The following is a 144,179-nucleotide window of genomic DNA, read 5'->3' as shown; positions in this document are numbered from 1 at the left end:
ATTTGTTGTTTTTATAGTGATTAATATGATAACACAATGTTGACTGTTGTACCCCTATTTTTGACATTTTTAACTATTGTGTCTGTTTGCTTTGTTCAAGCATCGGTGACAATATAATGGAATGTGATACGACTGTCATACAAGTGTGAGGTTTAGCTAGCTATAAAACCAGGTTCAATCCACCATTTTCTACATTTGAAAATGCCTGTACCAAGTCAGGAATATGACAGTTCTTGTCCATTCGTTTTAGATGCGTTTTGTTATTTGATTTTGCCATGTAATTATGGACTTTCCGAATTGATTTTCCTCTGAGTTCAGTATTTTTGTGATTTTACTTTTTGTTAAATATTAATATTTATTATTTATCATTATTACAAGTATTATTTAGTACATATAAAAGAATTAAGCAATAAAACTATAGAAGATTTAAGTTTAATAAATCTAGCGTACATTGCTGTTTTTTATGTAACAATAACGCAATGTAACCGTAGTCAAAAATTATTGTTACATTCATAATTAATCGGTTCCCTACCCAACTTTGCATTCCGGCAATTAGTCTCCAATGTAACAATAATATTTTTATTATTGTTACATTTCCATGTAACCGTAGACAGTGTCTTTTATTTTTAGCCATGGCGTTGTCAGTTTATTTTCGATTTATGAGTTTGACTGTCCCTCTGGTATCTTTCGTCCGTCTTTTATCTGTTTATAACCATTGAAATGTATATGTCTCTTTCATGTCTTTGATAACTATACATTTTTTGGTAGCGAGTAGCGAGTGAAACGAAGAAGTTAACACTGGCTTCGTAATATTCCTGTTGTCTTCCCAAGTTCTGAGATAAACTATCAAAGCACGTAAACAATAAGATGTTTATTTAAAAGACACTAGAACACACCCGTGGTATCGCGGGTCCGTGACTGAATTAAAGTATATAACTATGCGCAAGCCTTATTTTAGTATTAGTATTGTCATCTGATAAAGTCATGCCGATTCTAAGATACACGGGTTTCTCTGCTTTCTCTGCTTTCTGTTTGAACCCGTCGAACTGGAACTTATCAATTATTGGTAATATTAATTATTTGGAAAACAAAAGGTCCTGGAATGGAGTATTTTTTAATCAACAGCATTGTCCTATATTAGTTATAAATAAAGTAGAATTCGTTGATTCGCTGTTTTACATCATGCCCGCTAACAAATTGAAAACTGTACCTATACGCCTTATTTTTAGTCCAGATTTCTAGTATTCGTATTGTTATCTTGGAAAGTTTTACTGTTTAAAATAATACGATAGGTAACAATTTGACAATTTAGTAGTGTCAACCCTGTGATTATGACCCGTGTATATAGCATATTAATCCTGAATACACCGTTTGTTGGTGCGTCTGTCAGATGCGGAACGTACAGATAAGGTAGTAGATAACAGGTGAATATACTATTGGTATCGGTATCGGACTCGACCCGGAACTTCTTAATTATTGGCAATATTAATTACGTGGAAAACAAAAGGGCCTGTAGTGGTGTAATTTTTAATCTACACCTTTGTACTATATTAGTTATATATAAAGTTGAATTCTTTGATTCGTCGTTTTTACGTGATGACGGCTGACAAATTGGACCTCGTAATTTTAGTATTATAGATGCATGTATATATTTATGGTTGAATATAAGTTATATACGATACCATAAATATACAGTGGGGCTGCTGCTAGTCTATTTGTTAATGTTATTGTAACAGTCCCTAAAGTGGGAGCCATAGGATGAGCATCCTCTCAATTCAAATCCTATTAGTAAAATTTCCTGAACCCATTCTGGTGTAATGTATTGTTAGCATACCTGCCAACTGTCATATTGCATAAGCCCCAAAATCAATCCCAACCTTCCTTTAGTGGTATTGAACCTTCTGGTAAAAATTAAAAGAGATCCATTCACTTAAACTAAAGTTATTGTCCGGCAACTAAATGAAGACGCAGATGAGGACACAATAGCCTTATACCACACAAAATATTTTTTACTGTCGTATAAAAAGAGATTAATGAAGCAGTTAAACCACTCACAGGTGGTTCAGACGAGCTTTTACTGTCAATGGCGATCGCTATCCTATATAAAAAAAAACAATATACATTTAAGTTAGCGATCGCTATTGACAGTAAAAGCTCGTTTGACCTACTAAACAAGCCCCTGTGAACCACTAAAAAACAATAAATGAAGCAGCTTTGACTCCATAATTAATGAGATGCTGAAGCGCAGCCAATCATATCTGCTTAATTGTTTTGTAAAGATATTTAACAATGTATTAACAACAGGAAAATTTCCAGAAATATGGGCTAAAGGATTTATTGTCCCATTACATAAAATCGGATCTAAATATTACCCCTCAAATTTTAAGCGGTATCACAATAGGTAGTTGTGTACATGTGTAGGAAAACTCTTTTTAAAAATACTCAATAATAGATAAGAAAAGTTTAAATAAACTTAAAGAAATATAGTTGGTCCAGAGTGGACAATGCTCGTTGTTGAACACTGTATGGTGGCTATGGTTTTTAATTTATGTGTCATTGGCATTCATATCACATCTCCTATTTTTATAGGACTACTGCAAGTTATGGTGGATGGTCTTAGAAAAATATCATAACATACATGTATATGTTAGAAAAAATTCTCCAATAAGTAACTGTGTGGATGATGAATAAATGACAGAGATTTTAACCTCACTGCAATAATATATAATATTGTAGCACTTGATACAATCAGTTTTTATCAGTATACTATGGGTATTTTTAATATATATATAATATTAATACAACTGTTCAAAATATATAGCATATTCCCTCAAACAATATAGTGAGTTCAGTATAATATACACTTCTTAGTTTTATTATTTGATTGACATGAATTGTTTATACTGATATCTGAAAAAAAATTCTTTTTCTTGCCAGAAATTTTGGTGAATTGTTTATATCTTTTGACATGAGATCCCTTACAATTTTTATAATTTTAGATGTTGGGATTTTGAGTTACCGGATTTTATTCATAAAAAAGGGGAATTTTTCCAGTTTTCGGACAATAACTCGAAAATACTTTCAGCAGGTGTTCTCGTGAAACTTTTGTGAATTGTATATATCTTTTGGTGGAAGCTCCCTTTAGAATTTTAAAATTTTACATTTTACATTTTAGAGATATCGCATGGGGTTTTATTCATTAAATAAAGGGGATTTTCCAGTTTTGGACAATAACTCAAAAACGCTGGCAGCAATTCTCATTGGATGGTTTTACTCTAGTAGTAATTTTTTGGGCCCTTTATAGCTTGCTGTGCATTGTGAGCCAAAGCTCTATGTTGAAGACTGTACTTTGACCTTTAACGGTTTACTTTTACATGTTTTATAAATTGTGACTTGGATGAAGAGTTGTCTCATTGGCACTCATATCACATCTTCTTATATCTATCATCTTCATTTTGGCTTTCACATGAACACAGAATGTGTCTGTAATTGTAAACTAATATGAAAATAGTTTCTGTAAAATTTTTATGAAATGGATTTCTTTTTATCCTATAGAGTAGTTATCAAATTTGACCTCCCCTATGTCAGGAAGGTTCATGTACATGGATGTTTAAAAAATTCCACAAATGGTGAAGAAAATGGCATGGGAAGACGCCTGGTAAATGTTTCAAGTACAATTCAGCAATGGTAAGTATATTTTTTGTATGGTGCAAGATTGTTTTGCTGTGTTGAAAACAATTTGTGGCCTTCTGTTGTTTTTTGCTCTTTGTCAGACTTACTGTATTGAATATTATATGTACTTTGTAAGACAACTTGCTTTCAATACATTATTTATGCTGAAACTTTATTACTATATATTAAGGTAACTTTGCTGTTACAGTCTTTGCCAAACTGAAATTTGAACTTTTCTACTATACATTCAACTAAAACAACTTGAAAGTTCTTTTTGTCTGAATTGCTTTTTGTCTGAGACTTGTTGGTGAGACAGAGTTTGGGATTCACTGCTGTTACAAAAAGTAAGGAGAATTTATTAAAAAAGATATAATGCAATAGAGAAACAACTGATAATTTATAAGGGGTATACATGGTATATATCAATAAATCAACATTAGTAAATTCACAGCGAAAAAAAAAAGAAACACATACAATTGCAAGATGGCCCCTATATGGTATTTTGAACCTCATGGAAAATTGACCATCAGGTCAAAATACAGCTATGGCAATTTAACCCCCTTGTATGGAAAATTGAACATTGGGGTAAACATGGTAAAATATAGATTTTGGCTTATAAAAAAAGTAAATATCTCTGAAAACAAAGCATTTAGAGCAAATATGACATGGGGTAAAATTATTTAACCAAATATTATGAAACTTACACGCCAAGATAATAACCACTAAATGCAGATCAAGTACAAATTTGGGTAGGTCACTTTTAGTTTTACTGTTCTAGAGTTATGTCCCTTAATTATAACATTATACATATGCAAGAGGGGGCATCAACTGTGTCCCATGGAGATAAAAAACAAAATTATGGAAATGGACAAATCTGACATTTTGATAAACCAAATATTTATAGTGAATCTAGTGTTTTATTTAGAGATGTCTAAAAGGATGGAACATGATGATCCGGCATGTATTACAGCTGATTTCCTTACGCTTGCAAAGTAAAACTTTGGTTGGCTTGTTTGCTTTGTTTGTAGAATTGTTTATACAAGCTTTGTGAATAAGATTGACACCTTTAAACAATATATTTATAGGCATAGTTAAACCTGTATATATTATATTTGAATTCAATTGGGTGTTATCCTAATATGATTGTACAATATACAAACAAAGCAAGCAAGCTAACCAAAGTTTTGCTCTACATGCATGAGGAAATAAGCTGTAACCCTGTATTGAAAAACACTGTCATTGAGAGTGAATTGAAACTATTTGTACCTATACCATGTTCATAGTTAGTACAAAATGACATCTAATAAAGAATTAATTCAAAACTTAATTTTATTTCATTGATGTTACAGGAGTTTTTTGAACTCCAAGCAAAACCTAAGGATATTTTCATAGAAAGGACTTCTGTAGGCAAAAAAAGTAGGTATGTGTATAAATAAATATATATATTATGACCTTTATTGTAAAAAAAATAAATGTTTTAATCCTTGCTTTTCCAAACACATTGCAGTCAGTGGCGGATCCAGAACTTTTCCTAAGGGGGTTTGGCGCTGACTGACCTACCGGGGGAGGGGGGGTGGGGGGTCTCCAGTCACGCTTCAACAATTCCCTATATAATCAACCAAATTTTTCCCACAGAAGGGCTCCCCCCACTGGATCTGCCTATGGGTTACCTATAAATAAATGAATGAAAAGTTTCAATTAACTTCTTATGGTTATAACACTTTAAAAACTGCTCCATTTTGTAAGTAAAAAGATCAGTTGTGGTTACATTTTGTATTGCAAGATTGTTTTTAGTACAAATATTAATTGCTTCCAATTTTTAGCTACATATGTTAAAGTTTAACATAAAAATAAGAAGATGTGGTATGATTGCCAATGAGTCATTACTCTGCACCAGAGACCATTGAAGAAGAATTTAAAAATTAGCAAAACTCACGCCAAATGTAAAACCAAAAATCATGTGTCTTAAGACTTAAATATCAATCAGTAAACATCTAATTGATTTAGAGAATAGACCGCAATTAATCATAGGATAAGAACATGATCTTGTAAAATGCCAAAATATATATATCAACAGTTTGTTAAACTGGTTAACATACATATGTTTATAACAATAATGTTTAGTTTGGTTTTAACTTACTGATATCAAAATCAATATTTATATTCATAAAATACTTTCCAGTTTTATTCAAATATGTTGTTATATCAAAAGGAGACAAATATAAAAAAGTAGATGCTGTATTATTGCCAATGAGACAACTCTCCACAAGAGACCAAAATGAGACAGAAAAGCATGTTTAAAAGTCACTGAGGATATGTCATTATGTTTAAAATAACAACTTACAGTATATGGGAATAAATCAAATTAAGTTTAAATGTATGATTATGAATGTAATTTTTTTTCAGATGAAGACAACTTCAAGAAGAGTGACATTTAGAAGATAAAACATTCTATTGATATTGTTATTATGTCAACAACTAACAAACATAAAAAGTTGTGTAACGTTTTGAGATTGCTGTTTAAAATAAAAGTAGAGTGAAATCAAATTTTTGGAAGTTTTTTTAAAATCTATATTCTGCAACAAATAGACAACAGAGAAAAGAAATATGAATGAGATTCTTTAAAGTGGATTTATTGATTTTTTCATTTAACATGTTTAAAAAAATAATACAATCTCAGATTTCTCAAGACATTGGTGATTATCAAACTGGCAAGGGTCACAACTTCGAAATTGTATTTAAATTGATGCTAAAGGAAACATCTTATACACTTTTGGAGTTTTCCTTTTCATTTTACATGCATAAGTCAACAAATGTGTTTGTCAAAGTTTAACCAAAAGTAAAATTTAACAAATATTGTCAAATACATGTACCACATTCCACAAAATCCATTTAAGAAAATTTTGACCTCTTTATAAAAGAGTTGTGGTATTACTGCCAATAAAACTAGAGACAAAAGATTGTCGGTTTTTATTCCATCAAATATTTCATATCATGGTCTTTTCAAACATCTTATAATTAGTGTCAAATGTACCTGATCAAAGTTTTAGAAACATGAAAATCATGTTACAGATATTTCTTTTGTTTATTGGTGTATTCAAACAGGAAAATTTTAAAGACTGATGAAAAGTGAAGTCTGGTCTTCAATATATGATTCTGATGTTGCTTGTCAAAAGGAGATTTGTGGTCAAAATAACATGAAGAGATGTTGTATGATTGCCAATTGGACAACTATCCAACAGAGTCCAAATTAAACTGATTAAAGCAATTATATGTCCAGGGAACAGCCTTCAAAAGTAAACCTAAGTTGTCTTGGTTGTGTGGAACATATGGAATGTGAACTAGTTAACTTGACCAAGGTTTTATGGATGATTTGGAACAATATCTTATAATTTGTTTGAAATATGCATTATACGCATGTTTGTTACACACATGCTATACGCATCATTTAAAACGCATATTATACACATGTTTCTTACAACACATATTTAACGCATGGTTTTGAAACATGCATTTTACAACTCATGTATTTTTCTATGTGTAAAACGCACTAATAACGCATGTTTTAAACATGCGTTTTACATAACATGTATTTTTCATGCGTAAAACGCATCTTATAATTAGTGTCAAATGTACCTGATCAAGGTTTTAGAAACATGAAAATCATGTTACAGATATTTCTTTTGTTTATTGGTGTATTCAAACAGGAAAATTTTAAAGACTGATGAAAAGTGAAGTCTGGTCTGCAATATATGATTCTGATGTTGCTTGTCAAAATGAGATTTGTGGTCAAAATAGCATAAAAAGATGTTGTACGATTACCAATTGGACAACTATCCAACAGAGTCCAAATTAAACTGATTAAAGCAAATATGTCCAGGGAACAGCCTTCAAAAGTAAACCTAAGTTGTCTTGGTTGTGTGGAACATATGGAATGTGAACTAGTTAATTTGACAAAGGTTTTATGGATGATTTGGAATAATATCTTATAATTTGTTTGAAATATGCATTATACGCATGTTTGTTACACACATGCTATACGCATCATTTAAAACGCATATTATACACATGTTTCTTACAACACATATTTAACGCATGGTTTTGAAACATGCATTTTACAACTCATGTATTTTTCTATGTGTAAAACGCACTAATAACGCATATTTTAAACATGCGTTTTACATAACATGTATTTTTCATGCGTAAAACGCATGAATAAGGCATGTTTAAAAATGCGTTTTACATAACATGTATTTTTTCATGCGTAAAACGCATGAATAATGCATGTTTAAAACATGCGTTTTACATGCGTGTTAGGAAAAAGACGTTTCCCATGCGTTACCAACACATGTTTTACATATGTAAAACATGCGTTGCACTTTTCCCTGTGTATCAATTCTTTATATTCAAGCACCTTCTTATTCTCTAATTTTATTTTTTTGTTCCATTGTCTCTATTATTAATATTTATAGCCGATCATTCTCTATTCTGTAAAACCCATCGACATCCTTTTCTTTCCGATGGTATGTTATTTATAGTTTTAACACTCTCACTTACGGCCTAAGAGCAGTTTCAGATGCTTAGTTCAAATGGAGACACGATTCCCTGATGCGGCCTAAAGAGGATAACAAAATTAACGATATAAATGATCTTACATATAAAATATTTGTATTTTGCGCTGATCTTTCCTGATGAAGTAAAATCCAGAAACATTGGACGTATGATGTTGTTGTCACTCTCTTGTTAGTGTTACGTTTGAAATTTGCAATTCCTTTTTTCAAAGCATAAGTAGTTAAATACATAAATTAACACCAGAAAAAAAATCAGAAACAGTTATTGGCGAACAATTTATTTCCCCAACAAAACAAACAAACAAAACTGTATGTATATATTATTAATTATCTATAGCTTACCCCTTAAAAAAAGACCAACAGAAATAAAAAGTCAACGAATGATTTTATAAATGTTTGATAATTAAAAATAATATAATTACGTTTTTTTTTTATTCTAGCATTTATAATACAATGTATCATCCACATGAAGGGGCGTAACTCCTAATATCATTCTGACACACTAAACGGATCTTAACCCCATCTGAACGTTTTATGATTGGTCTAAAGGAGTAGGTCCGGTAAGGACCGATTTTGGCCTCAAATTTCAGGTTCATCTGACGAAAGATTTTGACCACTTTTTAAACACTTAAGTGTCTATTTCATTTGAATTAATTAGTTTATGTGAAAGATTTTAACAGATTTAGTCATTAAAAACGATCCGATTCAAGCTCAGATATGAAAAATCTACCTAATATGCTGAAAAATGTCACTTTTCAGATGTTTTTTGGTAAAAATGAAAGTGGCCGCATCCGTGTTCATCCTCAACCTTTATATATGTTACTAGTATGCATTTTCATAAAATACAACTTACATTTCAATATTAAGGATGAACACGAATGCGGCCACTTCCGTTTTACACGAAAACCGTCTAAAATTTAACTAAAATGCTAGAATTATGAGGATTTCAGTAATTTAGCATGACTTAATGGTGCTAGTACCGGATATATGTGCATTGTATTGTCAAAAACGTCCCATATTTATGTAGCAGAAGCATTCGACTGTCCAATAAATAACTAAAGGTTTACATTTTAACAATTTTGTAAAACTGCTATATTTTGGGGCCAAAAAAAGGTCTTAATGAACCTACTCCTTTGTCCAAAACAGTCTTAACAGACTTGATTTAACGCTAGTGCCTTTCATCTTGATTAACTTGACATGACTGAACGGACTAAACACAACATATCTGAACATTGTCTTAAAATCTGAAAAGTCTTAACGTTTTTCTCTAGCGGTAAATTAAGTCGATCAAGACTTAATCAGACCAGAATGACCGTTTCAGAAAACGACTCTAGAAAGCTGAAAATCGAATGTTGAAAACGAATGTTGAATGTTGAAAACGAATGTTGAAAGTAGAAAATCGAATGTTGAATGTTAAAAATAAAAGATAAATGTTGAAAACGAATGTTTAAAGTTGAAAATCGAATGTTGAAAACGAATGTTGAAAACGAATGTTGAAAATATTGAAAATCGAAACTTGAAAACGAATGTTGAACATTGAAAATCGAATGTTAAAAATTCAATACTGAATGTTGAAATCGAATGTTGAATGCTGAAAACGAATGTTGAATAATGAAAATGAAAATGAAATCTACACAAAAAAAGGAATGTTCAATGTTGAAAGTTTATTAAACCAACTTGACATCCGTTGTACAAAGTTCTATTAAGAGATGTTTGTAATAATTTTTGTTTCTGAAAATGTCTTTTCACCTTTGACTTGTATATCACAAACGTTGTTTGAGGAAAATTTAACATTTACTTAACTGATCACAAAAAAATGTCTAGTAGAACATTGTTGGCCTCTGACTACAGAATGTCTATAAAACGACTAAGAAAGTTAACTTATTTTTTTGGTCCCATTAGATTACATCAGATCAAGCTGACCGTTGCTATTCAATATTACTTTTAATTTTGTTACAGTGGCATTACTTTTTGTCAAGTTTATTGATATGCTCTTAAATAATAACTAATCAACTTTACCCTTTTCATTCAGTGTTCTTGTTTGATTTCCTCTTATATATGTACGAAAATAAAATCCTAATTTTTGGTGTGCCTGAATATTGATTGTTGTCATCTTTCTTTTGATGATCTGATATTTTTCATTTCCTTTATGCTTATTTATTGTTTCACTCTCTGAATTTGGATATGCGGAGATGAATTCACATCTGATACGTGCCTCACAACTACTGAAATTTATGTGCAAGTAGGATCCTGGTGTGGTATACACACTTATATCCCTATCATAACGGTTACATTGTTCATCTGTAATAATACAACAGCAATAACCAGTTACACAAAAGACACCAAAATAAATATCACATCGATTCTATACTTATTTAAACATAATATTACTTTGCTTGTAAAATATAGAGAGCTGTATATATGTCTTTTATGTGAATGAACCATTGAAAGTGTTAATTATTTTAGAAATATGTGGAATATTGAATATTTCTATAATGTAAATAAACGAAATCATAGTATGTGTACTACAAAGAAATATCACTTTTGCTGATTTGTCAGACTCCTTTGGTACCAAAAGACCAAGAAGCCAGTGCGTCAGACAATACTGTTTTGTAATTTTTTTATTTTATCAAATATTTAACTGTTCTTTTACAAGACGGATATTTGTGCATTATTTTGACATTTCTTTTGTTCTGATTAGCACATTTCGTTTTTAAGTTTTAGCTTTTTTGTATATGTTTGAAATACATGTCGTGCGCACAAACATCTGTGTCATTTAATTATCATAATGCTTCCTAATGTTACTTTTTTTTTAAAAGATGTGTTTTGATTACTAATGATTACAACTATAAATCAGAGACCAAATGACGTATCAACTGTTTGTCGCCGTATGTCTTTTAATAATGAACAACATCTAGCATATATAGTTAGCGTTAAAGGCCTCGACTTGTTAAATGTAACACGATTCCAACAGGAAAACCAACAGCCTGATTTATGTACAAACAATAAACGAAAAACAAATATGATAGGTAGCAATAATCGACAACCACTTAATATAGGGCTCATGACAAGTCCATCCAGAATATTAACCAAAAGGTTTGCTGATTTACAACCAATTACTACAAGGTTAGCATGACAGTGAGTTTTTTCTTCTTTTTTTTTCATTATCTCACTGATATAACAGATAAACAATGTTCATATCGAAATTTATTCACTATATACTGACATGTAATGAACTTTTGAATAAGTGGGGAATTACTGAGGACATCTTATGTAAGCATTGTAAGACTTTAAACACTTGTTCGTCAATTGCTCGTTAATACTAACTTCTAAATATAGTAATGAAATCAATGCAATCCCTTGGTATTGACAAAGACATTATAACCCTTGAAAATTTAGAAGCAGGGTGCAAGGTTGATAACACAGCATACTTTGATATAAATAACATATTAACAAGAATATCTTTTTCAGTATACAAAACACATTATGTCTCAGAAAGGAAGACAAAAAAGATAAATATTTTATCTTTAAAACCTTTTCAGAAAAAAATTACAGAAATTAATTATTGAGATAAAGAAAATAAATTCTAAGATAATTCTAACAATATCACATGATCATACTTATACATATAACAGAGGTAAATCTCTGTTAGATGTTTTGATATAATACTTCATTAGTAAATACAGAACATGGTATGCAAAATTGATAATTGTTCACAAGCCAAATATAGCAATCTTTGTTAACAGGTTCATCCATGCATGTGTTCAACACATGTTTGTAAGCATGTGCAACCATGCATGAGTAACGACATGTAACATGCTGTATTCTTAGATTTAAATATGTGTATTCACAAACATAAAATAAAAATTGTTATATCAGGAAGTTTATTAATTAGTGCAGGGAAATATTGTGTAATCTTAGATGAATAGTATAACTTGTGCAATTAAGAAATAATTGATGCCAGCTATACTTTTGTAGTTTTAACATGGGTAGGCATTATATTCGTGATTATTTTTGCCAGAGCGATAGCAAGGGCTAAAATAACACGAATATAATGCCTACCCATGTTAAAACTACAATAAAGTATAGCTGGCATCAATTATTTCGATTCTGATTAGGACAATTACGGAAATTTCTATGTTCGCTGTGTATAAGTGGACAGTATTTGTGTAGGCTCTTCCATCAACCTCCCTGTCGATTTTTATCTAACTAGTTCATACCAGATTAATTTCGCAAAGTTGTATTTCAAAAATTCAAAATTGAAACAGAAATTAGCAAATTATTTGTGTCACAATATAACATAAAAAGTTTTAATTCAACCATCTTTTCCTTTGAGGTCTATTTCTGGCACATTTTCAAGTCAGTTGTCAATGGCAGTGGACGCACAAGGAGAATCGGGTAGGTCTTTCATGTTTATTTCTTAAATTAATCGTAAATGTTCCGCCGGTTATTGTAGCATTGGCAATTATGTTCATATCTGATAGAGGATTCCTTGATAAAGTTGTGCTGACATTCGAGACTTGGCAGGAGGGGCCCTTTGAATGAGATTCATTTATACTTGCGGTTGGCCAAATAATAACGACGTCTGGCAAGGCTATTTTAATGTTTTAATGCGTCCCAGAAAAAAATCAAAATAGCCTTGCCAGACGTCATAATTTTTTGGACCATACTTCCGGTAGCTACACCCTGTAAAGTTGATGAAAGGGCACCCCTTGGTGCATCTGACGATTTCAAATGCTGTATTACATGATGATTAAAATTAAAACTGATTGACAATCTTGTTGCATTTGTAAAATGGATTGGAAACCTTGGTGGTATATTGGTAATTACGCGCTTTTTTTTATAGGAGAATGGGGTTCGATTCCCTGCTAGTATCAATCCATTTTATAATAAATATGAAGCAATTTTGTCATTTCAGTACAACAGTTATGATAACCTATACTTTATTTTATATCGTATCGTTAGATCATATGTTTCAATAAAAATATTATATACATTCTAATTTGATAAAATTCATTTTTCTGCCGTAGTCAATATACGCATGTCAAACTAATTTTATTGGATAATAGAGCATGGGTTAGTTTTCAAAGCTAAAGAAGCACGTCATATTAGAATATACTATAGAACATATGTACGTCCACATAGAAAAAAATCAGTTTATAGGTAAAAAAAAAACTAAATATATACTCACCAAATCTTATCAAATATGTTAAATCCTCTTTAGAATAATAATATTTAAATGACACATATCATAAATCTAACAGATAGCGCACATGTTTGCTGAAGCAGCACTGTACCCAAAGATGAAAGTGTCTACTTCAGTGGATTAAATTAGTTCATGTAAAAGACTGGAAATGGTTTGGTCAATAAAGACGATTAATTCAAGGTACGATATAAAAAATATCTCAAATAAACTATAAAAGGTCATTTCCTAAATGGTTTTTGTCTAAAATGTATGTGGCAGCATTCGTGTTCAGTCTCAACCTTTATATATGTTATGCATTAATAATCAAACACAACATATATTTAAAAATTAAGACTAAGCACAAATACGGCTACTTCCATTTAAGACAAAAACCGTCTTAAAATTAGAACAAATGCTAAATTTGTAAAGATTTCAAAAATAGCTATAAAACCAGGTTCAGTCCACCATTTTCTACATAAGAAAATGCCGGTACCATGTCAGGAATATGACAGTTGTTATCATTTCGTTTGAAGTGTTTGAGCTTCTGATTTTGCCATTTGATTAGGGACTTTCTGTTTTGAATTTTCCTCGGAGTTCAGTATGTTTGTGATTTTACTTTTTTATGCATGGATTTGTGATGCTAGTACCTGATGCATGTGCATTTTATTGTCATAAACAGCCCATATTTCTGGAACAAAAGTATTGTACTTTCCAATTAATAGATTAACATTTAAATTTAAACGAATTTGTACAAATGCCATGTTTTGGGGCCTAAAGGGGATCTCATCGAGCATACTCCTTTAAATGGAACACTGATCATATCGATAACGGAGTTGATTCAGGAAACATAAGTCATATGAAAAAAGAAATTAAAAAAAACATTTGTATTCACAATGATTTATTAAATACATTTGTGAAATTAGTTATAAAATAGAAAATAAACTCATCATAGATACCAGGATTAAATTTTGTATATACGCCAGACGCGCGTTTCGTCTACAAAAGACTCATCAGGGACGCTCGAATCCAAAAAATATAAAAAGGCCAAATAGAGTACGAAGTTGTAGAATTTAATATATAACTAATTTCACAAATGTACCATTATCATATATTTCTTACGAAAACATCGGTTTTTTTTATATGTGATAACCGCAAAATTCTCCTAGATATAAGAAGATGTGGTACGAGAGCCAATGAGACAACTCTCCATCTAATCAACAATTTGTAAAAGTAAACCGTTATAGGTGAAAGTACGGTTTTCAACACGGAGTCTTTGCTAACACCGAATAGTAAGCTATAAAGGGCCCAAAAATTACTAGTGTAAAACCATTCAAACAGGAAAACCAACGGTCTAATCTATATAAAAAACCAGAAACGAACAACATCAACATCAACGACAACTACTGAACATCAGGTTCCTCACTTAGGACAGGTGCAAACAAATACAGCGGGTTTTAACGTTTTATCTATGACACAATATAAATACAAAACAACCATAACTTTGAACAAAATGCCGCCAAATAGAATAATGTAGTCAGGTTAATAAAAATAATTTTGTTGTATAAGGTATACAGTATAAATGAAGAACAAAAATATTTTTTTCACAAAATCATAGTACGAGAACAGAAGTGAAAACTTAGTCATACCAAACACTTATCAAAGCTGGTATATAAAAAGAAAATTAAAAATAAAGAGACAATATAAAACACTAAATAGGTAAACATTCAATAACAAAAAACACTACCAATTGTATCAACAGGTCAAGTTAACAAAAAAGTACGATTGAGAGTGCTATTTCTATTCGAGGCAAAAGAGTGGTTTTTGGTTATTGTGACCCGATCCAAAGGATGTGACGTCATTCCGTCCTTCACGAAAATGACGAACAATGATGGTGTTTGTATTGAAAATTATGAGAATTATGCTACAACATTTACAATGGCCACTAGTAACAATGTTCAACCAACCATTATCGATTTAGCCCCAGTAATGCCGAATCATCGCTTTTGTGTATAACCATTTAAAAAAAGAGGGGAAATGTTTCAATAATTAGTAGAATATAAAATTAATCTTTTTAGATTTTACCTGTAGTTGTTAATTAAATAGTTATAATCAAACGTGTTTTTTTTTAGCAGAACTTGAAAATGTAATAACATGTCTTTTCCTTATTGGCCCTGGAATCATTCTCCGACCCATATCGGCCCTCGGCTAAAGCATCGAAATGATACCAGGACCAATATGGAAAACGGCATGTTATATTCTCTAACTATTATGAATAAGCTATAGCTTACCAAATAGTGCTTCCCTTAACTATTTGGTAACTAACATAGCTGAGAGATACCAAGTTAAAAGCTATTAACTTAGTAATATGTTACAGCAAATATGCAATAAAGATACTGTTACCTTAGTAAAAACAGATTTGTGTTTAGTTTTGACATGTTTGATTGTTCTGTTTAGTACATTTGGTCTTTAGTTAGTTAATTTTTTTTTTATATTTTAGAAACAGATGTCATGCGCACAGACATCGGTGTCATTTGATTATCAGAATTCTTCCCAAAGTTACCTTTATTAAACAAGATGTGGTTTAGTTACTAATGATACAACTATAAATCAGAGACCAAATGACGTATCATATATTGGTCGCCGTTTGGCTTTTAAAAATGAGCAACATGCATCATATATAGTAATAGTAAGCGTTAAAGGCCCCGACTTGTGGAATGTCAAACGATTGAAACTGATAAAACCAACGAACAGATTTATGTACACAAATATGATAGGCAGAAATAAACAACCACTAAATAAAGGGCTCATGACTTTAGACAAGTCCATACAGAATATTGAAGGTATACATATGCTTGCGATCGCTCAACCTTCTATCTAACCTTGGATGGTAGTGTAGCAACATAACCTAAGAATGATGTCCATTCTGTAAGTACGGATTTTTCTGTTTTACATATTAATCAACAGGTTTGCCGATTTACAACCGATTACTACAAGGTTAGCATGACAACGAATGATTTTTTTTTAAGTCCAAGATTGAATAAGGTTGATTCAATGCCACATTAAATTAGTAATCAATTTTCTTTAAACAGTCGATAGATTATGAATTGAATAGGATGAATATATGTTACTTTCCTCTATAAACACTTCCCTGAATTTCAAACATCATTAATCTATATGAAATAATCTATACATGTATAAGATAATCAATTTTTTTTCGAGTCGATTAATGCTTTTATTCTATCGGCAAATGTATAAATAAATACAAGAATTGTGTATTTTTTTCAACGCTGACTAACATATAGCTTGGTAAGCCAGTACACTTAACCTTAATAACATACTGATAAAGTTCTTCTTATATCTATAGTACAATAATAGAATGTATAAAAACTGAGCAACGCATATACAAAGACAGTGTAATTGTTAACAGCGAAAACCTTGCCTACACCTAGAAATAGCATCGGATGACAACTTACTTAAACAAGGAAATGCAAAACGGCATATAATTTGGAAAGCAGGGTGAACGTGTGCTCAATACTACAGTATGCTAGCTGTTGGAGCTACGACTGTTTTTTAGATAGCGTCGCTCAAGAACATTAACACCAACAGTTTGTAATGAAAGATCAACCCTTGGTTCAACATTTTGCCGTCCGTTTGCATACTTATGTTTTATACCTGATGTTCTACCCATTATCGCTTTACAATTGCAATTTAAATAAAACAAGTACACACCCGTGATATAGCGGGTCCGTGACTGAATTAAAGTATATGACTATGCCTAAGCCTTATTTAAGTAATTGGTATTGTCATCTGATAAGTCATGTCGATTATAAGATACACAGTTTTCTCTGCTTTCAAATCTTTCTGTTTGAACCCGTCGACCTGGAACTTATCAATTATTGGAAATATTAATTATTTGGAAAACAAAAGGTCCTGGCTATCCAGGAATGGAGTATTTTTTAATCAACAGCATTGTCTTATATTATTTATTTTAGAAAGTCTTGCTGATTGCTGAAGAAAACTACAATAGGGAACAATTTGACAATGATTGAATCTAGTAGTGTTAGTCCTTTGATTATGACCGGTGTATATAGCAAAATCCTAAATACACCGTTGATGGTGCGCCTGTCAAATGCGGAACGTACAGATAAGGTAATACATGTAGCTGAATATACTATTTGTATCGGTATTGGATTCGACCCGGAACTTGTTAATTATTGGCAATATTTATTATGCTGAAAACAAAAGGGTCTGGAGTGATGCAATTTTTAATCTACACCATTGTCCTATATTAGTTATATATAGAGTTGAATTCTTTGATTTGTCGTTTTTACCCGATGACGGCTGACAAATTGGACCTCGTAATTTTAGTATTATAGATATAACTCTTATGAAGATAACGAAATCAAAGGTCTATATCTAAATTAGATTGTTTAAAATGGATAATCACGTAATCATATGTCTACTCGCAAATATTTATCAAACCCATGACATTTTACCTCTTTCCACGGAATATAAATTTAATGAATCTTTCGGCATTTAAAGCTAGGTCAACATCTATTACATTCAAAATACATCACTGTTAAAACTTATAATGGTTTTTCGTTTACACATTGTGACTTGGGTGGAAAGTTGTCTCAAAGGCACTCATACCACATCTTCTTATATCTAATTATCGTAAACTGAACTTACCATTTACAAATAAGAGTAATATTAGAAATATCTCTTTTGTACCCTGAAAAAACAAAGTCTTCTCATTTTAGAAAGAATTGTAACATAAGTCAATTTTAAAGGAATATAAATTAACTCTTTTTTATTATTCTTACAAAACCGTTCTCAGATAAATATTCTAGGTATGCACTTTTGGTTGTTTTGGTTTTTCATAATTTTTATCATTTTATAATATGCAATCTATATGTTTGTAACATTTTGATTATTTGACACATTTGCTACTGATTTTAGAAAAAAAATCAGATAATCATTGAATTAATGAAAATTAAAAAATAAACATCTATTCAATGTTTTAATACAGATTTGTGAACCAATTTTGTTTTTGTATGTTCATTAGAGAAAGAAAAATATATGCATCTTAAACTGTTTGTGTGAAATACATGCAAGTAGAAAATATATTCAATTAAAACTAGAATTCAAAGTGGTGTTTTTTTTCTCAAAAGCTAGGTGAAATATTCCATGTGTACCTAGATTTAAATTCTTCTTATATAAAAATTAATAAGTCAGTAAATAAAAAATATTATATGAAATACGATAGAATGAAATAACGAATAAAATAATAAATTCAAAACTCACCATTGTCACTATGAAATCAATAAGGACGAATGTTTTTCATATCCGGGATTAATTGAGCACTGAAAACAGTTATTCAAAATTATGATAAATGTAAAACAATTCGACCGAGAAAAACTTACGGCCTGATTTATGTCCAAAATAATGAACAAAACAAAATATGGTAATAGCAACAAAAGAGGGACGAAAGATACAAAAGGGACAGTCAAACTCATAAATCGGCAATAAACTGACAACGCCAAGGCTAAAAATGAAAAAGACAAACAGACAAAACATATAAAATTGAGAATGGAAATGGGGAATGTGTTAAAGAGACAACAACCCGACCATAGAAAAAACAACAGCAGAAGGTCATCAACAGGTCTTCAATGTAGCGAGAAATTCCCGCACACGGAGGCGTCCTTTAGTTGACCCCTAAACAAATATAATTGTACTAGTTCAGTGATAATGAACGCCATACTAAATTCCAAATTGTACACATGACACAACATAGAAAACTAAAGAATAAGCAACACAAACCCCACCAAAAACTAGGGGTGGTCTCAGGTGCTCCGGAAGGGTAAGTAGATCCTGCTCCACATGTGGCACCCGTCGTGTTGCTTATATGATAACAACTACAAACACTACAATACTGGCTTCTGATTTTCTTTTCTCTTGGTGGTACCGGTGTCGAGAGTTATTTTTTAGGTCTGCTGTAAAAGTTACCATTATGTTGATGATAATTCTGTATATGTATTGTACTTTGTATTATATATCCATACATTTTTAAAAAAGAAAGGATTCTGAAACAGAATAAAAAAAGTGGAAGTATCAAACATTTGTTCCCATTCAAAAGCATTCATCGTCAAATAAAGGGTGCCAACCGCCGGACATTTTTTTTTTTATATATTTAAACTACTGTAAATAAAGGCAACAGTAGTATACCGCTGTTCAAACTCATAAATCCATGGACAAAAAACAAAATCGGGGTAACAAACTAAAACTGACGGAAACGCATAAATATAAGAGGAGAACAACGACACAACATTACAATGTAACTAACACACACAGAAACGGACCAAGCATCAGACAAAATCCCATGAAAATAACAAATATAACATCAAAACCAAATACATATCATATTTAGCTTATTTAATGTCATGTTCAAACCGTTTTCATTCTAACGATCAAATTTAGATAGCCAGTTTTTGTATATAAAAGCAGAATAATTTATTAAGTAATTTCATACTCTTTATATAAATTATGGAAATATAATGTTTACTTGTCAGGTCTTTCATTTCAAATATACTATTGATTATGTTAGAGACTCATTTTCAAAATATGACACTTCTCCGTAAGATTCCACAAAGAAAATCGCCCGGGAGAGATATACATATTGTTAACTATCTAATTAATGATGAAAAACTGACACGCGGTTAAACATATCAAAATATATCCTGTTGTATAATTTACTTTTTTTCGTTGACTGATTGTAAATAAAGGCAACAGTAGTATACCGCTGTTCAAAACTCATAAATCCATGGACAAAAAACAAAATCGGGGTAACAAACTAAAACCGAGGGAAACGCATTAAATATAAGAGGAGTAACAAATATAACATATATATATAACATCAAAACCAAATACATGAATTTGGGATAGACAAGTACCGTGACACGTCTTATCGCAATGTCAATTTACACTCAAAGAAAACAAACGACGCAACGTAAACTGTAACATAGGGGCGACATATACCAGAGAGACATTCAAACTTATAAATCGAACAGGAAACTGACAACGCCATGTCTAAAAAAAGACAAAGACAAACAGACAAACAATAGTACACAAAACAGAACATACAACAAAGAACAAATAAAGACTGAGCAACACGAACCCCACCAAAAACTGGGGGGTGATCTCAGGTGTTATTTAGTGAGAGAACATCATCTATATATTGGAAAGTAAAGATAACGATACTGCAAACTCCTTTTCATTCTTCTCAATAAATTCCTGAAGTCAGCCTTATAACAAAAATAGAAACTAGTCGGCAAGAAGAGTTGCACATTTGGTTCCAATGGGAAGCCGATTGTTTGTTGAAAAACACGTCCTAAGCTTGAACTAATATTTGGAACCATAATTTACTATTTAGATAGCTCACACTAGTCATTTATTATGTTTACCACCCAAAATCAAGTTCGTCTTGTTAATTAGTTATGGTGTGACGAAGTTTAGACTGTATCCATTTGCGACATGTTTTTTCGGCCTCTTTATTTCAACATTTCACCACTAATATTGTCTTGTTGGTTTTGAACTATAAAAAGGATAAACACAACATAATTTGCACTGGCTGATACCATTTATCATTAGATTCAGCATACCGAGATTAAAAGCTTAATATTTCCATAACAATAGAACGTGGTTAAAACGTTCAGGTATTTTTAACAGAGTTGACTCCCTGTAGTGTTATGTACGACTATAAAATTTGTTAAGTAATCCAACTAAAATATTCCCTAGTTTACTCCCCAATGACATACTTGTTCATACGTATAAATAGTAAAGTAAGTGATATTTTTAAAGAAGGTACATTCATCTAAAACAAAGAAAGGCTAGCTTAATAGCGGTCAGTATGTGGAATCAAAATACACAATTAAATATTCAGTACAAATACTAAGAACAAATTCAAACAGTGTATAAACCAAAGCGCCTGTGTTCCAACTCCGTATAAATAATAAAAAAAAGTTACAATCAGATTTTACCTTTTAGATCGCATTGCTAACAAAACTTACCTGAACAACTTAATATATTTTTAATATAGTGGTTTGTATTCTAACACTTTATGTGTGTATCCGTCCTCACGACAATTGTTCATTATATTCAACAGAGAAGGAAATATAAATAAAACTTATAATGTTATGAAGCTCTTGATAATGAATTGATTTTATTGGTAAACGAAATTGCTGAAATGAAATTTAGTGAAACACATCTGATATGCGACATGTTAACTTTTGTTTACTGGTAATATTTTTTTTTTTTAAAGTTTTGACTATATGTATGATTATGTGTATAGAGGTTGTCATGAAGCGCGGAAAAAACGAATATGTGCGCACAATTGACGCTTTAATAACCCTAATCAATTATAAAAAGAGGCACAAACATCTTCTAATTGCATTGTTATGCTACAACTGTGACACTAAGAGTTATATCAAACTTTTTGTGATAGCTTTTGTCTATGCACCTTTTAACAATGTCACGGATAGCATGGGTACTTGTAGAATGATGATGTATTTTATACGGAATTTTAGAGTGCCTTGAGAATGTTGCCAACCAATCAAAATTATGATTTCTAATGAAACAAACATGTAATTTAATAAAAAAAAAAATACTTAAAACGAACAACACAAATCATAAAATATTCCGGACAGCACAACAGACTGCATTGATCGTCAGCCCTCGGCCTCTTCTACAGCATTGACATCACAACAAAGACAAACAACAACGAACGTCTAGTACCTGTTCTAAAAATCCTGACATGTTATAGCACAAATTGTGGTAGGGTTAAACCAGTTTTATGATATAAATACCGTATGTCGTAAAAACTAAACATTCAACCAATATAAAAATCTGCACAGTGCAGCTACTGACAGCCAAACACGGCATGATATCTTACGTAAAAGGGTGAAAATGTGTTCAATACCACATCATATCTGACTATTTTCGAATACATGAGATGACCCTCTTTTTATCGATTGACTTGTTTACGACAATAGTAAAATAAGCTGCAGATTATGCATATTTATTCCGTTTAGATCATTTTCAGTATGTTCTATCTTGGACGTCAACAATATTTATATCTGCTAATTGTAGACACGATCGTCAATGTATGTGATAGAACCCTTTGCTTAAAATGATTTTATTGATCAAAAAAGTTGTTCACCTGTTGAAATTATACTGTTCCAGTGAAATACGGATGTACTTCACGCTCGGGGGGGGGGGGGTTCACTTGCTATATAATTAGTGGTCAGGGATGAGCCGCTGGAATAGGTCACTTTTTCATGCTCTATGATATATGAAAAGGGTGAGAAATTCAGATTAAATATATCAATAGGTTGATATTATCACTTGCTTGATTATATCATAAGTATCTGAAACTAATCAGATGTCCGTATTTATTCTTGATGCGGTTAAACCACAGTCGTAAATGCATCAGTCATTTGTCAAACCAATTAAACTCTATTTATTCTGATGTGGTATTTCCACTGATGCCAGTGAAAGATGCAATAAATCCAACTATTTTGACACTTGCACCTAATTAACATTCAAGGGTTTGTTAACATAAAACATGATAACAATTATTTAAAGAAATTCAATTGTGACAGCGTCCTTTAAGAGGGAACGGCAATGAAACTTTTTATCAGTTTTTAATTAAATATTTAAACATGTTAAAATCAGTGAAGGTGTTACACTCTGGGGTGATATTACATAAATCTGACCATAGATGTAATAACATCTATGATCTGACCAAACTTCTTTTATATGTATTGTATTTTGAAATTGAAATATCTTCATAATGAAAGATGTAAAATGGGCAATAAGAAAAAAGTGTTTAAGATGTGACGAATTTATTGGAAAAATTTATTGGATAAATATTGAAATATACCAAAAAAGTTTGAAGTGCCCCAGGCCCTCCCCTCCCCCTCCCCCCGAGACTTCACGAGTTCTCCATTTTTAATGGTAGAAATGTATGTTGATAAGTGCCGGATATTATTGTTTAAATTTATATAATGATGGAAAATTGCATGTTGGAAAAGGAAAATAAAATAAAGTAAACTTTCATAAATAAACTAATAAATAAAATAAAATGGAATTATATTGCATTGCTTAAGCTCTAAGACAAAGTAGGTGACGTAAGATTAAGTTATAAATAGTTTCGTCTTTTTGTAAATAATATAGTTAATCTCATTTCTAGAGTTCTTTTGATCATAGCTATTAATCTGACGTTGAGAAATAAATTAAATAAACTGTCATCTTTTAAAAGAATAAAAATGTTTGTAATTTGCCGTAGGAAAATAACCCTAAAAGTGTTTCTATTGTCCACTTAATAATTCTGTAAAGTAAGTAAGATTTTGATAATCCTTTAATTGCTTTTACGTAACTAAATAAAATATATGTCAATCATAAACATCTATAACATAAAAAGAGAATAGTTAACCAATAAAAAGTAACTTTAGAAAATTCAAAATTGACGCTTAAATTTCATAGGTGAATAAAATAATTCCAATCAGCACGTGATGTTGGGGTTAAAAAGGGAAGACCGCAACCTCCCAACATCACATATCACACTTACATGTAGATAGCTGTTTGGAATAAATAATTGAAACATCATTGTATTTTATTCACCAGGTATGTAAACTGTTAAAGTATAAGCTATTTTCAATTGAATGTTAAAAGTAAGAATTTATCTTCTGATTTAATAACTTAGTTTCGTATTTAAAACTTAACATAAATTTATAAAAGATTTTCATTAAACAAATAAGTTAAAACAAAGTTTACTATTTAGATCAATTGAACACATATCACACTTACATGTAGATAGCTGTTTGGAATAAATAATTGAAACATCATTGTATTTTATTCACCAGCGCCAGGCCTCGAAAGGAGAAAGTGTCCGAGATGAGGGACACGCCAGCAGAAGGCATCACATAGTCCTGAACATAAGCGAGTCAGAGTAGTCCCCAGTAAAAGATGCCAGTCTCTCGATTTTAATATTATTAACGTTGTGGAGGGAAAAGGGAGACAACCTGACAGAACAGCGATTCTTCCCCCTTTTCCTGCATTACAGATGGTGGAGCAAGAGGAAAGATTCTTGGTACCTCAAAACTCAAAAAACGGCGTATTGTGAAAAAAGAATTGCAAAGAACTAGTCTTAACGAAAATTTACAAAGAACATTTATTTGGAGTTTTGGACCTGAAAATGTGTTATAAACCGAAAAATTGGAAATTTCCTAAACTTTGAACCTTGAACATTATACCTGTTTTATTTGGATTAGCTTTTCGGAACCTATCGTTATTCAAAGTTGTGGAGAAGACATGAAGAAAAATCGGAACAATACAGAAACTGGACTAAAAACAAAATTATCGGACCATTGTGATTATGTTTTCAAAATATTGTGTGAATGTATATATATATATATATGTAAATAATGTGTGAGTATTGGTATGTGTGATTTGTTAAAAAAAAAAGATTTGCTAAATTTAGAAATAATTCTAAATCTTCAAAAAGAGTGAAGTAAGTAAGTAAAACTAATGGAAAATGAATATGTAATATGTGAGTTAACGTAATATAGCTGGAAATAATTTTAGAAATAGGCTTTACATCGACATAAAAAAAAATCTGAATATGAGTGTAAAGAAAAGTTTTAAAATTTTGTTTTAAATAATGAATATTTTTATGAAATAGGACAGAAATGCTTTTAAACAACTTATGAGATAAGTTAGAGCAATAATAATTAACAAAGTGAATTAAATGAGTAAAATTTAAGGTGAAGTCTAAATTCCTTTTACTTAATGGGCAAACGTTGATTTGCAAAATCCTTTTGTATAAGTGAATACTGAGCAGAGGTTTGAAAAACGCTATTAAAAAAAATAAGCAATGAATGAAAATGTTAATAAATAAAAAAAATAAATTAAATGAATAAATGTGTTGAGAAAACCAATCAATTTGAAAGAAAACAAGGAAGGGCAAATAATGTTACAGTAATGGTCGTTGATAAATAATGAAAGTAAAAAGATGCGTACATGAAAATATGAAATAGAACATTAAAGAATTTAAAATGTAGTATTATTTGGAAGTTTAAGTTCAGGCGGTTAATATTCATTAAACTGTAAAGGATTAAAAGAAATGCCTCTGTTTAGATGAGAACCATAAAATAATGCCTAAAATTTTAACTTACAAAAGATAAACGTACATAAATTAAACATCTGATAGAAAATGTGAATAAATGTGAAAGTTTGGCATTGTGTGCTGCAGCGATTATTTTAATTTTGAGTTGAAATTGATATGTAAATTTCCCTTTAAGAGAAATAAAGGTTGTTGGAGTCGTAAGAATTTTTGGGTATTCATGACACCCTTAAATTAGTGCTATGTATGGATTCGCCATCTATATAAAAACGTGACTTAAGCTAACATTAATAGTCTCTTAAAGATTAATTTTGATATAAATTGAAAAAACTTAATAGGTAATCAAAATGTTGTAGACTAATTATGCACTTTGTTTAAAACTTGTCTAAAATAAGAACTAAAGCAGTTAAGAAGTAGTTGATAAAAAAGTATTTAAGTCATGTACTTTGAGGGTATGACTCACGATAGAATTTGGAGTCGGAGCAAACTACCAAAGAAAACGGGCATACGCCGAAAAATGGGTATGACACCGAGGTAGATTTGGAGTTCGAGCAAACTATCAAGAATGTGGGCTTATCACCTAGTAATTTGATTAAATACATAGAGGATAAAAACTGCTTAAACATGAAAAATAAAAATAAACGTAGAACGACATTATGCCTGTTAAATAAACCAACACAGCTGAAAAAAAAAAAATAGAATCCATCTTCAAAATAAAAAGCTTTGAAAAATCTTGTCCTTTGAAAAGCGTTTTAAAATATAAGTAGTTAGATCGTCATTTACTTAAAACAATAAAGTTTAACTTAATGAAAAATTGATAATGCTAAATAAACTGATAAATAAAATTGCGGGAGCAATTTTTTCGAACAACAGGGATATATAATGATGGAAAATTGCATGTTGGAAAAGGAAAATAAAATAAAGTAAACTTTCATAAATAAACTAATAAATAAAATAAAATGGAATTATATTGCATTGCTTAAGCTCTAAGACAAAGTAGGTGACGTAAGATTAAGTTATAAATAGTTTCGTCTTTTTGTAAATAATATAGTTAATCTCATTTCTAGAGTTCTTTTGATCATAGCTATTAATCTGACGTTGAGAAATAAATTAAATAAACTGTCATCTTTTAAAAGAATAAAAATGTTTGTAATTTGCCGTAGGAAAATAACCCTAAAAGTGTTTCTATTGTCCACTTAATAATTCTGTAAAGTAAGTAAGATTTTGATAATCCTTTAATTGCTTTTACGTAACTAAATAAAATATATGTCAATCATAAACATCTATAACATAAAAAGAGAATAGTTAACCAATAAAAAGTAACTTTAGAAAATTCAAAATTGACGCTTAAATTTCATAGGTGAATAAAATAATTCCAATCAGCACGTGATGTTGGGGTTAAAAAGGGAAGACCGCAACCTCCCAACATCACATATCACACTTACATGTAGATAGCTGTTTGGAATAAATAATTGAAACATCATTGTATTTTATTCACCAGGTATGTAAACTGTTAAAGTATAAGCTATTTTCAATTGAATGTTAAAAGTAAGAATTTATCTTCTGATTTAATAACTTAGTTTCGTATTTAAAACTTAACATAAATTTATAAAAGATTTTCATTAAACAAATAAGTTAAAACAAAGTTTACTATTTAGATCAATTGAACACATATCACACTTACATGTAGATAGCTGTTTGGAATAAATAATTGAAACATCATTGTATTTTATTCACCAGCGCCAGGCCTCGAAAGGAGAAAGTGTCCGAGATGAGGGACACGCCAGCAGAAGGCATCACATAGTCCTGAACATAAGCGAGTCAGAGTAGTCCCCAGTAAAAGATGCCAGTCTCTCGATTTTAATATTATTAACGTTGTGGAGGGAAAAGGGAGACAACCTGACAGAACAGCGATTCTTCCCCCTTTTCCTGCATTACATTTACCCCACTTCAAATTTGTATTCTGATTTAAAACTCAAACAAAAAATATGAAATATGAATCAATTACGACAAATGGGATGTCAAAAAGATATTAAGTGTACAGTCCATTTTCATTAAAATAGCATACATTATTTTAGGGGCAATTTGAAGCCCACCTCCGGTGGGGGATTTTCTCGCTGTGTTGAAGGCTTAATATTAGTGACCTTCGGCTGTTTTCTGTTCTTTGTTCGGATTGTTGTCTCTTTCAATGTTTATATGAGCGGAATAAGGACACGTACGTGGTAGAAATCATTGATTAAAGTGATGAACGTTTTATTGACCTTTCAAGTTCATATTTCCTATTGAAATAAGGATGTAATTGTTCTTAAAGAGTTTTTTCCGTTTTTTTCAATGATAAAACTGAATGTTGATAAGTGCCGGACATTATTGTTTAAATTACCTCCACTTAAAAATTGTACTTTTCATTTGATATTCAAACGACAAATTAAACTGAATTAAATATCATTATGATTTCATATATATTAGATGGTTTATTTGTCTATAAAAAAAAGACAACAATAGACAATATATATGGTCTCTTAAACACTTAAAATGTAGACGTGTGAATCGATTTAATTGTAAAATTCAAAATGGACACAAAATTGATACGCTCAAATATTAGGACCGCCACAAGGGAGCGAATCTTACTTTAAAATTAATGTCAGAAAAACACAGATGCAAAGTTCTTGTAATATGTAAAGTGAAACAAATATAAAAACACCTTGTTTAGGAATATTTACAATTAATTGAGATGCGTTCAATTACTAGATATATAGAGCCATTTTTGTCTATTTGTAATTTTTGTCGTAATATTTCCGAGTAGATTTCATACCACAACTTCATTTGCAGGTTAGGAAGATAAAATTGAGAATGGAAGTGAGGAATGTGTCAAAGAGCTGACAACCCGACCAAAGAGCAGAAAACAGTCGAAGGCCACCAATGGACTTTCAACGCAGCGAGAAAACCACGCACCCGGAGGCGGGACCCTAAACACAAATGTGTACTAGTTCAATGAAAAGGGACGTCACACTAAACTTCAAAACATATTAATGAACTAAAACTAAAAAACATACAAGACTAACAAGGGCCAGAGGCTCCTGACGGAACAGGCGGAAACATGCAGCGGATTTGAACATGTTTTGTGAGATCTCAACCTTCCCCTATAACTCTAGCCAATGAAGAATAAATAAACACACAGCAATACGCACAATAAAACTCAGTTTAAAAGAAGTCCAAGTCCGATGTCAGAATAGTTAACAAAAGAAACTTAGCGAATGACAATGATACATAAATTAACAAAGGACTACTAGCAGTTACTTACATGCCAGCTCCAGGCCTAAATTAAACTGATTGAAACATTATGTCTTTATCATATGAAAATCAAGCACAATCCCATGCACCCGTGAAGTGTTAAGTATCATACCATGATCTATATACCACAATCTTAACGTGTACCGATGTATAGAGTTTCATTTTAATCAAACACGCGTGTTCGCAGTCTCTGATCATGAACATACTTGACAACAATCAGCCCTCTCTCAGTGTTGTTCTTGAAGGTGTGGAATGCTGTACTTCTAGTATTATTTACACAATTCCTGTTATCCTTTTTGTATTTTAAAATCAAGTACGTATAACCATATAAGGTAAGGGGCATCCGTCAAAAAGACAGCAAATAACCAAACAACATACAGAGAGATCAACATTCAGTCTACAACAGTAATCGCCCGAGTCTAAAAAAGGGGGGACAAAATTATCACAGATCTGCAAACAACTCCAAACTATCGGAATTCCAACAATCCAAGGGTTGAATCGGCTTTCGAAATTAGACATCCCTTTACATCTCCCGTCCAAAGGAAATATGCACTTTTGTTAGAGTGGGGCGTCTGTTTCGCTGTGTAGGATGTATAAATAAAATCCACATCTGACAGGAATGCTAATCCGATGCTTCGTGAAGGACGAGTGCCAGACTCACTATACGTTACATAACCATTACGGCTAAAATTCTTTGGCGGGCCCGTCGCTAAGCAAAATGTTTGTCCCTTTCTAATATACTAGTACCCACATTTCTTGAGGCAGTCGAAATTTCCCGTCCTTCATCCCGGTCGACCCGATCTTGTAGAATCTACTTAATTTATATGTGTCTGTTTTTAACTTGTTCTCGGCCTACATATACATAGAATATGTGGCACTGGACGTTAAGCAAACATCAAACAAACAATCCAAATAATATAAACACCTGCAATGTGTACTGGACATTATTTTCTTCTCTTCTTTTTCTCTCTATGCAAGTTTAACATTATTTGCATTTCTTTTATTCAAAACAAAAAGGGGGTGGTGACGATATTGAAACAATGTTATTTTAGGACTTTCAAACAGTTGGAAGCCAAACGAAACTTTTTTTTTCAAACATTTGTACAGATCATGATAAATGAAATAGGTTTAATGTCAATTTCACAAATGGTCGTCTCTGTTAAAACACAAAAAAATAAAGTGACATTTCGTATTACTACTTGCATAGTAACCATGGGTGTGGCAGACTAGTTTCCATAAAAAGAGGTAGTGGTGTTCCGTCATGTACATGTAAAAAAGACATAATCTCAAATAAAGTTTCAAATACGATGCCCGGAACCTCATCAGTGGTTGTTTTTCTTTACGTCTAGATGGGGTTAAAAGAATATAGAAAAATGAAAAAAAACATAGAGAATATTGTGCAGAAAAAATAACGAATGAATTTTTTTTTTTAGTTAAAATCAAAGAATTCAGAAATTAACTTCATCCAAACCCTGTTATATCCTTCGCTTTTCCTTAAAATAGGTTTACTGATACACTGTTATAGCAGATATTTTAAACAATCTACTGAATTAATTCACATTTGCTTTACATTTTACCCCACACATTGTATAGATACCTGGTTGTTATTGTTAAGTTTAGTTTGAACATATGTTTTCACCTTTTTATTGTCGATGATTTCTCAACGAAGATTTGGACATTTTACATATTTCGGAGATCAGATATCAATGAAATCAATTGTTTAACTTCATGTTTTTTTACATTTGTAGCTGTAATATTTGTCCGTCACCAAAAGGAATTTAATATGAAAGCTTATAAATACCTATGTGATACATTCTATAGTTTATGACCAATTCAATGAAAAATGATACATCACTTCAGAGATAAATTCTTTACCCGGATTTTGTTTACAAAATATGATAGTATGATATCGAAACAAGAATTGACATTGATTCTTTTTTTGTTGGTATATGTTGTTATTGCAATTATTTGGATATAATTGATGGATTCAGATATGAATGCTAACCTCATTTTGAAGGCGCCACGGAGGAATTCCTTGCTTCAAAGTATGCTTCCTCACATATTTTCTATCGTTTGGATTTTTTATACTTTGAGAAAATATGACAACTTTTACATATCGAGAATGAACGAAAAATGATGAATATACAGTTTACAATATACAAAAATAAGGAGATATGGTATGGATGCCAATGAGATAACTCGCAAGCAGAGTCAACATGACGTGGAGTTAAAAAAGTACACCACCAAGTTCGGTAGGATATCAACCTAGTGTAATGAGAATGTTGTGCCTACAATACGTTAAAAAAAATCGCAAAGTTTCTTTTCATGTCTTACATGTAAGTTTCCTGTTATCAGGCAACATTTATGCATATCTATAATCATAAATATTTTATCCAGTGAGAGTCGAAATTATCATCCTTTTACCAGTCCACCTACTTATCGTTAAAAAGAACCGATTATTAGATGTAATATGTCGCCTGACAGCGTCTAACGAAAATAAAGGGATAACTCTCTTTATGTTTATCCATAACTCTACGGAAACGGACGGTAACAATGTTACCAGTTATGTACAAAATCTACTACAAACAAAAATTTGTGTACCTTTATTTTTATCTCAGTGATCCTTTGGGTCTCTAATACCACTAAACGGGCTTTTCTTCTTATATTTTATAGAAACTATCGTTCTGAACATACATGCCATGTAAGCCACTGGACTTATTAAAGTGTCCGCTTTGTGTTAGAATACCGTTTAGTGCCATGGGATAGGCCCTATATTTGAAATTTGAACAAAAAAAATCATAAAAGAAGCGTAACAATGCACAAAGTCATGCAATTGTTTTCGTATAGAAGCAGTTCTGTTTCGACATTCGGCGTATGTCGGTTAGATTTCTTTAGACAACGGATACGAAAATGGGCAATCAAACGGATTTTTATACATGTTTGCAGGCAATCTGATCCATTAGAGCAGCACATATATATTCCAAAACTATGCAAGTTTGTTTTAGACTTTCGGAAACAAAGCAATCTGAACATTCTATAAAATGAAGTACACATGTAAATGTATTAGGATGCACGTTAATATCACAAACACTAAAATAAGATAATTTGACTTTAAATTGACTTTTCTCAAAAACGTTCAACTTTGAAAATAATATTACATTGTCACAAAAATTTCCGTTTTATTGATATTTAATTTACAGAGCTAACGAATTTATTTTGCTGTACAAATCCTTTAAATGTATACGTTTTTTTTTTGTCATAGCGCTGTCCGTTTCTCTTTGACTTATATGTTTTGGGATCCTTTTGATATCTTCTGCATCTTTTTTGAAGTCAAAGTTGCTGAACTTACATGTATTCTATTCTTTTGTGTACCTCAGATTTCCGAATATTTAATTTGCTATACATATCGGAGAGTAAAAAGATACATTATATAATTTTTCGATACTATTGTTATCTCTGCAAGTTGATTCAGGCCTTGTGCATCTTATCAACATGTTACCTTACTGAATAAAATATTTGCCACTGGACAATCGTTACAAATACAGTAGTTATTCCATAGTTTCACAAACGTGTGTACTTTGTTTAGACTTTTAATTATGCACGTTCGTCATATGATTTTGCTTCTGTTTGTCGTTGTGCTTCTTTGTAAGGACATTTGTTTTATTTAGCTCATGATAGTTTTTATATAACCTCATATGCATTCGGGCGCATTACGTTTGCGCGCATTTGGGTAATGAAAAAAAATACGTTTGCGCGCAGCTTTTGATAATATTTGCGCGCATTTATTTCAGAGGAAAACGGAGGTAAAATTAAAGGTAATATAATAAAAAATATAAAAACATAAATGACTATATTTGTTAATTTTTATGATAAATATGTCTATCAATTTTTAATTAAAAAAAATATGTGTTCATTTAAATAATATATATATTGAATTATATAACAAAATATAAAGTTAGTGATGATGATAAATTCCGTATATCTTAAGGCATACATGTAACTTCATTGCGAATATTTCATAGTGAATAGTGTTTCAACAAAAAGTGATCGCTTTTAAATTAGTAAATAATTTAAGTTAGTTTGTAAAGCTGTGTCAAGGCACAAATATGGAGTTTCGTTTGTCTGAAACAAATCGGGGGAATATCATAAGTATATGATGTATTTACTTCCCGTATTGATAGAACACTGAAGTTAGGGGATATTTCTTGGCGTTGCACTGTTAAGCTGGGGTCACACATTCACAAGTTTTGCTGCCGTCCTTGACAGCACCATTCCCGATTAAAATTTGTCAAAAGTCTAATCAAGATCCTGTGAATCGTGGATGGAAATTCGATTTGTATCTTTCGCCAGGTAAAATTCGACCGAGTCTGTCACGACTGCGTCCCGATTCTACCGAATGTAATCCGACAGAGATCAGATAGTGACAAGACAGTGAACCGACGCTGACGGAAGTTATTCGTTCGAAAACTGTCGGCATAATCGGGATGATCAGGTACTGTCGGAACGTAATCATATCACGGTCCGCTCTATCGCATTGCAAACGGCTTTGTCTGGTCTCAGTCGTATTGTATTCTGTTATTGTCGGGACTTCCCCAGATCATTCCCGTTCCCCAGGACACCGTCCCGAATACACAGAACATTGTTAGGAATTCGATCCGATACAGCAGAAAGGCACGATTGTAATCCGACTAGACAAAATCAGTTGAGTTTCCCCGAATGTTACGGGACGCACCTAACTGTCGGGGTGCTTTGCCGAACTATTCGGACCCTTCCCGACCAGTAGGAATCTGTTACGAACTAAAACGACTGCGTTCAGACAATAATAGGACATTCCAGATAATTGAGGATACTAATCCGACTTTTTCACTTTTCGTGTCGTATCGCTGTCTGATCTCAAACGGGAGCAATACTCGGCAATGTGTGAACCCCGCATTAAGGATTGAAAAGGCAGAATAAAAACTGACGATTATTCAAAAGCCATTGTAAATGATAACTGTGAACCGATAGAAGACATAACTGCCAGATCTATGAAATAGGTCCGGTGTGAATCAATAAATATAGAAGAAAAAACGTTTATTCAGAAACCCCTGAAGAGTTTGACCATTATTCTGCTCGAATTTCCACTTTCAACTCCTCATTGATGAGCAGGGTACTTACACTAACGAAAGGGTACTTGTACTTGAATAATAAATACGTATTCTTACCTGTGTTTACCTGAGTTTACCTGTCAAAAAAAATGCGCGCAAATGTAATCAAAAGCTGAGCGCAAACGTATTACTAATGATTTTTGCGCGCAAATGTAATTGCAATGCACGCAAACGTAATGCAGTAAAGTTGCAGCGAAAAAAGAAATACCGAAGAAATTTATCGAATTCAAGTTAAGTCATTGAACACACCTTTTCAATAGTTGATACTGGTAAATTTTCAAAAGTAACTTATGTTTATTTTAGTATGAATCAAACAATACCGTTTGATTTGCACTGTTCATGATGTTTCTCTATTAAATATTTTCGGAAATACAGCTGCCTAGTTATAGCGTTGGATAACATGATTCAGCAGGTTATGAGTTTTGAGCTTTCAGTAGTTTTTTTCAAGTTTTCTAGTGTCTTTTAACTTGTCCCTGTTTTGATGTTTATTTTACCAACAGTACAGAACTAAGGGCCTTTTCCGAAATATCTTTCACAATAGTATTGATTTAAGTGACTGTTACGAAGTTCTGTTTGTACGCTCTTCACTTCTTATATTTTAAGTCCCACTGATCAAGGTTCAAAGTTCTACCCTGCCCTGTGTGCATTAGCTTATCCAAAATTGAATAAATTTGACTTTTTTTTACTTTACGGAATTGTGTTTATAGTCAGACCGTTAATAGTCTACATTGCAGGTATAACTGCTATAGACATGAGGTGTTTTCTAACATTAAACAAATTGTATTTTGCTCAAGACGCTATGGTATGTTGATCTCTAGATAGTCTAAACACAAATAATGAAATATGGTATGATTGCCAAATACCCTACTATGACTAAATGACGTAGATGTAAGCAACTATAGGTCACCGTGCGCCCTCAATAAAGAACAACACCCATTCTGTGTAGTAAGCTTTAAAAGTCAAACGAGAAATCAAGCTGCCTAATATGTGATAAAACAGTTAACAAAATAAAAACAAATATGACAGACAGCAACCAACACCAACTACTGAATTATAGGCTCCTGACTTGGGACATGCACATAAAGATTCTGATGTCATTAAACATGTTTGTGAGCGCTCAATCCAAACTTAACTGGGGACAGCGATGTAACATTGTACGAACAGTGAATCGGGACCAATAGAAAAGTAACTGTCCTACTGATAAAGGCAATACAATCAACATTTTTTTTCTTTGGTAATCAAACTTAATACAAGAGGCTGTCACAACGACAGCAAACCGGATTTATTAACATTTATTTGTGTCCTGGCAATATCACAAGAACCATTACTGATGAATGGTGAAAGTGAAAATCGTCAATATCAAATTTGACCTCCATTTTGTCATCAGTATCAACATATTAAAATTTGAAAAGCTTAGATTGAATGGTTCATGAGTAAATGCAACAACCTGAATGGAAACGCCATTTTACGATCTTTCAAGAACCATAACTCCTGAACGGTAAAAGTCAAAATCGTCATTATTGAACTTGACCTCCATTTTGTCATCAGTAACAACATATTAAAATTTCAGAAGCTTTGGTAGAACAGTTCATGCATAAATGCACGGACACGACTGGAAACTCCATTTTTCAATCTTTCAAGAACCATAACTCCTGAACGGTAAAAGTCAAATTCGTCATTATTGAACTTGACCTCCATTCTTTCATTAGTAACAACATATTAAAATTTGGGAAGCTTTGGTAGAACAGTTCATGCGTAAATGCACGGACAACTCCATTTTTCAATCTTTCAAGAACCATAACTCCTGAACGGTAAAAGTCAAAATCGCCATTATTGAACTTGACCTTCATTTAGTTGTCAGTAACAACATATTAAAATTTTAAAAGCTTTGGTTGAAAGGTTCATGAGTTAATGCACGGACAACATTTGATTGCCGCCCGCCCGCCCGCCCGCCCGACTGCCCGACCGCCCGCCCGCCCGCCCGCCGTACATCCCCAAATCAATAACCGACATTTTTGTCACAAAAATCCGGTTAAAAAGTAGTTTTGAAACCACTTTGTATTCGTACTTTTTAAACATATTTTTTTTACACTATCGTGTTATATTGGTGAGATGAAGAACATCAATAAAAGCATCGCTGCTTTGCTATCAATGTTGTTTTCATGGGCGTGTAGTGATTTGAATCTAAATGATACAACATATCCTTTCTTTTTATATTTATCTATTGATAAATCTGTTTTCACCAAATGGAATGTAGTCCATTGTTTGTTATTTATCTTTGACCCTTAATGGGACTGGGCGTACTTGGAGAAGATTATCTAGAAAAGCATCATCATTGCAGTATTTTGTTTATTTGCACCAATTTGAGATCAGGTACTTTCAAAAACAATCTCAATTCTTTCTAAACAAAAAGAAAAAATAACTAATTTGAAGATATTTTTATTCAGAAGAAAACAATTGTGAGAAATACATGTCTGAAAAAAAGATAAATTGTTGATACGTAAATTTCTGATGAAAATAAGTATAGGGCCACCGAATTTGTTTTTAAGGTATATACAATATTCAAAGTGGTGTTCTGGGTAAACTAATACTACAAAACGTTGAAATAAGCGTAACGTCATTGCATAGAAACCAACAACAAAAGAAGAATAAAAAACGAGTAAGCAGTTTCTTCTTCGTTATTTGAACTTGTCGTGTACTTAAAGGATATGAAGAATCAAAAGTCAAGTATATCACGTATATGTTAAGCATATACAGTTATAATTCATACACCAGATTTAATCTCATAATAATAATAATAATAAAAGAGAATAAAGAGACAAACAAACAAGCATAAGATAGCTAGGAAATAAAAATAATAATATGAAATAGAAAAATACGAAATCAAAACATACAAACTGTCCAAAAATCACAAGTGAAATAAAAAAAAAAAATATTAAGTTAACTTGACCAAAAACTGTGAATGATTATAATTACAATGTAAATAATACTTTTAATTACCGAAGGGTAATAAGGTTTTGACTCACTAGTAGCAAATGAGTGTGTGTTCAGTCAGAGTCGAAGATTGACATAATCTGTTGAATTATTTGTTTGTTCGTCAATGTCAGATGTTTCCCTAGCACTATCAGCTTCCCCACATGGATTAGTTAGAAGACTATATTGATGAGTCTCTTGGTTGTCGCGTATAACTATTTGGTACGGATTTTCGTATTCGTCACCGACATTTAAACCCAATGATGGCGTGACATCTGCTTCCATTCTAGATTCATCACTACTTGATGAACATTTTGTAGTTGCGTTTCTATTCGTCAAATGCTTTTCTTGGTTTTTTCTTCTTTGAAATGCATGTACAGATTCGTCTGATGAAGCAGCAGGTTCGTTACGGGTGCGTTTGTCATCGTGAACGATATCCTCGATAGATATCGCAGGCGACACATCAAGTGTAGCTTCTAAAACATTATTTTGTTGCACTGCATTAACTTGAGATTCGTGATCTGATACTCTCGAGTACGCACCTGTTTCAGTTGTACAAATCATTGCAAGTGGGTTGTTAATATTGGTTGTGGAAAATGCATCTTGAAGATTAAGGTTTGTTGGGGTTTGCTGAATTGGTTCTCGTTGATCAATAGCTAACCGCCGAAAGCCAGCAGCTTCATAAGAAATTGATCCTATTTCATCGTAAGTGTTATAATGCAACGGCTCTTCTATATTTACTCGCCTTGTTCTAGATCTCTTTCTGATACTAAAACAGATGTGAATTAGGATTATGTAGACCAATAAACAGGCGATAATGCTACTACTTGTTATCAGTAGGTATCCATGCTTCTCTTTGATTTTACTGGATTCTAAATTAAACAAAAATAAGCTAAATATTAAAAGAAAATGTTTTCCCAAAAATATATTGGGATATTCTTCTGCAGAATATTTTTTTGTTAATGTTAATTTGATATATTTAATTGCAATAAAGTGTTAACGTGTGTGTTTTAAAACAAATACTTTTCTTTTAGTCCCATTTTCAAGGTGTATAAAAGGATTGAAGAAATACTGTGAATCTCATCTTCTGTTAGAACATTCATTGGAACTTCAAAACTTTTTTGACAAAAACTTGCAAACGATTCTTACAAGTTGTCTAATTACATTCCCTTTTACAATAATGAACTTAGATAAGTAATGTCTTTTTTAAAGCTTTTAAGACATTTGGTGATTTAAGGGCATACTTAAGGTTATGCAAGTATTTGGATGGTGATGTTCCTTTGGCACCATCTTACGGTGTTTATATATTACAAATCGTTCGCTATGCCGTGTCTGCTGTGACGTTTTGGATTTTAATGACCTGTAGTTGATAATTTTTGTATCATTTGGTCTCTTGTGAAGAGTTGTCTCATTGGCAATCATACCACATCTTCTTTTTTGATATTCAAGTGAAAATTAATCAGAAATCAACAGATTATAAACATGATAAATCGCTAAGAATATTTAAAACAAAAAAAACACTTTGACCTTTGGTCGGGTTGATGTCTCTTTGACGCACTCCCCGTTTCTGGGTCCATTCTCAATTTTACCATTGATAAATTTTGTCTAATTTTGAAGGCAATGAAATGCATAGATACTGCAGTATTTTAGAGTTCCTGTGGAAAGTGTGGAAATCTTAACTGGTCACATTCATGTCAAAACCTTACAAACGATTTACAGAACGATGATTTTAATTTTACTGCCTACACAAATGTTTTAATATACAAAACATCAAGGATATTATAAGAAGCTCAAATGATAGAAAACGTGATATGGTAAGTCGCGAAATTGTCTGTTTACTTCTAAAATTGTCCGTTTAAAAATTTTGAAATTGAAATAAAAACTAAGGCTTCAACCCCTATAGGCAAAGTTCGCCTTAGATGGATTTGACTTTGTTTTTTAGTTCTTTTTTTTTTGTCATATAGCTCTTCAATATTTCGGTTCTTACAAATCCTTGGCTTTCAAATATTTGGCTTTGGGCGTTCTTGATGAAGGTAAATACCGAAATGCGCTTCAAACGCATGAAATTTATATAACTGTTATTTTCATTTTTTACAACTTATTATTCAAATACATACACAACAATATCGATATTACGATATGTATGTGTGAATATGAACATGAAAACGACCAAACAATAGACGATATCCGGAGGTACAAAATATGACCTTCAAAAGACGGTAAATTTCTGCACATTTAAGCATTGCTTAGGTATTTAAATTGCACTTAAAATAAGTATAATGTGTGCATATAGAACAATAATATCAAATATCTACAGAATTCTTCAATTGAAAAAAAATGATGCAATGAAACATATTTATTAACAAAATGTCTCATTTAAATTATCACTCACGAAGTTTAGAACTTAGGCTATTTTGGCGGCTTTTGGACTACGTTGTGAAAGACTTAAAATTTACTGATCAAATCGGTTCTGTAATTATATTTTTAACGGACAAATAGTCGCTGACAAAAGGACAAAACTAATCACTTAATGCTTGTCCATTCAGCGGACATAACATTTCTTATGACGTGATTTGATGGAAAATATGTTTTCTGTGGACGTCTATCTGTGGTGTTCAGATGCACAATGGGTGAAGGTACAATACGGCTCAATAACTAGAGGCTCTAAAGAGCCTGTGTCGCTCACCTTGGTATATGTGAATATTAAACAAAAGAAACAGACAGATTCATGACAAAATTGTGTTTCGGTGATGTTGATGTGTTTGTACATCTTACTTTACTCAACATTCTTGCTGCTTACAATTATCTCTATCTATAATGAACATGGCCCAGTAGTTTCAGTGGTAAATGATAGTAAAAATTTACAAATTTTATGAAAATTGTTCAAAATTGACTATAAAGGACAATAACCCCTTAGGGGGTCATTTGACCATTTCAGTCATGTTGACTTATTTGTAAATCTTACTTTTCTGAACGTTATTGCTGTTTACAGGTTATCTCTATCTATAATAGTATTCAAGATAATAACCAAAAACAGCAAAATTTTCTTAAAATTACCAATTCAGGGGCAGCAACCCAACAACGTGTTGTCCGATTCATCTAAAAATTTAAGGGCAGATAGATCTTGACCTGATAATCAATTTATCCCCTGTCAGATTTGCTCTAAATGCTTTGGTTTTTGAGTTATAAGCCAAAAACTGCATTTTACCCCTATGTTCTATTTTTAGCCGTGGCGGCCATCTTGGTTGGAAAGTCGGGTCACCAGACACATTTTTTAAACTGAATACCCCAAAAATGATTGTGGCCAAGTTTGAATCAATTTGGCCCAGTAGTTTCAGAGGAGAAGATTTTTTGTAAAATATTACTAAGATTTACGAAAAATGGTTAAAAATTGACTATAAAGGACAATAACTCCTAAAGGGGTCAACTGACCATTTCGGTCATGTTAACTTATTTGTCAATCTTACTTTGTTGAACATTATTGCTGTTTACAGTTTATCTCTATTTATAATAATATTCAAGATAATAACCCAAAACAGTAAAATTTCCATAAAATTACCAATTCAGGGGCAGCAACCAAACAACGGGTTGTCCGATATATCTGAAAATTTAAGGGCAGATAGATCTTGACCTGATGAACAACTTTACACCTGTTAGATTTGCTCTAAATGCTTTGGTTTTTGAGTTATAAGCCAAAAACTGCATTTTACCGCTATGTTTTATTTTTAGCCATGGCGGCCATCTTGGTTGGTTGGCCTGGTCATCGGACATATTTTTTGAACTAGATACCCCAATGATGATTGTGGCCAAGTTTGGATTAATTTGGCCCAGTAGTTACAGAGGAGAAGATTTTTGTAAAAGATTACTAAGATTTACGAAAAATGGTTAAAAATTGACTATACAGGGCAATAACTCCTAAAGGGGTCAACTGACCATTTCGGTCATGTTGACTTATTTGTAAATCTTACTTTGCTGAACATTATTGCTGTTTACAGTTTATCTCTATCTATAATAATATTCACGATAATAAACCAACACAGTAAAATTTCCATACAATTACCAATTCAGGGGCAGCAACCCAACAACGGGTTGTCCAATTCATCTGAAAATTCCAGGGCAGATAGATGTAGATTTGATGAACAATTTAACCCGATGTCAGATTTGCTCTAAATGCTTTGGTTTTTGAGTTATAAGCCAAAAACCGCATTTTACCGCTATGTTCTATTTATAGCCATGGTGGCCATCTTGGTTGGTTGACCGGGTCACCGGACACATTTTTTAAACCAGATACCCCAATGATGATTGTGGTCAAGTTTGGTATAATTTGGCCGGGTAGTTTCAGAGGAGAAGATTTTTGTAAAAGTTAACGAAAACGGACGCAGGACGACGCAGGACGCCAAGTGATGGGAAAAGCTCACTTGGCCCTTTGGGCCAGGTGAGCTAAAAATATGAGAGAACGAAATACACTCTACAGAAAGTCGAATAAAACCCTCAATAGATTAATACAGATGTTACCAAATGATCTTATAATTGTACTGAAATAATGTAGTGAGTAATGAGTTGAAATTTAACTTTAAGTGTGTAACTGCAAGAGCCAATAAATTGAAATCATTTATCACATAATAAGCATAATCAGTCAAAATTATATTACCAAATGCTATGACTTCGAACTTATAGGAAGTGACTCCAAGTTGATTCGTTGCCCATATCTTGTACACATGGAAGTCAATACTGCTTACAATGTTTGTTTGAATAGTAATGTTATAGCACATGATATGCCCTTTGTTTCCAAAAGCCGTATACGGCACAGTTAAATTGGCCAACATGAATTCAAGTTTTATTTTGTTTTGGTTATGATCGGTATCAACGCCTTCTATCCATATTTCCTTTATTGTAGGGTCACTGTATATGAGAAATGTTAGTGATAACGGTTTATCTAGTTCGCCATGCTTGACATTTCTGTTTTCAGGTACAAATATTGGTGCACCTGCAATACATAGCAAACATTAATGTTGTAATTCAAGAATGAAAAGATAAACTGATAACAATACAATTGTAACGATATTTATAACAATGAAATAAAGAAGCGAACAATTCAAAACGTTAATAATAATAATCACTGAATACTTTGAATATCTAAATTTTCTGATTAGAAATAAGGTTTATATAATGATTCGTCAGAGTGATAAATGAAAAGAAATTAATATCACGTATGTCATGTATGTGCATAGAATAAGTAATAGTTACACAGAAACAGTTCAACAAATAAGGAAATTGACGATTAGCGGTTGAATTAAATGCAGAATACACATTAAAAGCTTACAAGTTGTTATGGTTGGCATTTTTTTTTTGTAAAGACCAATGTAAGTTATTTAGGTTTAAAAATTCGTTACACATTATGTGCGAGTGACCCTAGCTTCGCTCTCAGTCAATATGGAATTTACTGAACCCTCATATATCGTATCGGGTCACTACATACTCTGTAACTAATATATATTTATATATATATTAAATGACTGAATAAATAGTCAACGATAAATCTATACAAGTTTCTATACAAGTCTTAATTGAAAACAACGTTCCAACCAATGATTGCGTCCAGATAAAAACCGCAATTTTTATATGTGTGCATTTAAAATTAGTTGTAGAGGGGTCTAAATACAGTACAAACAACATTTTTCAAAAGACCAAAAGAGTGGGAAAATATATTTTAACAAAAAATATTTGATTAACAGGTCGACCAACTGGTGTTCTTAAACCCTACTGACTGCCATTGACGATTGCCAAATAAATTGATCACAAGGTGTAACAAAATGGATCTCTATATTAATTTAATACCAAGTAAAAAACAATAAACTTGCGGCAAAGATGGTAAACCACAACATGAGGTGCTAAATTTTCTTTTTTCTTTTTCTTTTTTTTTTTACACCATATCCGGATTTCGACAATGAATGTCTCTTCAGTGATGTTAGAGATCGAAAGAATTTGAATAGCTATTTAATTTACCTCCATTTAGGATAGACTCTTGAATTTTAAAGCGTTAAAATAGGATGAACGGATTATATAAACCGGAGGGAAAATATAATACAAGCCCAAACGAAATAAATATAAACAAGTCTAAATATATATATATAACTCGTCTAAACATCAACCCAACAATGTTAGATCTGTTAATTTGCTTTCGCAAATTTTGTGTTCTTCCCTCGCCTGGATTCGAACCCATACTACTGAGATATCGAGACACCAAATTGCCTGCACTGTAGCCATCCCGCTTTTTTTTTTTTTTTTTTTTTATCTTTGTTAACTGTAGCCGTCCCGCTAGACCACACGACCACCTGGGCTTCAAAAAAATAAAGCTTTCAGTGGCCGTGTGTTACCTTTCCTCGTCAGTTTTAATCTAGCAGCGTACTACAGTACATGATATATAAGGCATGGAGATGTTATTGTTACAGATCAGCTCAACTATCTATAGTAAAGGATCCTACAAATTAATGCAAGATACAGTCACAGAAAATAATTATGTTTATAGGTACGTCTGAGTCAGTGACAACTCTACAACAGATTTATCCATCGGATCACCAGCAATGATGGTGATACATGGCTGTGTACATTATGTATATACAACTCGTCTAAACATCAACCCAACAATGTTATATCTGTAAATTTTCTTTCGCAAATTTTTAGTTCTTCCCTCGTCGGGATTCGAACCCATACTACTGAGATATCGTGACACCAAATCGCCTGCACTGTAGCCGTCCCGCTAGACCACACGACCACCTGGTCTAGTTGGTTCTACTTCTGTAATTACTAGCCAGTTAACATTTAGAGTGTGAGTTTGAACCCGGCCGTGCGGGTGCACAAGACTCCAACTTAATTGACTAGGAATGTCAGTTTTCCTATCGAAGGTCGGTAATTTCCTGGCACTCCGGCTTTCTCCACCAATAAAAACTTGCCGCACCGAAAAAGCCCAAAATGGCGCCAAAAAGTGACGTTGAATCACCAACAATCAATCAATATAACGTACTAAATTATAATTGTAACGTCCAAGTATTGGCCCTTATATGGTCGTACAGTATTTAAATTCTAACATATTTTTACCTGTAGCCTTGATGTTGAAACTGAAGGAATCTTCTCCTAGTGCATTACTCGCCCATATTCTATACATTTCATATTCATTGCTTAACATTTTGAATTCAAATACTATTAGTTCACCTTTGATATTTGCATTGCTTTCAAAATCTGTGTACTTCAGATTTGTTTCAGTCATGTTAAAATGATTTATTGTTTCGTTTTTTGTATACCCTGGAGCGACACCTTCTATCCATATGTGTTCTACCATTGGATTAGAGAATAGAAAAAATGTCACTGTTATAGTTTTATACAGTTCAGCAAATTTTAGTTTTCTGTTTTCCTTGGCAAACATAGGTGGACCTGTAAACAAAGTTTGAAGTGTTTTTCAATATTAAGAAAGAATTAATATATCAAAACATTTCTAGTTCAAATAAATGGGTAAATCAATATTACAACATTAAATACTCGTCATTACCATGACTCATAAAAGCAAATTATGATATGAAACACCTGAAATGTATACAGAAAATATATTTCTTACAACTTTTATTTGATAAAGTTGATTATTGTGTTAAAATATATGATATATGCCGACATCTTGTAGTATAACAAAACATAAACCACTCGTCAAATATTAGAAAGGAATGCATGTCATTTGTAACACTTTCTTCTAGTTTTTGAACATTATGCGATTTATCTTATTTCGATCAATTCAACCAAATACAGACTGTTTTTTGTTTTATTTATCATTAAATAATCTGTTTTGACTTTGCAAAGTAAAGCGAATAAATTGATATATTTTTATATAGATATAGCTAATAACAGAATAAACGGTAAGATAAGGAGAAATTGCTGGAATGTATCTAATGATTGCTGACATGAAACATTATGATGATATAAAACACAAGAAATAATGACGCTTCAATTGATTACCTCACTATTTTTTTATTTATTTTTTGTTGCATTGCCGTTACCTTGACGACATAGTTGCTCTGGATGATAACAAATTATCTAATTATACTGCACTGAATTAGACTTGATTGATCATGGTTAATTCATAAGTTGTACAAGCTTTGAATTGTGTAAACTTCCTAATTAAACGTGTTTTGTTATATGACACATCCGGAGTGGTACTAAGGTGGTGTGGCCAAGGAATGTTGAAGCATTTTTGTTTTAGAAAATTGCAGTTTCAATAATAATTTTAGCGTTGTTAAATATCGCAAACGATATTTGGTGATTTAAATGGAAAATTGAATGGGATTCAGTGTATCGAGAAAGGTGCAATGGTGTATGCGGTTTGTTATATAATCGTGTGTGGTGCATGGCGAAATGTTTTACTGTGTAAGTTGGGAGATTGCATCCTTCAAGAACTTTGAACAAACTTTCAACAATTGCGAGAATTTGGTTAGTACATCTTTCTTTTGTGCTATGTAATTCATTACGATATAAAAATTGAGAACCTTTCAATCTTATTTTTTTACAGTTTTACCACTGCTAATATTTTAATGGGAGGGTCGTGCGCTCACAAACCTATTTAACATTTTTTCATCTTTATTTTGCTGGTCAATACCAGGTACCTTTAATTCAATCGTTCGTCGGTGACACTACTCTATGGAACCTGAATTGCTCATTGGTGATGGTAACATGCAAATGATTTGTTGAAGTATTAAATTCTTTAGACTATGTCATAGATTGGTTAATATATATAATTTTCTTATTATCCATAATAACAAAACTCTTTATTTTTATTTTGTAGTCGTCTTACCGTGATAAATGAAATATTCAGAACTTTTTTGCAACATGCTACCATTTGCATCACGTATTGTATTGGTTACAGCGCAGACATAGCGTCCACTCATCTGGTATTGATATGGAATGGTTTGCAGATTCAATGTTCCATTTTGCAATCCGTCTACAAAACGAACATGGTCACCATCCTCTGATTGATGTTCCCATTTGTCAAATATGTACGTATCAGGGAAACCATCAGCAGCTAAACAGTCTATGCTATTTCCTCTCACGATAACAGTAACATTCGGTGCATCTTAAGAAAAATTCAAAGCAGAACTAAATAAATGTTAGTCTTAAATGAATGTTGCATCTTAGCATCATCTTGAAAGTATCAGCCTAAACACTCTTAGTTTTTACCATAGTTTGTAAGACGGGCAAAGAATACCAGAGGAACATTCAAACGCATAAGTCGAAAATAAACTGACAACGCTCTGGCTAAAAGAGAAAGAGACAATGCAAGCAGACACATAACAGTATACAAGACACACCATAGAAAACTAAAGACTAAGCAACACGAACCCCGTCAAAAACTTGGGGAGATTGCAGGTGCTCCGGACGGGTAACCAGATCCTGCTCCACATGTGGCATCCGTCGTGTTGCTCATTAAAACAAACCCGGTTACTAGTCTAATTAGCTAGGTCACATCCGTGAAAAGGGAACGAGTATGTAGTTACAACATACGGAACATATCCGATATTATCTGTGAAACGGATATGCCATAACGGTCAACCAACCCGTGATGATGTCCGTAAAATTTACAAAGTGATGATTTCAACTTCACCATTTGGAACTCTTTGTTCATAGGTTCCTTGTGAGCAGCAATCCTCTATCAAAGAAATGATGATAGAATATACAAGCCCGGGAATATCGTATCAATTGTGAGATATATACTCCGTGTGCAGCGAAATTTGTTTTACATGCACACATATAAAAAAATTGCGGTTTTTATCCAACGCAATCATAGGTTTGTACGTGTGTACGTAGTTTTCAATTTAGACTTGTATATATACATTCAATCGTGATTTAAATTTTAAAATATTTTTTTTTTCCTTTACTGCCCGTGTAATGTCACATCCCATATTCATTTTATAAAATCCCCCGCCACGTTCGTCTAAATGATTGCTTAGGGGAATTTTTCTGTATTGCGGCTGTCGTATCTTAAACCCTGTTGACGGCCATTGGCAATTGACAAATAAATTGATCACAAGATGTAACAAAATGGATCTAAATATGAATTTAATACTAAACAGAAAACAATATACTTGCGGCAAAGATGTTATACCACAAATATTTCGGATTTCGACAATAAATGTCTCTTCAGTGATGTTATGAATCGAAACGATATTTGGAAGGCCATATAATTTACCTCAATTTAGGACAGATTCTTGAACTTAAAGGGACAGAGTATGATAAACGGATTATGTAAACTCGGGGGGGGGGGGGGGGCTTGGGAGATATGTCCTAACGAAAAATATAAACAAGTCTTTATTGAAAACTACGTTCAAACCTATAATTGCGTTGGATAAAAAGCGCAATCTTTATACGTGCACAAACAACATTTTCCAAAAGACCAAAAAAGTGAAAAAGTATATTTTAACAAAACGCATTTGACTAACTGGTCGAACAACTAATGTTCTTTAACCCTGCTGACTGCCATTGGCGATTGCCAAATAATATATATATGATATTAGTTGGTTTTCTACAGTAATGAATTTCACTTCTAAAACCTTTATATAAAAAGAAACTGTATAATTTACATGTAAACAAAGTCTTAACAATATACCTCGAGCGTAACTGATTAAAATACGACCGTGCACATTGACATCTAAAATAAAACCTGGATAAGTACCATTAAAGAATAATGTTCCCAAAAACAAAATTTTAGTATCCTGTCTTTTTTTTTTTATCTTTAACTATTAACTAAATAAATCAGTTGTGACATCGTTGCATCTACAATACATCAATTTTAACATTTTAATGCGCATGTCTAACCTAATCACATGATATTTATCGAGAATTCATCGACTTGGGCTTACAATAATTTGTTGATAAGCACAGACTTAGAAAAAAACAATCTCATGATAAAGTGTTTACATCGTCCCGAAGAGCACTGAATTAAAATATGTATTGATGAGACAACTTTATCAGCAAAGACACAATAAGAAGTAAAGTCACAAAAATACTGAACTTAGGGGAAAATCAATTCGGAAAGTCCATAATCACATGGCAAAATCAAAAAACAAAACGCATCAAAAACGAAAGGACAAGAACTGTCATATTCCTGACTTGGTAAAGACATTTTCAAATGTAGAAAATGGTGGATTAAACCTGGTTTTATAGCGCTAACCCTCTCACTTTGATGACAGTTTCATCAAATTCCGTCATATTTAAATTCATGCGTTAATTAAAAAGACACAATAAATAAAAAAGTCAAAATATGGGTACATCAGTCATCATTATATTACAATTTAAAAGGAACAATTTAACAGAACACAAAACATCTATCTACATACGCATTCATTGATTTGTGTGTCTGACGTCAGAAAATTTTATACGACAGAAATAGACCGAGATTTAAAATAGTCTTAAAATAGTCCAAACGTTATATATAGAATTTATAAGAATCCAAAAATAGTTAAACAAACAGACACAAAAGGTAAAAATGTCAAAAATAGGGGTACAGCAGTCAACATTGTGGTATCATCTTAATCATTATAAAAACAACAAATGTAACGAAGAAGCACAAAAAGGCATACATCAAATCTAACATCCTCATTTTGCTTAAATATGATACGATTTTATGTATCTATGTAAAATCCACCCATAAAGAACGGAAGGTTTCAAGTACTGGTATAAAATTGCGCGTTTAAAATTCGCACAGGTAGACATAAAATAATTTTGTCATTCAAAGTATGACAGGATACATAAATACAGTCACGTAAAATAGATATAACAAAAAACAGACTTAACAGTAAAAGTAATAATAATGAATAAAATAATAGTGTGGTTTAAAGTATGACGGGATACATAAGTACAGAGTTACGTCAAATGTATATCACAAAAATCAGACTTAACAGTAAAACTAATATTAATAAATAAAATAATTTTGTCATCCAAAGTATGACAAGATACATAAGTACAGATTCACATAATAAAATATTTTTGTCGTTCAAAGTATGATGGGTTACATGAGCACAGAGTCACTTCAAATGGATATCTCAAAAAACAGACTTAACAGTAAAAGTAATATTAATAAAGACAAATAAAAGAATAATACAAGTTGCTTTCTTTAAAAAAAAGAAATGCAATCGTAAACCCAAATGCTTGTTTGGTATTATACATTAGTCTAGATAATTGTTTAATTAAGATGTATTGTTTTATATAACTTTTGTTGTACATAAGAATTAGAAACTGACATTGAGTGTTTAGTTAATGTAATACCGGCTTCACACATCAACGTATAGCCCCGACGTACGTCGGCCGTGTTAAAAATATATGCACGCTACCTATACGCTAGTAATTGTGGATGCATTCAACCTGTCAATCATATCTGTAACGTGTGCACAACGAGCTTAAAACGTGTATCGGGCGTTCAGGTGAATGTTGGCGTATGTCTGTAACGTAGATGGAATTTATGCTACGAAGGAAAAAAGTCTATTGAACGTATTTGAGACTTTTCCCGGTTGTATCTGGAACGATAACCTATGCTTTCGAAGTGTCTAAGACGTTATTGTGTGTGTTTTAGTAAAAGTCAAACGATTTTGAAGCGTATACAACGTTACCTTATCTGTAGCGTTTTCAACGCCCTTGTAGCGTGTATATAATGTGCGTGTAGCGTACAGATATACGCTTGGCACACGTTTGAGCTGAATGAAATGTTTATGCTCCATTAAAATTTCCTGGAGTAAAAGCGTTCACCAATCGTATACCTTTGCATTTCGACGTACTTCAAACTCATGCAACGCGCGTTTAACGCTTGCTTAGCGCCCCTCTGGCGAGCAACTAAGTTACGCATACCGTTAAGGATTTTGTTAATTTTCTGTTTTGACTGATTGTTTTACATTGTCATTGTCGGGGCCTTTTATAGCCGACTATGCGGTATGTGCTTTGCTCTTTGTTGAAAGCCGTACGGTGACCCATAGTTTGTTATTTCTGTGTTAGGGAGCTACCATTTGATTTTTATGGGGGGGGGGGACTAGGATGAAAAATAATGTCCTGCATTTTTTTTAGCTGTAAACTGTCCTGCCTTTTTATTTTTCACTCTGTTTGGTCCTGCTTTTTTTTTTTCGTTTATCCTGACTTTTTTTTTACCTAAATTGTCGTCCTGACTTTTTTTTTGCAAGTGTCTCATCCTGCCTTTTTTTTACTCAAAACTCCTGTCCTGCCTTTTTTTTTCAAATTTCTTTCTTACCCCCCCCCCCCCCCCCCCCATAATTATTTTCTTTTTTTCTAGATAGTTGTCTCATTGATATCATACCACATCTTCTTTTTTTATTTGATATCTTATCACCGACCATGTTAAGTCTGCTTAAATTGCATGCATGATGAATTTTAAGGTTATCAGTCGTAATTAAAGTGGTACACATTTATTCGTTAATTCATTGCTTGAAGTATTATTTCTTACATTTGCATGATCAAATGTATTCTTTTTTTAAATATATTTTAGATTTAAATTAGTGTTAGTTTTTTTCCTCCATATTGAATATCTACTTATCCATGTTATCAGTCACATTTTAATGACGAAAAGGATCCAGAGGTTATGTGACCTCCTTTATTTAATAAAAAGTAAATAATGTTGCAATATTTAAACAAAGGAAATAACTTTAAATTTGCTATTTAAAGGAAAATAAAAACGGAAATATACTTTCATAATTAATTTTAACGTTATTTTCAATAAACGATATTTTTTTTTGGAAAAATTCTCGTTTTTTTACACCTATTCGATGCACCAAGGAATGGAATATTTAAATGTACGTATTTTAGATTATGTTTTTACGTCCTTGGTGTGCTAGACAGACTTCCTTTTAATTTCAGTATAAAAAAATTAGCCTGCTTTGTACATCATGTACATATTCCCTAGACTCATAATCTAATTAAATGATAGTAATACTTCTTTTATAGATATTAGTTAACAAATCTCATTTCGAATATAAATCGTATTTCTTACATGCAATCTTATCTCGTATCGAAACACAGCTGGTTTCAACGTTTGACCCTGGTTAAAATAACTACGCATATATTGGAAGTAAATATTAGCAGCTTGTAATTGCGTGCAAGGAAGTATTCAAATGATAATTAAAGTAGCTTGCGTCATAATATATTATGCATCTTATGTAACATATTTCTATGGCAACTTTAAGATGCTAATGCTTATTCAACAGGTCAATTAATAAGCTATTGCGCATGTATATGCAAGGTGGTCATGGAAAGAACAGATGTATTCCGAATAACATCCGGTGTTCCGAAAGACTACGGACATCGTCCAATATATACTGCGTAAACTCTCAGGGGTTTACGCAATAACACGTTATTAAGATGATAAACAACGTCAGTACGCAAAATCTATACTTCAAGACCATCGTGTATTATTTGTGAAGTTGATACGGAATATTTATCAACAAGTTCTTGGTACCTTCCGATTAACTTTTTTTTTAGAAAAAGGACGAGACGTTCTTTGACATACTCCTGTTGCATAAACTTTCTGCTCAGACACTGGTGACGTTTTACAACCCACCACTTCTTCTTAACATGTCCTGTACCAAGTGAGACTACGGCAGTTGTTGGCACAAAGTCCGTTTTTATGCATGTTACCGTTTTCTTTTCTTGCAGTTTAGGGTTTCTGTTGGCCGTTTTTTCTTTCTTATAGTTGATGTGTTTCCCTCGTATTTAGTTTGATGCCCAGATTTTTTTTTCTCCGCAACTTAGACAACTGTCAACAAGAGACCACAATAACACATACATTAACAACTATAGGTCACCATACGGCCTTCGACAATTATCAAAGCCCATGCCGTATAGTCAGCTATAAAAGGCCCCGATATGACAATGTAAAACAATTCAAACGAGAAAACTTACGGCCTTATTTATATAAGAAAATGAACGAAAAAAAAAGTATGTAACACATAAAAAAACCGACAACTACTGAATTACAGGCTCCTGACTTGGGACAGGCACATACATAAATAATGTGGCGTGGTTAAACATGTTAGTGGGATCCCAACCCTCCCCTAATCTGGGACAGTACAACATAAGAACGAACTATCAGTTGAAAAAGGCTTAACTCGTCAGATGGACAAAAATACAAGTGGACGTGGCCGGGTACTTGTACATCTCGACAGTAAAAAGACACTAGGAACATATCTGATAGTACTCGCAGTTATCTGACAGCTAGTTCAAAGCCACTAAAAACTAATAAAAAAAAATTTGGTTTCCATCTAAATGAAAACTTTCTTTAAACATAAAAATCCTGTGCACATACATGATTTAGTTGATAAGTCGCTTTTGTGAAAATGGTATATATGGTTATTTATTTTGATACTCACAGTTGACATGCAACGTTACATAGGCCATTGCCGTTTGATTGATGGTATAGCATTCATACACTTTAAGATTATCTTCTCTGTCTGGTTTCAAAGATAAAGTCACCATGTTACTTTTACTTGTTGCTAAGATGGTACCATTTTCTTTTATTGATAGTCGCTCTACATCCTGTCCTTTTATAGAAACACAGGATATGTTCATAGTTGTTCCTTCGTATCCACTAATTACATTATCGTCGCTCTGATTAAGAAATCGAATTGCTACAAGTATCAAGAATAAAACTAAAACAATTGTTATGACTGTTTGTTATCTTGGTTTTTTAATGACAATTCCCACCAAGAGTATGTTTTCGCTATTGAATTATTCAACTTTTCGTATTTCTATTCAGTCAATAAATCAACGCTAATTCCATTCCATATTACCCGGTTAATAACCTAAGTTTTAAAAACATTCTTGTTGGTATATTTCTCATTTGCATGAAAATAACTTTTAATTCCCTCGGGAAAAAGCTAATGATCAGTTAAGTAATTAGTGAATCGGTACCTTTATATAAGCAACCAATATCTAGGAAACAATCAGTTACATCACAAAGACATTCTAACCAAGATAAGATTCCTTATCCATAAAGCAACGTAGTCCTAATAAGCACAAAATGTGCTTGACACAAATTAACTTTTTCTATTCTCCTTATTTTCATTTTTATTTTAATAACATATATATATAAAAGAGAGGCGAAAGATACAAGAGATACAGTCAAACTCACAGATCGAAAATAAACTGAGAACGCCATGGCTAAAAAAAAAAAAAAGACAAACAGACAAATATAAGTACATAAGACACAACATAGAAAACTAAAGAATAAACAACACGAACCCTACGAAAAACTGGGGGTGATCTCATGTGCTCCCAAAGGGTAGGCATATCCTGTTTCACATGTGGCGCCCGTCGTGTTGCTCATGTTATTACAAACCCGGTAAAAAGTCTCATTCGCTAGGTCACATTCGTGAAAGGGAACGGGATTGTAGTTACGATATAAGGAACATATCCGATATCATCTGTGAAATGGATTTATTCCATAACGGTCAACCAACTCGTGATGGCGTCTGTAAAATTAACGAGGGATGATTTCAACTTCACCATTTAGAACTCTTGGTTTAAAAGCTTCCTTGTGAGCAGCAACCCTTTATCAAGAAAATCATCATAGGAAATACAAGCCCAGGAATATCGTATCAATTGGGAGATATATACTCTGTATGCAGGTGCTGCTGGAATGTTGCTACAAAGAAATAGAAAGTTCACAATGGGGAAGCTTAAATCATCTCTTTTGTCGTAAAGTTCTGTTATCAACCGACCCTCATTGTCCATATGTCAATATATAGATGTAAGTCAAGATATGAGGCAGACTTGACTGCATTCGTTGTATCCGTTATCTCTAGTTCGATGGGATAGATGCGTTCAACATAGTCACCAAATTTTGAATTATTTAATTATTTATATAAATTAGCAGCTTACATAAATTTGTATTATATATTGTTTACCAAACAACATATATTTACCCTGCTTTTCGTTTTTAAAACTTATTAAATTTGAAAATGTAATGTACAGAGTACACGGGAAGGAAACGAGAACAGCCAAACATGTTTTATGTATTTCCGTTCGCTTCGACCTATGAAAATACTGTATTTGCCCTATTAGAATCGAAATAATTCCTTCATGTCATGATTTATGCTCGTTTTAACATGGGTATGAATTATATTTGACTATATTTTGGACATCTCTAACGCTCAGTGTAAAATATCGACAAATATAATGCCTGTCCATGTTATAATAAAGCATAGAACATGACATGAACGAATTATTCGTATTGGCTTTCAATATTTTTTTGTTGTTCGTAAAACATTGTAAGGGTAAATCCAGTGGAAAACACTTTGGTAGCTTTTTAATCGTATAGTGTTTTTTTATTTGTTTTTAAACTTCCATTGATGTTCGCCTCTTTCGTATTGAATGCGATTGATCATTTTTCGATTGATAGGTCTAAACGTCACAGATCAAACTTGATGCTCTATTGATACACAAGCTGCAAGAAAATAAACTCATCATAGATACCAGGACTAAATTTGATATATACGCCAAACGCGCGTTTCGTCTACATAAGACTCATCAGTGACGCTCGAATCCAAAAAAGTTTAAAAAGCCAAATAAAGTACGAAGTTGAAGAGCATTGAGATCCAAAATTCCTAAAAGTGTTGCCAAATACAGCTAAGGTAATCTATGCCTGAGGTAGAAAAGCCTTAGTATTTCAAAAAATTCCAACTTTTGTAAATAGTTAATTTATGAATATAACAATATCAATGATAATTCATGTCAGCACAAAAAGTGCTGACTACTGGGCGTGTGATACCCTCGAAGAAATAAATCTCCACCAGCAGTGATATCGACCCAGTGGTTGTAAATAAACTCATCATAGATACCAGGACTAAATTTTATATTTTACGCCAGACGCGCGTTTCGTCTACAAAAGACTAATCAGTGACGCTCGAATCCAAAAAAGTAAAAAAAAGGCTTAAAGTACGAAATTGAAGAGCATTGAGATCCAAAATTCCTAAAAGTGTTGCCAAATACAGCTAAGGTAACACTTTAAATATGTAATTCCCTGGGCCTGATACAAAGTAAAGAATTCAAAAATTCTAAGCTTGCATACTCTACTGTCAAAATCTATCTCTGACAACAATATATAACGCAGTTTATGCAAAACTCTATACAAAAATATCTAACTCCCAGGAAAATTCCAAAGGAAAAGTCCGAAAGCAAATGTCAAAATCAAAGGCTGATTTTAACCCTTTTTGGAACCTTAATTTTGAAATCAGAGTCTTAGATATTGAGTGCACCTTTGTTAGTGTTGAAAACATTGAAGTGAGGATGTATTGTAGTAACTACAATCCTGTCCCCTTTTCACGAATGTGAACTATCGAATTAAACTTATTACGGATGTGTAGTAACATGGGCAAAACGATGGGTGCCACATGTGAAGCAGGATCTGCTTATATCCTACGGCGCACCTGAGATCACCCCCAGTTTATTTGTAGGGTTTATGTTGCTCAGTCTTTAGTTTTCTACGTTGCTTTGGTCATGTTGGTATACTATATTTTGCATGGTGTTGGTGTACAAATTTTATTTTATTTACCAAATAATAACTTGCACGGACTTTTTGTTCAAGTTTATCTTATTCGGACATAAACCCTTTTCACAATTCGACAACATGTGTTTCCATTACCTTTATCCGTTGTATTGATGAATCTTGACACGGTGCGAGTTATTTCTGAAGCAAACATGACATTCACAAGTTCAAAACGGACATCAAATGCGTTTCCGATGTCGCTTAGATTTTATTTATATTGCGTTATTATTAAAAACCATTGTACTTACATGTAACTAATATCACAGTAGGAAGTAAATCATTGCTGCATTCATAGTTACCAGCATCAGTTGTTGAAACGTTTGTTATCCTTAAATGAAATGTCAAATAATAATCAAACGTTCCTTCGAACTGCCCAAAATAACTCCCGAAACCCGTAAAAGATAAGATTCTTGAATAGGGTGCAGATGAGTTATCTGTAAACGTAAGATCTATTGTTGATTTTTTCTTTCCAAACTTACTCTCGTCCTGTGATGTGGCCAATATGTCTACAAATGAATATGAAAGATTAAGGTAGCACAATACAAAGATTTTTTTACTTCCAATCACTAACCTTTGAAATGCTGTACTTTTCTTATGAATGCATAAAAAATAATAAAAGAGGTATGCATAGATAGATAAAAGATTAATCTTTTAAATGAATACAATATTTTTATTATGCAATCATTATGTAATCAATTATTATGTAATTAGTTGCAAAATCTGGTTAAGTTCACTTGAATGAATTTAGCTCTACCATCTCTTTAACTATACAGAAAATTTTAATGAAATCTTAATCAACACATCATGGGTTTCAAAAGGGTGTCTCAGATTGTCTCTATGGTATTCCATTCTCTCATAAATCTCTAACTAGTGTAACCATCCTAACCACATAAAAGAAGATAGTGTTTAATTAGGTGTAAAATTTGTTCTATACATTCTATCTGAAATCTGAGACACCCTTTTGTAGATAATGGCCATAGGAACAACATATAATAAAATCAACCCTCTAGGGATACCTATGCAGAAACTAGTTTCATTTGAAAGTAGAAATTTGGTGAAAAATATTTTAGACACAGTTAACATTATAATTGGTTACATAATTTGTGTATAATACTAACATTGCATTAATTTGAAAGAGTAATCTGTTAGCTATCTAAAACTACCACTTTTATAAAATTTCAAGCATTATTAAGAAAGTTATAGCATTTTAAAACTTGGGAGTTGGAGTTATAAAATCTTTGTATTGTGCTACCTTAACAGAAATGTTTGTTTTTATAGGTCGACAGATAGTATTATAATTTCAATGTGCAGAGATCAATGTCTTTTTTCAAATTTATAATTGTATCTTTTTATATAAACTTTTTTATATAACGTATGCAAATGATTATTGTACAAGTCTTCACATGAGTTTTATTAAATTAATGTTAATTATTCACAAGTATGAAATGTTACGTTTATGCAGTTTGAACTTCTTTATTTGATACATGTTCAATTAACTATACAAAATAATTTATTTAAACATTTTCTCACCTGTTTCATTCAGTTGTATACTTGATTTAGTAGAAACCGATAGACCAAACGCTCCAAAATCGTCTGGTGCCTTAAATTTTATTCCAAGTATCTTACTTGTCCTGATTTTATATTTGTTTGTGTCATAGTCTCCAAATGTATTTACTATTTCACTTGAACTTGATTCTTTGGACATGAAGTTACATATAATACGTTGCTCTGGATTGCTGATATTCAGTTGTAAGTAAGATCCCGGTGTAGTAAAGACTGGCCTCAATGTACTGCATAGTCTATCTGTAAAATCATCTCAGCATTAGAAATAATCTGGGTTTTTTTTTCTAAACTTCCGCGTTGTGAAATTAAGAATTATCAAAAAATAATCCGAATATTCCAACTCGCTGATACATATATTTTAGTTTCATTTTAATAATATCACTTTTATAAAATGGGCAGTGGATAGGCATCAGACCATACAGATAATTCACTGTCTTAATATGCCGGCTATATCTTTCCTGGGATATGTGTAATGCTCACCGAGTTTGACAGTGTCAGGTTGATATAAACCTAACATCTATATAGGGAAATATTTAGGTAAGCATAAAAAAACTTTGAACGTGAAATTCGAAGAATGCACTTACTTGTAAGAAATATCAATAAGAGACATGTCAGACTCTCTGTTGTTAACTGAAGAAAAACACACAGATTGTTAATGAATGCAAAAAAAATGTAAATTAAACAAATACTAGACAACCATTTCATTGATTATTATCCATTTACCTTGCAACGGTGCTTGTTGCTAGATTATAACATTTTGAGACAGTAACATTTTCGTTTACGTAGGCCAACCTTATAATATTATTAATAATATAGTGTGCTAGACTAAGTGACCAAATACAATATATATTGGGTCAGTAAATTTCATATGGGTTGAGAGCACACTGTGTAACGAATTTATCTTACCGACTATCTTAATATGTGGTATTTACACTAGTGGCCTATCAAAGTGATCAAGTCTTCAATGATATTATCAAATATCTACTTCCATTGGTCTATACAAAATTAAATGTCAACATGCAATAACAACTTGTTAGCTTTAATGTGTTTTATGAATTTATTTCAATAGTTCATTATCAATTTCTTCGTCCGTTGAAACCTTTCAGATTTTTTCTCTACACCGTATTGTTTTTGCAAAGGGATTTAACACTTCTACTAACCGTGTATTGAAATAAACCCCGCCTATCTCAGCGCGTCTGGCGTACAAAATTATAATCCTGGTACCTTTGATAACTATTTACACCACTAGGTCGATGCCACTGCTGGTGGACGTTTCGTCCCCGAGGGTATCACCAGCCCAGTAGTCAACACTTCGGTGTTGACATGAATATCAATAATGTGGTCATTTTTATAAATTTCCTGTTTCCCAAACTTTAAATTTTTGAAAAAACTAAGGATTTTCTTATTCCAGGCATAGATTACCTTAGCCGTATTTGGCACAATTTTTTGGAAATTTGGATCCTCAATGCTCTTCAACTTTGTACTTGTTTGGCTTTATAAATATTTTGATATGAGCGTCACTGATGAGTCTTATATAGACGAAACGCGCGTCTGGCGTACAAAATTATAATCCTGGTACCTTTGATAACTATTTACACCACTGGGTCGATGCCACTGCTGGTGGACGTTTCGTCCCCGAGGGTATCACCAGCCCAGTAGTCAACACTTCGGTGTTGACATGAATATCAATAACGTGGTCATTTTTATAAATTTCCTGTTTCCCAAACTTTAAATTTTTGAAAAAACTAAGGATTTTCTTATTCCAGGCATAGATTACCTTAGCCGTATTTGGCACAATTTTTTTGGAATTTTGGATCCTCAATGCTCTTCAACTTTGAACTTGTTTGGCTTTATAAATATTTTGATATGAGCGTCACTGATGAGTCTTATGTAGACGAAACGCGCGTCTGGCGTACAAAATTATAATCCTGGTACCTTTGATAACTACTTAATTATTTATTTTGAAGATAAAGTATGTTTACAATATACATCAATTCAGTCGTTCGTGTACTTACATATTTCTTGTAAGAGAAAAATTGAATTAAATGCAGTTGATAGCTGTTATTCTTATTATTTCCTTGTTCAAATTATTTCTAAGTCAACAGCTTAATGTTCCTTCCGTCGTAACTACAATCCCCTTCCCTTTCATGAATGTGACCTACCGAATTAGACCATTTACCGGATTTGTAATCACATAAGCAACACGACGGGTGCCACATGTGGAGCAGGATCTGCTTACCCTTCCGGAGCACCTGAGATCAGCCCTTGTTTTTGGTGGGGTTTGTGTTGTTTATTCTTTAGTTTTCTATGTTGTGTCATGTGTACTATTGTTTTTCTGTTTGTCTTTTTCATTTTTAGCCATGGCGTTGTCAGTTTGTTTTAGATTTATGAGTTTGACTGTCCCTTTGGTATCTTTCGTCCCTCTTTTAATATGAATTATGGTATTAGTTAAAAGATGGATTTTTTTAGAGATTTGCATTACCATTGTCATGATTGTATGAGATATCCCACGTGAAATTCCGAATTTCACTTGGTAGCTTATAAAAATGGTCATTTAATAATTAAACAAATTAAATAAAAGCAATATTTAATCCTCCGACAAAAAAACAACAACACTGAATTAACAAATAAATGAAAAACTCACCATTGCTATTATAAAATCATAAACATTATTATATAATTTCCTTGTATTATGAATTTGCACTTTGCCCTGTAAACTTGAACTCTTTCTATTAAAGATACAAGTAGAATATCATTCAAAGGTTTAAAAAATAATCATACCTTACGAAATAATATTGAATCTTTTTTTTTCTCTCTAAAATTATGCTAACAATTGAAACTAAAAGAACATACAAGACAGCGATAAACTATAGAATAACGATTTAATCAGATAATAAAAAAACAAAAACAATAATTATAATTGACGAAAATGATAAGCAGTAATGTTCTATATCAAAATGTTCAGTGTTACTTAAAGCAATCAAACTCAAAGTGCTTTAGAAGGTGTCATGTATCCTTATATTGTTCATTTTCGGGGTTTACTTTTATATGAGTTTACAGGGCTGGTAATTTAAGATAGCATGTATGTAAAACTACTTGTCCTTTGATTAAATCTTCATGATGGTTATTTAGAACAACAATTGAGCTTCGTTCATCGACTATTACATAGTTCAAGTTAACCGCATAATTAAACATATTATATAGCACGTGTTTATGTCTTACACATCCTAGGCTTTCAAATGTTTGAATTTGAGCGCTCCTGCTGTATGTAATTATAAAAAGCGCTGCGGGCGTACGAAATAAAGTGTTATTATCAATTATATGGAAAGTGAGTGACGATGCTAAACGCACGAATGATGTTCACTAAGATTAAGGTAACGACACTGGATTCTTTGCTACTTGGCAACCAGAATTTTAAACGTGTGCATGCCTGTTTATACAGATCGAAAAAAAAATATATTAAAGATATCCCTTTATTCGCATCTCTATCGGTATCATCCGTCCTTTTTTTTTTCATTTATCGCATTTTAAATATTAAAAACTGCAATTCGTGTATAGCCTCTCATCCAATAACTACATGAAATGTAAAGGATGAGGGTCAGATCCCGGTATGTAACAAGACATATCAATTTAAAGACTCAACATTCTAACCCAAGGCCATGTCGTAGCTGTAATGCGCAAAAATACAGTGTCGTTACCTTAATCTTAGTGAACATCATTCGTGCGTTTAGCATCGTCACTCACTTTCCATATTGAGCGAGCGGTTGAAAAATATGATGATATATTGCACGAATTATTCGGAAAATTAAACTCTTATAATTGATAATCAGCACTACTGTCATTAGGGAGTTGTACCTAAGGGACAAACATTATTATGAGTTTATTCTGTATAAGGACGATCACGAAGACGCTTGATGAACTTTAATAGCACTACAAACTGATCAGTCTAAAAAAAGACCATATGTTTTGCCAGTAAGGTCGAGCACAGATTTTAGAACAGAAATACCCCAAACTACCAAACAACCTGGCATTCTGTAAGATCAATTTATAATTGAAATAGCTGTAAAGTTTTATGAAAATCAAAGTTGATTTGAAAAAGTTATAAATATAATTAAAGGTGACTATCTGGATTTAATCAGAACTGAAAATTCTAGGTTTTTTTATCTATTAATTAAATCTTTTCATTTGACAGCAATGAACCAAACTACCAAATAACCTAGAATTTTGTAAGATCAATATATAATTGAGATAGATGGGCTAATTCGGACCAGTCTAGACTAAATTTAAAGGTCAAGACTGAGTGGAGACTGGTCGAGACTGGTCAAGACTGAGTCGGGACTGGTCGAAACTATATTCAGACTATATCAAAATTATAAAGTACTTAATCAGATCTATTAAGTGATTTCGAGACCAAAGTCGAGTATAGTTAAGTACAGTTAAGTACTGTCAAGATAATGTCGAGCCTTGTCAATTAAAATATGTGCTCGACCTTACTGGTCGAGCACAAAATATGGTCTTTTCAGACTCTGATCAGTATGTAGTGTAGTGCATGGATACAGGCGGTCCCCTCTCAATCGTAACTACTCGACCATTCTCGCTACGCCAACAATATTGTAGGCTTTGCGAGAATGACCAAGTAGTTACGATTGCTCTATCTGGTAAATGACGTCATAAAGGTATGCACTATTGACGAACGTTTCCGGTTACGGAGATAACTCGAAAGTGGTATATTGGCTGATCATTTTTGCTGTTCAAAAATAGGCATATCAAAATCTATGAAAATAATGGAAACTATTGGTTCTTTCTCTTGTCTATGGTTAGATTTATATTAGCACATAGAAATTTATATTAGTGTTATTAAACTTACCGAAGATAAAATTAAGGACATTTGGTTGAGAACATATTCATTTGATGATTAAACTGTAACACTACAGGGTAACCAAAATCTACTTGCTGGCCACTTCGTGTAAATAAAATTGAGAATGGAAATGGGGAATGTGTCAAAGAGACAACAATGTATTGTTCGAGACAAATACGTCAAAAAGATAGATAGTTGGGGAGGTAAAAATTATACGAATAGAAAATAAATACACTTCCCAGCAGGAATAATAAAGGAATAAGAATGGTGGTTTTTCAATGTTATTTCATATTCATTTACTGATAGCTTCATGGGTCTCCAAATTAAAAACTGAAAGAATATTCCTCCAAAATATTTTAAGAATCTGGATGATACTAACTTTCTTTTCTATTTCATAGCTATTTCACATTACTGATATCTTCGTGTGTCTCTAAATTATATCCCCTCCCCTGTTAAATCACCAACAGAATTGGGGAATACACTGGATTTTAATGTATAATTTTATGTAGTTTCAAAACAAACAAAAAAAAGATTGTTTGGGGGAAAAAGTCATAGTTAAAAACTTTATGCAATGTTTTTATAATATTCTTAGTCCAGACGGTATTGCACTGGCATACTTCACTGATGCATTGGTAGTGGAGTTTAGATGAAACATGCAATCTGAACAGCAAATAATATACACTTGTTAAAAGAGAGAATCAAAAAGTTGTACACAAATAAATTTAAAAACTCACCATTGTCACATTGAAATCAGTTCCTTAAAGTCTTTCGTTTCCTGGTTTCATTAATGTAATTGTAAACTTTAGAAATGTTCATTGAAAATATTATCTAAAAGTTAAACATTAACGCAAAGCATATATTAAACAACGAGTCCTTCATCAGATGATGTTGGTAGCTAGACCGTCAGGTTAAGTAATGTTTTGTTTCCTTCTAAGACAAATGACAAAGTTGAGATTTTTGCACGAGTAAAACTGGTCTAAATCTTCAACATTTTGACGGTGCACAAAGACGAGCCACATGGCCATTGTTTTTTGGTTTATTTTTTTCAGAAGAAAACAGACCTTAAACATGAGATACAGATAGACCATGTAAAACATCATACTTTTTAAAGAGGCATTACATGAAACTGTTACGTTCATGATCACCAATTTGACTCAAATTCTCATTTCTTATTAATGAAATACTAAAACGTATATCCAAATTAGAAAAAAAGTCCAGAAAGAAAAAAAAAGAATTATAAAGTTAACGTACTTGTACTAATGTGTCTGCTTTTCGTGCGTGTTTTAGACTAGACGACATTTAATTAACCATCGAGATGACATATCGGTTTATGACTCGATATAAACATAAACCTAACAATAAATACATGCACAGACAAGCACGTGCAATCGTATATTGACGATTTGTCTAGATGTCTATACACTTAATATGAACAGCAACTTGTTATATCATTTTCTCTATTCTTTATATTTTTGCCCACTATTCTCTATTTTTAAATATTTTAAGCAACCCATTATTCTCTATTCTTTGTTTATATTTTTTATTTATTTTTCACTGGTTTGCTTGTTTTTTCCCCAATTTGTATACATGTAGTTTTGGCCTACTGTTCTCTATTCTCCATCCAGAACCCCATATATCAGCAGATACCTTTTTAAAGAATTGTTCCTATTGTAATGTATTCAACTTAAACCTTTTCCATAAATCACATAACAAACAAATTTACCTGAATAACTGGATATTGAAGGGTGAAGTTTGAATCTGTGCACTATGTTAATACATTAGCCTGAACAAAAACGAGATGATTCATCAGTTTATTGGGTTTTTTCTGTCCATCTGGTGAATCAGCAGTGTTGGCCGGTTGACCGGTTGGATATTCAATATCTAATAACTGTCCTAATTCAGGGCATTTCCATCAAGTTTTTTTTTAATGCGGATGTACTTGATCTTCAAGAGTTCTCTTTTGAACTTGGTTTTGTTAAGTGCCGGACACTATTGTTTGAATTGATACCATTTAAAATTTTATTTTCACTTTAACTTCAAACGACAATAAATTGATTAATAACATTATGTGTTCATACATCAAATGGGATATTTGCGGAACTACTTTTCACATTCAATATAATTGAGGACTTCGTATTAGTGAACGGATCAATAGTTTTTGAATAAATACGTGTTCTGATATATGGGTCATTTAAAAAAATGTTGAATTTTTATACAGTAAAGTTGAGTAAAAGTTACCGATTTAAATCGCCTTTTCCCTTTTCGTTAGCAATTCAAAACAAACAATACGTATGGAACAACATATAAAAAGATGCAATTTTGATAATGTCATACATGAATATTTGAAAAAAAAATTATAGGTTGTGCAATATTTTTTCTCTCCTGTTACCTTGTTCAAAAGATATTTTAAGTTATTTTGCAAAGATTTCGATAAAATTTTAAGTTGTTTTTCATGGTCAATAAGATGGTTTACAAGAGTGAAAACTTCTTTATATTTTCATTCTGTGTAATGATAGATTATTTGTCAGTTTTCAACGTTGTACTTAAAAAAATGGTTCAGAGGTTAGAAAACCAGCAACGCTAGTCTAATATAGCAATTCACAATTTTCAGCATTTTTTTCTCTTCCAAGTTAACCCAACATATCAAGTCTTTCATCTCATGATGGTTTACTTTTGTCGTTTTGTTTTTGGTAACAGGAACGTACGTTAACGAAACATCACCATATACAGTTCTACCCTGTTACCCTTTTTGTCTATCCTGTTTCCGATAACAGTATTGCATTTTGTATAAATTATGCTAAATTGCAAAGATTTAAACGTTTTCAACTTATGATTTCAAATAACCAAACATTGCATTATGTATAAAATATTATGCCGTAATTATATACATTTTAAAGACGTTTTAGTCAAATATTGTCTATTTTGTTACTGTTACATGCATAGTGGAATCGATCGCAATAATACCACCTGTTTTAGTATTAACTGAACATCTAAGTGGAAATGTAAAAAGAAGTTTTCCAATCTGATCACGTTCTATTTCTAGCAAAACCGTATTTTTATCTACCCTGAAAGTCCAAATAGAACTGTATCGGTAGCTGTTATGCAAACGCATGTGACAGTCGGTAAAAGAGATTGGAAACAATTTACTCAGTGCTCTTCTTTTTCCACGACGAATTCAAAATAGACATAATTGTGTTTATTATTGATGTTCCGACTCATAAATCTTGCAATTTTTCATTTAAACACAAACAACAGCATTTTCCATGAAAAATTAAAAATTTTTAACATAGGTGTACTGAAAATTCGATATTTTTTTTTATGATCCTTTAATATAAAATACATGTCCACGTAAAAAGCTGGAGGGTCAATTTCCTATATGTTTTTAAATTTAATTCACACTAGTAAGGGAGCTATCATTTGATTTTTATGTGTTGGGGGGGGGGGGGGCTATGATGAAATTTTTTAAAAAGGCAGGATGACAATTAATGTAAAAAAAGTCAGGATAAACTGATAAAAAAAGGCAGGAGCGAATAGAGTGAAAAATAAAAAGGCAGGACAGAGATTGCAACTAAAAAAAATGTAATTGTTTTAAATAAGCTTTATTTAGAGTCGGTATAGTGTACACATAAACTTTGAGGTTTATTATTCTTATTTTGTCTGTTTGTTTGTTTGTTATTCAATTCGAAATTTCTTCTGAGACTATATATAACCCGAGAGCTTTAACACCGTTATAGTAGTCTCAGAATTCTTTAAACCTTTAAACACAAAATATAACCTGGGATCTTGACTCACTGTGTACTGACTTGGAGGAGTTTTGGCCAGGATAGACTACACAGAATACTGAAATTGAATGGATATGAACAAAATATGTATTTTTTTATCTTTATTTTATTGTTTTACAATAGACAATAGACAATATTTATTTGCACAAACACATTTACATTAAATGGTTATGGCATACAGTAATGATCGAGACAAAATAATGAAAATAATTAAATTAGAGTGACAGTGGTATTCACACGAAAAAAAGGGTGTCTTCCCGATTGTCCCACTTTTTGAAATTACAGGTAAAAAGGTAGTGAAATTTTGTGGGACAATCGGGAAGATGTTTGTGGGACAATTGGGAAGTTTAATTGTGGGACAATCGGGAATTGTTTTGATTGTGATTAATCAGTTTTTATAGTGTGAAGTAGGTAATTACAGGTAATTAATCATTTTCTTGTAAAATCTGAAAAAAAAGAACATAAAATAATTATTAAATATTTTATTTTGCACATATTAATATGAAATAACAGCAAACATAGAATATAATGTAAAGTGATAAAATCTAATATATCAAGCACTACTCATTTCTTCATTAATGTATGATATAGCTGTCTGTTTGCTTCAAACCCAGTACGTAGTGACGACATCTATGAAGAAAGTTGTTGGATTCAGTTGAATCTGGCGTTGGGTGCAAGCAGTCTTTAGTCTTCAGTAGTGATAAGAATCTGGTATAGATGTCCTTTGACTTCCCATGTAATAGTGCAAAAACCAGTGGGAACATCAATCAGTGCATGTCGAGTGTATAGCTGTTCAAAGATTGATGGACACGTGTAGAAAGTACCATCATCGAAGATTGAGTTGTTGTCGTTGTTTGCCATGTGTTGTAGGCGGTTGTCAGTGGCGAATACAAGTATCTTATCGTAGGTACCAGCATTGATTAGCAGAAATCTTTCAGCAGCTGTTGTTTGAGTCCACTCATCCTTGAGGTCAATGTTCAGTAGAGATGTTGGTAGATGTGGTTGACGATAAAGACTGGATTTTATAGAAGGGAAAGTTGTGAGCTGTTCAACCATCTGTTGAGTATCTTTATTCCATTCTGGTGTACGAAGCTTGGCTATTTCCTGTTTGTAGATTGCTGGTACATAAGTAGTCTCTGCTTTTCATCTTTTCTTTTTGTGTTGCAATACTTTGGTGGCCTCTAGTTTGGCTGGGTTTGGGGGATGATTGTGTACTAGGTTGCATCCAATTGGTATGTTGTTCAAGATGCAAATAGTTGAATTTATACTCTTTTTCAAATGTATGCATTATTTTAATTTTTAGAATTTAAACAAAAAATATTAAATCTATTTACTTTTTTTTTTTAAATGCATGCATTATTTTTATATCTATTTAGAATTTAAACCAAAATTTTTTTTTTTATAAATGTTGGTATTTGTATTATTCTATAAATAAAAGTAACATTTTAGATATGATTTTAAATACGAAAAGTTATATTATTTAATGAAAAGGGCATAAATTTCATAATTAAAAAAAAATATATCATATCTTTAACTAAATAAAATGGATATAATCCAAAAATAATACTTTGAAAAGGAAATAATCAATTCTTGTTATTTTAACAAAATAAACACAAAGTCTACTGTTTATTTAAGAACATTTCACTTAATAAAATAATGTGGGACAATCAGAACTTTTCATGTGGGACAATCAGAACTCTAAAATTTTAAAAAGTGGGACAATCGGGAATAAACCAAAAAAAGAATATAAATATGTACGTGTGTATCGACATTTAACGCATTATTAATGTTCATGAACAAAAAAGGGATACATATTAAAAAATATAAATTATACAGATGTTCGCAATAAAAAGACAATCCTTAATATACTTTATGGGGATTTTTAGTAATGAATGGCAAACTGCTATTTAAAAGTGTGGTCATATGCCTCAGTATTACATGTATAGCTGAATGCAATTTAACAAAATGAAATTAAGATTAAGATTTTTTATAAAGGTATCCCTCAATGATATTATATATTGCATGGACAGACTAAGAAGAAATAGTATATATATTCATCGTCAATTCCTTGCCTATTACAGGATAATCAAATGCGTTGATTTCTTTCAATGTTGGTATAACGCCCCCTTTCAATTGCTAGGGAATAGGCACTGGGTTTAAATTTACTGAAAACTGATCTGTTAGTTTTAAATTTACATATATACGGGGGCCTTTTTCCAAGTTGTTTTGAGTCTTTCAAAAGACATTTAGTTTTTTATATTAATGGAAAGAACAGTTCATAATTTGATAAACCTGGTCAAAGATTCTTTGTTGGATAGTATTTATATAATATTTTAAATTAATATGTGGTGTCGACTGGATTTTTTAATACAATTATCAAAGATTTGAAATAAAGACGCAACGACAATAATATGGGACGAGTTGTTAAAGGTCCGATTTTGTGGCGTAAAGAAATTATTCGGCCAATCAAAACGATTGTTTGTGAATAGATTAGAGTTCATAAAATAGGAGGGTCAAATCACAAAGAATACTTGAATGAGATCCCAAAGACATATGTACAAAAATGATATGATATGATTTTGTTGTAAGTGCTGAAAGTTGATTAAACAATAAATAGTATACGTACACCCTTAAAAAGTTTTGAAATTACAGAAACAGATGCTTTCATTAGTTCGAGAGATATAAAATTGAAATTCACTGTCTTTCTTATTATAAATTATACATAAACAAATGATCTGATAAACCAGTTGTGGTTGTGTCCCACAAAAAAAAGAGTAAAACCTTTAACTCATAATAGTGTACCGCCCAAGCTAACTATTTGAGGACATACTTCAATCTTCAATCTTTGTCGTGATGACAGAGTAATCTCTCTTGTAAATTATCTTCTCTTGTAAAATAATTATCACAAATGTAGTTTCTCCTTTGTACTTATATATTGTAGGTGGCGCTTTAAAAATATTATAGAATTATTGTATGAAGTGAAATAATTTTAAAAATGGTTTATTAGGTTATTGAAATGGCATGAAAAATTAAAAATATAAAAAATTTAAAGAAATTTGTATCAAATTATCCACTAAAACGGTTTGTTTCCTCTATGTACTCCGCTAATAGTTGATTGATATTTTCTGCATTTGGCAAATTGATTGTTAATAAATTGTCTAGATCTGTTGGAATTTGTCCTGTTATGAAGTATATTTGATGAAATAATTTGTCTCTGGCATCTGAATACAGGTCACATTCAAAAAGGTAGTGTTGTACATTTTCTTTTTGTTTGCAGTGATGACAGGTTTCCGAGTTGATGTGCTGGTTTATTATAAATTGGTATGCATTTAATTTAGAATAACCTGTTCGTAAACTGTTGATTATGTTGTACATTTTTTTTGACGGGAAGTCTTTTTTAACTTTATCTTTAACTTCAGGATGAAATCTGAAATAGTGACGTCCAGTATCACTATTTTCCCATCTGCGTTGCCATTTTTTTGTAACAGAATTTCTAGCTGCTTTTTTTACATCTTGTTTTGTAAACACTATGTTATCAACGGCTAGTGTTTCTGCTTCTTTAGCAGCTTCTTTTGCCAAGGAGTCTGCCTCGTCATTTCCTTTTATGTTGGCATGTCCTGGTGTCCAGTTTAAGTTTATTAAAAATCCATGTTCGTTTAAATTTTTTATTTTCCCTTTGATTTCGTTAATGGTTTGATGATAGCTGTCACTTTTCCAATTGAGAGTTAAGATACCTCAGGGATGATTCCACTATATAGTTTAGGGCTGCTTGGCGGCCCTGAAATCGGCTAGCGGCCCCAAAAAAATATTTGTGAATATAAATTCCCAATTTATGAAAATAAAATAAAAATCGGTATTTCCGAAAAAGTTTAGGACTTTATTCGTTATAGGTTGAAAAATATAGGCAAAGTATACTAGATGTATATGAAGTGTCCTATATTTTGACTTAAGTGGACGATTTGATTATGTCATAGATATCTATGATTATGTCAACATGTGGTAAACAATTTAAACAGCCTGATTCAATTGATTAAAATGTTATGGGATTATTTATTTGATCTCGTAAAAGTAGATCGCCCAGCAGGTTGATTAAACACATGTTTGTCAAAATTGGGGTGTGAAAGCAGATCTCGGCTAAGAGCAAATTCAAATTTTGATATATTGATAAATCCATTCTAATGGGCGCCGATCTCGTTCAAGCAGTTCGCCCAGAAGAGCTGCATGGTTATATAATTTGATGAAAATAAATTATTTTATATTTTGCTCTATTTCATCAAATGACAAAAGTTAGAGCGTTTTGGAAAAATAATGTTGACGATTAGACCATTCATGAAATACGATATGTCACCAGTTAATATGGAACTGTTTATAAAGTTATGAAATGCTCCTGTCTTCTTCTTTAGAATACCATCAACTTTTTGAGAATTACTTTCCGGTGCATGCATAAATCGTTTCAAGTTAGTTTCAAATATTCTTTTATTTATTTATGAAATCTACAATTTTTCCAAATAATTTTAAAGTTCACCGGTCAATTGCTTTAAATATCTTATCTATTAAGTAAATAAACTTTTGTAATTGTCTTTCTGAATACGACAATGGACCAGTTCAATTTTAAATCCATTTTAATCAAGGTAAACTTATAAAGATGACCTGTTGAAAAAAATACCAAATAGATGATTTTTTTTCATTGGTTTATATGGCAAGCCATTTTTCTATTTAATTTAATTTCAAGATATCTTATACACTTTATAAGATATCTTGTATAGTTTATAAGATATTATATGAAATATCTTACAGATTAAATTAGATATCTTATAAAGTTTATGAAATTTAATTTTTTTTAAATAATTTCATAAAATATAAGAGATATCTTATAATTTATATAACATATCTTATAGATTATATAAGATATCTTATAAACTATATGAGATATCTTATTATCTATATAAGATATTTTATAAACTATATGTATTGTTTATAAGAAATCTTATATGAAAGATATCTTAATTACTTTAGGAGATATCTTTAAAAGTATATGATATATCTTATAAAATTTAAAATATAAGATATCTTATATAATTTTCTTTATAAGATATCCCATAAACTATATCTTAGAAACTATATGAGATGTCTTATCAACTGTATAAGATATCTTGAAAATTATAAAAGATATCTTGTAAATTATAAAAGATATCTTGTAAATTAGATATTTATAAGATATCTCATATATACTTTCAGAGATCTCTAATAAACTTATGAGATATTTTATATAATATATAAGATATCTCATATAATATATAAGACATCTTATGTAAATGGAAACTATAGAAGATATGTTATATATTAAATGGGATATCTTATATATTACACGATATATCTTGACATTTGATTAAATAGTAAAACGGCTTGCCATAGATTTATGTTAGCTGGTATATATGTTTATGTATATGTAATATGCTTAGGTTACTTCGAAGTAAGGCGTCAAAGAAAAAAAAATATAATAGCCTTTCAAGACGTCATAATTATTTGGACTAGTGCATCATGTGCAATGATATTCATGTAATACCACTTCCCTGGTCCCAATCCAATAATTTTCAAGTAATCTGGTGATCATATCTATGAGGTAAGACTCATGTATATCATAATCAGTAGCCCATCCATAATTATTCAAAATGTTACAACTTCTTAAATCAGTGTAGTCTAAAAGGTTAAACTTAATATACATTTTCCGTTTTTACAAGAAAATGATATGATTTCGTCTTAGATTGTATGCATAAAAAATTCCCAATTGGGATTAAAATTCCCAATTTGATGTTCAAGGGACCCATTTGAAAACACCTGGAATCATCCCTGTACCTAATGCTGTCCGAAAATAAAGTTAAAGTATTAATTTGCTCTTTTGAAAAAGATTCTACATGTATGTAATCCAGAACCATTTTTATTGCTATAAGTTCAGCTAGCAAGATTGATCCTTTGTTAGAGACAGGTCTTTTTAATTTTTCTTCTTTATCATTAATGTAAATTATAGCTCCTGCATACAGCTAAACAGATTGTTTACCAAACGTCAATAGGTCAACTGGAGCCAAAATGAGGTCATGTAGTAAAAATCCTAAAACATATTTTGTCAGTGTTTTTGTTTAGTTAACCTGAAAATCGTGCCAAGCTATCATTTTGTTTGAGTCTGTCTTTGGTCGAATAAGAAGTTTCTAAAAGTGTTGTCATTGCCTACGGCCCCATTATAAAATTTTGTTTGAGCCATTTGATCATCACCAAACACTGTGGTACCAGTAGTGGATCCAGCCATTTTAAAAGGGGGGTTCCCAACCCATGACAAATGGGGGGGGTCCAACTATATGTGCCCATTTAAATGCATTGATTGGCCAAAAAAAAAGGAAGAAGCCAATCTAACCATATCATACTAACACATATTTCATTTTTTTAAATATTTGACTTACATTCTTCAATCTATGAACATGATGAAGAATATTTATACATGTACAGTGGAGTCCTGCATGGTGACTGAGCTGAGGCTGAGCCAGTGATGTTGCACATTTTCTGATTTCCTTATATTGGCCAATATAAAACAAATAGAATCTTTTTTGTAATTGTTTAAGTATTCTGAAGGGACCAAAAAAATTGATAAGTTCAAGAGCATGAAGAGTAAATTTATACAATCTGGTGATTAACTACAATATTTAGGCAATTTCCGTTAAAAAAATTACATCATCAGATAAAATTTGTTTCAATCAAGTAAAATTTTAATCAGATTGAAATAATTTTTGCTCTGCAACCTTGGCAATACATGTATATATATATATATGTTTGGTTCAAATTCAACTGAATTTTGTACTATAAATTTTTTCCTTTATTCAAAATTATCAATTTTTAGAAGGCATGCACGAAATCCCCCAACATTTGAAAAAATGTCTAAACAAGGAGTTTCCTAATTTTGGACACACGCTTACTTAACTCAAAATCTTATGGGTAAAACCATGCATACAAACACAAGATTTCACCAAAAAAAAGTATGTAATGAATTTGTTCAGTGGCACACAATATTATCCGATTATTGGTTTTATCATGTTTATCCGTTTAATTAAGTAAGGTCATAATTCTTATCTGCACGGATGCACTGGACTGCACCGTATATAAGTATATACAGGAATTACATGTATAAACAAAGGAGAAGGTCTTGTAAGGGCTTACATTTTTATTTTTTTGTATTTTGGCCAAAAAGTTGAAGAAGGATGAAAGATTTTTGACATGTTTTAAATCCTGAAGTGTCTACTTCATTCGATTCAATTGGTTATTATGAAAGATTTGGACTGACTTAGTCAATAAAAACGCTCAAATTCAAGCTTGAAATAAGAAAAATTCATTACACATGCCATTTTACCACAACTTTAGATATTTTTTGTGAAAAATGGAAGTGGTCCCATTCATTTTCACCCTGAACATTTATATATGTAGTAGATTATTATTGAAAACAAAATATATTTAAATATTAAGACTGAACACAAGTGGGGCCTCATTCGTTTTAGGCAAAAACAGTCTTAAATTTAACACAAATGTTTAAATTGAGTTGTCTCTCTTTAATCATGTTAATAAAACAGTTTGAACCAAATATTTGTACATGTACAATTTACATTATCATGATAATGTTGTAAGCAAATTTGTTTTCATCTGATATCAATGTATTTATTATAAAAGTTTTACTTGGTCAATAAAATTATTTTCAGTACATATTTTATTTTTAAACAAATGACAAAGGAATATATAGGAAATAAGTACATGAATATGTGGTATGATTGCCAATGAGACAACTTTCCACTGGAAACTAAATGACATAGGAGCTAACAACTATAGGTTGCCTTCAACAGGGAGAAAAACCCATACTGCATAGTCAGCTATAAAAGGCCCTGAAACGACATGTAAAACAATACAAATGATAAAAACTAACAGCCTGATATTTTGTTTATGTAAAATACTATGAACGGAAAGAAAATTGATTAACAGCAACAAACAACAACCACTGAATGCCATTTGTGTATAATGAGCCACTTACATTGTAATTAACAAGCTTTACGAGAATGTGAAAATGTATTCATATTGTAGTCAGCCATTTATACAGTTTTTTTTATACAAGTCTATATACATGTAGATTGTATTGAAAGTAACACAAGTACTTATGTTAACAATTATAAATATGATAAATCAGGTGTGGAGTCTACACGTACTGATTAGGTATAGATCCAAGATTTTGAAATAGGGGGACCCTCTGGCAAGTCAATGTTGGAATGATACTTGTAAAAAAATTATGTACAGATTATAACATGCCCTTTTCCATATTGGCCCTGGTATCATCCCGAGACTCCCATATCGGCCTTGAGGCTTTGATACCAGGGCCAATATGGAAAAGACATGTTATAATCTATTTATCACATATTTAAGTTTTGCAGAGAGGAGAAAAAAGTTCAATTACAACACCGTCATTGTTCGCCGTTGTCGTTAAGGACGCAATGACGTCACGTCATTTGGAATCAGGGCACAATATCAATATACTCTTTTTTTGCCCTGGGCAATTTTGAGGTTATAGCATTTGCATTTTTCGTAAAGTTGCTAAATATTCTAAAACAGTTGTCCTCCCACATTATATTTACTTCCAATATTTTCAATTTTAGTGTTCATAATTCAATTATTTTACTGAGTGATCGACATGCTAAATACAAGAGATTATAAGATTCAATTAGCGTGAATTTCTTAAATCAATAAAATATAAAAGTGTTTTTTTTTTTTTCAATTACAGTTAAACTTTTTTTATATCAATTTGAGAATTAAGTTATATTGATCTGTTATATGCATCTAAATAACTTTGCCAACTTCTGAATATAAGTCAGACCGTATGAGTATTTTGAAAAAGTACGCATACGGTCCAGACCGTACGCGTACGGTCCAAATACTCATACGGTCTGGAACATATACATTACAATGTATCATATATGAACCTCCATAATGGGGAGGCAACAGTTGTTTGTCTTTTAGTCTTCTTTCGTTTTTTTGGCCATGGTGTTGTCAGTTTATTTTTCAACTTATGAGTTTAAAAATATCTTCGGTATCTTTTAAACATGTTTGAAATCGGAACAAACTTTTTGAATGTATTTTGTATTCATACAACATGTACAATGTTTAATGACTTGTGTATACTTTTTCTGTTTTTTAGATGAATACACGATGGAGGGTGTACATTATAAAAGATCTAGACAGACATGAACCATGGTAAACCAAAATAATAAAATAAAAGATAAATATATAAAGGTCCGCATACACTATTTTTTTCATGTCCTTGCCTTTTTTACTCTGTAGCTGATTACTATACTATGAACATGATGAATAAAGAATTATATGAATCTGGAATAATTCAGAATTTTGGCACTTGTTTCAAATTTTTGATTAAACATGTTAAAACTAACCCAAACTAAATAGGGTTAGCCATGTGTGCTTACTAGCTTAATTTCACTTTCACTGATCTTTTAGTGTAAACTAACTTACTCCCCCCTTAGCCATGCACTCATGATTAACCCTACATTTGTACTTAGTTGGGTAAGTTTTAATCTGATCTTTCTTAAAAATTTTCCAGAATTCCAAAACATTCCTAATTCAAATAATTCCTTGTTTATATTTTTCTCATTGTTGAAAAAAGTCCCATAAAATCTAACTTGAGGGAAACTACAAAATCACAATTTTAAAATTCCTATTTGAGATTTGCATTGAAATGGGAGATAACTCTGCAAAAAAGGCAGAAATATCAATAATATTTGATACAAAATTATAACTTTACCATTTGTTTACTGCTTCTATTCAACAGAATTTATTGATATTTTTAGCCTTCTTTAGAGTATAACAAACAACTTTAAAGGGTTTTTTCATACCTTTTATCAAGCTACAACTTAGATTTCATAATTCATTCGTTGACCATTGTCAGCATGTCAAGGTATATAATCTCAAATTTAATAAAGCTTATTAAGCATATATACTTCTTTTTGTATATTTTTTGCTGAACAAATATAATTTACAGATATAAGCTATACCAAATATCATATTATTTTTTCAAAATAGTCACAAAGCCATCAATTTGTTATTTCTTTAATGAAAAATGTGCAAATTTTTATTTTAACCTTTAACTTCGGTTTTTCACATTTCATGAGCAGAAGATTATATAATATAGTCAAACTCGAACTTATAACCCCATCAAAGTATCATTCATTAGTGATTACATGTACATGAATTTAAAGAAAATCAACCAAAAGCTGACAAAAAAGACTCATTTTTGTGGAGTTATCTCCCTTTCCAATGTTAATTTTCATAAGAAATTAAAAATGCTGATTTTGAGTTTTCCTCAAGTTAGATTTTATGGGACTTTTTTCTCTGTATATTTGGGGTTTAATGCTATAGATTAGAACTAAAACAAGTTCTGTTGCAATTAGTTTGAAGTTTGACTAGAGTATAATTATATATAAGGCCACACCAATTTAATTCCTTGTTCGACGGACCCGCCCGCACCTATTTTTTTCAAAGTAGAATTTTTTTATTTTTTTTATATTCCCGTTTCCCGCATCCGGAAATGTAATCGTGTCCATTTCCCTCACCGTTTTTTTTTGTAAAAATTATAAACAGATATTTGCACTTGTTTTTATAATCATAATCTAACCTGTATTTATAACGATTTTAAACATATAAGCACCCAAGTACACTGTGTCAATGTCTGTGATAATATTTGATTCAGCATGAAACCCATTTATCCCAAATGGGAGTGCTCCGATCATATAAATAGAAAACAGAAGAAAATACCTGTACAGAACAAAACATTGGTTTCCTTCCCCCTTACTTACATTCCCTATCAAAATATGTTCGAACGTTGTTAGTAATAAACTTCAAAGAACTTCGGAAAGAAATGCCTTCAACTGCAATATGCTGGCGATACAAAACTATCCATACCCCCTGCATGTTTATGCACCTGTCTGATTGATTCAGGGGCCTGTCGTTCAGCAGTTAGATTTCGTTGGTTGATGTTCATAAATATTATTTGGCATTTTCCCGTTTGTATACAATATATAAATTAGATCGTTGGTTTTCCTGTTCGAATTGTGTACACTTATAATCAGTTTGGGGTCCCTTATAGCTTGCTGTTTGGTCTGGGTCAAAGCCCTGCCGTACGTACTATGACCTGTATTTGCTATTATCCCTCAGACAGAGCACACACATATGGCCTGGGTTATTTTACTGTTGTAAAAAAAAGAAAAAATAGAAATACCAAGGATTTGCATAGTGTTACTATACAAATCCTTTGAAGAACTTAAAAAAATTTACTTAAAAAGAGAAGAAATACATCATATTTTAAACAACATTACTATTCTTAAAGAGGGGTCCACTTATTATGAATAATATTAAAGTAAATGTGTTAACATGGCCTAAGTCAAGGGATATTACAAAATTCTTGGGCATGTTTTTACCATTTAATACCAGATAGATATATAGTTCTTTGGGAAAATATGAGCTCTTTTGTACTAAAAAGTTTTATTTACAAAAAAATATATTGCAACTTATATTGACCCCTCATAAAAAGGATATTTATAAAATTGAGGGGTTGTTCCCAACCTGATTATGACTTGGATGGAGAATTGTCTCATTAATTGGCACACATACACATACGAAATTTAATTATTCAATTATTTATTGGTGAACAGGGAAAAATACTTCATAAATTAAAGAAATGCCAAAGTACAAGTGATAAATCAAGTTTTAATATTGTGAAAACCTACTATTTTATGTTTACAAAAAAAAAATATAATCGCTCGCCTTTACTTTTGAAGCTTCGCCTCAAAAATTTGCAAAATAAATATTTTTTTATTAAAATTTTCAAATCGCTCGCTCGCCCCAATTTTTGGAGTCCAAAAATCCGTAGAACAAGAAATTTAATTGGTGTGGCCTAAATATTAAACATTTTAAATAACCAATATTTAGCAAAAACTGTAAAAATTTGGTTTACAAGACACTACATCCCTAATAGGTACATATACAATGAACATGTGTTTACAAATCAAGACAGCTCAAATGATAAACTATTTTGTTTTATGCCCCACCTACAATAGTAGAGGGGCATTATGTTTTCTGGTCTGTGTGTCCGTTCGTTCATCCATCCGTCTGTCCCGCTTTAGGTTAAAGTTTTTGGTTAAGGTAAAAGTGTAGTTTTTGATGAAGCTGAAGTCCAATCAACTTGAAACTTAGTACACTTGTTGCCTATGATTAGGATCTTTCTTATTTTAAGACCAAATTAAACTTTTGACCCCAATTTCAAGGTCCGCTGAACATAGAAAATGAAAGTGCAAGTTTCAGGTTAAAGCTTTTGGTCAAGGTAGTTTTTGATGAAGCTGAAGTCCAATCAACTTGAAACTTAGTACACATGTTGCTTATGACATGATCTTTCTAATTTTTTTAATGCTAAATTAGATTATGTACCCAATTTCACGGTCCATTGAACATGGAAAATGATAGTGCAAGTGGGGCATCCGTGTACTTTGGACACATTCTTGTTTATATATGTCTTATACACAAAAGAATAAACCTAAGCATAAACATAATATAAAACATTCAGTAACAACATATGTCAATAGAAAATGTCAAGGTCTATCGCATGCTCAAACTCAAGCTCCAGAAATACTCAGTTGTTTTGTCCATGATATACATGGTACCTGATACCTGTAAGAATAATTTTTATAAAAACATCAGTAATTAATTAAATTCATTAGGTATGATAGCTTAAACAAATATCAAGAGTAACTGCCTCAGGTGAAAAATCCTTGCCATCTTTGATGTTTTGACACATGCATTACTTTTATACACATGTATGTAATTAGTGAAAGTAAACATGGCAAAGTAAGGCTAACTCACAATTGACTAAATTGTGTAAAAATACATATGTACACATTTGACACAATTGGTACCATCAAAGCTTGAAGACAGAATATGCTTATACATATTTACTTACATTGTATCTAACCTCCTATACATTTCTAGGAATATAATTGGTTAAAAGCAACTGTTTTTATGCCCCACCTACGATAGTAGAGGGGCATTATGTTTTCTGGTCTGTGCGTCCGTTCGTCCGTCTGTCCCGCTTCAGGTTAAAGTTTTTGGTCGAGGTAGTTTTTGATGAAGTTGAAGTCCAATTGACTTCAAACTTGGTACACATGTTCCCTATGATATGATCTTTCTAATTTTAATGCCAAATTAGACATTTTACCCCAATTTCACAGTCCACTGAACATAGAAAATGATAGTGCGAGTGGGGCATTCGTGTACTGAGGACACATTCTTGTTTTTTCTATTTTCAGCTTGATTCCACAGCAGGATTTCGAAAGGACACCAAATAAAGAAGTCCTGCATAATACGAAGAATTTCCAATGGAAAGTAAAAAGGATAATGGACTCAGTATTTATATCAAAACAGAACCAAATGACCATGGCGACTACTTACCAGAAAATAGAACGGAAAATTTTCCATGTTCGAGTTATCATGGTTATGCTGAAAAGAATAGATTTAATATAGGTAAAAGACCAGAACATTATGAATATGATGCCTATAAGGCTAAATATGCATCTGAAAATAACACGATTTATGCTGAATATAATAGACCAAATTTAATACGAAACAATGAACCTGAATATGATGGTTTTCAACTTGAAAATAGTTCAGAAACTAACACAGATAAAAATAATAGGGAAAAAAACAGACTTGCTATAAATAGACCGAAAAGTCCAAATGAATATGATGCCTTCTTGTCTAAAATTAGATCAAAAGCTGACGAATTTATGCACTACTCTGAAAATCTCAGAACAGATTCTAGTGTAAGACTTAATGAATATGAACAGAATCAATCTAAAAATAGATCTGAAGATGTTGCCATTGACTACAGTCTGGTACAAGAAATAAAAAAGGAACCAGTTGATGATGACCATTGCCTTTCTGAAGCAGAAATCAAAGATGCTATGTACATGCATCAAAATTTACAAATAAACCAAGAAAAACCTAATCAGAGTCGAATTTTCGTTGAAAACACTGAAAATGGAACTCAACTTAGTTTAAACTCTAATACCAAAGATAACCCTGATCTTGTGAGAAACACAGCATATAAAGATGAAATGATGCACATCACCGATAATTCTAGAGAGGCTGATTTAGATTTAAACAAAGAGATATGCAAAGCAGTTGAAAGAGAAATTCGTGAAAATACTGGTTTATTAAACAAGGAAAAACAAGCACCGCAAATCTCTAATACAGATATGACACAGATAAGGGATAAATTTGTAGGTCAAGGAAATGAATCCAAAGATGATAAAAATTGTGAACCTATTGATAAACCAGGATTAAGAAATTCTGACAATACCTTGAAGTATTATGCCAGGACGTGTACAGACATAATCAATGCATCAATAGCAGGTATTATAAACTCTGAGGCTACGAAAAAGTGTGAAGTTGGGGGAGTGAAAAACAAAAGAAAAAGAAGAAGTCCAAAGTTCAATTCAAATTCAAATACAAATTCAGATGAACATTTAAAAAGCAGTGAAACGTTCGAGGAAAGTATGTATATAATAAACAGTTCGTCACCAGTGTTTTCGAACACAGCTGATCAGACGAATGTAAGTGCAGAGACTAAATCAGCTAAAGGAAAATCACCATGGATTTGTCAAACTTGTGGTAAAGAATTTTTGCATTTCTCACGTTTAAAGACACACACGAGAACGCATACTGGCGAAAAACCATTCATCTGTGGAACATGTGGTAAGAGCTATGCCAGTGCAGCGAGCCTGGCCAATCATGTGAGAGTCCATACGGGTGAAGAATTCACTTGTAGTACCTGTGGGAAAACCTTTGTAAACCCAGCAAATCTAAAGTTGCATATTCGAACGCACTCAGGAGAAAAACCATACATCTGTGCTACGTGTGGCAAAGCATTTGCTCAGTTGGTACATCTACGATTACATGATAGAACCCATACTGGTGAAAAACCGTTCATCTGTCAAATATGTGGCGTAGGATTCAGTCAAGCATCAAATCTGAGGTACCACAAGCAGACGCACACTGATGAAAAACAATATCACTGTAATATTTGTGGAAAAGGATTTAATCGACCTGATTATCTTAAAGATCATGAGCAAACACATTCAGGTGATAAAACTCATGTCTGTGACATTTGTGAAAGAGGGTTTAGTAGGCTTAAAGATTTTCAGGCGCATCTTCGAACGCATACAGGTGAAAAACCATATATTTGTCACATATGCGGAATTGGCTTTTGTCAGTCAGGAAATCTTGCATCTCATGTTAGAACGCACAGTGGTGAAAGACCATACCCTTGTACTACATGTGGACGAGAATTCAATCGCTGGTCAAATCTTAAGTCACATGTTCAAACCCACAATGAAGAAAAACGATTCAGTTGTGAAATATGTGGAAAAGGATTTAATCGACAAGATCGACTGAAGAAACATGGTAGAATACATACGAGGGATGGAAGTTTTAAATCTTTGGAGGGTATGGATATGACGGAGGATGATGTTAAATCGGACGCACCTATGGAAAATGAAGATCTAGAAGAACCTGAATCTCACCTGAGAAATAATAAAAAGTGTCCAGTAGACATGGACAGTGAACAAGAAGTGGGAGAAAGTCTGGAAAATGTCAAAAGATATGAAGGGAATTTGGAAAAGGGAGGCAAATTAACAGTAAAACTTTGGAAAAACCAAGAATTTTCTAAAAATTGTAAAGATGTTCAAAGATCAACAGTTTTAAATAATGAAAAATCTATAGAAAACATGATAAACATTAACAAAGAACACGAATTTGGAGAAAATTGGGAAATGAATCAAAGATCTGAAGTAAATATGGGATATAATCAAAATTCTACAGTGGACATGACAAAAGACAATAAACATGATCAACCTAAAAATTATAAAAATATTGAAAAATCTGTGATGAACGTGATAAACAATGAGAAACCGGCTGAACATTTTGAGAAAAATGAAAAATCTCAAATAAACATGGACAATTCTGGAATATCTTTTGAAACCTTGAAAAATGAAAACAAAACACCATGTGGTAGTAATAATGAGAATTCTGATGGACAGGATGAAACGGAAGTTAATTTTATGGAACATGATGGAAAATTATAAGTTTTAGTGTTTCAGTGTGTACAATGTATATATATCTAGCCTTAGAATAACCATATTAGTTAGAAAATAACAATATTTGTAATTGTAAAAGAGGTTGCTGGAGTGCAGGATTTTCAATTAATAAACCTTTTAGAAATGTTTAGTGTCATGACTTTTATCAAATAATATAAAAATATATATTGACATGTTTGATAAACATGATAAATTCTAGTAGAACAGGAGTACAGGACTATTGTTACTGTTTTACATTTCTTATTATGCATGTTAATAATTTATGAAGTATATAGTACAAATTATTTTAATATACATTTTGTTATTTATTAAATTAATTTTAATTTTTTCAACATTATTCAAACATCATTTTTGATGGTGAATTTTAACTGGGAATGCTGTTGATTTTGGGTAATTATCATCTGCAGGATTATACATAAAGATTGTAATTTTCATGCCTTTAATTTCAATTAAAGAATGCAATATTTAATATTTTGATAGCAATCTTGTTTTTTTTAATTTTTACACAAATGTTTAAATTTGAATGATGTCTTCTGTTGATTTTTCAAATTAAAACGTTTTTGACATGCTAGCTATATATATAGACAAATGTTAGAAGAAACAAACCCAGCTCATTTTGCTTTTCATCAATGATGGTTATTTTTTTCGACTTTTTCCTAATTACATACGACTTAAAGCTTTATTTTAGTAGGCCATGTATGGTGATTTTTTTTAACTATCAACCATCTCAAATAATTATGTTTCTCAATATTTTTCAAAACTTCCCTTTTAAATACACTAATTGTACATGTTCTCCTTGTGACCTTTATCTATCATGGTATGCTATCTGAACTATTAAGAGGCTGTCCAAATAAATCTCAGGCAAATCCTATGATATGGGTGGTGCAACATAATTTTTTTCCCACTGATTTTTTTGGTTCCAATGCAATGTTTATATCATACAAAGGATATATAATTATGTCAAAGATATTTTTGAATCAACAGTGGATGGCTCAGAAAATGATTTTAAAGTTCACTAACAATGCAATAAAATTTTGTACAAAATGAAGAGTTATCTCCCCTTTTCAATGAATTTTCAGTGCTTTCTATGTATTTTTTTTTCTCCTTATTTGTTGCAGTTAATAAAAAAACAAAATTTAACTTTGAGAAAGAATGAATTTGTGATATGAATTAGATGAAAAAATTTTGAAAAACAAAAAATGTCATGTGCCATCCCCTGCCTGGTTTTTCCATGGACACCCTATAAAATGCTATTTATAAGGATCTTGTAAATTGAAATTTAGTTACTAACACCCTTTCTCATTGGTAATGTAAGTCATTTTTCATCACTTGAAGATGTATATTAATAATATATTAATTAACTTAAATATAATTTTTTTTTCAAGATTTGAATTATCTCCCTTTAATAGAAAATGTACTTTACAAGTTAAGTATTTTTGTTCACCCCTTTAAAAAAAAATTAACCTGAAAACATGCCTAAACATAATTTCCTGGTTTGTGAATTAATTTTTAATTAGAGTTCAAACTTTATTCTTAAGAACTTAGCAAAAAATCCATTTTGAAAAGTTGTTTTTTTAAAAGTAATAAGGGACGACATCAAAAGATCGATGTAGGATAACAAACTTAAATCAAATAGTTTGGGGGTGGGGGGTTGAAATTCTGCAAGTTTTGTATATCTAAAATCGATTTTTACATATATCCCTATTGGTAAATCAATTTTTCCCAAATTAAGTTAAGAGGGGGGGTGGGGGGGGGGGGGGGGGTCAGTGAAAAAACTATGTGAATTAAGTTTTTTATCCTACATTGAACTTTTGATGTCGTCCCTAACTATATGCATGGTCTTAAAGAATTGCTCCCTAAAGGCTTGTTACAAATAATATTTTGAAGATTTTAATTGTCCATGAAATTGTTGTATAAAGAATAGTAAAGACATCTATTACAGACAAACAATTAAACACTCTATTAGACCAATACAGTATATAGTGAAGAGAAACTTAAGTTATCATGATTATAGAATATAAGAAAAAAAAACAAACTTTGAAACTTACATAAGTTTCGAAACCTGAATGTTTAGAGGATATAACTCAATCTCTAAAATAAATTAACTTACTGTACAAGTAATCAAAAACACTTGTATAGTATGATATAAGTATTACCCCTAAATGACCAGTTAAAGTTTATAAAAATACATTTATATATATTATACAGTTTGAAATTCTTGTTTTTACTTATACATTTTTTCTTGATCATGTAAATCATTTACACATTATATATCTATCCATACTTTACTTATGGAAGACTTTACTTTCCCGCCATAAATTTGAATTTTGAATTTATTTGTCACTGTTATAATATATATATTAACAAGTACATTAAGGAGGTAGACCTAGGTTAAGGGAAATAACTCTTAAAATCATCAGTACGTTTATGTCAACCATTTTTTAAGAATATATTCTAAGCTTCTAGGTTACATAGATTATTTTCAATCTGTTTCAGGTAAATGCTTAAAATACATGGATGAACTTGACTTTTACAAACGCTTAACTGATTTAAAGAGTTATCTCCCTGAACCAAGGTCTACCCCCTTAACCTACATTGTTATGATTGTAAATGTATCATCAATATTTCCATTCTGATATGTCTGTGGATAATTACCTTATTAGAAATAAGAAAATGTTGAGACTATATAATATACAATGTATATACATGTAGCAAACTGCTTTATTTTTTATGCCCACAATATTTTCCTGGTATGCACACAAGGGGAGGGTCATTCTGGGAGTGTTTTCTTAAAATTTATATCACACTAGATCACATCCATGATATCGCAGGTCTGTGACAGAATTAAAGTATATAACTATGTGTAAGCCTTATTTTAGTGTTGGGATTGTCATCTGATAAAGTCATGCTGGTTATAAGACGCACAGTTTTCTCTGCTTTCAAAATCTTTCTGTTTGAACCCGTCGACCTGGAACTTATCAATTATTGGTAATATTAATTATTTGGAAAACAAAAGGTCCTGGAATGAAGTATTTTTTAATCAACAGCATTGTCCTATATTAGTTATAAATAAAGTTGAATTCTTTGATTCACTGTTTTACGCCATGCCCGCTAACAAATTAAAAACTGTACCTATACGACTTATTTTAAGTCCAAATTTTTAGTATTCCTATTGTCATCTTAGAAAGTCTTACTGATTAAAATACTACAAAAGGGAACAATGTGACAATGATTGAATTTATAAGTGTCAACCCTGTGATTATGACCCCTGTATATAGCAAAATCCGATAAACACCGTTTGGTGGTGTGCCTGTCATATGAGGAACGTACAGATAAGGCAATAGGTAACAGGTGAATATACTATTGGTACCGGATTCGGCCTTGAACTTGGTAAATATTGGCAATATCAAGGGTCTGGAGTGGTGTAAATTTTAATCAACACCATTGTCCTATATTTAGCTATATATAAAATTGAATTCTTTGATTTGGCTTTTTACCCAATGACGGCTGACAGATTGGACCTCGTTATTTTAGTATTATGATGTTATAGATTTTTGTTTGTCTTTAAAAATAGCACTTAATTCTCCTAAAATTTATTTTACTACTATTTGTTTCTTTATTATATATTTTCGTTATCTGTTCATCATACATTTCTGTAATTAGTATTTTATAATGGGTCCACAATTATTCTTTACAACTTTGCACCCCTTCATTCTCTATATTTTTGTTTTTGTTTGCCCTCTGAATCCAATCGAGACCCTCCTATAGACTGAGCATGTCTGTCCTGTTTCAGGTTTGATATTAAGTAGAAAGTAAAAAAAAAGAAAATACTCTCTTCTGAAAATATTTAACAGAAAACAAATTCGCTAAGCAAACGGCAAAATCAAAAGCTCAAAACACATCAAACGAAGAGATAAACACTGTCATATTCCTGATTGGTACAGACATTTTCTTAATATGTAGAAAATGGTAAAGTAAGACTAGCTCAATCCCTCATGTGTGAGGGAGTTGAAAATGAAATTGAGGTCACATCAATTTGAATTCATTTTGGATTTGAACTATTTAGAGTGTGTTGCATGTTTTTAATTAGGATTTGGTCTCAGATGTCACAGTTCACTGAACTAGATGTTATATAGTGACCGCATGATTAATTATATTCTACATGTTCTACATGTACTGTTGTTTCGAATATGTCGTCATTAATTTGTTCTTTGAACAAGCAGAGAGCTGATTTATGGTTAATGAATAGTTTTTTTATACGACCGCAAATTTTGAAAAAATTTTCGTCGTATATTGCTATCACGTTGGCGTCGGCGTCGTCGTCGTCGTCGTCGTCGTCCGGCGTCCGAATACTTTTAGTTTTCGCACTCTAACTGTAGTAAAAGTGAATAGAAATCTATGAAATTTTAACACAAGGTTTATGACCATAAAAGGAAGGTTGGTATTGATTTTGGGAGTTTTGGTCACAACATTTTAGGAATTAGGGGCCAAAAAGGGCCCAAATAAGCATTTTCTTGGTTTTCGCACCATAACTTTAGTTTAAGTTAATAGAAATCTATGAAATTTTGACACAAGGTTTATGACCACAAAAGAAAGATTGGGATTGATTTTGGGAGTTTTGGTTTCAATAGTTTAGGAATAAGGGGCCAATAAAGGGCCCAAATAAGCATTTTTCTTGGTTTTTGCACAATAACCTTAGGTTAAGTAAATAGAAATCTATGAAATTTAAACACAATGTTTATGACCACAAAAGGAAGGTTGGTATTGATTTTGGGAGTTTAGGACCCAACAGTTTAGGAATTAGGGGCCAAAAAGGGACCCAAATAAGCATTTTTTTTGGTTTTCGCACCATAACGTTAGTATAAGTAAATACAAATCTATGAAATTTAAACACAAGGCTTATGACCATAAAAGGAAGGTTGGTATTGATTTTGGGAGTTTTGGTCCCAACAGTTTAGGAAAAAGGGGCCCAAAGGGTCCAAAATTAAACTTTGTTTGATTTCATCAAAATTGAATAATTGGGGTTCTTTGATATGCCGAATCTAACTGTATATGTAGATTCTCAACTTTTGGTCCCGTTTTCAAATTGGTCTACATTAAGGTCCAAAGGGTCCAAAATTAAACTTTGTTTGATTTCATCAAAAATTGAATCCTTGGGGTTCTTTGATATGCCAAATCTAACTGTGTATGTAGATTTTTCATTTTTGGTCCTGTTTTCAAATTTCAAATTCTACATTAAAGTCCAAAGGGTCCAAAATTAAACTAAGTTTGATTTTAACAAAAATTGAATTCTTGGGCCTCTTTGATATGCTGAATCTAAACATGTACTTAGATTTTTGATTATGGGCCCAGTTTTCAAGTTGGTCCAAATCAGGATCTAAAATTATTATATTAAGTATTGTGCAATAGCAAGTCTTTTCAATTGCACAGTATTGTGCAATGGCAAGAAATATCTAATTGCACAATATTGTGAAATAGCAAATTTTTTTTTAATTAGAGTTATCTTTCTTTGTCCAGAATAGTAAGCAAGAAATATCCTATTGCACAATATGCAATAGCAAGAATTTTTTTTAATTGGAGTTATCTTTCTTTGTCCAGAATCAACTTAAATCTTTGTTATATACAATATACAATGTATATACACTTTTTACTACCAACTGATAAATTTAAATAATCTTTACCATTCAGTGATAACAAGCAGTTTTTTACATCTTAATATTTTATGATGTATTTAAATGAGTAGTTATTGTTGCAAACTCCATTAGAAATTTGAATTGATATCAGTTTTGAAAAAGGGAAACGGGGATGTGAAAAAAAAGGGGGGGGGGGTTAAATTTTTCTCATTTCAGATTTCATAAATAAAAAGAAAATTTCTTCAAACATTTTTTTGAGAGGATTAATATTCAACAGCATAGTGAATTGCTCAAAGGCAAAAAAACCTTTTAAGTTCATTAGACCACATTCATTCTGTGTCAGAAACCTATGCTGTGTCAACTATTTAATTTTAGATTTAAAAAGTTTGAAGAAGAAATCTTTAATTGATTTGTAAAATCTTGGCATTTGTTTTGTGTAAAAAAAAAACCATGTAATGTCAAAAATTTGATCACAATCAAATTCAGAGCTGTATCATGCTTGAATGTTTTGTCCATACTTGCCCCAACTGTTCAGGGTTCGACCTCTGCGGTCGTATAAAGCTGCGCCCTGCGGAGCACCTGGTTTGTTACATGTTGCACTCCAGTTTTTGCCTAGCTTAGGGCCTGACAATTTCTTTTTAAAATCCGCATCTGCATAAAGCATTTAGTTTAAACATATTTATTTTATAGTGGATTGGGTAACAAGTTTTGCAACTTATATTAATCCCTTTCCACTTTGCGGGTGGGAGTGCTGTCTTGTAGCGGCAATAGCCTACTCTTTTTCGAAAACTTCAAGGGTGTCTTTTACGTGCAAGAGATATGAGTCAGACTCTCTCTTAACACGGGTCAGCCATGATTTATCGTCCCCTTCCGACGGACTATCATTGTTTATTGAAGACCATACTCGCAAATGGTGTCAAGGGAGAGCATTTGAGAGCATGGTCTTGAGAAAACACTCGAAAAAGCGTTTTAAATGACGCGGACCTTGCAGAAGACACCTATTGGCTTACTATTTCCTAATTACTTTATATTGCTATAAATAGCATAACCATAATGGATATTAACAGCAAAAGTTATTTTATTGTCACAATCTAATAACTACCCAAAACATTTCATCGAACGCGGTTTTGATCTCATGAATATTATTGACGGCTAGCCTCATGAATATTAACGCCGGCTAGATCCACACTAGTGTTTTAAACTTAGATGAGACAGCAACCCATTAACACAAAAACAAAATAAAAAGACATATAGAGTTTACCAAACAGTGTTCAACAAATTAACCTGCTCGTATACAATGTACCAATATATAAATGTGATTGCCATAAAACATGTGATTTGCCTTCATTTGATGGTTATAAATGAGATTTCTACCATTGATGTCCGATTTCGTTCACCAGAGTCAAATTTATGAAATGGGAAAAAGGGTGGGTAGCACGGCCTCGCCTTTTTGGTAAAAATTCTTTATGATATTATGATTAAGGGACTCACTGAGACATAAGTGGGGCTGGCCCCTCTTCGGTAATCAATGCCCCCTTTTTCATTCTTAAGGTATCAATGTGATAGTTTAATACCAGTGTTCTATCTGTCCACAATTGAGAAAGACAGCTCAACTTTACCCCCTTTTGTTAGACCCTATTTCGTTATTGTAATATTCTATGTATTTGGAGAAAAGGGGGTAAATTGTTAGTTGTCTGTCCGTTCGATGGAAACATTTGATGCTAGAACTACATGTACAATTGGAGCTTCATTTACATGTTATAGAAACATACACTTTGAATAAGAATATCAAAAAGTGTGTCTTATTATTATTATACATAAGCAAAAACGACATGCAAATTAAAATTGACATTCCTATTAAATATATATACACCAAAAGAACGTCAATGATTTCAATAGCAATGTTTTTTTCTATAGTTTTAAAAAAATCTGAAATAAGATCGGCAAATTAGTAATATTATAATATACGGAGCCGGCGAATTACCGCAAGGAGACTATTTTGCCGGAGCTAGACAATAGCCACTGCCTTCAGTAACCATTTGTTATATATCTGTATGTTGAATATGGCAAAGTCCGACCGTGTTCCGGGAGAGCGAATAAAATTTTCAAAAAATAAGTTAAGTAGGGTCAAATTTTGGAAGATTTTTATGGACAGATAGTTGAGAAGCCTCAGATTTTGGGAAAAGAAGGACCATGAAATTCTCTCTCAGTTTATCAAGCGATTACCGGAACAGCATGCGTTTTTTGTTAGGGCTGGTACATATAAAGACAGTGCTAGTGCATTGTCCGCAGCTAACCCCGGAGGTCAAAGGGCACGCTCCATCGGGCGTTCATCCAAAGGTGCCAGAAAAAGGAGTCCGCCTCAGTGTGGCCAACGTGAAGAAATAAACTATATCAAATCCTCAACATGTTCAAACAAAAGGAAATAAACAGTCAGACCGATATACTCATGAGCAGATGAGAAATAACTGAATTTAATATCTATTTAAACCAATTGCAACTCATACAACTCGTATCCAACTTTTCCCCACCCGCACATTTTTCAAAAAATGAAAATTAATGATCGTCTCATATTCAGTATCATGGAAAACAGGGGCGGATGCAGGAATTTTCGAAAGGGGGGGGTGCTAACCCAGGGCACCCAGGGCAAAGGGGGGGTGCAAAACATATGTCCCGATACAAATGCATTGATCGGCAAAAATAAAGCGGGGTGCGCACCCCCGGAACCCCCCCCCCCTGAATCCGCCACTGGAAAATAAGTGAAGCTTTTTTATTCATTATGTTAAGTATACAGGGCATGGTCCAGAACATTTTTTTCAATTTCACTATCATAACTATGACAGACAATAATACAATTGTTTTTATCCATTCCATTAATCCTAGTTAGTACCTCTACTCACGGTAGGTATAGTGTCCGGCTAGGATCGTGGTTTTTCGAGTGATTTATGGTCACTCTCAAAATGTCGTTTTTAATGCAAAAACAGTACTTTTTGTAAAGTGTCTGTATATCGAATGAAATATGGATTCTATGTATGCATTTCCGTCGACATTTGCATTGGTTTATATATGTGTAAGAAAATGGCTTTATTCGGTATTTTGAAATAAAAGCATTTTAAGGCTAAATTTAATTTTTTAAACGAAAAGCAATGTCAGAATGATACTATCTTTATATCTCAAAAGCTAGCATATCATGTATAACCTAGTATATCAAACTCAAACTTATATATATCACGTCTTGTTAGAAAAGAAGTCTGTTTGTTTACATTTTTGATCTTATTCACTCGAAAAAAAAAAGCCCGATCAAATCACTCGAAAAACCACGATTCTAGCCGGACACTATACCTACCGTGTCTGAGCCGGACCACCCCTATCAGATCACCCCAGTTTGAGTGTCTTTGTTATGCATACTTTCCTTTGTTCTGAAACATTTTGGCGGGAAGGACACATCCACTGTGAAACTTCTAATTAATTATACGGAAAAGACTATGTATCAAAATTCACGTAGAAAAAATCCAGTGTCTATGCTGGGATTCGAACTCAAGACCTTTGGCATATCAAGCCACAACACATACCACTACACCAGGACGACTGGATATCAACGAACAGTAATTTAACATACTTAACGGAAGCAAGATCTTTTGATCAATGGGTCGAGTTGGCAAACCTTTATTCAGTGGGGTTTAAACCTTTTTCGTTAATAAGTGAGAAATCAGACTGATTGTTCAATTTGATTTTACACTTTTTTTAAAGTAGGGAGAGTCGGTAGACAAGAGTGTGACGATTTTTTTTATATAGTGGCGATATAGTGTGGGCCGATTGGCAAGTGGGGCGAGTTGACATTGTTTGATAACTACTCATCGTGTTCGGGGGTAACTTCTTCTTCTTCTTCTTCCATATACAGTTCATACCACCATCTGGTGTATTATCGAACTGATGCGTGGTGCAGACAAACCAATATTTACAGTGCAGTTAAAAAATAGTATGTACAGTTAAAAATTTCGCACAGTCCTTAATACATCTTGGTCTTCTGCAACTCACACTTGAATGTGTCAATTGAGTTGCAGGCTACAGTAGTTGGTGGTAGACTGTTCCATAATCTGATGGCGTCTGGGAAGAACGAGTACTGGTAAAGCTGCGTTCTTGCGAATGGAACAAGGAATCGTTGGTTGTGTCCTCTTAATGTTGCTGCTGTTGGGATTAAGCAGGATGTTGGTATTGCAACCAAGTGGTTAACTATGCGGTACATCATTATAACTTTATTCGTTGCTCTACGCTCTTGTAGGGTTGGCCATTGCAGCTGGTGTAATAGGTTTGTTACACTAGTGGTTCGGTGGTAGTCACCAGTAACAAATCTTGCTGCCCTACGTTGTACCATTTCCAGGTTGTGGATGTTGTTTGCTGTGTGTGGATCCCAAATGATGCTTGCATACTCCATCTGTGGTCTCACAAGGGTCTTGTAGCAGAGTTCCTTGGTCTTTCGTGGGCATTGTGATATATTTCTCTGTAGAAAAGCCCTGGTGTTGTTGGCTTTTCTTACTACTTGGTCTATGTGAGTAGTCCAGTTTAGTTTGTGGTGGATGTTGGCCCCCAGATATTTTGCACATTCTACTTCCTCTAAGACGTGACCATGGATGATATATGGCTGTCTAATTGGTTTCCTCTTGTTGGTAATGTGAATGACTTGGCACTTTTTGGGATGAAATTCCATGAGCCAATCATTCTCCCATTCTTGTAGGGTTTCCAGATCTTGTTGAAGTAGTTCTGCATCTTTGGTGTTTTTTATTTCCCTGTACAATACGCAGTCATCGGCAAAGAGTCTAACTGATGATTTGTTGACTGTGTAATCTGGTAGGTCGTTAATGTAAAGTAGAAAAAGGATCGGTCCAAGGACACTGCCCTGAGGAACTCCTGATTGGACAGGTGCAGTATTAGATTTACCGTTTTCGAGAACGACATGTTGTGTTCTTTCGTTGAGAAAGTCTTCAATCCAGCTATGGAGACTACCCCGTATTCCGTAGTGATGTAGCTTATGCATAAGTCGCTTATGAGGAACCTTGTCGAAAGCCTTGGAGAAGTCCAGGAGGATGACATATGTTTGTCCGGTGTTATCGACTGTTTTGGCTAGATCCTGGATAGTGATTATAAGTTGAGATTCACAGGATCTGTGTTTACGGAAGCCATGCTGTGCGTCTGTTAGTATGGTGTGTTTCTCTAGGTGTTTCATTATGCTGCTCGTGATTATATGCTCCAGCATTTTACAGGTGATGGATGTGAGCGAGACAGGTCTGTAGTTTTCAGGGCGGTTCTTAGCACCTTTCTTAAATATAGGAACTACGTCTGCCTTCTTCCATTCCTTTGGGATCGCTCCTTGGTTAATGGATGCCTGGAAAAAGACTGTGAAGACTGGTGCTATTTCAGAGCCTACGAACTTCAACAATCTAGCTGACAATCCATCTGGCCCAGTAGCTTTGTGGATTTTAAGGCCTTGTAGTAGTTTTAATACTCCTGGTTCTGTGATGTTAATGTTAAACATATTCGGGAACTTCTGTTTACCCATTGGTTTGATGTTGTCTTCTGGTTCGTTGGAATTAAATACCGATGAAAATTGGTTGTTCAGGATGTTCGCTTTTGCCGTTGGTTCTGAGTATGTAAGGCCATCTGTTGCTTTAAGAGGTGCCACTCCACTGCTGTCCTTGTTTTTACTGTTAATAAAACTCCAGAAGCGTTTTGGGTTTGAAGTGCAATCTGGTGAGATTATGTTGGTTAGATAATCATTGTAGGCCTTTTTGCATGCTGTTTTTGTTGCAGATTTTAGATGTTGATACTTTTTCTTATCCCTTGATCTGTTTGATGATTTGACCCTATTAAAGCATCTTTTCTTACGTCGTGATAGTGCTTTTATCTCTTTTGTGATCCAGGGTTGACTAAAGCGGCTGGTGGTCATCTTTGATGGTACTGATGAATCTAGGATGTTAGTTAGTGCGGTGCTGATGTCTAGCCACATCTCTGCTATAGATGACTGAATAGTGTATTTGTCTAGGAATTGTTGTTGGAATTCTAGACATTCTTTTTTCAAAGGGTATACATCATATAGTAATATATAAAGTATATTATAATGGTTGTGTGGCGTTCTAAACTAGATTTTATGAATTGTAAATGGTTTTTGGTCTAATCTTAAACAGCTGGGATGTAAAATAGTTATCCCACTCGGACTTGGTGTGTCAGTGTAAGATCACCCTCTGGCCTCTGGCCATCGGGGTGATCTTACACTGACACACCGCGTCATCGTGGGATAACTATTAATGAATCGATTTAACTCTATCAACTCTATAGTATTTAATATATAAACAGTGTATAATATTATCGTGTGGTTTTGTGTGAAGATAAACAGATACAGAACTGCACCGTCTATTTGGGTTAAAGCTTTACGGTAAGGAATTTACTGAACGGTTTATTATAATACTATCTAGCTAGTAGATACATTTTTGAAGCAAAATTTGAAATTATCCGAAACTATATCTTGTTTGAAAAACCTAAATTTAAACACGTAGACAGAGAAAGGGGGGAAGTATAACAAAAACATTTATGTAAGTTAACCTGACCGATAGCCATTTTCCGATTATTCGTCGTCGGTCGGATAATCGGTTACACGCCATTATTCCGACAGCCCATTAGTCCGACAGCTCATTAATCCGACAACCCATTGTTCCGACAGCCCATTGCTCCGACAACCCATTAGTCCGACAACCCAATAGTCCGACAGCCCATTAATCCGACAGCCCATTAATCCGACAACCCATTTGTGCGACACTTTAGAAAAAAATATTACGCGGTTTCAGTGTAAAAACGTCCGTCTAAGGGTCTATTCCATAACGTATGAATACAGAAATCTTCCGTGTATGTTTTTACCATTGTTAATGTACAGAATTATTTTCTTATGGATTAACTTCAAACTCCGTATACATACGGAAATATGATGCAAAGGTTCCTTGCTAACTTAAATACAGACAATTGGCAATCATACCACCTCTTCTTATTTGAATGTGAAGAATTGGAATTAGTTATAGAGTGTTTTTTATAGTTTGTTCTTATATTTGTACTATATCACAACTGCATATGCCAGTCCAGGTTTGGGAGGGTTGGCTCCTTTAGACATGTTTAACCCCGACACATTCTGTATGTGCCTGTCCCAAGTTATGAACCTGTAGATAAGTGGTAGTCTTTGATCCATGTATGATCATGTATGTCATATTTGTTTTACGGAAGTTGTTTTTAAAAAGTCCATGATAGTCTAGCATATGTCGCGGCATTTTTAACGGACTATAAGGTATGGATTTTTCTCATTGATTAAGGCAGTATGGTTTTCTATATATCCTACATCAACTTCAGTTAAACTTTGGTGGATAGTTGCCTCAATGGCAAGCAATTACAACATCTCCTCATTTTTATATTTCACAAGAACAAACAAATGACAATAAAATTAGTAAAACCAACATATAATATATGTATTGACCTTCAATTTGAATCTTTTTCTGTCGCGATTGTTTTTAACCAATTATATAATATGAAAAAGAACCTCATTGTGATACATTAAGAGTTCAAGTTGTGTATGGTCCGAAATGTCCCTATAGCTCGAAATAAGTTATAGTTATTGACCAAGCAAGTCGGTATATTAATTTAATCTGCACAGCTCAGGTGACCCTTATTAACCCGAACGACGTAGGAGTTTGGGTTAAAGGGTCATCCTGAGCGCGTGCAGATTAAATTTTATATACCGATTTGATTGGCCAATAACTGTTTTAACACATGACGTCATTAATTTACGTGAACGTTTTATATGTGGACGATATTCCGCAATCCACGGATCCTAGGAAAGTTTATTGTAGGGTAAAGAAAGGGGAAAACACGACTTTCATTGGTAAGTTTTAAATTAATAACTTTTTTTTAGGTTTATACTTATTGTAAAATTGCAATTTAATGGTAGATTTTTTTTTAATGTTTCTATTAAATCTATTCCCATTTTTTTTAATAGAGAAAGATAAACCGAGGAAGAATTAGATGTTATATTTTAAATTTTAAATGTTTAATAAACAGAAAATACTTTTCTCTTTCCAATCTTTTACTCCCCCTCCCCCAAATTCTTTGTATCTACTGACAAGTCCATCTAAATGAAGTCTGATTGATCTCTAGCTAATCTCCCTGTTTTAAAACAAACTTAAATATGACCCCCTTCAAATTCGATCCAAAAATATGGGGAATAGATATTCAAGAAGTCGTTATAAATTCCATTGAATCTAAAACTAGTCCAAATCAGATTTCTTTTATTCGGATATTCTTAGATACATTTCTTTTTTGGCGGAAGTTACCAAAAATTGTTTTAACTTTCTTTCTGACTTTAAAACACTGATTTAAGTTTTATGTTGTATGCAAAATATAATACTGAAACATTTTATGTTCAAGCAAAGATGAAAAAAAGGAATGAGAAACCTTTCTTTTTTCCTATTCTGAAACTACGATGTTTGTACAAAGTTCAGTTTTGTCGTAATTTCAAGGCAGATGGTGGATTCGGGGGTGGGGACGAACATGTCGTTCACCCAAGGATTGGACAAATTATCGTGTTTTGCCTTAAAATCGTCAATATTGTTTTTAGTCTCGCTACGCTCGGTGATATATTTTTTTTAATTTGATAGAATAACGCCCCTTTTAAAATCTAGGAACCGCCCCTAAAGGTAAATGTTTCTGTTGCCAGCTCTGTATGTGGCCTGCAATCGATCAATTCTAGCCTGTAAATTAAACGTCTATATTTAAGCCTCCGGGTAGGCGGATTGTCACCGCGATTACTTGCCTGTATACCAAGAACCGATCTGCGTTCTTCTTTTTTCACTTTTTTTTTATGAAATACCAAATATTGGGGTGTTTCCTCCCAACGGTTGTATTCCACCTGTGGTTAAAACCTGAAAAGAAGAATAAAAACGACGTTGTGTTAATAAACCTGAAACCATGGCACCAAGTATCCGGCAAAAATAGGGTACTCTGATCGTAAGATAAATGTAGTTTTCATATTACAACGTACATGTTACACGTTTAACAAGTATAGATAATTAAATGAAAATGGGCAATAACCATACAGCACACGATTGTCTTCTGCTCAGTGAATCCGCGCGTAATATGATTGCACTATCTAGTAACAAAACGCGACCGTTTAAAAACGTGCTCCACACGTTTCTTAATCGCAAACTTATTGGTCAATGATTATTTTATGATTTGCATATTAGGAAATACGTTTATTTGATTGGCTGAGATAGCTTCCGGTAGTGGATCCGGACGTTATTAGAATTTAATCAAGTTTTAGCTTTCTAAAAAGCTATGGACTGCTTCGCCCTACACTAATTTAAGGTTATATATGTGCATGTGGTTGCTAAATTGGTATTGGCAATGTGGTATTTTTAGATTTTGATTGATATAAAATGGATGTACTTTAAGAGTGTGCGTTATACACCCATGCTTTTAAAAAACAATTCTTGTTAAAAATTAAAACAATTGTAAATTTAGACACGACTTATAAGGTGTGCTTTTCTAGAGGTGTGCCTATATTATATTAATAATGCACATTTACCTCAAATCACGTGTGATAGAAGTGGAGAAATCAAATTCCTTATCTTCAATCGTAAATAAATCTTTAAAGTTGTTTTAAAGGGGCTACGATGACAAGATAAAAACTGATAATGATGTTCTGACGGATAGACGGATTGGTCAAAAACAGTTTACCCTTCGGACCGAAACAAAAGTTGGGTTTGATATAAAGATGTTATTATGTGTTTAAAATTACAGAGTTAATTGTCTGTTACTTTGTCAACGTAATTTTATTTTCCACTTACCATCAACGTGATTATTGGTTCGATTGTCCATATCCCTGTTGAACACATTCCATGTTGCCGGTTGGAACTGACCATTGAGATAATTGCGCTCAAAATAGAGCAGGAGATCTCTCAAACCATGATATCTCCTGCATAGGTTTCTGGTTTCTACATCTTGCACAAACAAATGAAAATTCTGTCGCACAACTGCTACAGGGAGGTACGCTATGGCCATCAGCTTGCGAATGCACCTTTTTAGTCTTGCACTTCTGTTGTAAGAGCGTCTTAGTCCCTCTTTTTGTACACGCCTCCAGACAATTTTACAAAAATGAAAAAAGCAGCCCATGATACGAGAATTTGGAAAGTCTGTATGAGCAGCAGTCATTATAGCGGTTTCGAAATCAGATATTATATTGGTAGGGGTAAGCTGGTTATTGGTTAGGCGGGAGTATCGCCTCTTCAGATGTCCCAAAATTTGGCGATAATTAGCCACATTTCTGTCAGTCATCAAGGCAAATACAAGAGGTATAACTCTGTCCCTATAAAATCCATGGATGGTTAGAAATTGCTTGTAAGGAGCTGGTGTAGATTTAAATGTTGCATCAATATAGATGTCGTTGCATTGACCCAAACAACGGAGTGCTTGTGTCGTGCAAAAAACATCAATGCCCCATCCATTATCCAATTTACTGAGAAAACGGTTCCCATCTAGCGTAACGCGCCAGCGTCCACGAATGTCGACGTCATTTATTGATGCTGGTATCTCAGGCATGTATCTTCTTCTTGTTCGGTCAAGAGAAGATCTTACACTGTCATACGTAGGGATATTGTCCCTTTCTGATGGAGGGATCTGATGGGCTATATATCGTCATATGCCTCTCGAACTGTAAGGGAAGGGTTATCCGCCACCGCAGCCGTCATTTGTCGTCTTATATTGGAACTCAGAATTAAATCTTGGTCCTCTGGATGATCATGTTGACCAACCTGGGAAAGATTTTTTTAATATTAAATTATGTTTCCTAGCATCATTTAGTAAGATATATAAAAAGGATCAAAAGTTTATTTAAGTGGATTTATTTCGTTTTCCTAATTCATATTACTATTCGGTCAAACAGGTATCTATCCTTCGATATATTTACTAATTATGGACTTCAAACGAGGTCAGGTCAGTACTTTATTATATATGGACCTGTTCAGATTATATGGACCGAGGACGAAGTCCGAGGTTCATTATAATCTTACAGGTCCATATAACGTATTTACTGAGTGAACACTCCTACATTTGTATATTACATATGTAGATCATATTGTAAGTTTGAAAACGATATTGACTCGATGTTACTATTTTTGGAAATGATATTGACGATATTTACAGAGTATATCAATATCGAGGATAAACTTCAAATTTGATTATATATTGGCTAACAATCTGATTCCTAACTATAATAAGATTTAAAAAGCGTTTTGGTATATTTAGTTTTAAATGGTTAAGGTGGTATGGTTGTCTTTCGCCAATTATTGTAAATAACAAAGAATCTAAGGTGCAGATTTTCAATTAAATGATCAAAATTTGAGGAGAAATGTCGATAAATAATGTAAGTTTTCATTCAAAAGAATGACAAAATAAGATTTAAACTTATAAACATTAATATATTTACGTGCATAGATTATTTTTGATTGACTTTTAATACTTTTAGATTGACACTTTAAGGGGAGGTAACTTAAAAAAAAAGAGTTTTCTGAAAGATTCAAGATGAAATTTTACCAGTTCTTATTTTAACCATTTTGATCGGAAAAAATACGGTAACACTATCTTTTCTTTTGATATTCTGACAGCATTTTGTAAAAGCTATCTTTTCGTATTTTATTTTACAAGTATATATTTCAGTTTAGCTTCTACATGTTCTTATCACATAATGATTTTTTTCCCTGTATAATCCATATAAAATTTGTCATTGTGCCACGACCTGTAGCCTTAGTAAATACTCAGTGACCTATCAGTTTTATTCTATTTTTGAACATATCACAATCTATACTACGTTTTGGCAAAATATGAAAAAGTTATATCATTTTAAGTTAATTCTCCAATACCACCTTAAACTAGAGTATTTTTTTTAAAAGGACTTCAAATGAAGTGGAAGGAACCAACTTGTTATTGGTATGCGCATGTTATATCGACGGTTAAAACGTCGAATTCAATGATTGATACATGTACGTAAAGGGTATGCGAACTCTGGCGATTATAATATTTCTGGGCACTTTATATGAGTTTGTCAATCGATATTTTAGATAATCGGACTAAGGTGTTCAGACTTTACACCAAAAGTTTGGAAGTATAGATATATTGGTTGATTTGTTAAGTTAAAATGGATAACACTCACATGAAGTACATCTATATTTGGTTCCTCCTCATCAAAATTGATCAAATTTGTTCTCAGTGGGGCTCTGCATGCAGGACGCCAGCATCTCCAATGTACTTTATCGAGTCTGGTTTTGTTTTTTTGGTACTTAAAACCATTGTAAATCAAAATGTGTCCTCCTCTTCTTCCGCGAGTTACATAATGCCATCCTTCAGTTGGGATAACTTGGAGGAAATGCCACGAGGAGGACGAATTTCGCACGATTTTAATGATTGAAGCTGATTGGATGATCTTGGTGAAGATGCAATGCATCGTACCATTGATTGCTTTTTTTAAGAAGTCACATGTTCTATGCCCAAGAACATTTCTAAGATTTCCATCAATTGGTCGTTGCCATCTAATTTGCATAATCGGAGGATCACTGCATACAATCTATTTCAGGAAAATTAAAGGGGCTCTTGATTTTCTAATAGAAATACAACCCTGAAACTTCCAGAGGATTCCGAATTACAAACTACAACATAGTCATGAATATTGTTTGAAACTTTCGCAAAGATGGTGAAGGACCTAATAAAAGCAATCGAGAACACATCAAAATCTTTTATATTTTACTTGTGTTTGTACTGTTTTTTTCAAACCACATCTTTGTCTTATATATCTTACTATCTCACTTAGTCATGACCCTCTTCTACACGGGACTTCTTGCTATCCCTGTTGTACATGTGATTGTTTGCGTGTATCTTGTTGTGCGTCCGCAACTTTTTAGAATATCGACTGCCATTTTATTCATTTACGTTTGTTTTTATAATTGCACCCCAAGCATTGAAAAAAGTTTTAATTCTCAAACATTTTCAAACCGCCTTGCCCCTGTTCCAACTGCTTCATCATGTTTATGATAAAATTGAATTGTTTAATTGGTTCGTGATACAAAATCAGTTCCACTTCATAATACATGTCAATCAAGTGTCATGTCGTATGTGTGATTGACCGTTATGATAATTGCACGTGTACTGTCTCTATATTTCGCGGCTACATGGTACCCGAACAATTCATCAAACACAAGGTATGTGTCTTTGGAGGAGCCAGCGTTGCTTATTTTTACGGTTGAAAGTGCTGCGACCAAAGATGGCAACTCAGATCATGCTGATATGTGTTTGGTAAATGGTGGCGGAACTCCAGTCCGTTGATTCAAAAGTGAGGAAATCGAAGATATGATAACAAAAATCGTGTCAATCAACAGAAATAAAAACAAACCGTGGACTAGAACAGCTGATAAGGACAAAGGAACCCCGCGCCGAAAATTTAATAAAATTGAAATTCCCGGACTCTTCAAACAAGAAACAGAGAATGTGTCCATGGGGGCACATGTGATGCCCCTGATTGCCTACCTTATACAGTTATAAAGGGGCATAACTGAAGAACGATACAATTGACACTACCCAATGTGTACTTGGTCAGAGTTTTGTGCTAATAAGTAATGCTTTTATATTTCATAGAATTTAGTTGAGATAAATTTACTCCAGTTAGAGAACGAAAACGAAAAATGTAGCATTTTTTTTTATTTGATAAGGGGCATAACTCTAGAACGAACACAGAGGCCGAAAACAAATTTAACTTGATATGTGTTGTGTGGTAATTAGCATTGTGTATTTTTTCATAACATTTGGTGAAGACAAACTAAAGTTGGAGGACTGAAGCCAACCTTTGGACGGACGAACGGACGGACACGAGTAAAACTTTTGAGGAATTAAACTGAAGGGTAACGAGGGTAAAGATTTACAATAGGCATGTGTATTAACCAAAGGCACTGATGCATATATCCTGTAAGAGAAAAAATAAACGAATCTAAACGGACAACCACCAATATTATCGAGGACGGAATTGCTCTTTTAAAGTATAATTAATCGATACAACTATTACCGATGCATTGTCGGAATAATGAGTTGTCGGAGAATTGGGCTGTCGGAGTATTGAGCTGTCGGAATAATGGGCTGTCGGAATAATGGGCTGTCGGAGTATTGGGCTGTTTATAGTAATGGGCTGTCGGAGCAATGGGATGTCGGAATAATGGTTGTCGGACTAATGGGATGTCACCGTTATTGTAGATCTTTTCTTGCTGGTCATTTATGATCATTAATAGTATTTAAAAGTAAGGATATGTGGTATTATTGCCAATGTGAAAACTATCCACCAAAGAAAAAAATGAAGTATTCAAAAGTAATTACAGGCAACCGTACAGCCTTCAAACCTACGCCGTTTAGTCGACTTTAAAAGGGCCCAACATGAAAAATGTCAAACAATTTAATTGGGAAAAGTAACAGTTAATTTAACAAAGTAAACACGACAGACATGAACCAAGAGCATCCACTGTCAGAACTACAGACTCCCGACTTTGAACAGAGATGTCCTAAAATGAAAGAAATAAGTTACATATAGTGTATAGAGGTTTTTAAAGTTTTATCTAAGTCGTAGATCAAAAATTTTGTTTTATTGTACACTATACAATAGAAATCTTCTTTTTTATTATGTCCCCATTCAGTGGCAGTGATTGTCACTCTCTCTACCAGAGACCCAATGACTATTTGTCACCATAGGTCTTCAATAATGAGCAAAAACATACCACATAGTCAGCCAATATTTGTTTTTACAACACTTGATTTGAACTCTACATTATTTCTTGACTGCAAACATATGTTTACTTATATTTTGTCGGCAAACCAAAGGATGTAGGTTTTCAAGAAATATAACAGTGGAGGAAACCCCCTTTTAAAAAATGGCTGGATCCACTTCTACCCTTTCATCCCCGTCGTAACGTTTGCCAAACGTACACAATATTCATTTATTGTTTAATTCGTCTGCGTCCAGCCTAATGTTTGACAAAATCAAAACATTTCATAAGTCGCTAATATTTTTTTTATCATACTAATCAATCATTTTCCCTTTCAGATGGCTTCCAAACATCTTTGTCAGCCATGTGAGACGGAAGATACATTAGTTCCGGCTGTTAAATGGTGTACAGAATGCGAAGAGAATCTGTGTAAAGAATGTTTCCAGTTTCACAAAAAAGGAAAGGCAACGAAAACTCATCATGTGGTTGATGTATCAGAAGCGGGTATCTTCCCCACGCTGGAAAACAAACAATGTTCAAAGCACAACGATATGTTGCTGGATTTATTTTGCATCGACCACGATGCTTTAACTTGTAGGCAGTGCATGACCGCGGAACATAGGGCATGCAGTAAGTTATTGCCCTTAGACGTTGCGGCGAAAGATGTTCGTTCATCCGCGTTAGTCAGCGATGTATCAAAAGACCTTAAACTTTCAGTTAAAGCTTTTTGCTCTATTGAAACCACAATCGGACAAGAAATTAAAGGATTAGAGGACCAAAGAATAGCTACAAATCAAAGCATTAATACTTTTAAAACTCGTTTACAAAAGCACATTGAGGAGTCGGCCACCGTTTTGAGTGAGCAAATCGATAAGGTATGTACAGAATACCGACTTCGATTTCAAGAACAGGAACATTCTTTAACAGAATCAAATATGTTATATACGAAACGTCAAGAGGAATTAGAAAAGGTTATTAAACATGGGTCCGAAAGCCAAGTATTAATTCTGGCCCACCAGATAAAGTTACAACTAACAAAAGAAGCATCATTATCTATCGATAAGAGTCAAAAACTTGATAGGATTAAAATACATTTCCCCGAAAAGCTTGAATCACCATCGTTTCCGACCTTAGAGGATATTTCAATTGAGAAAACGCCGTTAAATATAGTATTACACGGTGAGTTCAGTAAAGCTCAAGTGGCAGAAGCCATTCGCCACAATGATTCGGCTAAAACATTATATTGCAAGTCTACGATTGACTTTCAGTCTAGTTTAGTCCAAGGTATTGCTGTCACAAAACAAAACAATGTACTGATATGTCGTATGGATGACAATACTGTCTCACGATGTTTTCCGAATGGAAGTGTCGACAAATCATGTGAAGTGACTGGTAAAGTTTTTGATATATGTGTAATTGATGATACTGACGAGGCCGTTGTAACACTTCCACGAATAGGAAAAATACAGTTTATAAAGTACATTCCAATGAAAGTGGACAAAACTGTAAAAACTTTTCCAAAACCGTATGGTATTACGTTCTTTAAAGACAGATTAGTTGTTGGGACGTTTAAAAAGATGCAGTTTTTTTCTAAAGACGGATGTCCTTTACACATCGTTGATGTTCCATGTGTAGATAGCACAGCTATTTGTTTCATGCACGAGGTTGACAAAAATCAAATGTATGTGTCGTGTCATTCTTTCTATGTTATTACAGAAGATGGCAAACTTTTATGTAAGCACAGATCACACTGTGACAGAAGAACTAAAGGCATCTGTATTGACCGTGATGGCAGCGTTTATGTCGCGTCGCAAAATTCTGTTGTTAGGCTTTCAAAAGAGGGAGAAGATTTAAACCAAAATATTTTAGACAAAGAATACCAATACGGTGATATATGGGGTATTGCATTTAACAGAACATATACACAGATGTATGCCGCTACCAATAATGGCAACCAACTTGCAGTGTTTGACTTTAAATGATCTTATTGGTGATGAAATCATAAAAGAAGCAACGTTAACATAAACTATACTCCAGAAATGAGTTGTTGATTGAAAGCTAATTGGTTTGTCTAATTTTTCCATATAAACAAGAATAGATAAAAAAGCTTTCAACACACGTTAAACAAAATAACAGTTTAAATAAAAAATGCAACTATTTCATATCTCTAGCTTAATAGTTAGGAAGATGTTGTGTGCATGTAGAGTTGGCAGCAACCCAACGACAACTATGCACATACAAAATACATTTATTCACAATAAGCGGTTGTTTTGCGTATATACAAAATTTAGACCTGGTATCTATGATGAGTTTTTTACAAGTTGTAAAGCGCTAAATTGGTGTGTTTACATTAAACATTGAAAGATATAAAACAGATGTAATCATTCAAAATATAAATGAACAGTGATGGGGTAATCGTAATCTGTAATCGTAATCGATTGTAATTGATTACATTTTTTTCAGTAATCGAAGACATTTTCGATTACATGTATAATCGTAATTTAATCGATTACAGCAAAAATTATGATGTAATCATCGATTACATTTCGATTACTTTAGTAAAATAGTTTCATCAAATATAACATTTTTTTTTAATGAAAATATGTATGTATTGATCACTTTGTAGTACAGATAAAATAGCGAACTCCGAAACAGCGGTTACGTCCTCTTTACTACGCTACGTTGACTTTAATGATAGTTTAGCGAAGCAACGTCACCACTGTTTCGGAGTTTGATAAAATAGAATGTATTAATATGACTTATCAGTTTATCAACTGTCTTTAATTTCTATCTATTGTCTCATGCTGCATTATGATCAACCCTAAGATCCCCTACTTAATTTTACTATATAACTAGCTTTGAAACAAATGGATTTATGTGCTTTTTTTAATAGTTCAAGACCTTTTATATATATAATAAGAATATAGATTTTAAATAAGAAAATAGATTTAAAATAAGAAATATGTCTTAAGTTAAGTTCTGTTCTACATTAAAGTATTAAGCTTATTTGTATTAAAATTCATTAAAGCATAATTTTTAATAAGAGTTCTGTACAACATTAGAGTAGTAAGTTCATTTGTATTAAAATTCCTTAAAGCACAATTTTCATTAAGACAATGAACAAATGGCTATCCATTGAAATTCTTTTCAGAAACAGATACATGTATCCCATTTTGACACTATAAATATATAATTATTGTTTATAATTTGATTAAAGAATACAAAAATCTGAACAAACTTCTTGTCTTCACTAATCAGATGATCAAAGTCTTCTAATCAATAATATACAGACTTTGTTTTCATTTCAATTATGTCTAATTAAGAAAGAGATTTACATTATTTTGCCCAAGGTTATATATTGTACCCCATTGGCAGTTTTATAACCTGTAAATAGGGTGGTTATCCAAACAAAAGGATTAATTCAATATAATTATAAATTTTGATCGATTATTAATCGATTACATTTGTCAGTAATCGTGCCCATCCCTGGTACTAAACTCCGAGGAAAATTCAAAACGGAAAGTCCCTTTTCAAATGGAAAAATCGATTGACAGTACACATCAAACGAATGGACAAAAACTGTCATATTCCTGAGTTGGTACATACATTTTCTAATGCAGACAATGGTGGACTGAACCTGGTTTAATAGATAGCTTAACCTCTCACTTGTATGACAGTCGCACCAAATTATATAGACCTACCGTTGCCTTTATTTATTGTTCTGACAGTCACAACATGATTGAAGGATACAGATAACACCAAATTATTAGTATAGAAGACTGGTGACCTCTTATTGACGGTGGTGGTCCTACAGTGTATATATGAATCTTAGATGTTGGTTATACTTAATGAGTGTGAGCTGATATAACTAGTTTGAGCCTGTCGCAAGTCTAGTGTTAAAGCTTGCGATCCTCCTGATGATCAACTTCAGAGTGGGGAATTAGATAATTAACAACGAAAGTACTTAGAGTCTAAACATCAAGACCATCTTGTATTATTTGTGAAGTTGTGAACCTTTTAAACCGGATTTTTGTGACAAAAATGTCGGTTATTGATTTGGGGATGTACGGCGGGCGGGTGGGAGGGCGGGAGACAATCAAATGTTGTCCGTGCATTAACTCATGAACCGTTAAACCAAAGCTTTTAAAATTTTAATATGTTGTTACTGACAACTAAATGAAGGTCAAGTTCAATAATGGCGGTTTTGACTTTTACCGTTCAGGAGTTATGGTTCTTGAAATATTGAAAAATGGAGTTTCCAGTCGTGTCCGTGCATTTACGCATGATCTGTTCTACCGAAGCTTCCCAAATTTTAATATGTTGTTACTGATGACAAAATGGAGGTCGAGTTCAATAATGACGATTTTGACTTTTACCGTTCAGGAGTTATGGTTCTTGAAAGATTAAAAAATGGTGTTTCCAGTCGTGTCCGTGCATTTTCTCATGAACCATTCAACCAAAGCTTTTGAAATTTTTATATGTTGTAACTGATGGCAAATTAGAGGTTAAGTTTAATAATGACCATTTTGACTTTTACCGTTCAGGAGTTATGGTTCTTGAAAGATTGTGAAATGGCGTTTCCATTCACGTTGTTGCATTTACTCATGAACCATTCAATCTAAGCTTTTCAAATTTTAAGATGTTGATACTGATGACAAAATGGAGGTCAAATTTGATATTGACGATTTTCACTTTCACCATTCATCAGTATAAATGGTTCTTGAGATATTGCCAGGACAGAAATAAATATTAATAAATCCGGTTTGCTGTCGTTGTGACAGCCTCTTGTTTGACTAGTGAGCTGATTTAACAATCATTAAACCTGCACATACATGTAATTCCTAACGGCATATATGTGTAGTTTAATATATTTATAGCAGTGCTATTTCTTTTTTCTCATCCCTTTTTTGAAAACTATTTAATGTGACAATTTTGACATTTTTCATTCAAAATTATCTATATCTATGAAATTCGGTTCATTTATGTCGATGCCTGACAAAAGTAAGCTATATTAGGTCGGTACACACATTGAAATGTTGCTGATAAGTTCTTCTCACGTCTAAAAACAATACGCGGGGTAACATAATAATGGTGATATTGGCAAAAGGAAACACCGACAAGGTACATGTACCTAATGCCAACCTTTTGGAATCATACATTACACATGGAAATATCTTTTTAATTTTAATCATAAGAACCCAAATTTAGATATAAGTAAAGATTTAAATTCAATACTTGAACACGTTGAAACAATTAATTACACACATTAAAGGGAAATTCCGCGATTTTTTACTTATCATCTAATTATGTTCATCTTAACATAAAAAACACATTTGAAAAGTTTTAAATTTATATTCCTTCTAATAACGGAGAAAACTTTTTTGGTTGAATTCTCGAGTGGGTCGTGACGTATTAGCCCGATTTATTGAATTCTGGGAAAAAATAAAATCTGTTTAACTCTTATAGCTTATCGACAATATACGTAATTAAAAGCGCACAGCTGACGAATGGTCGTAGTTATTAACCACAATATAAGAATGAACGAAAATGAATATGTACATACCGTTTTGTATTGATTGAATTAAACTCCTATAAAATTATCTCTAGTAAATGTTTTTGAATAATTTAATTAATTATTGTTGAGATTTTTTTCATAAAATATTTATTGAACATTTTTACTGATATTGAACTGAAAATATTTCAGTTCTATTTACCGTTATTGTTTTGATAATCATTTCAATGCAACTAATGTGTGAGCAGAGTGTGTATATTATTTTGTAAAGGTAACTGTATATTTCTCGGCTTGAGGTCAATTCGTTTACCTTGTAGCTATTTAGCCGCAGGTGTGAGTTCAAGCGTACACAGGTATAAATGTTGTTATTTGGAAAGGATAAACAGAAAGGATTAGAAAGAGTATGCTGTCACGATGTTAATACACTAAGATTTAATACACGATGAGAATAAAGATACAATAATTAAATTGTGTAAATTAATTGAAAATAAAATTCAGATTCGTAATTCCGAAAGTGTATAAAAATAAAAGGAAACAAATTTTGATTACTTTCTTAGCGGCAATTGGCGGAAAGATTCAATTATGAAGCAAAAAATAGTAGTTTTAATCTTTAATAAAAACTAAATGCAATATTACCCAATTTGTTATACCATTGTACATCTGTTTGATATCATTGACTTTACCGGAATTTCTTAACTTGTATTCAAATCTGGCTGCGTTTAAATGCTAATAGAACTATTGCAATTTTAAAGTTTTTAATTGACAAAAAAATACAACATACAACATGGATGATTTTTTTTAGTTTCTTTTTAACATTTTATTCTTACATAATTAAATTCATTTGACAATCATTTACACGATCTTTTTGTGAAAAGAATACCAATTATCTAAGCTAAGGCATTATTTCTTTTGAGGATTTTTGAGGATTTTTTTTTAAAATTCTATGATAATATTTGTGCAATGTTGAACATGATAGCCGTCATTAATCCAAATAAGTAATACAGTAGTTGTAATAAAAGTTATATTTTAGTCATGCATAACTGATATTGACGAATTTAGAATAGTACGTCCATACATCGTTGTTCTTGAAACAATCATTATTAGAAAACATGTAAGTTTAATGACGTATAAGAGCCATTGAGGATGAGCTCCAGACAAATCAGACTAGAAGCGTTTCGTTCGTTTGTTTGTTGGCCCGAAAGGAGAGGAAATGCAACCGCTGGTACAGATAAACGACAGAATTACCATACAAGCATTTATAGTCAACACAATCAGAAAGAGTTCCCATCGTTAGACGGGGAATATGAAGGCTTCCAAGAATGGACAAGTGACATGTCTAACTCTGAACAGTTAGAAAACGGACTATCGACATCGACCGCTTGTTCTTGATATTTGAAACTGTATGCATATATATACGTATACGTTTATGATATAGTGATGAGTTCTTGCGTCTGACAAAAACTAAATTCCTTCATGGTTATATCTTGCCATATTGGTTTGTAAGGTGATTACTCAAAATCGTTATTTGAAAATCCTGTTTGTGAGATGTAGATTCATTTCAATACAGAAATTTCGTCTCTATATTTCACAAGTGTATAACACGGAGAAGCTCTGAAGGTCCATTACTCCCATTTTGATTGGGTGTGAACCATAGATGTTTACAGCAATATCAAAGAATAAGATGATGATGGTAGAAAGAACTATGGGCGTCATGTGGCAAATATTACATGCATATCGAACAATGAGTTGTCAATCTGTATGAAAAGATTTCCAATACAACCATATATATTATTGAGAAGGAATGTTTACATGCTATACTCTCGTACTAGTATTACAGGGTTCTTGTGGCGTTCACCTTAGACACATATCTTTTTAACGATGTTTAAAAAGAAGACAGAACCAATTTAATGTCATATTTCCCTATTTTTCAAATATAACTATTTCTGACAAGAATACCCCTATTTAGCGGACAAGTAATTTATTCTTTTTTCTGTTATTGAATACCAAGAAAGAAAATAAATCCCGAAATCAATTTGAAACTTTGATACTCAAGCAAAATATTCACATCCCCTGGGGATAATTAGTGTTCGTCCAGTGGCATATATAACAATTGTGATGACGAATTCCTTCCTTTGTTCGAGAACAATCTTATTGAAATATAAATCTGTGATTTTACTAGGTCCACAGCTTCAATAAACCAAAGCAAAAGTTATACATCGACCTGTATTTAAATCAAATTGGTTCTCTTCTTCTTCTGAAATACAATAGTATATCGACATTCGATGATTACATACTGTTGGCATACGTGGACTAGTATATTTACAACACATTTACCCCTATTTTTTCAAAATATATGTTTTTTTCTTATGTTCAATGTTTACATGTATATATTTTAAATTGCGCTATAGTTCCGTAACTTTCTATCCAGTCGCATAAACGAATCGTCGGCAAGTGCGTACATTTTTTTAATCAATATTTCTGGTCTGTTCCAATCTGTCCTTCACTATTGACAATGAGTATATATTACATTTTCCCAAATTCACCCCTGGAAAAAATATTTAAATAGATTTTAATTTCATCAAATCTTATTTTTTTAGTATTATTTATATTTTTATGAATTATATTCTTTACACCAGAAATGTTATTTATAAACAAGCGTATGAGTTTAGTAATGACAAGTAAGACAGAGTTGTATATTATACATCTGATAGTTCAAAATGGAAAGTTATAAGTTATAAGTTATCAGCCGTGTACACTGATCAATACCTGCAGAAGTGAAACGATGCATGAACTTGCAAGCCCGACAGGAAATCGCTTGAATACCTGGACGTGTCACCTCACACCCCTCACAATACCTTTGGAAGTAATACCTTTAGCCATGCTGGTGATCAGATGGAGAAGATCAAAATATATTTGAAAAAAGTTTATTACTTTAAAGAATTATGAACAAATTAGATTTTCGAAAACAATTGTCACGGAACACTTATTTATGATTTCAACTTTGACTTTTCACCTTATTCCAATATCAACAGTTTAAAAACAACAGACCATGGTAATTTAAAAAAAATAAGAATATTTTCCGTATCAAGTTAGTTATATCGACAGAATGTAGGACAGAAAGTCACAGGACAAAAAGTCACAGACAAAAAGTCACGGACAAAAAGTCACAGGACAAAAAGTCACAATTCATTTTTTCTGATTATTTTCTTTGAAAAAAACCCGCTTATTTCTACAAAAATATTTTTGTATTTTTCTTAAACTATTGTATATAAACCAACTTTTTAAACAAAATATATCAAAAAAATATCAAAGATTATCAAATAATTGTTAAAAAAACGAAATGTCAAAGTGACTTGGCACTTAAATGGCTTCATGGTGCCAAGAAAAACATCTTTTGCATGATTAAAATTAAATAAATCTTCATTTTTCAAGTATAATGACACATTTCCTAAACTTTAATATGAATATATGTATTTAAAAGTAAATATTTCAAGATATATTCTTATATATTAAAACAATTGTCAATAAATTATTTGTGACTTTTTGTCCTGTGACTTTTTGTCCTACCAAATTTGTGACTTTATGTCCTGTGACTTTTTGTCCTGTGACTTTCTGTCCGTTTACCTATCGACACGCAATATTACGACTACATCGGTTACTGTAGTTTTGTTTCTTTGTGGTTTATAGACATATCGTTTTTATTAATCAGGAAAGAAGACAAAATGGCGGAGCGCAGAGAATTGATACTCTAAATTTAAAATCGATGGTGATTGCTTATCTAGCGGAATAAAACTTTAATATTTATGAATTTGAGCATTTTTATACAGAATGAACATAATATCAATTTTTGATTTTTTTGCGAAGTTTCCCTTTAAATAAACTAATCATGGATACCAGGTTTGAAATTTTATATTTGCACCTCCTCCTTTATTTTAACATATATGCACACTCTCTACAAAAAAATATAAGAAATACAAAAAAATGTACGAATAACAACACTCGACTTATGTCAACATAGAGATAAGAAAATGCATGAAGTACAATGAGAAAACTATCCACATGAGACAAAATTCGTGGGTATAACTTCAAGGTATTTCAATTTTAATGTCCTGGTCATTTGCAAAAATCCAAACCCCCAAAACACACCCTTGTAAGTATATGGTCCTACGCTACTCTTTAGATTACGTTGTTCAAAACACTATATTTTCAATTTGACATGGCATCAATTTAGTCGAGTAGCATTTGACAATCGATATCAACCGTTTAAGATACAATTCTATTTAATTACTCTGGTTCTATTATTGAATCACTTTTTACATACACATTTGGTCAATGAAGTATTGATATTACATACAGATTCAGGATACTGAAAAGGGGACCTTGGTCCTAAAATAGGTAGTAATTGAAATGGACCATGTTAGAAATATATATACATGTGTATATAATTCCGAAAGAAACTAATAGAGCTTTCTTACAAATTAACGAAAGGTACGTATGCTTGACGAATCATACGTAAGACTCGTTTTAGGGATCCTTTATTTTGACATATATTTAAATAATAGTCGTGGAATTTCGGACAATTATCCATCATGCAACGACACTTATTAAATTGGATTTTTCATGAGATATATTTAGGATTTCGGGACGTACCATAGGTTAAAATATGATACCACCAGGTTGGAGGAGATAACACTTCAAAATATCCTAAATATACAATAGTCAGAAGAAGAAAAAATCCCCTAATAGACTAAAAACCGGCCCCTCCCCCCTCTTCAATATTACAATGTTGCACTGTTTAACCTAAAAAAATGTCAAAGCAAATACAGTGTCTTCTTCCCTTACAGAAAAATAAGAAAAATCAAAACACAAATGCTTCCTTTACAACGCTCAAAATAATAAAATGAAAATGAAGAAAAAAAGATGATCTTCATACTATGCGAAATTCTGGTGCTCGTTTAATAACTTTTGAATCATCGCCTCTCCCCTGGTAATATTAATTGCCCCCCCCCCCCCTAAATATGTATGTATGATACACCGGAGCGATGGAAGGGTTGTTTTAGCGTATAATTACGTTTTGCCTATAGTCCTGAACATTCATGAAATATTAGCCACTGGACGATAAGTGACAATTTCGCATCTATCTTCCAAACATGTGAACTGTTAAATCGTCATTAAATTACATTATATGTATGTTTCATTATAATTCTTTATTCTGATTGGTTAACTGCACATCACGTGTTATTCCGTAAGCAATTGCATTACTCAATAAAACTTTTCATTCATGATAACACGTGATCCCACAATAAAGTGCACAGGTGAATTAAATAAAACAATTATAAAATTCGTGTTTTCAAAATCATAGCTAAAAAATGTAATTATAAGTATAAGCTTCCGAGCTTCATACAAAATGTACTTCGGTCAACGCTTTTACACCCCAATGAAGTTACAAAAAGAACCATTCAATTCTTAAATAAAATCCACAATATATATGGTGCAAAATTGCAGATTTATTTTCTTGATATACAAAATCTGTTTTTCTAGATTTATTCAACATTACTTTTTAAAAACATTGTAGCATCATTTTTTAGCAAATCTCGATATTCCACTTTGACAATTTGCTGAATGTGTACTATAAAAAATAAAAATAAATGTGAATCTTGTCGTTAAATTTAGACTAACGTACTTCAATAATGCCATTGAAATATTAATGTTAAATGTTTTCGTGAAACTCGTGCTTAAAAAAATTCCCGCGGAAATGTGTGTACTCGTGGTTTACGTAAGTAACGTATCGGGCGTAAGTGTATTTGACACTATTTTTATCTGTTTGATTATATTAAAATCGTGTATTATTTACGATATTATTATTTTTAAAAAATAAACTTGATTTAGAAAAGAATACTGGATAAAACAAAGACTCTTTTAATAACTGTTATTGTGGAAATGAAATACGTGCTCCCTTTACGTTCGTTCGTACCTTTCGTCAATTTGTAAGAAAGCTCTAATAAGAGTCGGAATAAGCCCTACTACACTACACCTTCTTAATTCACCTCTGATACAGAAATTTTGAAGAAAAAAACAGACGACAAAAAACATAATCGATTTAAATGTGCGGTTATCTCTCTTCACCTTTTAGGACTTTGTATATAAATGCACCTACGAAGTAACCAGTGGTAACGTTAGTGTGCAAGATAACGAATATCAATACGGACTGAAGTTGTTTAATGTTGTTTTAAGGTAAGACAGTTACGTAAATGCATGAAATCAATGTACATTGTATATATAAAAATATATGGGTCATTATAAAAAAAGTACAAATTTCGACGAGCTAACATTTTGAAAAATGATGTCATTGTTTAAAACATTTTAATGTGTTCCGCTATTTTATAGTATGGTAGCAACGATATTCAGAAATATGCAATGAGAAAAATGAAGAGTTCCTTCAATTTTAACAATTTTAGGTCATGCTTTAAATTTGATAGAAGCGTGTCAATGGTGTTACCAATTTAAAGCATACATTTAGCTACTAAATATTATTGTTTAACATCAAACAACTGTTCCAATTTGTTGTTTAGGTTAACATTACGACTTATTGACATTATTCATATAGCTGTGCATTCTATTCAAAAATAATTTCAGAATACATTGTCGTAAAAAAGTTGGCGGTCCTAATCATGGCCGTTGTAAATACTAAAATATGCACTTAAAATGAATATTTGTGAATTGTGTAAGATTAAATGATAATAATCCTTCGTACACTACATAAAAACACTTATATTTATGAATGAAAATTAAAAAAAATGTAGCATTTTTATATAGTTACACCACTGACCCTTCAGTTACTCCAATGACACAAAATTATCAACATTGACAACACATTTCAAATTTTACCTTTATTAAGTTCTGAACACAGAGCCAAGAACACCGAGCAAAAGAAAAAGATAAAAAAATAATTGTTAGGCTAAAATATCTCAAATTATATAACATAACATCAATAACTAAAAATGTCAATAGTGTTACTGAATAGTGTCATTGGTGTTACCAGCATACATCAGTTTGTGAAAACTTTGTATATGTAATACATGCTATTGTTAAAACATTGTTAAATAAGTATTGTTTTTCGTAAATAATATGATTTTTCGCTTGTTAAGCATGAAAGAAACACAAAACAATGCTGATTGTCATGATATATTCAGTGGTGTTACTAAACTGGTCAATGGTGTTATTTTATCAAAATGGTCTCACCGTTGACGGTAACACCAATGATTTAAGATGTATTTTAAGATTTAGTTACGAAATAAGTGCTCCATTCCCCTATGTTATATGTTGTTCCTGGTGCATGTTTCTATAATCAATATAATTCATAATTCAAAGTTCAGGAAATGTTTTCAAAAAAAGATTTGTATAAGGGTACACCATGGACACTATTTTCAATTATGATATAGCTTTTACTTACTTTTAAGATTTTTTCACTACATTTTCAACATAAGTGTTTGTTGTTTTTTTTTGCAAAACATGCATACAGGTAATATTGCTAAGGGAGAAACTGTTGTAAATGCCCAAATTTTGCGAAAGATAACTCTTATCCTACTAATTTGTTCTTTAGTTACACCATTGACTTAAAAAATGTAACATTTACTTTTGGTGAACTTTTTTTTATTATAAAACCAACATACACCTCCTAAATCATTAAAAAAAATGTTTGTATGTATCAAAATGCAATAAAAAGTGATAAATCAAAAAAACAAATCATATGAATAATAGTTCTATTTCAAGTCTGAAAGGATTTATAGTAAAAAATAACCAAGAGGTTAAGAAAACATTAAGGATGTTTTTATAACACTTCATACTGTAAACTGTATATTATATATCACAAAACATTCATATCTAACATATGCAAGTGTTAATTTGATATATTTTCATGTCTGTGACTTAAAAAGACCCAATAACATAGTTTTGAATGTTTTTTTTTTAATAATGACCCATATATTAAACTCGTCTAAACATCAGCCCAACAATGTTAATATATAAATTTAACGGATTGCACAGCATACATGTAACCGTTGTTCAAATCTTAAAACTTTAATCAATATTTTCCTTATAAGCGTAGTAAAGTCTATTGTAGACTAAACCGGTTTTCGTCGCTAAAGCATTTAAGAAAGATTTTATTGTCAGAAAATTGAAGACCAAATCATTACAAACACAGAACGTAATAAAGCCCAATGTGTGATCGTCCTCTTTTGACAATTTACATTTTCAACAGAATTTGAATACACTTTCCGAATGTTATTCATACTATGCCAATTTAATATATATAGAGTTTCCTTAATAAAATTTGTCCACGTCATTTCGTTCTAGAATGGCAGTAAAAATTTCTTGTATTAGTCAATACAAAAAAATATCCTTTGATATTTCAAGACGATTTATTAAAAACTGAGATTAAATCTCTGAAATTAAAATTAATGAAACTAAGCAGTCATTCTGGTAGAAGGTGTTCTACAAATTATGCATAACTGTTGGATCAGTTGAATACATATAACCAACAGATGTTCTCTGTAATTGTCCAAGATTTCATAAGGCATCCACCATGTAAAACGTACTGAATACTGATTTGGCTTGATAATTGTTAACCAGTCTACACCTACATGTCGATTGAGAGGCAGTTCTTCGAAAACATCAAATGAAATATTCTTCTCGGAAACCACATGTACTATGCCAATGTCAACCAAACTTTGTTGAATGATGTATTTGTTGTCTTTTTGAAATGACCCGTTTACTTTCAATTAATCAATTCGTATTTCTCAATTTACTTTCTAGATGGCATCAAAACATCTATACCAGCTTTGTGCTCCTGTTATACAATGGTGTACAGAATGCAAAATATATTTGTCTAAAGACTGTTTCCAGTACCACACAAACCATGTAGAGAATATATCTGTGAGATTACACGATACGTTACGTGAAGCCCAAGTTGTCAAACAGATTAACCCTAATGATTCGGTAAAAAAAATATATTGGAAATCGACGAAAAAGGTCCGGTCAAAGATCACAGGAATTGCTTGCACTAAAGAAAACTATGTACTGATCTGTCGTAATAAACCACTTACTGTGTCGCGATGTTTACCTAATGGAAATATCGTAAAATCTTGCAAATTAGATGGTGAAGTATTTAATATATGTGTAATTGATGAGACCGACGAGGCCGTTGTGACGCTTCCAGTAGTCGGGAAAATACAGTTTTTAAAGTACATTCCAATGGAAGCCGGAAAAACAGTAGCCACTTTTCCACATCCTTGGGGTATTACGTTGTGTAAGGAAAAATTAGTCGTTGGTACTGAGAAGAAGATACAGTTTTTTACAAAAGATGGAAGTCCATTGCACATCGTTGATTTTCCATGTGTAGATACCACAGCAATTTGTTACATGCAACCAGGTGACATAAACCAGATGTATGTTTCGTGTAAGTCTTTCTATGCTATTACAGACGGTGGCAATATTTTGTATAAACACAGTGGACCCTCCTACAGACGAGCTAATGGCATTTGTATTGATCGTGATGGAAGCGTTTATGTCTCGTCACGAAATTCAGTTGTAAAGCTGTCAAAAGAAGGTACTATTTTAGACCACAATGTTTTAGACGATTACAATGCATATGGTAAAATATTAGCTTTAGCATTTAATAGAACATATACACAGATGTATGCAGCAACAGATGGTGGCAAAAAACTAACAGTTTTTGACTTCAGATGAGTAGATATGTGAAGGAAGCTGTTTAATGTACTATATTTTGAGAGTTGTGTCAAATAATTTCGACTGTATTTGTTTCACTTTATAAATTAAAACTGTATTTAAAGATGTATACAATTGTCAATCAAATATGTAAGCACTAGAATGACATATAAATGAAACTTAAAAACTTTATTGTTGTTGAATATATAAACTCATTTTCTACAAAAGATTGATTAGTGTACGGGCCAAATACAATAAGTTGAAGAGCATTGCGATTTCCATGAGTTTCAACACACCTCTTTATACAAGATCAGTACATTTTGCGGAAAACGTAAAAAGCAATTCGACATAAGTGATCTTCGTTAGATGGCCTTATGCACTTGCTCGTATAACACATGATAATGTAAATGACTTTGGTTGATTTTGGAACTTTTAAATACCAAATATCAGATGAAAGATAGTCTGTTTTTTTGTATTTGTTTTTTATTTCAACTTAACTTTCGATTAGTTACAGCCTTTGCATAGAGATTTTGCATCCAGAAATAAGTTGACAGATGTATTGATATTAATTCGCACAAGGTCAGTTTCTCTCCTACGCAGCTGAAGTATATTATCGGTAATTTATTAAAATAAATGAGTGTTTTCATAGTAGCACTGTTACATGCCAAAAGTATAAATATCTTATATTTTATTCATATATTGCAATAATGTAAATGGTATCACCAGGAAAATAGTTAGAATTATCATCAATATGGTCAAAACTAACTGTTTGCAAAACTTAGTTTTGGGGGTCTTTAATGCTCTTCAAATTTGTACGTATCTGATCTTTTTTTAAACTTTTTGATTCGAGCATCTATATATGATGAGTCTTCTGTGCATTATTTCATTCCTGATATCCATGATGAGCTAATAAGACGAAGAACAGCAACAATTGCATTGTAGTTTTGTTTGGGGTTTTGGTAGGGAAATGTGTATATTATAAGATAAGGGTTGCCCTTTATTTTCAATGCTTTATAGACATGGTCATATATTATGGATGGTCTTTAATTGTCAAAATTGTATCCGTAAAGCTTTGCACCATTCAAAAATTTATGATTGATCATAATTTATTTTCTACTAGAAACAAGGTACTAAATAAAACTGGAAATCAACATCAAGTTTAAAAAACCTCCATTTCTTTTTACCGCCTAATTTCATGATGTTAGTTCAATTACTTTTTAACTTGATGTAGTTATCTTTTTTTTTCTTTTTAGTTGATTTTTTCATATTCTACCTATTTATTATTATTTAATGACATATTGTGAATTATAAGTTACCTTACGAAATAAATTGCAAACACTTGATAGTATGACTAAACCTTTTCATGTTATGTAAAAATGAAAACTTAGGAACTAAGCTTACTCCATGCATGCTTGGACAAAGGCAACTAACGTGAAGGAAATACTCACCAGCAGTGGCATCCACACAGTCGCTATAAACAGGCACATCATAAGTTCCTTAGATGAACTATATTTAAATATGTTTCACACTGTTTTATACTGTTAAACCACTGTCCCGGGTTAGGGGAGGATTGGGATCCCGCTTACATGATTAATATAAAAAAGAAGATGTGGTATGATTGCCATTGAGACAACTATCCACAAAAGACCAAAATGACACAAACATTAACAACTATAGGTCATCGTACGGCCCACAATATAATATAATTACTACTAAATATTCAATGCTGAGCAATTGTTTTAACACCACCTGTAAGAGAATGTGGATAGAATATGACAATAACACTTTCTCTCTCTATTTATATATTCACTGTACACATTAAAGATCAAGGTCGACTTATGTTGTTTACGTAACGTATACACATTCAATAAACTAAATCACAATTTGACTGATAGCAACTATGCAAAACAAAAGAATATTTCTACACAACAAGAAAGTACGGAATTTAGTTCTTAAAAGGCAAAGACATGTCTGTACTTGAACTTTTGTATAGAGGATTGAGTTTTTTCTTTAATGTAATATATATCTTAAAATCACTGTATTTAAAATAATACCATATACAATGTATGTGTATGCTCGAAAACTGACCCTATAAACGTATAAACTTGCTGCATTTGTTTGCACCTGTCCATAGTCAGGCACATGTTGAACAGAGGTTGTCGTTTGTTGTTCATAAGTGTTTCCCGTATACCAATTTTTGTCGAGTTTTCGACTTTTGTCAAAAAGCGAGACATAGCGATCCTACATTCAGTCGTCGGTGTCGTCGGCAGCGTCCACAATTATTCATTCTGTTGTTAAAGTTGTTTGAAATTTTGATAACTGTCGTAAACTATCCTAGCTGATCCAGAAGTAAAAGTTCCATTTTTTACCATATACTACTTATAAATGGACTAAGTTTGTATGCCAGGAAACATTACATTCACTTTGCAGTTACAGTTTTAAAATTTTTATAACTTTCTTAAACTCTCCTGGATTTGTACCAAACGTGGACAGAAGCTTGTTTATGATCAAAAGCTAGTATCTAGAAGGATATTGAGTTAACAAATTTTACCTGTTTTTCCGTATTTTAATTATAAATGCATTTAGTTTTCTGCCAGTTAACATTACATACAGTCTGCAGTTAATATTTTTTAAACACTTATTAGATTCATAAACTATCCTGGATTTTCCCCAAACTTGGACAGAAGTTTCTTATGTACGATCAAATGATGGTATCAAGAGGAATATTTGTATTAATTTTTCCCTTATTTTGTTGAACATGAGATTTACATCAAAAGTAGGCGAAATGCTGGGACGGGGAACACTTACATTTTTTTTTCACCTGGCCAACAAGGCATAGTGAGCTTTGCTCATCACTTCGCGTCCGTCATCGACGTCTTTTGTCGATAACGTTTACAAAAATCTTCTCCTCTGAAACTACTGGGCTGAATTTGACCAAACCTGGCCACAACGATGTGTCTGACGACCCGCTTGCTAACCAACATGGCCGCCTTGGCTTAAAATAGAACATATGATTTAGAGTTATTCTGACAAGGGGTAAACATATATTCATCAGGTTCAGATCTATCTGGCCTGGGATTTTCAGAGGAATATTAATATAGATAGAAATAAACTGTAAATGTTCAGCAAAATATAGATCTACAAATAAGTGAACATGACCAAAGTTGTTAATTGACCCCTGAAGGAGTTATTGCCCTTTAAAATTTTAACAATTTCTCGTAATCTTTAACAAAAATCTTCTTTTTTGAATCGATTTTGACAAATTAAACCAAAGTGGGCAACCATCATCACTAGGGTATGACCCCGCCTGTCAACCAACATGGCCAACTTAATTGGCTTAAAATAGAACATAGGGTAGAATGCAGTTTTTGGCTTATATCTCTGAAACTAAAGCATTTAGAATAAATCTGAAAATGTTTGAAAATGTTTCATCAGGTTGAGATTATAAGCCCTGTAGTATTCAGACGAATCAGACAACCCGTTTTTGGGTTGCTGCCCCTAAATTGGTAATTTTAAGGACATTGTGCAACTTTTGGTTACTAGTATTATCTTGAATATTATAATAGATATAGATAAAGTGTAAACAGCAATAATGTTCAGTAAAGTAAGACCAACAAATAAGTCAATTTGACCAAAATTGTCAATAGACCCCTTAAGGAGTAATTGCTTATACAGTGAATTGTTTTTAAATTTTTCTGTAAATGTTTGTAATATTTTACAAAAATCTTCTTCTCTGAAACTATTGAGACAAATTTAACCAAACTTGGCCACAATCACTATTTGGGTATATAGTTTGAAAATGTGTCAGATGACCCCGCCTGGCAACCAACATGCTAAAAATAGAACATAGGGGTAAAATGCAGGTTTTGGCTTATATCTCTGAAACTAAAGCAAAAGTAGAATTGTTGCATTATTTCATGCATCAATTGTGAACGAAATATCAATTGAGCGACACAGGCTCCTTGGAGCCTCTAGTATATAGATTAGACTGTTGGTTTTCCTGTTTGAATTGTTTTACACTAGTCATGTTGGGGCCCTTTATATCTTGCTGTTCGATGTGAGCCAAGGTTCCGTGTTGAAGGTTTTACTTTGGCCGAAATTGGTTTGCTTTTTACAAATTGTGAATTGGATGGAGTGTTGTCTCATTGGCATTCATGCCACATTTCCTTATATCTCCTTACATTGTATACAGTATTCGTATTTGTATATAAAGGATGTGTATAATTATTATGCACTCCTAATGATAAACATTATAGACAATTAAAAAGGGAACTTAATAGAGACCAACTTTCGTGTTAATCATGTTGAGATCATGTCTATAGTTCAAAAATAAATAAAAATAAGATGTGGTATGATTACCAATGGGACAACTCTCCACATGAGACCAAAATGACACAGAAATTAACATATATTGTAAAGGTCACCGTACTGCTCTCAACAATGAGTAAAACCCATACCGAATAGTCAGCGATAAAAGGCTTTGAAATAATGACACATATAAAACTATATATTATTCTGTTGTACAAAAATCCGACCGTTTGTTATTCTCGCATGAATTGTTTTACATTTTACCACGAGGGGGTCTGTTATAGCTTCTTATACGGTATGTGTTTCTCATTGTTGAAGGTAGTACTTTGAATTAATATAGTAACTTACACATGTTACATACATTTCATTTGGTTTCAGGCGAAAAGTTGTCTCATTGGCAATCATAAAACATTTTTTTTATTTTTATACGTCGAGGTGATTGCTTATTATTAAAGACCGTTCACATCATGCCCTATAGTTTTTAAAACAGTTATCAAAGGTACCAGGATTATAATTTTGTACACCAGACGCGCGTTTCGTCTACATAAGATTCATCATTGAAGCTCATATCAAAATAGTTATGAAGCCAAACAAGTATAAAGTTGAAGAGCATTGAAGATCCAAAATTCCAAAAAGTTGTGCCAAATACGGCTAAGGTAATCTCTGCATGGGATAAGACAATCCTTAGTTTTTCGAAAAATTCAATGTTTTGTAAACAGGAAATTTATAAAAATGAACACATTATTGATATTCATGTCAACACCGAATGTGTTGACTACTTGGATGGTGATACCCTCGGGGACGAAACGTGGAAAGGGATTAATATAAGTTGCAAATTTGAGTGGAAAGGGATTCATATAAGTTGCAAAACTTGTTTCCCAATCCACAATAAATACATATGTTAAAATTAACATCTAAGCTAAGCAAGTTGTTCTGGTGGATGTCTTACTCATAAATAATTATTATGTCTCCATATTTTTGTAATTCTTAACCTTTTTTATCCGGGTTACTTGGACAGCTACTGAAAATTTAATAGTTAGGGTCGGGCATACATTTAACCTTGAAAAAGACCACTTACATATCTCTTAAAGATGTGTTGCAAGGGTAGCACATTTTCTGTCTTTAATGTCCCAAACTGACCAGAATTGGCTGTTTACTCATCCATTCCTCCCTCACAGCAAAATGTAAACCCCACTTTTACTAAATATTTTACTGTCGATAGAAACCCAAAATGATTATATTTTATCTCCTAGTCACCAAATCTCAAATGTCAACAGTTACAACTCGTGTAAAAGAAATGATAATTCAAATTATTTGTAGCAGACGTAAAACAAAAACACTATATAATTTGACTAACAAGTAGTTGAAATATTTAATATATAATCATCATGTTATTCAAAACATGTTCGTGAAACAACAGATCCATGATACTTGAAATATTGGCGTGGTTCTATTTGAAGGAAACACGAACAGAAGAAGATCATTTCCTGCCTCTACGAACGCTTTTAAGTCTAAAACGCACGGTCCTCCAGCATCGTCCTCTTCTACAAGCTTGGGCACTACAACAGTCTCTGTAACTGTTACACCTTTTACCCTGTCTACAGGTACGCCTTGCTCTTTTCGCACGACTAAAAGATAAACGAATTGTAGAAAATGCTGAATTAAAATTGTGAAAATTCTTTCAGTTATGAAGACAAAATGGCAGATAAAAATGGATTATGTTATGTTACTAAAAATACTACCTACCATACACAAGTCAACAATTAAAAGTTGAAATTGCCATTGAAGTTAGAAGATTGAACACACTTACATTATGCAAATACTTAAAATGATAAATTGTAATTTTCATCATACCGTCTCAGTTAATTTTTTTTTCTGAGGTGCGCTCCTTCTGAGCCCCCTTTCTATGCGGTGTTTATCCGCTCTTTAACTCGCGTATATTCAGATCAAATTGAAAAATGACTTATTCACTTTTCGAACTGAAGAACCTTGAATAGAGGCAAAATTCAGTTTTATAGTATCCCACAGTATATTCAATTCTTATTTTTCTCTTAATTATAAAATTATATAGTATTCTGTAATGGTATATCTAATACAAAACTATTGACGATACATCATTATACTACTGTGTATATATTTAAACGGTAAAGTTTAAAACTATAATGTTTAAGTCAGCTTTATAATTGACGAAGAGAAAAGTAAAAAAACATACCTCAAAATTGAATCGCCTATTATATCTGCATTGTCTGTCATTGCTACAAATTAAGAATTATTGTATTAAATATTTTACATAACTTTTAGCGATGAAACAAACGGTCGATTTTCGGAAGCGGGGGCAGGTTGGAAATAGGGGGGGGGGGGGGTGGTTATATATTTTATTGATTTTGTATACAACTTATTTTCTGCATTTCGTATGACCTAATTACCATTTTCGTCCTATTGGGAAAGAATATTAATTGAATACTTGTTTTCCATATCATTTCCCCTTATCAAATCCAGACATTTATTTCTTGTTGTACTCATATTTTCACTTTAAAGTTTGGTTACTTTGTTTTTCTAAATAAATGCCATTCTCCTTTCTTCATGTTGTTCAATAAATTTTATATTCATCAATGGCCAAAATATTCTCTAAATAAAATAATAAATGACTCCTACCAACCCCCCAACCCCTCCTAATAAAATAGAAATTAACGATCTGATAATATCAGATTATTACATGGCATTTTTCATATCAGATGTATTATCGACCCGAGGTTCCATATCAACCCAAGACCAAAAGGCTCGATGGCTGATATTGACCGAGGGCTGAAAATAATCTGATATGAAAGATGCCATGTTATCATCATTTTTTCATATGCTTCAACAAAGGAGAAAAATACCAGCTTTATATATTGATCCTTTTAAGTGATTCTCGAGTAGAAGTTTAAACAGTGAAAAATTTACGCACGTCGGACGCCAAATGTAAAACATCCGATATGTTAACTTTTTTTATATTATATAACAGAGGGGAAAAACAACAGTATAATATATTTTTATATTGACGACAAAAATTCAACAAAACATAATAAATAAATTTGTTGTATTTACTGTCTTCTGATTGGTTAATGTTATTAGTTTTATTTTCAATGTTGTCAATTTTGATGGCGACACGCCCACTCTGACGTTGTGTATTCATACGCCAACATGTGTGTACGTTGTTATTGTTTATATAAATAATATAAAACGTTCTTTGAGCCTTATTTTTGATAGAAATTTATTTATAATGAATGGCAATCATCTATTTTGATTTTATTGAACCATAAAACTAATTTTTGACTCTTCACATTTGACATAATCCGCTTCGGAAACTTGTGATAAATTTTTCATATCGGCCCGCTAAGCACCAATTCGGAAAATATGGAATTCATGTAAATTTCATGCTATTATCAGTTATTTGCCCTAAGTATATGATAATGCATGATATATTTGTACCTAGTCGTTAAGCAGGCAATAATCGATAAACCAATAAAAAAGGTATATGGAAGATAATAATGAATAACACTTTTGTTTATTTCTGCTAAAATATTTAGATTATACAATGATTATATCAGTTATCTAGGTTTTTTTATAGCTGATATTACATGAGTTTATATCATCTCATAATATGTTGTTCATGTTTACTTAAGAATTTTAGAGCCTTTCGGTTGATCACCTCTTCGACATTTGTTATATATTTGGGATTTTCAAATATATTGGCCTCGCGCATCACCGAAGAGCATCAGTTGTCGAAGAAGCGTATCTAGTGCAGTAACATTAGTACGTTTATATTATAAATATAATGAATGGCATGCACCTATATTTAAATAAAGGAGGCAAAAAGAAACTAAAAAAGAAACTATAATTAATGAACAAATTAAAAAAAAACTAAATATACTAAATAATTTATCATAAAAAGTAGCTGAACTAATATAAGCACTTAAACAAATAAATATGTCCACCAACATATGATTCTTACCAAATGTTCGAAAGCCATACATATCATGTTTACTGCTCGATAGTCAAAAGGGGATAATTTGTACAATGTCTTGGCCATCATGCGCCCCCTTATATTAAAGAAGCACGAGTTTCAAGTATAAAGAAAAACAAAGAAGAAACGAAAAAAATGCAAACAACCAGACAATCCTGAAATGTCAGTCGCTAAGGAACTTACATTCAATGACAAATTTCTTGTATATAATATCGCAGATATGTAATATTAAAATACTAAAATCATCTTTAAAATTCCAATTCAAAGCTTACTACTAATACGAATTACTTACCTTTAAAGCTCGTAGCAAAAAATAAACAGATTCTATGACAAATGAATTACCTTGACAGATCATAGCAAGACAGAAACAGACTAGGCAGAATAGCATTAGTTTATGCATGGTTGTCTATCAACACTCAGTATACCGTGCTCTCAAAACCAGTGTTCTTTTATATGCACATGTAAAGATTTATTTTTAGATTCGCTTTGCAAAAATAATTTAAAAACATAAAAAAGCATATTAGAAAGTGCATAAATTCAATCAAGCAAATAATTAAACACATTATGTCCGGATTGACAACAACCAATCATTGTAAACGACATTTTACACAAAGTTATTGATTGTCAAAAGCCTAGGTTAGACACAGCTGTCTTGGGGAAAAGTATTTTGTTGAAACAAACAGAACAAAATGATAGTAAAATAAATTACTAATTTTGATTGTATCAAACTTGAAGTTTTAAGCACGTGTTTATCGCTGAATACACTAAAACAATATCTTAGACGATAGAAAAGAAACCAACACAACACAAATAAGATAGAAGAAATGCCTTTATATGAGGGGGAGGACAGGGGGGTACCTTTCTCCCTGTCTCCCTTACCCCTGTCCTCCCCCTCTTATATATGTTTTTCGTTCCAAACTGTTGGTATCTTAATTCTTGACACCGCTTCTTTCATTATTTCATATTTAACCATCATGGATCATCATGTATAGACGTTACAGTAGATAACCGATTTCAAACCTTGTGAATTTATTCAGAATATACAAATCAAGAGTACAAACTGAGGAAAACACAAGAACTACAAAATGACTGAGACCTGGTACGTCTCTTGCTATGTATGCATCATCAGACTTCAGAAAACAGTAAAATAACAAAATTACATAACTCCGAAGAACATTCAAAACGGAAAGTCCCTGAGCAAATGGCAAAATCAAAAGCTTAAACACATCAAACAAAACAACAGGATAACAACTGTCATACTCCTGACTTGGAAAAGGCATTTTCTTATGAAGACAATGGTGGTTATAGCTAACTAAACATCTTATTTGTATGACAGTTGTATAAAATTCCATTATATTAACATCGATGGGTGAACAAAACAAACAGACATAATACTAGGTAAAAATGTCAAAAATATGGGTACAGCAGTCAACATTGTGTTGAGAATCAACACTAAGTCAAAATAGGGTATAGAACACAATCGGTAAATTTAAAGATCAGACGACTTTTGTATCGAAAGATGAAATAAATAAAAAGAAGGTCGATTGTTAGATGAGAGACAGATATGTTTAATCGTTTAACTAGTTCATGATGGTGAATCTTTAAAAACAAGGACTACCATTTCTCATTTTTTATTTGCTGTATGAAAAGAAGAGGTCTTCTTTCACTGAATTCTTTCTTCTATAAGTTTGGATAGCTCACAATAATTGATCGATATATGATCGAGAAAAAAAATCGAGATCAGGAAAATAGCCAGAACAACAATTCAGAGTTTTACAATAAGATTCGGCCTTTCACAATAAAATCTGGGTTCAACAATAAGATTCTGAGTTTAACAATAAATTCGTCAATAGATGGTGAAAACAAGTAAAATATCGACCAGAAAATTACAATAACGTTGGTTTTTTTTAGTTGCAACTCATTAACACATTTAACAGATGTTATAAAAATACAAATATTTAAAACGGAAAACAATGTAATACATGTAATATTTAAATACCAGGAAGTCCAAGAATGAAAAGTACATTCCTGAATAATATTAGATTTAAAAATATATATTAGAAGTAGGAATGAAATGTACTTTGTCAAGATAATCTGGCGCAATACCCGCAAGGGTATTCGCCATCAAACTCTAACTAGTAGTAGTAGGAATGAAATGTACTTTGTCAAGATAATCTGACGCAATACCCGCAAGGGTAGTCATGGGCGTCAAGTTGGTTACCTATTCCCTATTCCCTATTCGTTACCTATTCCCTATTCCCTATTCGTTGCCTATTCGTTACCTATTCCCTATTCCCTATTCGTTACCTATTCGTTACCTATTCCCTATTCCCTATTCGTTACCTATTCGTTACCTATTCCCTATTCCCTATTCCCTATTCGTTGCCTATTCGTTACCTATTCCCTATTCCCTATTCGTTACCTATTCCCTATTCCCTATTCGTTACCTATTCGTTACTTATTTGATTTTTAATATCCTTCCCCCTTTTTAATTATGGCATGGAATAGTTTAATATGGCTGCCGTTACAATGGAAACGGCACAATTGTGAAAAAAATGAGCTTTTGGTTTTTGGTGAACTGTTTGGATATGCTTCAACTCAGAATCATCATATTTTAAAACAATATAGGTGCCCACTATATACAGGTGTTGGATGATTTTGGCGATCATTGGAACTACTATGTTGCCATGGAAACTACACCAAAATTTTCAAAATTTTCAAAATGCTCAAAACTTCATGAAACTTCACAGTAATGATGAGCAACATTGGAGTTGGAATTTCCAAAATAGGTCTTGTTACCATGGAAACAATGCAAAAAGGTCAAAAATTTCAAAAATAAGAATTTTCCGCAAACTGGATGAAACTTTACAGGAATGGTAACTGGCATAAGCAGAGTTGGATTTTGAAGTTAGAATTTTCAAAATGGCCGCCGTAACCATGGAAACAGCAAAAATATCAAAAATTCAAAATGTTCAAACTTAATGAAACTTTGCAAAAATGTTACTAGACATCTGTAGATGCTCTCTTTGACTTTGGAATTGTCAAAATGGCTGTCGCTCGCCTGGTAATAGGGGGAAGGGGTGCCTTCCGTTATTGCTAGCAATTACAAATCTAGTTGTTAATAGTCTTACATATGGTAATAGTTCTGAATTGGTTGAGGTAAAATGATCTTTTTATAACCTATTTATATGTGTTTGTGCTCAACCGATCCTTTTACTTCATGTTCGATACGCATTTGTTCCTTACTTGTTTTTTATACGTTCTACCTTTTAACTGCTTTATGTCCGTATGTTTGAAGATGGATCTTGGTTCGACGGGATGAAATCACCGTGTTAGCGCTTGCGTAAAAACGAAGATGTGGTATGATTACCAATGAGACAACACTCCACATTAGACCAAAATGACACAGAAATTATCAACTATAGTTCACTGTACGGCCTTCAACAATGAGCATAGCCCAAACCGTGTAGTCACCTATAAAAGGCCCAGACATGACAACCTCATACAATTCAAACAACAAAACTGACGGCCGTATTTCATATACAAAAAAATAAACGGAAATATGTAACACAAAAACAAACGATAACTACTTAATTTCAGGCTCTTGTCTAGGGACAGGCACATACTTACATAATGTGGTAGAGTTAAACATGTAAGCAGGGTGTACATCGTTTCGGAGCATGCTATTACCTTGTTTAATTCGTTCCATCACTCGCTTATAATTCGCTTATAATACGTGTATCTTACGTTGCACCTTTTAAAACATGATTTTCAATTGTTTTGTTGTCTCTGGTGGAAGATTTGGGCTCTTAGAGGTGATATAACTCTATAAGTGCATTTGTATCCGTTCCAGCGGTCGGATAATACCCTGTTAAATATTCGTTACTAATTCGCTTTTAATAAGTTTGTTGTACGTTGCACCTTTTAGAAAAGGATTTCCAATTGTGTTCATATCTCTGGTGGTAATAATGTGTTCTTATAGATGAAATACCCCTATAAGCGCATATGTACTCGTTCCAGCGATCGGTTAATAGATATAGGAAGATGTGGTGTGAGTGCCAATGAGACAACTCTCCATACAAATAACAATTTAAAAAGTAAACCATTATAGGTTAAAGCACGGCCTTCAACACGGAGCCTTAGCTCACACCGAACAACAAGCTATAAAGGGCCCCAAAATTACTAGTGTAAAACCATTCAAACGGGAAAACCAACGGTCTAATCTATATAAACAAAACGAGAAACGAGGAACACTTATATATTACATAAACAAACGACAACTACTGTACATCAGATTCCTGACTTAGGACAGGAGCAAACATTTGCAGCGGGATTAAACGTTTTAATGGATCCAAACCTTCTCCCTTTTTCTGAAACAATAGCATAACATCACAACAAAGAAAAACATACGATAAAATATCAATTGGCAGACTTAACTCAATCAAAACGAAATACCCTGTTATCTATTCGTTACCTATTCACTTATAGTACGTTTGTTGTACGTTGCACCTTTTAGAAAAGGATTTTCAATTAAATTCATATCTCTGATGGTAACAATGTGTTCTTAGAGATGAAATGACCCCATTAGAGCGCATGTACCCGTTCCAGCGCTCGGTAAATAACCTGTTACCTATTCGTTACTTATTCGCTTTTAGTGCGCGGGGTATACGGTGCACCTTGAAATAAATCGTTTTTTAATTGTGTTCATGTCTGGTGGTAACAATGTGTTCTTAGAGATGAAATTACCCTATTAGCGCGCATGTACCCGTTCCAGCGCTCGGTTAATACCCTGTTACCTATTCGTTACCTATTCGCTTATAATACATTTTTTTATACGTTTCACCTGTTAGAAAAGGATTTTCAATTATGTCCAGGTCTCAGACGGTAACAATGTGTTCTTAGAGATAAAATGACCCCATTAGAGCGCATGTACCCGTTCCTGAGCTCGGTAAATAACCTGTTACCTATTCGTTACCTATTCGCTTTTAATGCGCGGGGTATACGCTGTAACTTGAAATAAATCGTGTTTTAATTGTGTTCATGTCTGGTGGTAACAATGTGTTCTTAGAGATGAAATGACCCCATTAGAGCGCATGTACCCGTTCCAGCGCTCGGTAAATAACCTGTTACCTATTCGTTACTTATTCGCTTTTAATGCGCGGGGTATACGGTGCACCTTGAAATAAATCGTTTTTTAATTGTGTTCAGGTCTCTGGTGGTAAGAATGTGTTCTTAGAGATGAAATGACCCTATTAGCGCGCATGTACCCGTTCCAGCGCTCGGTTAATACCCTGTTACCTATTCGTTACCTATTCGTTACCTATTCGCTTATAATACATTTTTTTATACGTTTCACCTGTTAGAAAAGGATTTTCAATTATGTCCATGTCTCAGGTGGTAACAATGTGTTCTTAGAGATGAAATGACCCCATTAGAGCGCATGTACCCGTTCCAGCGCTCGGTAAATAACCTGTTACCTATTCGTTACCTATTCGCTTTTAATGCGCGGGGTATACGCTGCACCTTGAAATAAATCGTTTTTTAATTGTGTTCATGTCTCTGGTGGTAACAATGTGTTCTTAGAGATGAAATGACCCTATTAGAGCGCATGACCCCGTTCCAGCGCTCGTTTAATACCCTGTTACCTATTCGTTACTTATTCGCTTATAATACATTTTTTATACGCTCTAATAGGGTCATTTCATCTCTAAGAACACATTGTTACCACCAGAGACATGAACACAATTAAAAAACGATTTATTTCAAGGTGCAGCGTATACCCCGCGCATTAAAAGCGAATAGGTAACGAATAGGTAACAGGTTATTTACCGAGCGCTGGAACGGGTACATGCGCTCTAATGGGGTCATTTCATCTCTAAGAACACATTGTTACCGTCTGAGACCTGGACATAATTGAAAATCCTTTTCTAACAGGTGAAACGTATAAAAAAATGTATTATAAGCGAATAGGTAACGAATAGGTAACGAATAGGTAACAGGGTATTAACCGAGCGCTGGAACGGGTACATGCGCGCTAATAGGGTAATTTCATCTCTAAGAACACATTCTTACCACCAGAGACCTGAACACAATTAAAAAACGATTTATTTCAAGGTGCACCGTATACCCCGCGCATTAAAAGCGAATAAGTAACGAATAGGTAACAGGTTATTTACCGAGCGCTGGAACGGGTACATGCGCTCTAATGGGGTCATTTCATCTCTGAGAACACATTGTTACCACCTGAGACATGAACACAATTAAAACACGATTTATTTCAAGTTGCAGCGTATACCCCGCGCATTAAAAGCGAATAGGTAACGAATAGGTAACAAGATTATTTACCGAGCACTGGAACGGGTACATGAGCGCTAATAGGGTAATTTCATTTCTAAGAACACATTGTTACCACCTGAGACATGGACATAATTGAAAATCCTTTTCTAACAGGTGAAACGTATAAAAAAATGTATTATAAGCGAATAGGTAACGAATAGGTAACGAATGGATAACAGGGTATTAACCGAGCGCTGGAACGGGTACATGCGCGCTAATAGGGTCATTTCATCTGTAAGAACACTTCTTACCACCAGAGACCTGAACACAATTAAAAAACGATTTATTTCAAGGTGCACCGTATACCCCGCGCATTAAAAGTGAATAGGTAATGAATAGGTAACAGGTTATTTACCGAGCGCTGGAACGGGTACATGCGCTCTAATGGGGTCATTTCATCTCTAAGAACACATTGTTACCGTCTGAGACCTGGACATAATTGAAAATCCTTTTCTAACAGGTGCAACGTATAAAAAAATGTATTATAAGCGAATAGGTAACGAATAGGTAACAGGGTTTTAACCGAGCGCTGGAACGGGTACATGCGCGCTAATAGGGTCATTTCATCTCTAAGAACACATTCTTACCACCAGAGACCTGAACACAATTAAAAAACGATTTATTTCAAGGTGCACCGTATACCCCGCGCATTAAAAGCGAATAAGTAACGAATAGGTAACAGGTTATTTACCGAGCGCTGGAACGGGTACATGCGCTCTAATGGGGTCATTTCATCTCTAAGAACACATTGTTACCATCAGAGATATGAATTTAATTGAAAATCCTTTTCTAAAAGGTGCAACGTACAACAAACGTACTATAAGTGAATAGGTAACGAATAGGTAACGAATAGGTAACAGGGTATTAACCGATCGCTGGAACGAGTACAAATGCGCTTATAGGGGTATTTCATCTATAAGAACACATTCTTACCACCAGAGATATGAACACAATTGGAAATCCTTTTCTAAAAGGTGCAACGTACAACAAACTTTTTAAAAGCGAAATAGTAACGAATATTTAACAGGGTATTATCCGACCGCTGGAACGGATACAAATGCACTTATAGAGTTATATCACCTCTAAGAGCCCAAATCTTCCACCAGAGACAACAAAACAATTGAAAATCATGTTTTAAAAGGTGCAACGTAAGATACACGTATTATAAGCGAATTATAAGCGAGTGATGGAACGAATTAAACAAGGTAATAGCATGCTCCGAAACGATGTACACCCTGCTTACATGTTTAACTCTACCACATTATGTAAGTATGTGCCTGTCCCTAGACAAGAGCCTGAAATTAAGTAGTTATCGTTTGTTTTTGTGTTACATATTTCCGTTTATTTTTTTTGTATATGAAATACGGCCGTCAGTTTTGTTGTTTGAATTGTATGAGGTTGTCATGTCTGGGCCTTTTATAGGTGACTACACGGTTTGGGCTATGCTCATTGTTGAAGGCCGTACAGTGAACTATAGTTGATAATTTCTGTGTCATTTTGGTCTAATGTGGAGTGTTGTCTCAATGGCAATCATACCACATCTTCGTTTTTACGCAAGCGCTAACACGGTGATTTCATCCCGTCGAACCAAGATCCATCTTCAAACATACGGACATAAAGCAGTTAAAAGGTAGAACGTATAAAAAACAAGTAAGGAACAAATGCATATCGAACATGAAGTAAAAGGATCGGTTGAGCACAAACACATATAAATAGGTCATAAAAAGATCATTTTACCTCAACCAATTCAGAACTATTACCATATGTAAGACTATTAACAACTAGATTTGTAATTGCTAGCAATAACGGAAGGCACCCCTTCCCCCTATTACCAGGTGAGCGACAGCCATTTTGACAATTCCAAAGTCAAAGAGAGCATCTACAGATGTCTAGTAACATTTTTGCAAAGTTTCATTAAGTTTGAACATTTTGAATTTTTGATATTTTTGCTGTTTCCATGGTTACGGCGGCCATTTTGAAAATTCTAACTTCAAAATCCAACTCTGCCTATGCCAGTTACCATTCCTGTAAAGTTTCATCCAGTTTGCGGAAAATTCTTATTTTTGAAATTTTTGACCTTTTTGCATTGTTTCCATGGTAACAAGACCTATTTTGGAAATTCCAACTCCAATGTTGCTCATCATTACTGTGAAGTTTCATGAAGTTTTGAGCATTTTGAGAATTTTGAAAATTTTGGTGTAGTTTCCATGGCAACATAGTAGTTCCAATGATCGCCAAAATCATCCAACACCTGTATATAGTGGGCACCTACATTGTTTTAAAATATGATGATTCTGAGTTGAATCATATCCAAACAGTTCACCAAAAACCAAAAGCTCATTTTTTTCACAATTGTGCCGTTTCCATGGTAACGGCAGCCATATTAAACTATTCCATGCCATAATTAAAAAGGGGGAAGGATATTAAAAATCAAATAAGTAACGAATAGGTAACGAATAGGGAATAGGGAATAGGTAACGAATAGGGAATAGGGAATAGGTAACGAATAGGCAACGAATAGGGAATAGGGAATAGGGAATAGGTAACGAATAGGTAACGAATAGGGAATAGGGAATAGGTAACGAATAGGTAACGAATAGGGAATAGGGAATAGGTAACGAATAGGCAACGAATAGGGAATAGGGAATAGTTAACGAATAGGGAATAGGGAATAGGTAACCAACTTGACGCCCATAGGGTAGTCGCCATTAAACTCTATCTAGTAATAGTAGAAATGAATGGTACTTTGTCAAGACAATCTGACGCAATACCCGAGATATATGTTCCATTTAACGTGCAAGTAAAAGTTTTTTCAAGATGAGTAAATGTTATCGTCGATGAAATTCTCCAAATAGTATTCAAAACATTTCTGTGCATAACAAGTAAAACTAGATTTGCCATTGCAAGCAATAGCGGATGTTACCTATTCGTTACTTATTCGCTTTTAATGCGCGGGGTATACGGTGCACCTTGAAATAAATCGTTTTTTAATTGTGTTCAGGTCTCTGGTGGTAAGAATGTGTTCTTAGAGATGAAATGACCCTATTAGCGCGCATGTACCCGTTCCAGCGCTCGGTTAATACCCTGTTACCTATTCGTTACCTATTCGTTACCTATTCGCTTATAATACATTTTTTTATACGTTTCACCTGTTAGAAAAGGATTTTCAATTATGTCCATGTCTCAGGTGGTAACAATGTGTTCTTAGAGATGAAATGACCCCATTAGAGCGCATGTACCCGTTCCAGCGCTCGGTAAATAACCTGTTACCTATTCGTTACCTATTCGCTTTTAATGCGCGGGGTATACGCTGCACCTTGAAATAAATCGTTTTTTAATTGTGTTCATGTCTCTGGTGGTAACAATGTGTTCTTAGAGATGAAATGACCCTATTAGAGCGCATGAACCCGTTCCAGCGCTCGTTTAATACCCTGTTACCTATTCGTTACTTATTCGCTTATAATACATTTTTTATACGTTTCACCTGTTAGAAAAGGATTTTCAATTATGTCCAGGTCTCAGACGGTAACAATGTGTTCTTAGAGATGAAATGACCCCATTAGAGCGCATGTACCCGTTCCAGCGCTCGGTAAATAACCTGTTACCTATTCGTTACCTATTCGCTTTTAATGCGCGGGGTAAACGGTGCACCTTGAAATAAATCGTTTTTTTAATTGTGTTCAGGTCTCTGGTGGTAAGAATGTGTTCTTAGAGATGAAATTACCCTATTAGCGCGCATGTACCCGTTCCAGCGCTCGGTTAATACCCTGTTACCTATTCGTTACCTATTCGCATATAATACATTTTTTTATACGTTTCAACTGTTAGAAAAGGATTTTCAATTATGTCCATGTCTCAGGTGGTAACAATGTGTTCTTAGAGATGAAATTACCCTATTAGCGCTCATGTACCCGTTCCACCAGAGACATTAACACAATTAAAAAACGATTTATTTCAAGGTGCAACGTATACCTCGTGCATTCAAAGCAAATAAGGAACGAATAAGAAGCAGGGTATTAACTGAGCGCTGGAACGAGTACATATGCGCTAATAGGGGTATTTCATCTAAAAGAACACATTATTACCACCAGAGATATGAACTGAATTAAAAATCCTTTTCTAAAAGATGCAACGTACAACAAACGTAATATAAGTGAATAGGTAACGAATAGGTAACCAGGTATTTATCGAGCGCTGGAACGGGTACATGCACGCTAATAGGGTCATTTCATCTCTAAGAACACATTGTTACCACCAGAGACATGGAGACAGTTAAAAATCCTTTTCTAAAAGGTGCAACGTACAACAAACGTATTATAAGTGAATAGGTAACGAATAGGTAACATGGTATTTATCGAGCGCTGGAACGGGTACATGCGCGCTAATAGGGTCATTTCATCTCTAAGAACACATTGTTACCACCAGAGACACGGACACCATTGAAAATCCTTTTCTGAAAGGTGCAACGTACAACAAACGTATTATAAGTGAATAGGTAACGAATAGGTAACAGGGTATTTACCGAGCGCTGGAACGGTTACATGCGCGCTAATAGGGTAATTTCATCTCTAAGAACACATTGTTACCACAAAAGACATGGAGACAATTAAAAATCCTTTTCTAAAAGGTGCAACATACAACAAACGTATTATAAGTGAATAGGTAACGAATAGGTAACGAATAGGTAATAGGGTATTAAACGAGCGCTGGAACGGGTTCATGCGCTCTAATAGGGTCATTTCATCTCTAAGAACACATTGTTACCACCAGAGACATGAACACAATTAAAAAACGATTTATTTCAAGGTGCACCGTATACCCCGCGGATTAAAAGCGAATAGGTAACGAATAGGTAACAAGATTATTTACCGAGCACTGGAACGGGTACATGAGCGCTAATAGGGTAATTTCATCTCTAAGAACACATTGTTACCACCTGAGACATGGACATAATTGAAAATCCTTTTCTAACAGGTGAAACGTATAAAAAAATGTATTATAAGCGTAATAGGTAACGAATAGGTAACGAATGGATAACAGGGTATTAACCGAGCGCTGGAACGGGTACATGCGCGCTAATAGGGTCATTTCATCTGTAAGAACACATTCTTACCACCAGAGACCTGAACACAATTAAAAAACGATTTATTTCAAGGTGCACCGTTTACCCCGCGCATTAAAAGTGAATAGGTAATGAATAGGTAACAGGTTATTTACCGAGCGCTGGAACGGGTACATGCGCTCTAATGGGGTCATTTCATCTCTAAGAACACATTGTTACCGTCTGAGACCTGGACATAATTGAAAATCCTTTTCTAACAGGTGAAACGTATAAAAAATGTATTATAAGCGAATAGGTAACGAATAGGTAACGAATAGGTAACGAATAGGTAACAGGGTATTAACCGAGCGCTGGAACGGGTACATGCGCGCTAATAGGGTCATTTCATCTCTAAGAACACATTCTTACCACCAGAGACCTGAACACAATTAAAAAACGATTTATTTCAAGGTGCACCGTATACCCCGCGCATTAAAAGCGAATAAGTAACGAATAGGTAACAGGTTATTTACCGAGCGCTGGAACGGGTACATGCGCTCTAATGGGGTCATTTCATCTCTAAGAACACATTGTTACCACCAGACATGAACACAATTAAAACACGATTTATTTCAAGTTGCAGCGTATACCCCGCGCATTAAAAGCGAATAGGTAACGAATAGGTAACAGGTTATTTACCGAGCGTTGGAACGGGTACATGCGCTCTAATGGGGTCATTTCATCTCTAAGAACACATTGTTACCGTCTGAGACCTGGACATAATTGAAAATCCTTTTCTAACAGGTGAAACGTATAAAAAAATGTATTATAAGCGAATAGGTAACGAATATATAACGAATAGGTAACAGGGTATTAACCGAGCGCTGGAACGGGTACATGCGCGCTAATAGGGTAATTTCATCTCTAAGAACACATTCTTACCACCAGAGACCTGAACACAATTAAAAAACGATTTATTTCAAGGTGCACCGTATACCCCGCGCATTAAAAGCGAATAGGTAACGAATAGGTAACAGGTTATTTACCGAGCGCTGGAACGGGTACATGCGCTCTAATGGGGTCATTTCATCTCTGAGAACACATTGTTACCACCTGAGACATGAACACAATTAAAACACGATTTATTTCAAGTTGCAGCGTATACCCCGCGCATTAAAAGCGAATAGGTAACGAATAGGTAACAAGATTATTTACCGAGCACTGGAACGGGTACATGAGCGCTAATAGGGTAATTTCATTTCTAAGAACACATTGTTACCACCTGAGACATGGACATAATTGAAAATCCTTTTCTAACAGGTGAAACGTATAAAAAAATGTATTATAAGCGAATAGGTAACGAATAGGTAACGAATGGATAACAGGGTATTAACCGAGCGCTGGAACGGGTACATGCGCGCTAATAGGGTCATTTCATCTGTAAGAACACTTCTTACCACCAGAGACCTGAACACAATTAAAAAACGATTTATTTCAAGGTGCACCGTATACCCCGCGCATTAAAAGTGAATAGGTAATGAATAGGTAACAGGTTATTTACCGAGCGCTGGAACGGGTACATGCGCTCTAATGGGGTCATTTCATCTCTAAGAACACATTGTTACCGTCTGAGACCTGGACATAATTGAAAATCCTTTTCTAACAGGTGCAACGTATAAAAAAATGTATTATAAGCGAATAGGTAACGAATAGGTAACGAATAGGTAACAGGGTTTTAACCGAGCGCTGGAACGGGTACATGCGCGCTAATAGGGTCATTTCATCTCTAAGAACACATTCTTACCACCAGAGACCTGAACACAATTAAAAAACGATTTATTTCAAGGTGCACCGTATACCCCGCGCATTAAAAGCGAATAAGTAACGAATAGGTAACAGGTTATTTACCGAGCGCTGGAACGGGTACATGCGCTCTAATGGGGTCATTTCATCTCTAAGAACACATTGTTACCATCAGAGATATGAATTTAATTGAAAATCCTTTTCTAAAAGGTGCAACGTACAACAAACGTACTATAAGTGAATAGGTAACGAATAGGTAACGAATAGGTAACAGGGTATTAACCGATCGCTGGAACGAGTACAAATGCGCTTATAGGGGTATTTCATCTATAAGAACACATTCTTACCACCAGAGATATGAACACAATTGGAAATCCTTTTCTAAAAGGTGCAACGTACAACAAACTTTTTAAAAGCGAAATAGTAACGAATATTTAACAGGGTATTATCCGACCGCTGGAACGGATACAAATGCACTTATAGAGTTATATCACCTCTAAGAGCCCAAATCTTCCACCAGAGACAACAAAACAATTGAAAATCATGTTTTAAAAGGTGCAACGTAAGATACACGTATTATAAGCGAATTATAAGCGAGTGATGGAACGAATTAAACAAGGTAATAGCATGCTCCGAAACGATGTACACCCTGCTTACATGTTTAACTCTACCACATTATGTAAGTATGTGCCTGTCCCTAGACAAGAGCCTGAAATTAAGTAGTTATCGTTTGTTTTTGTGTTACATATTTCCGTTTATTTTTTTTGTATATGAAATACGGCCGTCAGTTTTGTTGTTTGAATTGTATGAGGTTGTCATGTCTGGGCCTTTTATAGGTGACTACACGGTTTGGGCTATGCTCATTGTTGAAGGCCGTACAGTGAACTATAGTTGATAATTTCTGTGTCATTTTGGTCTAATGTGGAGTGTTGTCTCAATGGCAATCATACCACATCTTCGTTTTTACGCAAGCGCTAACACGGTGATTTCATCCCGTCGAACCAAGATCCATCTTCAAACATACGGACATAAAGCAGTTAAAAGGTAGAACGTATAAAAAACAAGTAAGGAACAAATGCGTATCGAACATGAAGTAAAAGGATCGGTTGAGCACAAACACATATAAATAGGTCATAAAAAGATCATTTTACCTCAACCAATTCAGAACTATTACCATATGTAAGACTATTAACAACTAGATTTGTAATTGCTAGCAATAACGGAAGGCACCCCTTCCCCCTATTACCAGGTGAGCAACAGCCATTTTGACAATTCCAAAGTCAAAGAGAGCATCTACAGATGTCTAGTAACATTTTTGCAAAGTTTCATTAAGTTTGAACATTTTGAATTTTTGATATTTTTGCTGTTTCCATGGTTACGGCGGCCATTTTGAAAATTCTAACTTCAAAATCCAACTCTGCCTATGCCAGTTACCATTCCTGTAAAGTTTCATCCAGTTTGCGGAAAATTCTTATTTTTGAAATTTTTGACCTTTTTGCATTGTTTCCATGGTAACAAGACCTATTTTGGAAATTCCAACTCCAATGTTGCTCATCATTACTGTGAAGTTTCATGAAGTTTTGAGCATTTTGAGAATTTTGAAAATTTTGGTGTAGTTTCCATGGCAACATAGTAGTTCCAATGATCGCCAAAATCATCCAACACCTGTATATAGTGGGCACCTACATTGTTTTAAAATATGATGATTCTGAGTTGAATCATATCCAAACAGTTCACCAAAAACCAAAAGCTCATTTTTTTCACAATTGTGCCGTTTCCATGGTAACGGCAGCCATATTAAACTATTCCATGCCATAATTAAAAAGGGGGAAGGATATTAAAAATCAAATAAGTAACGAATAGGTAACGAATAGGGAATAGGGAATAGGTAACGAATAGGGAATAGGGAATAGGTAACGAATAGGCAACGAATAGGGAATAGGGAATAGGGAATAGGTAACGAATAGGTAACGAATAGGGAATAGGGAATAGGTAACGAATAGGTAACGAATAGGGAATAGGGAATAGGTAACGAATAGGCAACGAATAGGGAATAGGGAATAGGTAACGAATAGGGAATAGGGAATAGGTAACCAACTTGACGCCCATAGGGTAGTCGCCATTAAACTCTATCTAGTAATAGTAGAAATGAATGGTACTTTGTCAAGACAATCTGACGCAATACCCGAGATATATGTTCCATTTAACGTGCAAGTAAAAGTTTTTTCAAGATGAGTAAATGTTATCGTCGATGAAATTCTCCAAATAGTATTCAAAACATTTCTGTGCATAACAAGTAAAACTAGATTTGCCATTGCAAGCAATAGCGGATGGCACCCTTCCCAAATTGCCAGGCGAGCGGCAGCCATTTAGAAAATTCCAAAGTCAAAGAGTGAATCTACAGATGCAAATTAATATTTTTATAAGGTTTTATTAAGTTTGGAGCATTTTGAAATTTGGGACATTTTTGTTGTTTCCATGGTTACGGCGGCCATTTTGATAATTCCAACTTCAAAAAACATTTTTGCCCATGCAAGATATCATTTCTGTAAAGTTTCGTCCAGTTTGCAGCATTTTTATTTTTTTTTAAATGTTTTACATTTATGCTGCAACCATGGTTACAGTAGATAATTCCAAAATTCTAAAAGCAGACATCTCATTGTCACATGTCATGTTATATATCAGTACAGTTTAATTGACTTTGGTGAAATAGTCTGTGAGAAAATGCTGATTTTATGCATTTTCCCATAGGGTCAATGTAAAATTTGCTTCCAGTTTCCATGACAACGGCGGCCATTTTTGACTAACCAAATATTGTCTTGACATCTTGGCATACTGGGTAACATTTTCATTAAGTTTCATCCAGTTTGGTCTTATAACGAGAAAATTATACTTTTTGATATTTTTGCTGTTTCCATGGTAACGGCAGCCATTTTGAAAATTCCAACTTCAAAATGCAATTTTGCACATGCTAGTTACCATTTTTGTGAAGTTTCATCCAGTTTGGAAGACTTTGAGAATTTTCGGATTTTTGCTGTTTCCATGGTAACGTCGGCCATCTTGAAAGTGCCAACCCTAAAAAGCAAATCTTCACATGGTGCTTCACATTATGATATAGTTCCATCAACTTCGGTCCATTCAATTCTGAGATCCAGAGTGGACAAAAAAGTGTGGAAGAAAAATAAAAATAAAAAAAATAAAAAGAAACGTAGAATAACAATACGTCACCCCAACTCCGTTGAGGGTGCCATAATAACAATAATACCAAATGGAATATTCAAATCGGAATGTTCTGTCCGTTCCCGGGGGTGACAGTAAGTTAAAGCGGTTAAATTCAACATGTATCAAAAAAGCACAAATTCTTCAATCACATCTTTATTGGATGTCAAAAGGTAAAACCTACAAAAGACAAAATAAAAACAACCTTAAGTAATTTTGCAAACATATATGTAGTCAAAAATACGATTTTCAATTGTTTACAAATTTTTATGACACGAATGTAGTTCCATAGAAAACTTTAACCCGAAAAGCGGAAAATGTTAGAGGGCGATACAGGCCAAATACAAAATGCGATTGGACTACTATAAAACGTATTTAACTGATACAATATAATATAATCAAAATCACATGTTTGCAAAGACTTTTCAGTGCAATTAGCTTCAAATGGTCACAAAAAAACATTATGAAACTAACTGTACATATCAAATATACTTGGTGACATTCTACTGTTGTTTTTTCTATGGTCGGGTTGTTGTTTCTTTGACACATTCCCCATTTGCATTCTCCATTTTATGATATACATGATAATACAAAAGTAGCATAACTTAAAGTGTGGTGAACAATAATATGACAAAAATTGATCCAAAGTTCTCAAGCGAGCAATCATGCGTAATGTGATAAGGGGAGATAATCACATAAAAATTATCTATGGGAAGCATGTTAAAATGTAACAGAACACTCCTCACCTGATATTAATATATAATATCCCTATATTAAACGTATAATAATCAAACAGTTATGAACTATGAATTAAAGAAAAAATCCTTGCAAACAGAATAATGTTTGATAAAGTCATTGTCCAAAGTATACACTCTGAGCAAAAGCACCATTTTTGGTGTAAGTTGAACCATTTCTAGCGACTCGAACCTCTGCCTTTCTAACTCGTCCATCATGACCTGGTAGAGGATTAACGATAATTCTAGTTGGCCATTCATTTCTCGAAACATTTTTGTCCTTAATAAACACTCTATGTGCACTGTTAAATTCTCTTAGATAATTTCAGATTGATACAAATTTTCAGTGCGGAGATAATATAAGGGATATGTGTCTTTCCATAAATTATAATTCCTTGCTAATTTTGTTTATCTTTAACCAATAGTTGGGTGATATAGAAGTAATCACTGTGTCTCTCCACCGTCACCTATTATCTGCGAATTCTTAGCTTGAAAGAACAATTCAAAACAAGAGTTTCCCATTTATTTACACAGACATGCGCTTGTAAAAAAAAACGACTTTGACTTTTGTTGTTTATCATGTTCCCTTTGTTTAGTTACTTTAAGCTGTGATATGACAGTCCTGTTTAGCGCTACAAATAATAAGCTGTATATAGGTTTTGTGTTGAAAATGGGAATCTATCCTTGAAAGTTATTGTGTGTGCTTATGTGAGACCGGTGACCATATATCATGTACATTCGTATACTTAAATTTGCAAGTGTTATTATCAAAATGCTTTGCTTTCATCATATCAATACCATGTAAACTAGATTTATCTGCATTAAATGAATTGCCATTTTATGTTGTTGTTATATTAATAAACAGAAATAAAGAAAAATATGGCGACCTTTTATACACAAATGTATCCTTGGCAATTTTGTTTATATATAACGACACCAGCTTTCTACAGTAATGTAGTAACTTTTTAGAAATAAAAACAAGATGAGGAATAATCTTT

At 32.9% G+C, this 144,179-nt stretch overlaps 2 protein-coding genes and 1 long non-coding RNA gene across 3 annotated transcripts; 2 read left to right on the top strand and 1 right to left on the bottom strand.

The window, feature by feature from the left end:
• Nucleotides 1–36,498: 36,498 nt before the first annotated feature.
• On the bottom strand, nucleotides 36,499–63,873 carry LOC143082029 (uncharacterized). Its single transcript, XM_076257611.1, has 8 exons — nucleotides 63,742–63,873; nucleotides 57,128–57,400; nucleotides 55,846–56,103; nucleotides 52,422–52,679; nucleotides 45,854–46,132; nucleotides 44,116–44,448; nucleotides 41,669–42,004; nucleotides 36,499–37,889 (listed from the first exon to the last, which is right to left on the bottom strand). The coding sequence occupies exons 2-8, from the start codon at nucleotides 57,300–57,302 to the stop codon at nucleotides 37,096–37,098; spliced, it is 2,433 nt and encodes an 810-aa protein (XP_076113726.1). The 5' UTR covers nucleotides 57,303–57,400; nucleotides 63,742–63,873; the 3' UTR covers nucleotides 36,499–37,095.
• A 4,423-nt stretch (nucleotides 63,874–68,296) lies between these two features.
• On the top strand, nucleotides 68,297–82,153 carry LOC143083929 (uncharacterized). Its single transcript, XM_076260334.1, has 3 exons — nucleotides 68,297–68,384; nucleotides 75,021–75,076; nucleotides 79,192–82,153. Exon 3 carries the CDS (start codon nucleotides 79,261–79,263, stop codon nucleotides 82,024–82,026), a length of 2,766 nt encoding a protein of 921 aa, XP_076116449.1. The 5' UTR covers nucleotides 68,297–68,384; nucleotides 75,021–75,076; nucleotides 79,192–79,260; the 3' UTR covers nucleotides 82,027–82,153.
• An 11,789-nt stretch (nucleotides 82,154–93,942) lies between these two features.
• LOC143083928 (uncharacterized) lies at nucleotides 93,943–105,733 on the top strand. The gene is made up of 2 exons (XR_012980945.1): nucleotides 93,943–94,101; nucleotides 102,835–105,733. It is a non-coding gene; the product is annotated as an uncharacterized LOC143083928 (long non-coding RNA).
• The last annotated feature ends 38,446 nt before the right edge of the window (nucleotides 105,734–144,179 follow it).

The sequence above is a fragment of the Mytilus galloprovincialis genome, chromosome 7, assembly GCF_965363235.1.
Source record: "Mytilus galloprovincialis chromosome 7, xbMytGall1.hap1.1, whole genome shotgun sequence".
Taxonomy (NCBI): Eukaryota; Metazoa; Mollusca; class Bivalvia; order Mytilida; family Mytilidae; genus Mytilus; species Mytilus galloprovincialis.
This window is presented reverse-complemented; position numbering and strand designations above follow the sequence as displayed.

What these genes read in the sequence shown, in the direction of transcription:
- LOC143082029 (XM_076257611.1), bottom strand. Translation starts at nt 57,302, where the DNA reads ATGTCCAAAGAATCAAGTTCAAGTGAAATAGTAAATACATTTGGAGAC. An exon ending in TACTGTGATATTAGTTACAT is followed by an intron (nt 52,680 to 55,845) that starts GTAAGTACAATG and finishes TGATACTTGTAG; the next exon opens with CAATTCGATTTCTTAATCAG. An exon ending in TTTCAACATCAAGGCTACAG is followed by an intron (nt 42,005 to 44,115) that starts GTAAAAATATGT and finishes TATGTATTGCAG; the next exon opens with GTGCACCAATATTTGTACCT.
- LOC143083929 (XM_076260334.1), top strand. Translation starts at nt 79,261, where the DNA reads ATGGAAAGTAAAAAGGATAATGGACTCAGTATTTATATCAAAACAGAA.